The sequence below is a fragment of the Anarhichas minor genome, unplaced genomic scaffold, assembly GCF_050575085.1.
Source record: "Anarhichas minor isolate MPS153535 unplaced genomic scaffold, ASM5057508v1 ptg000027l, whole genome shotgun sequence".
Taxonomy (NCBI): domain Eukaryota; kingdom Metazoa; phylum Chordata; class Actinopteri; order Perciformes; family Anarhichadidae; genus Anarhichas; species Anarhichas minor.
Window position 1 is genome coordinate 20620707 of NW_027466473.1, and position 121896 is coordinate 20742602.

General features: G+C 41.6%; 1 protein-coding gene across 1 annotated transcript; it reads left to right on the forward strand.

The window, feature by feature from the left end:
* Positions 1-13365: 13365 nt before the first annotated feature.
* Positions 13366-121207, forward strand: sgcd (sarcoglycan, delta (dystrophin-associated glycoprotein)). Its single transcript, XM_076102427.1, has 8 exons — positions 13366-13848; positions 33566-33751; positions 64434-64535; positions 70234-70321; positions 71572-71691; positions 102911-102983; positions 115134-115257; positions 119895-121207. Exons 1-8 carry the CDS (start codon positions 13846-13848, stop codon positions 120078-120080), a joined length of 882 nt encoding a protein of 293 aa, XP_075958542.1. The 5' UTR covers positions 13366-13845; the 3' UTR covers positions 120081-121207.
* Positions 121208-121896: the final 689 nt, after the last annotated feature.

Here is a 121896-nt window from a genome sequence, read left to right on the forward strand (position 1 = left end):
ATTGTTGCAGCTCCAATGACATTTTAAATAGATAATTTGGGAAATAAAAAAATGGATTTATTATTTATCCTTTCTCTATTTTTAACTTGTTAGGTGGATGTAAACACTTTATAACTTTAGCTATATGCTTTCTCTTTCAATGTTTTTTTTATTTTGTTTCATCAGACTTTTGAGCAGAATTTCATGCTAAATAGGTTCGATATAAATTAGATTTTATTACCTGAAATAAATACATTCATGATAATTATTTATTTCTTTCTCATTCAAAGTCAATGCTATATATATTTTAGCAATTAACTTGCCAGCTCTTCTCCACCACCTGCAAGTGAACAGGTAAAGTGTTCACATCAGCAGCTTCATTGCTAATGAGACGCTTCTCTTACTGGCAGCTGTGCTGGAGGAGAGTGGAGTCTGGTTGTTGTCATAGTGTACATTTCTTAATTAGTGCAGATTTTTAACTGATGGTTCCAGGCACGGTTGCTAGGAGATTTGTGACACGACTCTCAAGCTTTTATTCACATGAAAGGAAGGCGTTTCTGTCCGTCATTAACACAACACACACAATCTCTCCTCTTCACTCTCTCTGACATGATGATAATAATAAATGGAGGAATAATCCAATTCAAGCTCGCACGCAAGTGCTAAATCACCACTATGTGGCCAAAAGTACATCGAGAACCCTGTTCGTGTACTTTTGTGTACATTTGGTTCCAGTAAAGAGAAATCTTAATGCTACAGCCCACAATATTTGTGATAATTGTGCCTTTACCTTTGTGGCCCAATCAAACATAACAATGCTCCCAGGCAAAAAAAACATTTCTTAACTGTTATAATGTGAGGATTTGCTGACTTCCTCGGTTTTAAAAACATATACTATGCCGTTTAATAACATTTACATTGCACATTGAGTATGAAAGCATTGTATTCTCACTCAGCACACGGATGCACAGAGCTACTAATTTCTCTATTTCTGTGTTAGATGCCCTCTCACATACAAATACAACTCACAGCTCAGCTGCTTGACTGCCAGCGCTGACACGTTGATCAGTCTGCATCTGCCAACGCTGCGTTGCATGGAAGTGTCTGACATCCAGTAGCAACAATCCCAACAACACTAATCAAACAGCAGATACAAGGCTCTCTCTCTCACACACACACACACACACACACACACACGCACACACACCACAGTGCTTTGCTTATCAGCAGCCGGCAGCACAGGTCTGTACTCTCTCCATGTTGAGTTCATTTCAATAGATGATAAATTCAGTGGCACTTCAGCTCACTCCAGTCCAAGTAAGTTCAGCTTGATTTCTTTTGACTTAGTTCACTCCAGCTCAATGCAATTTAACGCATTCAATGCAATTCTCAGCTTGTAAGTAATCAGTCGCGAAATGTCTTTGATAAAAGTAATCTGATCTCGGATCTCTTCTCAGAGACGAGGTGTTTAATCTACACTGTAGTACCTTTAATCAAATCTGGATATAGAGCTGATGTCAAGTGCATGTTGATAATGTGTAAAAGAGGTCTGACATGTAAAGGCGGTAATCCTCGAAGAAATGTTCTACATTTGCATATAAATTAATGTAATTTTGTTCCATCATACAGATAAAACGAAAAAGTGATTTGGCCAAACATCACTTAATAAGCAAATAATCTTGTTCATTGTGCATTTAGTCACTGGTGCTAGACAGAAGAGCCCGACATCAAATTACTACATCCACAACAACCCTTCTTCCAGCCCTGCATCCTTAGGAATTATGCCCTAATTGGATGATTCCGTGCCTCGCAATTTGCATCCAATGCAAGGAAAGTGGGCGTGTAGCACATCTGACTTTCATGCAGGAGACTGGACGTTGCATCACATCACAAACCTGCACTTAAAAATATTTTTTATTGATCCCATGCAGGGGAAACATGTCAACTGCCTATCCCTAATGATTGCCTCAACCACTCAGCTATCAAGATGCCCTTTGATATGGTCAAAATGTGTTAAAAGTAATCACATTGGACCAAACCTTGAACTGAGGTTTGTGTCACCAATAGTCTAGAGTAGGAGGGAGAGGACCCTCATATCTACTTTGTCTACATGGCAGATGAGATGAGGCGTCGCTTTAAACTCCTTCTCTTGATGATTCCTCTCAGTGCATCAGAATCACTTTCCTGTAAAAGTGAGAAATCTGAGCGTCGCAGGATCGTCTGGAGCTTCAGCAATACATTAACGTCTCGTTAAGCCTTCCTTCTGCAGGAAACCGATGACAAGCAACGGCCTCCTCAAAGCCGTTCAATAAGCCGTTTGTAGAACAAAGATAGCCATTTGCATTTGGAAGCAAAAAAAGACAAGATCCTGAGATTGTGGATTACCCCCCTGGCTTTGCTTTGGAAAGGAAGAATCAAGAGGAGAATCTTTGGGAGCTTTAAGGGGCAAATGGGTTTCAAAGTACTGTGCGTGTGTTTGTGTTGGAGCAGGCTTGTAGGCATTGTGTTTCTCCGTCTATTCATCCCAATCTCTGTGTTAAGTGTTGTGGTTGTGTGTGTGCACAGGTGAGAACTTTCTACAGTGCCTATAATTGAGTTTGGAACAGTCAACTGTCAAAGAAAAAACAAGTAAAAGTTTAGATGCTTTGATTTGTTGTTTATATTTTACCAATCTGCAGAGAAGCTGAATGTTAAGCTTGAGGGTTGGTTCATTTACCTTCTCTGACTCAGCCACCATTTGTGTCCTCCTTTCACATCCATTTCTTTCTGTATCGAAACACGTCCTTCATGTTTCTATACTTGAAGTAACAGTATTTGGGTGAACCTTTTATAAAGGGAAACTGCAGTAGGTAATTATTTGTGTGTGGGAAAAGGAAAACATGGATAATTCGGTCCTCATTTGAATTAAAAAGTTCAGCGAACACTGTGCAGTTTAGAATGTAATGAATATGGGATTTTAAAAGGAACTTATTTCCTGTAGAGCTGAGAGAAAATAATCATTTGGGGCGATGTGTTGACGCTTGCTTTCCTTGTCAACTGAGAGGGTTATGAATCATCAGTTGTCGATAGCCAATTATACATGATCCGTGTGGTCACACAGCCGGCTGGGACGGCACGGCGGTGCGCTGGTTAGCATTGTCGCCTCACAACTTCGGGGTTGGCAGTGCGCTGTATAGTGAGGACACAGCCCAGACTCATGCCATCTGTCTTTTGACTTCTGTTACTTGTATCACAGTAATATAATAAAATGGCTATTATGGCTTCATAATAGAGGAGACAAAATCCAAGGGTTAGAAAACAGCTGTTTGCCAGATCTGACTGCTTACCTTTTGTCAACCATTGGCCGCCTGATCTGCCCCGTAAACTTTTGTGTCTGTGAGTCTTGTTTCACTGAGTCTTTACACTCAGGAGTAAGGGTGGAAGTAGCATGTTCCGGAGTCACAAAACTTGTCTTGGGGAAAACATTGGTTTCTTTCAGCCATGACACCAGTCTTTCCCTAACTCTAACCAGTCGTTTAGTGTCAAAACCCCGAACCATGGTGGTGTCAGATCAGGATACGCCCCTTTGGAAATCAACTGAAATGTTATTTAGAAAATTCTAAATTGTACTTGTAATTGATGACATTTCTTCAAAATGAACAGGAATTTATGTTCAAATTCAAACTGTTTAAATGCAGTAACAAATTGGTCAAAATTAAAACCGGAATTCAAATTTGAGTTAAAAGTTGAATTGAATAGATCGGTCCCTTTGTCACCAATACCTGATCCAACTATTTGAGTGAGTATCGGCCCAATATCAGGTACATCTCTAGTCTGGTTTATATGTCAACATTTATGCATATAGCTGGTCTACTGCAGGTATCCACCATTTAACAACAGCTGATATTTAGAACAGTGAACACACTGGTATTTAAATTTGATCCAAAGATGTGTTTTTCTGTTGGGCTGTCATAGATACTCTTGAGTCTACAGAGTTATGTGCACCTGGCAGCAAAGATTTGCATTTCCATTAATTTCCATTTAAAACTACATCTTTGACCTTCTCTTTGCAGGATTGATAGACAACTTCCCAGCTCTGCTTTGAACACTCATTGTGTAACTGTAACACCTCGGGTCCGAGCCCAGGTTGTTAAACACATGTCAGTCCTCATTTCCCCGTGAACCTTCCCATCACCCCCCACCTGCACTGTGTGCTGTGGCATAGAATAAGTGTAGCTCGGAGAAATCGGAACAATAAATGTCCCCTGTGCTGTTTAACAAGCGTTTACTGCTGGCACTAGTCTGGCCCTGTGCGGCTGTGTTGTGGAACAGTGTGTTTTGTAATGAGGAAGGAGGTGGAAAATCTAGCTGAGGGCAAAATGCTCAGAAAGAGAGGCGACACATTCAAGGAAGCTAACGGCAGATTCATGCCACTGCTTGTATGTCCTTGTCCTTGTCCTCGAAGCATTCATGTCTAATTTAGTGTCTTGTTCCATTTGTGCCACAAAAACACTGAAATCTTACTTCCAATGCTTTTCTTCTGCTTCCTCTCAAAGCTTTTCTACTAATTCATTATTTGAGTGCGTCTAGACGCTACGACCAGTAGATGACTGTGACTGAGCCATGAATTGAAGGGAAAGTTCATAAGAAAAGACACAAGTTTTCTCTAATTTTGTGCTTTTTCCTCCCTCATCCCGTGTCCTTCCACCCCTTTCAATGACTTACACGAACCGTGGTGATCATCCGTCACTTTGCTTCATCTGAAGGTTCTTTGGAGTCACTGTAACATTCAAAGTGAGTCATATTGTGGTTGATGGAGAAGACTGTTGGTTTAGTCTTGACAGGAGCTTTTAGATTGAGAGGTTCCTCCATTCTCTCTCTAAGTGCTCTCATTGTTGGTTGCCCTTGGCAGAACGCACTTGATATGCGATGCGCTACAGATACATAAAAGCTACCTCTTCTGCTCCTAAGATACACTTTGCTAAAGGATTGCAACCCCTACCAAGACGAATATGAAAGGCATACACACATGCAGGTCTTACAGCTGCCAGAGCAAAAGTTCATATATATTTATACAGTGAGCATGCTAATGCTCTAATTTGCCTTATACATGACGTTGCCAAGAGTAGCCACAATCTCTAGATTTTGATCAAGTTATTTTAAGCAGCGATTGGCTTTTGAGCTGCTGGCAGTTTTCCTGTGATGCTAAAATGATCATGCAAGAGCTGGGAGTGAAATAACTGGAGGGAATATGTGATAGTGAGGAGATTAATCACTCCACTCGTCTCACTGCAGGGCAAACTCAACATGTTTTACTGTATAAATACATCCAGCGTTACTTCCTTTTCCTTTAGCCTGAATAAAGATTAAGAAAATTATTTTTGCTTTTTAAAACCCAATAATTGATATTTTTTTAATATTAACAATGGGTCAGACTACATGTAATATGAAAGTGGTTTCTCACAGTGACAACTAATTATCACTAACCCCACAGCGCTATCGAGCCTCTTCCAACTGGAGCTTTTGGTTGTATTATAATCACTCACTGTATGGCATTTATATAAGGAAATCAGTGCACAACTACTGCAGAACAGACTGAGGTAAATAGTTTGGCTCTTGTACAATAGCTGCCTCTCTGACTCACGAGATTCAATTGCGCTGATTTGAAAGGGAGGTTCGGCTCAACTGACAAATCCCCTCTGAGGACCAGACAATGAGATGAGGGAATTAACAGCAATCTCATAATGTCCCAATCTGAGGGAGTGAGCGCTGTTTGGCCCCTTGTGGAAACCAGTCTATTGACTTCTTAAGGCCAGGTTGTCAGCTTGTTCCCTGAAGTGACAAGCAGCGACGTTGCGTGCCAAAAATGCCATTTGCTTACAGATCAATACAGCTTTTCAAACACAATATGCTCAGTGATGTGAGATTTTTTTGCCAGCAGTTTTTGTTTTGCGGCTGAATATTTCACCTTAAACTGGCAGTCTATGTCGCCGTATTTCGTCTTTTTTCACAGTTTGGGAGACTTTTATTTCATAACTATTATCTCATCCTCATTCTCTCAGAGGATCCAGAATGCAATCTGTCATCCGGCAGTGACAGTCACACCCCACAAAGACGGCCTCTCCGTTTCTGACTCAATGAACCCACGGCAGCAGTGCCAAGCGACGCTAAACGCTGCACCATTTTTCATGCTTTTTCCCGTCCCATTCTCCTCCAGCGGAGTGTTCGCTCATCAGAGCAGGCCTGTCTGCCGCCTGCCAAAGCCATCATCTACATCACCGCGCTCCAATGGAAACACAATCACTGCTTTCTATGGAAAACCAAACGGCTGGGTATAATAGACGCAATATGTTTCTCTTCTGTCTCTGTTCAAACAATGTGGGTGGAATGGCCAGAGAAGGCTGGTGGGTGAGGGTGAGAAAGTTGGTGTATGAAACGGATCAAGATCGACTGATGGTGGAAACGGCATGGCTGAAACTCAGCAGCTGCTCCTTTTAGGAGTTTCAGACAATCAAGATTTTAAATTGATCAATTACAGGTATATGCCAGGAAATAAAAGAGTAGTAGTCATTCAAATAGAATGGGGAATAATGCGGATTATTCCCATTCAAATCAGTGTTGGAGAATGGTCAGCGCAGCGGCCATTTTAATGTCCCCTCTTGACTCCCTTGCCACCGTTTAACTTTCATTTAAACTAACCCCTCTTACTGCCAGTCGCGGACTCACTCGCGGTGAGGTTCTTCGGTAGAGACTAAAACGAGCAGTGGAGTAGTAACGTTACGAAGCATCGAGAGCCTGATTAAATGAGTAAAACCTGACACCTTTAACTTCATCCACACACTCTTGTCACAGTGTGAGAAACAAGTTTTATCATCTGTCTGTTCTTCATTGTGACAGAGGATGTAGGAGACAGGAGGAGGTGCATGTGCAGCATCACATAATGTCTGGATCCATGTACTTGGAGGTCACACATTTGCAGAAGTCATCTTCTTTTGTGACATCCTAAAAGGTGGACTTTGTGTCTCAGACTCCAATGGAGTCTTGGTGACCAAAAGGACACCCTGGACAAACCTGCTGTCTGTCATGCTGGCAGGCTCTGCTCACTAAAAGGCAAAGAGGTCACCGTCCTTGTTAACATCATTGTCACTTGTAGCTCGAATCTTAATTATCTGGAATCAAGCTCCGTACTGTACCGCACACCCACTCTCGCATTTAATCGGCATTCTCTACCAGATTCCTAACACCCAGGCACCAAATTACCTCCTACCTCCTCTGTAGCTTCATTTGTGTTGAGCAGGAACAGCTTCTATTACAAGCTGGCCAGATGGCTGGAGCCTGGCGGTGGCACAGTGATCATTAACCTGCTGGGCTTTGTCTCTATGTGCACCTCGTCTCTTTTAATTTGACTCTCCCCTCTTGACTCCCAATTGTCAAAACTTCCCCAGACTCTCAAACTTTGAGGCCTTGCAGAGCTGAGAGCTGTCTTCAAAGGTTAGTCAGGTCATGAGGCTTGTCTGTTCCAACTCCATTAGGTGAACTTGTATATGGACTGTCTGCGTTTTACCTTCACTATAGGTGACATACTGTATATTGGGGCTCAAATCTGACACCAGTAACCGAACCGATTCATAGGCTTCTTTCTCACCGACTATAGAGCTGAGAAAAAAGACAGTCTTACATATGTTCCAGACAATGAAGCCACACAGACTTACTCCTCTGTCCAAAGCATTCAACATGACCATGTGGACATTTTTATGTCTTTCTCTATCACAGACTTCAAATATATTATCTGTACAGCTCTGATTCTGCAGCAGGAAAATGTCTTGTGCTCATTGTAGCTTTGCCGCTAATCACAATTTAATGGGAAACAGTCCCATATTTAAGTTAAATGCACATTTGGTGCAGCTGAATGGAGCCCAAGCTCTGCTGTTAAAATTGGTCCCCATCTCACTGTATGTTTACAAATTCCCCAACTACACATAAGAAGACATAAGAATGTCTGTCGCATATTCTAATGATAGTGTTGACTTCATCCCAGTTTGACCCTTTAGACCTTGTTCACTTCTTAGTATGGGTTTGACTGCTCACTGGGACGTTCGAAGAATGGAAATTATTATGATTACTTACTGAGCATTTCTGCTTAAATTGCACATCCAGCAGAAAGGCAATTGTAACTTATTAAAAATGCATGTGTTGAAATTTTACGGATGCGATCCTGTAAAATGCAACACAGTGGGGCAGTTTGTTGCACACAGCAGCGTTTTGCGAGAATGGATAAGACTGGTTTCTGTCGAGCTGTGATACAGCAAAAATCCCCTCGAAGCCATATAAATGACTGCAACTGTAACTTGAATGGAAAAACATCAGAGCGTTGGAGAAAATTGAAGGCAAATCACAGGGTAGGAGTACAACTGGAGTATACGTGCTTTGCATCGGCTGGTGGTGACTGACGGTTTCATTGATTTTTAGTGATTTCAGATCGCTCTCGGTGATTTCAGTGAGTTCACTTCCTCTGATGGAAAAAGACGTGCCTCTGGGCAAAGAGGAAGGCAGGAAAGAAGAGGAAACGGAGAACAGAGCACACAGACATGAAAACGGATAAGGGAAATATATGTATTGTGTTAATAACACAGATGACAGATAACAAAGATGAATAGCTATTTAGAATATTAACTATTCAGTCAGACAATCCTGTTTCCCTTCCGTGTATCAATAGCCATACAAAGGGTTCAGTACCACTGTATTAAGAAAGCAAACTTCTTTGAGATGGCACTTTGAGAGAAAAAGAGAGAAGATATAATATATGATTAAAAGATAATACCGTCACCTTTTCTTCACTTTACACTGCCGTCCCCTCCATGTGAGCTGTGGCCAGTTGTGACATTTTGCCAATCAGGACTTTGTTTTCTGGTGAGGTGACTTTCAAAATGACCAATTAACAGGGAAATTAACTTGAGGCACTGAGAGGAAAATGAAATGGTTGCATTGACCGGCTCATTCAAGTGCTGACGTTTTAGAGCTGTGTCAGCAGTACTGAGGAAGTTTGGAATTGAAAGCAGTGTTCAGTGAAAGTTGCAATGATGGTGTATGATGAAACAAAAAAGGATTTAAAATAAAAACAAAAACAATAAATGGCAGCCTGGTGGATGGAACCTCATTAGGTTTTCAACTTTAATGATTAAGAGATTGGCTGTTTTGAAGTGAGGTTGTTTGAGGTACTTATCCATAGTCATACATTAGATGATTACCTATAGTAGGCTCTCTGTTTCTCCAAACTGGGGCAGTGCCAGCCAACTACTTTAGACTGACTACGGATAAGTACCTCATACAGACCCACTTCAAAACAGCCAAACTATCCCTTAATTAAAGGACAGAAGTTGAGGAAAATATCTAAAAGTTTAAGAAACTTAAGACATGGGGAGCAAAAACTAGGAATCATTGACTCTTGAGATAACTTTCTGGAGGTGACAAGGTTAAAGCCTGTAGACCAGATATCCGTCCTATACAACTATCCATTCACAAAATCATTACGCGAGTTGGCTCGCTGACATCCTTTTATGGTCATGCATGAGTATTTTATTGCAGGCCTTGTATCCTCCTTTATTTACAAAGAAAATAATGTGTTTAGAATCATGAAATATATGGAGCAAGGGATATGAGGTAATGATTTTTATCCCAAATGGAAATAATTTTGGAATGAACAACCTCTTTGGCATCGTGCTGAAATAAGACGGTAAAACTAAAGGCCCCACAAGAGACGTTCAGGATGTTCAATCAATTTCCACACAATGTTCGCATCGGATGATGATAATCACCTCTTCCTTGCTTGTTTTTGTTTTTTTGTTGCAATGCGGAGTTGAGGAGAAAATGAGGCCTTTTTGACAAACTTGAGTTTATGCTTTCAGCACAACAATGATAGATTTAAAGCAGAACGAGGAATCGGACTTCTACCCGGAGAAGAAGGACAGAAACAGTAAACAAGAGAGTGCCATTTGATTGGAATTGGAAACAAATAGCCATATTTATTCATGATGACATCTGTGACACAATCCATATTCAAGCACTGACGCAGGTCGTAAATGATCCAGTCCCTTGGGCTCAGAGAGGCAGGGTGGGGATTTTTCTGCCTTAGGTATGATTTAAACGAGAACACAATAAAAACAACAGCATTCATTATGTATCACTAAGGCAATGACATACACAGACCTGGAGGGACAGGCAGACGGATAGAAGACTTAAAGCTGACAGACAGACAGATGATGGGCAAACGAAATAGAGAGTTGTGAGTAATGTCTTCTGTGGGGTCTCTCATCCATACAGACGGACATTCATTTACACACAGAAAAACAAAATGCAAAAACATGATTAGTTTAATTGTATTCTCAGAGGCAGACATGAACTAATTGGATAAATAACATTTTTGAAAGGAAGCACTGGGGTTCCGGCATGAACTCAGATTGAACTACATTGAAAGGCGCAGGGCTTAGGGGGGGGGGGGGGGGGGGGACACTGTAGCATTCAATCTGACTTTGATGGATACAGGAAGAAAGCTGATAGAAAACCAAGAGAAACCTGTGTATAGATTTAGATTTTATGTGCTACTTTCTTGGCAAAGATACTTCAGTAAAAGTGAGTCTCAGAGAGGCACTTTTCTGGTTAATTAAGGAAGAGGCATTGTGTAATTGCACTGGAATTATTGAATTAATCAATAATGAATTTGTTATCTTTGACAACTTAAAGTGTAAATAAGACTGCTAGTGCGTTTACAGCCACACTAGCGGCTTGTAGAGTGTTTTGAGTATTGGACAAATAAAAAAATGGGGCCCTAAGAAAAAGTCAGGGGATCATAAAAGTTCTCAAATACCATGAATTTGTCCACCAAACTGCGTTGTAATCCACTCGAACTGTTGTCGAGACATTTCACTCTGAACCACGAATGTCAACCTGCTTGTTGCGTTAGAAGAACACTTCAGGGGCTCATCACGATCATTGCGATTCATCCTCTGGGTACCATGAAAGTTTGCATCACATTTAATGGTAGTGCAGTAGTCCAGTAGTTGTTGACATACATACATTGCAAAGCAGCCACGATGGAAAACAAGTGATTTAATCATTTACCATTGTTTTGACATGACCGTTCTCTTCAGGGTATAGCTTATAGTAGCAATACCCTGAAGCAGACTGTTAGTCAAGGCATTGGTCAATTATTAAATCTGTTTTTGCATCCTGCAACTCTTTTCAAATGATCAGCACATTTCCAACAAGTTTAACACTCCGCCCACTGACATTTAACTCAAACAGTGAGTCTTTTTAGAGAGTAGAGAAAGTTAGTCTTTTTTCCTCTGCATCCACAACAGCTCTCTCCTCCAACTCCATCTCCTTTCCTTTCTTCATCTTCTTTTAAGCTCCTGTTTAAAAATCTGCCTGTGCCTGTAGATCTTCTTCGGCGCCTCACCCCCCCTCACGTATTTGCGTACACTACATCTTCATTATGAGACTGAGCATCGCTGTGCTCCTCCTCTCTATACCAGAGGCCTATTAGGGATTTCCCCTTTTATTTATTGATTAATACATCATCAAGTGGAGCTCCAGCCACAGCCCGGGGAACAACGGAGAGTTTCCCCTGGTGTCTGCAGCCGTTGTGCCGGCTGCCCACTTAAGATTCAGGACTCGCCTCACTTGTTAGACAATGATTGCTATTATCCTTTTTTTTTGTTCTAGCCACTGCTGCTAGTGAGAGAGTGGCAGCAATCTCACCACGACTTGTGTGCGAGTTATATGGAAAAACAAAAGCTGAAATTACCAGGCTCCAAAAACGTCGGTGGATTTGGGGCGCGGACATATCTGCAGCTTAGCCTGTTTTATGGGCACATAAAGGGGTTTTTAACCTCTTTTGGTAATAAAGCACCTTGCTTTTTCTTATCAAAGGCGCAGCGCTGTGAAAACCGCTGGATGTAACATCAAAGCGTGAAGTATTCCCCTAACCTACAAAATCAGTCTCACTACAAACAAGCAGGCAGGGAGAATGGGATCAGTGTGGCTGTGTGAGAGATGGAGGGGAGGCAAGAGGGGAGGCAAGAGGGGAGAGAAAAGAAAGTGGAGCTTTGTAGGAGAAGCTTTGTGAGGCTTTTTTCCTCCCTCGATGTCAGGCCACAGAATGTTAAAGTGGAGGAGAGGAATTTGCATTCTCTAAATCGCTTCTTTCTCTCTCTCTTGAGCTCACATGCTGACGGTCATGCACGTGCACTCATGCACGTGCACTCACACATGCATGCTCTTACATAGTCCAGTTCACTTAAGCTTCACAAAACAGGTTGCTGAAGTATACAGACTGACAGCAACATGTGCATACAATAGTAGAGGTTCAACTAAATATTCGAACAGCAGCACAAACTTCAGCTCATAAAGTTGAAAGAAGATCTCTCTAAATCAGTTTCAATAAAAAACAAACGCTACAAAAACAATGAAAACGTGATTATATAATCCTGTGTGACATTAATTGTACCGAATAAACTCGCAACTGAGTCTATTTTGGAAGCATACTTACTTTCACCAGTATAACTCTCAGCCTTGTGGCCTTGAAGGTGCACAAGGCCTTAATGTCAAAAACCTGAAAGTGTTGAAAGTTCAACACGACATATTATAGAGGTTAGGGGGTATTGATTCAATTATTATATACACCTGCTTCTGAAACATTCTGAAAGATTGACCGTGAGAAATGTGGCACTTTGAAGTCAACAACAAGAGGTCTATTGTTATTCTTTTAATTACAATGAATGGATTGATTCTCATTTAAATCGAAGACATCCAGATTTGAGACTTGACTCACTTGAGACTTAAAGATTGGTCTTGACTTGTAACTTGAAACCAAGCAAGGGAGGGATGTACTGCTTACAGACTGCAGTGAGCCTGTGGAATTGTCGGGTACAAGGAGGAGTGTTCCTCTTTTAATTATCCAGAAGGTCCATGTGTTCTGCTGGAGTGGACAAGTCTGATTAGCTGAAAGCAGCTGAGACAACGCATTGTCATACCTAAGCAACAAAACACAGCAGCTTTTTAGAGAGTGCCTTTCTAAATGACTCATATATGACCAGGAATGACATATAAAAGCCTTTTCTGGTCTGCCACCTCCATTTATGTCACATGAACTTACTTGGCTTCTTTTAAGCATAATGGCTTAAGATAAATGGAAGTGTATTCATTAGCAGGAAGAGGCACACACACACATTGACGCACACGTCTGATACAAACCATGCTTTCAAAATGTCAAACTCACCAAGTTGTCCATATTTATAAATTAAACATTTATTAAAAACATGATCCTAAATAATGACAGAGGAGGGGCAGGGCTCAGACTGCTGGAAAAGGAGGGGTCGTCCTGACAACACAACACTCGCAGGCAAGTCCCGCCTCTTTAAACTTCAAACCAGAAGGCCACATGTCTCTCTGGTTCTAAATCTGGCAGGAAGGCAGGGCTGCAACTCAGAGAGACTGCGGGCTGGAGCAACAAGACTATTCACAGCAGAGCCTTAAAAAAAAAAAAGGAGGGAGACAGCCGGGGTCACAGGAGTCCACCACGCGTCCAGGAAACAGCTCACAGCTCAGGGATTTGGCCAAAAGAGGCGGGGAGCAGTTTGTTATTGGAAAAGCTGACAAGAGAGCAAGGCAGCGGGGAAGGGGAGGGGAAGAAAGACAGAGGTGGCTGCCTGACTTTGACTTTGGTCAGTGAAGGCCTCATGCAGCTTCTTAGCAGCAACTAAATCCAATTTCTATCTGCCTGACACACGCCTGACTGAGCAGAGTTTACCGGGAGGCCAGGACTGAGAGAAACAGAGGAAGTAAAGAGAGGAATAAAGAGGAAACGGGGAGGAAAAAAGAGAAAGAAACATGGTAAGTTTGGTCTCACTGCCTTGTTTGGAGCGCTCATTAAATGTGGCTGTGGTGGGCGGGGAAGGAGGTGGGCAGAGCTCTGAGTGCTGCAGAATGATTCCTTCAGAGAGTTGACCAAATTAAAGCTGCAACTCTTTATTTTTAGTTTGCAATTTGCTCGTTTCTCCAAGCATTTATTTTTTTCTCTCTTTCCCACTTTGTGTTCACCAGCCCGGGAAAAAAATAATATTATAACCACTTTACAAATCCAGAACCCCCGAGACTGAAGCAGTTAAATGAATGTATTTGTCGTGAAGCGAGAAGTTGGGAAGAAATGCAGCTCGGGAACTTTCTTTTCTTTTTTGTTCAGAAAATGAAATTGCAAGAAAAGTGATTTCCAACGCTGCTCGCACTAAATCCGCCCCCCTTTTCTACAATCGTTGTGTACAGAGAGAGAGAGGGAGGAGAGGGGCGGGTGTGCCGACCGCCCAACTTCCCCATATCAGTCCCGGCAACACATTTGGTTTCAATTACTTTGTTCCACTGGGGAACAAGCTGCTATAAATAAGTGTGGACAGACTGCAGCCTACTGTCAGGGTTCCACTGTAGAGGAGGAGGAGGCGCATGCCTCAACACTGACTCTGGGTCTGCTCTGGGAGGGAGGGGTGAGTAGCTGGCTCAGTTGGGGTGAAGGGGCGCGCGTGTCTTGGTGTTTTTAAAACCCAGTCTCTGTGTAGCTCACTAAGTACAATTATTTTTACATTGTGTCTCGACACAAGGAACCACACAAGAGAAACCATCTGATCAAAAAATAAGTCTACAACATTACAGATTATACCAGACGGTTGTTTTCGATTTCAGTCTATATCAAAAAATAAAGAAAGAAATGAGGTTTTCCCCCAGCTCGAGTCTCAAGTCCTTGAGTTCAAGTTGCAGTCTTTGCATGAAATCTGCAAGTCTTTAAGGTCTGACTAATGATGAAAGTAACTCTGCATTTTCTTTTCAAAGTTACTGATAGTGTTTGTAGTTTCTGTGTGCAGACGCCATATCATTCAACTCCAAGCCGACTTCTTGAGTGCAGAGTTTGGTGATTTATGTCAGAGTCAAATGTATACAGTAGCTCTGGATACATGTTTGATTTGAACCGTGGCTGCGGTCAGCTTGGATTCACAACAGACTCCTGCAGCTGAATCCACTGTTCATCCATTTGAGCAGTATGAACATTTCTGTCTTTGCCTGACTATAGCTACTGCTTCTGTCTGGTTCCACAATGCAAAACCTGCCGAGGTCAGCATCCTTTGGTTTGTGCACTTTCAAGCACCCGCCTTTGCTTTAATAGCTTAAACAAGTGTGATCTAGAGTTCAATTACTTTTTTTTTCATGATTGCACAAGTGAGAACTTGTTTATATCCAGACAGAAAGCCAATGAGTGGTGCCTTTTCCAGAAGACTTTTCAAACTCAAAATTGCTGCCTCAGCTTCTGCAAAGGTCTCATTATTTCAATTTTCTGCAGACCTCCGTGAGTGTGACGAGACAGAAGTTGCCCACGCTTGATAACACTTATTGACATGCAACAGACTTTTGCATCTCAAGCTCAGTAAACAGTCCTTCTCGCTGAAAGTTACAAATCAGAACTTCATGCTGTGTAAGCAGGGAGTTCCTGGTATCTTCTGGGTGAAGCACCGAACTCCCAACAAGCGGCGATCTTACACCCAGGAGAGCGCTGTTTATTCCTCATGTGAAACGAGAAGTCAACGTTGATTTATTTGTCACCTAACTTGCGTACTTCAGTAACGTCACTTCTGTAGTTATTTTAAAACAAACAATATGTTTCTTAAACCTGACCAAGTGGTTTCATCATACGAACTGTTGTGTGAGGATACGTTGCTTATTTCTACAGGAGTAATTGAAGTTTGATTTTTTTTTTTGTTTTTTTTACTGAGTGTTTCTATTTGGAGCTCACATAAAAGGCAAAGCTGTGTACTGTTCCATCACAACATCACCTTTCCCTGCCACATCAGTACTTGTAGTTGGTGTTTTCCCAGTTTTGTGGGAAATTGGTACGACCAGAAGCTTCTCTTCCACGAGAAACAAAGATTGGCAGGAAGTGATGAAGGAAATTAGCAGCAACCGCTGTGTCTTACCGACAGCCAGCAGCCGTTTTGGGTCTCTGCACTTGTTTTCTACATTGATTTCATTTGTCTGAAGAAGCCTCTCCACCAGCAAACTCCTGAGCCCATTCCCTCCCACTGTGACTCAGGCATGTAACAGCCCACCTGCTTCAGGACACACAGCAGCTGTCGCTCAACGCACAGTTATATCGGGAGCAGAGTCAGAGCTGCAAATATGCGCTGACCTCCCAGCCCCGGCTCTCTGTCTCTGTCTCTTCATGGGCTGTTAACTGTCTGTCTGCTGCTGCCTCTAACCAGAGTCAAGACGACACTCACTCGGATAGAATCAACATATATTTACAAGCAGCGCTGTTTTGCAGACAGTTGAAATACCCGCAGGAGTCCGACTTTAAACGTGTTTAAAGTGAATGTCATAGATTGTAGTCGAGGCTCATTATTCCAATTTTGACAAAAAATTGTATTTTCAGAGAAGCAGGCTGCGAAAAATATTTTCACTGTGATTTTATGTCGACCACAAATTCAAACCTTACAGTGAACAAGAATAAGTAAATGCTTTCATAAGTAGAATGCAAAGAGAACAATGTGAAGAAGCCTCAGATGAGTTGCTGATAGTAGTAAAAAAACAAAAACACAAAATAATTAAAGTGCTGTGCCTCCATTCCACAGATTGTGTTATTTTAAGATATTGGTTTTGCCTGGATGCTAGCACTTTTGGCATTTCCAACCTTCCGTTTTGCTTCCTACATATTGAAAAGCTTCTCCTTCAGTTCAGTAAATCCCTGGAGATCTGAAGTCTGCAGCCTGTAATTTGAGAAGTGCCAGTTGAGAATGACGTCAAGTGTCCTTGTTTAAATCAATGCAACAAGAATATCAACTGTACACTCATCAGACCAGTACGTTATAACTCAATATTCTGTTGTTCACGAGGGAGACAAAGGATAACCGGAGCTAATTGAAAGCATTTCTTTCCAATTTAACAAAAAATAATCATATCCTCAAGTGTACGTTATGCAAGCGCTGCCAATTAGCACGAGAAATACTGTTTAATTATGACTGAAGTAGCGTTGCTTTGATCGGCTTCACATCATTTTTTTATTAATTTATATCGACACTGTAAAATCAAAATGTGCTATTGCAACAGGGCGTTCTTTTTTAAAGTAAAAATGTTTTCACCCGAGAATAGGTCACATACAGCTGTCAGTAACCCATCATTTACTTTAATACTTGCGGTGAATGCACACGTTAATACATTCTTTGCGACATATTTGTTTTTTTGGAACAAGATCGATTTTTCTGAGCTTTGGCACCGCGAATAAGTGAGGAACCAATAAGATCAACCAATCAAGTTGTGCTGAAAGGGTTAAGTTAACTATATTCATCAAACAACAACGCAGAAGCTCCTGAGTCCGTACTGAGATTTAGTCATTTCAACCTCGAAAAAGGCAGCACACACTTTCTGCTCTTACCTTTCACAATAAAAGCTCTAGACCTACAGTTTAATATTTGCAGGCCAGTATTTAGCATTTTTGTGTGGTTTATTCATCATGCCCCCAATTAATAGAGGTATGTACTTATGACTCGGTATTGTTACTTTCATGGATGTAGGAACGCATGATGTAGTTGTTGTGTCGGGCCAAAAAGGCTCAAACAGCCATGAAAACTGGTGGTTTGTACAGTCTGACAGGTAGTAGAGTTAGTTTTGTATGTAATGTTTCTGTTTAATTATTTATACCCCAAATGCAGGCTGCGGCTTAAGAGTACTGCCTCCTTTTTTATTATCATATTTAATATGTATTACACTTGTAAGTAAGTGGTATTAAATGTAACACACATGAACTATTTGAATGTAGCTTGTTGTGGTGACTTCTGCCCGCTACATTAGCATTAGTATTAGTCAGTTTTTCAGTTGCTCAGACTTTGAGAATTGCAGGCACACGATGTTGGAGTGGAATATAAATGACAGACTTTGCAGTTTGTTTCTAGCCAAACCATACGATAGCTGTCTGCAGAGTTCGATACAGTACCTCTGGCTATGAAACAGACCCTCTGTGACTCTGATCAAAGACACCGTTCATCTTCAGAACATTGTTTTAGCAGTATGGCTGCCTATAGACAGCACTATATTTAACAGCTGGAAACTTGCCTTGAGGACTCATACTTGAGTTTTCTGCAAACATAAAACCACCCAAGTCTGGAAAATTGTGAAGAATGACTCATCAGACCTTTTCATTTCGGTGCTACTGGAAATTGACGGACATCTTTGCTTGTTGATAAGGGACAAACACAGTGTCTGAATGGCAGTGTTGCCACAGAGACCTGCCTTGTCAAACTGTGTCAAACTGTTGATCAACTTACTGATTGCCAGAAATTGGCAAGAAAAGAAACAGTTAATGCACCTTTTTTTTGTTGTTTTTTGTTCCGTGAGATGAGAAGAGTGATGCTACTCATGTCTATATGGTGAATATGAAGCTACCATGTGTATTGGACTATTTATTGTTCATACAGATACAAGGGTACATATCCTCATCTAACTCAAGAAAGAGCTTGTTGTTGCATTTTTACAAACAGTTTTTATCATGAACACTTTCACACAAACGTGAATATTATGAGGTGATGAAATGAGGTTAATTTGTTCGAGCTTTCGCGCCACGGATAAAGACATCAACCAATCATATTGTGTGAACCGGGTGTAGTTGTGCTTATGGTTATAAAACAACACCACAGAGGCTCTGTTGTTCGAACCAAGATGGAAACACTTTATTACTCCTTTCCGTCTTGACAAAGGCAGCTAAGACCAGATCCTGTTTCACAATTAAAGCCCTATTTGTTGTCTTCGTATTGTTTATTTGTTACACCCCCAGTGTGTAAAGGCCATCAAACACAAGATGAATGCATTTCTCACCTCATAGAACATTGGCAGAGCCTTTGTGTGTTAAAACATGAAATATTTACATCTGTGTGCTATCTTTTACCACATTAATCCGCATTACTGAAACGGAAATTGCGAGGCAGATGAGTGAGATGAGGAGGTGAAAAGAGGGGGGAAAGTGAGACAGGAGGGGAGCGAAGAGGGGGGGGGATTTGCTGAGTGAGTGATAATTTGAGGATTGGACTTTGAAGCTGGAATCGAGTTGCGCCCATCCAACCTCTTCCCACGTTCGCTTGGCGTGGCTGTCGAGTCATTTCCATGGAAATTATGACCCCCATCCCCGTTGTTCGTGGATTTTTCGCTGCAGGGTAAATAATGCCTAAACCCTCAAAAGCAGAGCAATTTGAAAAGAACAACAGGCGCAGAGATGCCACAATTACATCCGTGATATATTTGATTCCCTTTCTGTATTTTTACTCGCCGTTTAATGAGTGCCGTCTGTAAAACCCACTGGACACCTGGGGGTCCATCCATTACAGTCCTCTTAGCATTTCTTTTCTAGGTCAATTAAGAGGGAACGTTCTTACTGCGGCGGACTGGCAGAGCCTGCTGTCTTTTCAAATCATTACAGCCTCCTCAGACCTCGGCAAGACTGAGGGACAAATATAATTATATCCCGCTTGTCAATCAGTGTTTCATGGTTTCAAACATACAGCGAGGCCTCCAAAAATAAAATACAAAAGGGAGTAAATAGATGCTGAAAGTTGGAAATTTGTTTTTTTGGCACCTTTTCCTCATTTCTGTTTACAATATAACACAGTCATTCAGTGTGTTTCAAGGGGGCTTCATCTGCTTTCACAGTCCTCAGGGAACCGGAGGACCGCCAGTTTAAGTCCCCAGTTGCGCTGTGTGAATGCGTCACAATAAAAGTTGATTTCACATTTACATAAATACCTATTTTATTACCTTGCTGATTGTGCACAGTGTGAGTTCTGTGATTGGAACCACACATGTGAAACACTGAAATCATGTATTTAACAAAACAAAATCTCTCTAAAAGGCCCCCATCAGGCCCTCCCGTCCTCATTATTGAGGCGCTCCAATATGTTAAAACTTGAAAGTTTAATGTTTGCAAACAACTTCTCCTCTTCTTCTTTTTTATTTTTTTCACTCTCCCGACAAAAATTTTTGTTCATGAGACAAATAACAAGAACTGAAAAGGTCTGATTGGTTGCTGACACCCAGATGGATGTGTGTTTGATGGAAACGGGGCCTGTGCTGCCGGTTTCAATCTGCTAATGGGGATGCTCACAGTGCGAACATGAAGTCAGGGTTTGGGTCCACGTTTGAGCTGTAGAATTCAACATTTGAGAACTTTTGCTTTAAAAAATATTCACCGAAATATTGTGAGTGAAAGATTTACTATCAATGCATGAACATAAATGTTTCAATTAATTAGTATCATGTATTATTACTAATACACAGTAAGCACTGATTTGGTGATTTGGTGATTTGCAAGAACTGCCATCTGAAAGGTCCCACATTATAAATAATATTGTTTTCTTTCAGTTATTACAAAGCAGGTCTAAGTGCTGTATGAATACTGTGAAAGCATCGAAACGCTCAATCTATGGAGAAATACACACAGCCCATCATCAGAAAGTCTGCCCTCAAATGAGCCGTCAGTTTTTACGTATGATTGTGACGTCACAAATATAAGACGTAAACATTAAATGTGTCCCAGTTTGTTTCCGGTTGCAGTGTATGTGAGTCACATCAGTTGGCAGGAAGTAAACATGGCTAGCAACTAAGTTCCATTAAAATACCTACGGAGCGCTTCAGACAGAGGGCAAATACAGGTTTAGTCAGACAGACATTATGAGGAAAATCAAGCATGTAAACATGTTCTTGTTGAAACCTAAAATACAAGGTTGCTGCTCACTGTTTGCTAGAGTCAAACATTTCTGAGCCAGTTGGCTTCCACTTCCTCTGACGTCTCCTCTTCCAGTCTTACTTCCTGCTGACAAGAAAAACAGGGGCTCTAAAAGCTCAAACTCAACTTAAGTGGCTCATATTTCTGGGCTCATTTCGTCTGTTGGTGCACCTCTTTATTTCTGTAGATAAGTGGGCTGCTGCAGATAAAATTATCATGTTGAGGTCCAACATCCTGTACACTGACAACAATGTCTGATGACAGGGAACCTTTCTGAAAAGTAAACATTTCAGGCATTTTGACTTTAATGTGCTGTTTACATGACTTTGGGGCTGATCGCTGCAACAGTTTAGTTTAAAGAGGGTGTTCCAGTGTTGTGTTAATTGGCAAGGTGGTTGTCATGTTTTAGCACCAATTAGGAGCAAGCAACTGTTGTTTTGGGGGGGGGGGTAGTTTATCCTCTAAAACAGGTGATGTTTGTGATGATTTGTTCTGTGTGTTTCTGTCTTTTTTTTATGTTTTCAGTGCTCTTGAACCTCTGATCCATCCTGATAGCCGTGGCTGGAGGCATTATGTCTTTGGGTCGTCCGTCCGTCTGTCCCATTCTTGTGAACCGATTATCTCAGTGAAGCCTTGAGGGAATTTCTTCAAATTTCTTCAAAAAAAAGTTGAATCTCATCACAAGTCCCTGAAGTAGGGACCATCTGTCAGCATAACCCGGTCTCACTCTGAACTTGTCAAAAACTGCCACATCCATGTCTGCCCTTAGTCCCTTCTCTCAAGGAAGAACTACACCTCCTCGCCATCGATCGCCTCCATTTTTGGACTTTAAACATTCCTCTACTGTAATACCCATCACTTCAGGTACGCCAATGCTGGGATGTCACCACAAACACCAGACACCACAATGAGACATACAGAGAGTTTTCCCTGGCTTCAATAGGCTTAATCAGCATGATGTGAACTTGTTTGGCAAGGGCTTGAATGTAACAGACATTAATTTATATGTAAAAGCCCCGCACTCGAGCTTTAAGAAAGCTTCCTTGTGTTAAATGCCAGCCATACAAATGGTGTACAGTACACATGGGAGGATGAAACACCTTCCTTTCCTGTGTATGAGTTAACAAGATAGGAAGTATAACAGGTAACACATTTGGGTGTGGAGATTGACTAAATCCTCTCCCACTCAACTTTTTCAAAGCACATGCACTCCACAGCTTCAAAGTAAGCAGACAAATCCTCACACTACCAATCCCATGTCAGAATGTCATAGTCCTCAACCTGGTTTTAGCTAAGTGTTAAAACTAAACTGAAACTTCAAACGACGGTCACCCAGGGAGGTAAAATCTCCAGACAATCTCACCATCGTCTTAAGATATCCTGAGATCCCGATGGACCCTTTTCACGGCTCCGCTGCTTTTTTCAGGCCAACATAAAGCTTTGATATTTTTGATATATATTTTTTTTTTTTAGCTCAAACATTTTAAATACAGTGTTCACACTCACTTCTAAACATGAATTCTCATAACTTTAACTGTATTGCTTGCAGCAAGCTTACATGTTTGATTTTTTTCAAGGCTCTGTCAATAACGTCTCCAAATACAAGATTTTTCTTTGACGCTGTAAGACTAAATCGTCCGTGCTGGCATTGCACTGGCTTGCTGCTAACGTGCATAGCCCTTCCTACCCTGCCCCACCTTAGCAATCAGATTAGCAATCAGATCGCCTACTGACGATGTAAAGCAACCACGATTTGACCACGAATGCCCAACCCTGCTGCAAACTATCTTGGTACCTTCGTCATGTACTGAATTCCTCCTCCCCTGTTTCTGTGCAGCACTGCAGGGTCAGGGAGTTCTTTGTTTGTGCCCAAACCAAAGGACTCGTTTCACTCTGAGGCACTTTGGATAAAAGTGCTCTTCAAAAAGAGCACACTTGAAAAATAAGTAAATTGTGTTTTCATACAGCAGTCACAGGGAAAGTATCGACCAATCAATATTGGTCGATACTTTGAGACCGTCGCCTCAGACACTCTTCAGTTTGTGAATTGAGCGACCGCCTGTAATTTTACAAGTCTTACTTTGCTGCCACTGATAGCAGACAGTTGAAAACTAAACAGTTCAAATTGTATCGGTGTTGTGCAATGCTGCATAGTGCAACTGTGTCCTGTGGCTTTTCCTCTGTCTTCTCAGCTGGACATAAAGTTGTCCTGATTCTGAATTCATTGGATTACATATTTTGTTACTACTTAATTTAGAGAATATTCTATGTTGAGGGTTACTATAGTGTGTCTAACGGAAAGATCATAAAACAATTTCAGACACTTCTCAGGTCAGTTCTTTCATCGGAGAGTAAGCTCTCTTTTTCACATGATGTATGTTGATAGTCAGCTCTTAGTCAGAGACACTCAATTGGCCAAAGGGGAGCGCTTACCAAAGGCAGCAGAGGGCTATTTGCCGCCTCAGTTGACAATAGTTGGCTCTTCATCCGCAGTGAACATTCGTATCAATTTAAAAAACGATCTTGGAGAAACATCAGATTGTAAATTGAATCATCCAGTCCGGGCCAAGAATGTGCTTATGATCTTAGTTATCTAAACTTGCTATTTGATTGTGTCATATTGCAAACCCTTTCCTTTTTTGCAATGATATTAGAGCAGCTGCAGCAGCCTGCAGTGTCCGCTACAGGACTGGCGGGTAGACGCGTCTGCACAGTTGCACCCTGCTAGCACCAACCAATTCAAAAAGTAGAAATCCAGCATCCTTTGGCAGCAGATGCATTGGTAGCAGCCTGTTATCTGAAAGTTCCCTCAGGCTGGATTTATTGTTCTGCAAAGTTGCTGATTAGTTAATTAAACTTCTCTTTGGAAGGTGGGTCAGATAGGACAAAAAAAAAAAGCGTATGCACAACCTGGAGAAGCAAGCACTATGTCAAGCAAGATTATGACTAACCCTAACCAACCTACATAGCATCCAGAATGCTGGAATGAAATGACCTTGCCTTTGTTTTTTTCTGTGTCAATTAGCTTGTGATTGTTTTATAAAGCACAATTTTAATTAGAAGATGCAGTCATTTAATTTTTAGAGATTCAAATTGCCCAACAAAAGTAACTAAACCAACTGACAAACCGTGAACCTGGGACTTTTGCGCCCCAGGGGATCTGGACCTAGGGGCAGACAGCAGTTCAGTCATCACTGGACAGACAGTTGGAAGGAGAGTTGATTATTATGGGTGTAGCCTGAATGCTTATTTTATAATGATTACTGGAATTGGATGGACAAAATGCCTAAGAAAAAAAATATGATCTTTTAGCTTTTCTGTCTTAAAAAATGCATCAAACAATGATGATGATCGAATAGCCCCATTTGCAAATATGTTCTCCACTGAGGGATTATGGGTATACAGATATACTGATTTAAAGCCAGAGAGATTGTTTTTGCTTGGTCGACACCCCTGCTGAGCTCAAAAGAAAACAGACGTGCTTCCAAGGTTTTGTTTCCAGGAAGCTGCTTTTGGCTGTGAGATTAATATTTATTTACTGTGGTTTTGGAAAACGAAGTTGTGTGCCATCTGGTTGAGCTACAAGCTTCCTCTGAAAAATCCCCCACAGACTCGTCCAATAGGCAGAAGAGGGATCCCGCTAACGGAAAGGCATCTAAGCCAGTAGAAGTTGTCTGGATCACCATCAATCCCTGTGTAATACTAAGGGAACACTGAGAAAGGACTGCGGCCGAGGCACTAAACCAACTACTTCTCAACTGGAAATAATTGTTTGTGCCAACAGTACTTTAATCTAACAGCACAGAGCAGAACTGTCCCTCGTCCTGCAACTACATCCAAATGTAGTTTTAGTTGTGATACAGTGGCATCCTGGAGCTTTTACATGTCTGAACCACTTACATGATTGTTAAAAATAACTTTGAAACACTAGTTGACTTACTGGAGGGGTCTGGTCTTTACTCAACCAACAAATTTCAGCACAGGCCTTACATCAGGAAGGTAAAAAGAGCTTGTATATACAATGCAACGTGTATGAATCTATATCAAAGGTCTAAGTAGAATTAGACACAGATATAGCTTGATCTTATACATGAAAAAGCAGCTGAGCAAACTTTCATACCTCTCAGTAAGCCATTAGTTTCATTGTATTCCAGTAAGACATGGAAATAGCCTTCCTGCCGTCTAAAACTACGATACACTATGGAAACCAGAAAACAACTTATGCCTCTTTTTACTGTCAAATCAAACATTTTTGCACTTAAACTTATATTTATATGTACCTACTATAGTGTGCTGCAGGGATCACATATTTCATAGTTGGCATCACGCTGGTTCCCTCACCAAAAAGCCAATGGGATTGTTCAATTGGATTTTAGATTATTGCAGAAATGAAGGTATGTATTGTGTGTGTTTTCCTTATTTTGCTTTTTACTACGAAAGTCTAGCAACACGGGTCAAAATTCCACTCGTTACATGTATACAGTATTTTGAAAGGAAACTTCAGTCTTCACAGGAGACAACTTAGGTTTAGGCAACAAAACTACTTGGTTAGGTTTAGGAAAACAAAGTGCTTTGGGTTGAAACAACTTCAGAAGTGCTGTTACTCAGGACAGACCCCACGGGACAAATTGTTGACTTCTCGTTTCACACGGGTGACATGTCTTTATTTTTCTTTCTTTGAATCAGCGCTGTAAGGACAGAGGTTATCATTCTTTACAGATTGTGAAGCCATCTGAGACTTTAGTCAATTTTATTTATACAAACCAACATAAAATACAGACTTGACATTATCATTGCTCTGCAGGGGCAGCTGCTGCACAGCAACCTTTAAATGCAAGAACAACTTTATATTTTCCTCTTCACCATGTCCATAAATATAGATTTTTTTTGTGTTCTGAATTTTTTTTAGCAAGCTATTAGTTCTCAGATGTCAGTGTTCATCAGTTTAAAACCAAAAGTGGTGCAGCTGCATAATCAAATTTGGTTAACTAGGATTTAAGGGTAGACAGCGAAACATAAAAATTGTATAGAGTAACTCCTCTCTGTGTTGGTATAGCATTGTTGGGAAATAACAGACTATGACAGAAGAAGACATATTGTGCATTTGGTTGTAGGACTGTTGAATTCTTTATAATTCCACAGGCTGAACTGAATCAAACTACATCATGGCTTTCTTTTACTCAAGACTTTCTCATGGGGTTGGATTAGAAGTGCAGCATTAGTTCAGCAGGCACGTTTTGGACTTCATCTGTCTGTCCACTGTCTCACTCTGACTCACTCTCAATGAGCTACATCACCCTTTCTAGTTTTCTAGTCTCAAACAAGCAGAAAGTTCCTGACTGAATTATTTCTGGGTCTCAGTAACATCTAAGTACTCCGGTTGTCCCATTAAGAGCAGCACCCATGGATTTCTCTTACAATATTAAAGAGTCTCAGTGTGTGATGTTCTCTAAAGTGACATTTAAGACTGTGACAGTAAATCTAAAGCTAAAATAGTCCATGCTCGGGTATGGGTTTACTTGTGGTTCCAAGAAATTAGCAAAAACTGTTGAAAATGTTTCACAAAATTCTAAAATCTCTCTAAATGCTTTTTTAAAAATGGGATTGTTATTGTAGTTGAAGTGCTGCCTCATCCATCGTCATTGCATGTAAACACAAATAAGCTGTGAAAAGTTCTCGCAGAAGTGCTCTTCAAATAAAGTTATTGTTATTATTCAGCACCATTACTTCCCCCGAGGCTGCTTCCACAGCCAAGCGTATGAGTGTTTATGGTTCGTGACACAATTATGATTAAGATGTTAGCCTCTCACAGTGAGGGAGAGAGGGAGGGAGATAAAGAGAGAGAGAGATAAGTAAAAAGAAGAGGGAATGGTGTAGAGAGAGCAAGAGAGAGCAAGGAAAGGAGACGGGCAATTTAGCATCACTGTCTCTCTCCTGGGATAAAGGCGAGCCGCTCACCGCTGCCCTGTCACTGTGCTGGTCTTTACATCTCTTTCCCACACAAACCCAAACAATGTTTTGTTTTTTTTAGCCATTTTAAAGTCCCAATGCTCTTCTTACACGCTATATCTCCAATAATCTGTAAAGTAAACTCACTATTTAATATTTGTCAGTGTAATTGTGTCTTTCCTAAATTATTGAATCATAGCATTTTCTTGTGTAATTAAACAACACAAAGCAGCTGCTTGTAGCTGTGGCACAAACGTTATAGATTGATGGATAGATTGATGTGTGTCACGTGCTGCAAGCTTACAAAACACTGAGCAAGAACTAAATATCAGATGATGAGGTACAGTTTCACAAACTCAAAAAGGAAGATCTCCAACTTTTTTTAAAGAAAGAAATTCACTTAACAGAAATGGAAACATTGTTTTCTATCTGAGCCGTCATGTTTTTTTTCAACACAAGATGTGGTTCCTCTGTCCTCATCTACAGTTCAGTATCATATCTGACACATAGGGCCTACAAGCACAGGCTTTGCCAAATTATCCTAATCATGTGCTCAACATTGCCGTTGACAAGCATGCTAAAGCCACTAACGGAGAGGAGGAGAAAAAAAGCTTTTCTGTGTTCGTTTAAAAAGAAAACCAAATAGCCCAAAGTTACTCCGCTGTCTAAGTGTTCATTATGCCATCCAGTCAGGCTTGGCCCCGGGCCTGCATGGCCTCACGCCTGTACGGCAGAATTTACCAGTGAAATTGGATGTTTTCTTATTCTTTTGTCATTTTTTTTTTTGCTCTGAAAAAGGAGCTTTGTCAAATCTTGAACAGGTTGGAGCTCTCATTAAATTGTTTACTGTTATTCTCTGACCTTTTTCAGTATCTGAATGTATTAGCCACTCTTGTCTCATCTGTAATGGCCCAGTAAGCAGCTGCAGCACACAGCAATGAAGGGCTGTGCTGAGTATGTGGCCTCAGTGTTAATGAGGGGCAACAAAGTGGGACAAAAGGCAGAGGTGCTGGTGCACTCCGAATAAGGGTCAAAGAAGCCTTTATTTACTGAGTGCGATAAATTCACAAGCATTTATCTCGGTGACTCTGGTGCACAAACATTAAAGGACAAGTCTGGTTATTTCAGCGTCTTACTTTTGTAGTTTTGTCCATTGATCCTACTGGCAATTAATTGCTAAGATCTGGGAGCAAGACAACATTGCTATCAGTAGTAGTAGTAGCAGCAGCAGTACAATAGTAGTGTGGTGGCAATTTCCATTGAATAAAGTACGAAGTCAACTTTCATCCTTCTGTAAGTTTAATTCAAACGTCTGCAGCCGGACTCACAGCACAGTTATAAATAAATTACATACGCAAATGAGTAAAGGACAGAGGAGGAGGAGTGTTTTCAACACTGGATACTGTGGAGTACACATTATCTTGTTCTGGAACAAAACTGCATCTCACAGAACAATGTAGGCCATCTTTTCTTGTTCTGTTCTTGGTCATTGTGTAAGTTACTAAAACTTGCTGTTTGGAGAGACATAAAGTCTAAGAGAATGCATAAGATCCTGGAATTTCCATTACAGTAGCATAAAAACAGAATTTGAATGTTAAAATATGCATATTAAGTTAAAGAAATGTGTTCCGTTCTCCATCTACTGAAAGGGTTAACCTTAAGATAAACATGTAGTTGGTGGGGAGGCTGTTTTCACCACAGTTTCATCAGATTCCTTCTGCTCTTTGCCTCCACTGGCATGCACTGCTTCAGTGCTACCCTCTGTTGTTGTTGCTGAGCGATAATAAAAGGTTGAAAAAAAATACAATACAATAAAAACCAATTGCTCAAGGGGCTCTTCAGACGAGGAAACAAGACAGTTAATGGCAATGGAGGAGTGGTAGGGAGCAATTCAGGACAGTAACTACTGGATCTCTCCAGTCCTGGTTAATGGCTGAGGCGGGTGCACAATACAAGGAGAAAACCAACACGTCTAAAAACATCAAACAGAGAAAGATTCCAAAAAACACACTTGGTGAAAAGACGCAGAGACAGTCGTGTATAGAAACATACAGAAACATGCTTATTAGCGCAGTACAACCAAATAATCCCTAAAACCATTAAGAGAAGAGCTAATACTTGTTCTCTCCTCTTTAGCAGTGATATCTTTAGTAACTTTCCAGTCAGACGATCACATTTCTCCACTAGCCTGTTTGCCCACACATTGCAACGGCCATTAAACTGCCTCTGGCTGTCGGCCATTTTGTATCTTCATACATTTGGAGGCTTATGAGCCCAAGTAATGGCGTATCCATTGGCAGCAGCCGTTGGGTCCTGGTACTGATCCACATGTTGTCTATAAAGGTCCTAATGGGGAGCTGCCTGGCTATTTGGCTGCATAATTAACCAATAACATTTTGTAAAACCTAATTTCTCCCTCTAATTAGAGACAGACTTTGTTTTGGGACCATTGGGCTTCCTTCGGGCTTTCTGAATGAGTAGTTGGCTGAACAGGAGGCACCATTGGACAGCAGCAGTGGAGGGGAAAAGAGTCAAAAGACCAATGATTTGATTTGCCTCCAATTCCCCACTTATTTATTTCCTTCCTGGCTTTTCAACTCCGCTTTCTTAACACACACCTCCACACTTATGAGAGTGGCCATTACTTAGCTTGTAACCAAGCACCATTTTCTTTTCTTAGTAAGCCTGTAGCCTAAGAGCTTATTGCAAAGCTATCAGTACTCTTTGTGCATGGAGGGATTGTCTATAGAAAGGACATGAGAGGCGAGTCATATTTCATTATTGCAGTGCATTTATTTGATGTATGTATATGTTATGTGAGAGAAGTTAGATCCACAATGTAATACAGCAAATGTGTAGAAATAAGAAACATCATAAAAAGAATACATTTATACAACTTTGAAAAATATCATCGATTTGTTATTGTGTTATAAGTTCTACTTTTGTCTGTTTCCTACAGACGGTCAACATTGGTTTATTTTAACCAATCAGACCAGAACAGGTTCCTTCGGTAATAACAGATTTTAAAGGCACTAACAAATGCTGCCGTCCTGCCAATAACGACGTCAGAAAATGGTTGTTTAATATATTGGTGTGCAAGTATACCAGATATTTATATTTGTATGAAAAACATTGACCATCAGGACACCATGCATGTTCACCTCTGGGATAAAACATCCTTGGCCGAAGCCAGAATATCTTCCTAGAGACCTGATTTCACCAAAAGCAGACATAAAAGCCCCCATTTCTGTTAGTAATCATGATGCCATTTATGAGTAGGCGGAGCATAGGTAGGACGTTTAATTCCCCGAACCGCTAGTTAAGGATGCCCAGCAATGTCTGTTGGCTTTTTATTTCACAATGGCTGAAAAAAAACATTTGTTTCTCTCATTATGTATGGTCACTAACTCTCAGGGACTGAGTTACTTGAGAAAGTTGACATCAACCAAAGGGACCATCAAACTCACTCCTCGCAGTGAGTTTGATAGTAAATTTAATTTAAATGGCTTCGTGCTTCATCCACACACTTCCATCACAATGTAAGAACGAACATTGCTTCATTCACCAGACAAGTGACAACTTTGTTCAGATTATTTTCTGTTAACAGTGCTGCATGACAGCATGGCAGAGTTATAGCAAGCTAGCTAAGTAGCCAGCTGTCCACTAGTTGGCTTCCTAATTCCACTATGCTTTTATACTACACTGGTAACGGGGGATAAAAAGTCCAACATCCTATTGGCAACATATCTCTAATAATGTAGCCTGCTGTGGTGCAGCAGCCGTGACGGCTTAAGGTTAGCAGAAGGCTAAGCTGATCTATTAGCAACATTTTCTTTCCATTTCTGAAACCCTTTGCTGGTATTGTTGCTCGCTAGAGCCTTGAATCACAGTTTATCGTCACTTATGCATTCAAAATCGATTCTAACAGTCAAGAACACAGCGAGATGTAGTTTGGATGTGACTTTAGCCCGTTATTGTGAGGTAATTCTTGTTTGCCTCCAGTGTTTGCTTTGTTTTGCCTCCAGCTAACACTGTGACGTTATCATTGTGTTGGCTGTGAAAGGGTCTATCAACATGGCACCACCGCCAGTATAGTTTCTTTTTTTTAAACTATCCACCACTGTTGTTATTGTTGTTCAGTGTCTGCTGTTGACCTTTCTCCACTGCCTTCATCTCTCATGGATTTTACTGCATCTCGGTGATGTATGACATATTGAGGAAGAGCGCACAACCAACTCTCCAACAGGGTAGCTGCCATACGGCTCAAACCCCTGTACTCTGCTCACATAGGGATGTGTAGAAAAGTACAACTAAATTATTACTAAACTTTATGTGTGTGTGTGTGTGTGTGTGTGTGGATCGTATAAAGGCTTACCTGAGAAGTGACACATTTACACATGAATGCTTGAGCACACACACTTCTCCATCTGACTACTGAACAGGTGACACTTTTGTTGGTGTCACTGTGAGTCTTGCCTTCCTGCCAAGCTGCTGATGCTGTTTTCTCTACAACACCTGGAGATGTTTGGCAGCTTCTGCAGTATTCTGTTTTTTACCCTTTCCTTTCGTCAAGGACATTTATTAGTTTACTTTATTTTAAATTTCCTGAAACAGATTAGTTGAGGGTTTCACATACCACTATCGATTCCAATAAATGCCATTTTTAATCAAACATTAATCAATTTTTTAAATAAGAACTGTGTTACCATTTGCATTTCATTTGACTGGCTGACTGACTTCTGTCATCCAAAATGCTAGAATTGCTTTGATAAAATATGCAACAAGAGCTGTTGCAAATTTACAGTAATTAAGTTATTCTAGTAAACAGACAAGCAGATCTTGATTATTCAGCTGTCCTGTACCTTCCCAAGGCTGTGTCAAAAATACATATATTAGAATTACAAAATACTACCCAGTTGATGTTGCATATATATATCCTCTCTTTGCTTTTGAAATGTGGAGATTTATTCAATGCTGTTCTCCAAAACTCTGTTTCAAAATGAATCTCCTCGCTGCTATCTGCTTACCAAATTCCACTGACATGATCGTTTTTAAGTTTTAGTTTCAGGGTCAGTTATCTGAGCTTGTCACACCAAACATGAAAAACAAAAACAAAAAAACTCCTTGATGTAAACAAATGTCAGAGTAGCCCTGTCGGCTCAACTGGATCTTGTTCAAATGTGTGATTGGACAGGACAGCGGTTTGTTCCAGGGTGAACAGTGTGTCTGCCATGACTGGCAGCCATATTTGGAAGCTCTTTGCTGTGGCAGGTGCTTGAGGATGGAAAACAAAATCAAATGTGATGCAGGATCAGCTGCGTTATTAATCCCCACTCACAGGCTGCAGGTCTTTATGAGGATTTTGCCAAAGAGCTAATCAAATAGCCTTGGTTACTTTTGGCTTAAAGCAGACCCTAATGAGCTTCAATCCGTTGGTTGTACATACGTTCCATTTGTGTAAACACAATATCTCAGGAACGCCTTGGACCCAAGGATGAACTAACTCAAGAATGAATATGCTAATTATGATAATTTCACACAAATGTCTAATGCAATAAAATGATTAAGTGATGACATTTTGAACAGACATGGGTGTAAACTGCAACTTGACTGGCTGGCAAAGGCATATTACTATTAGTTTACTCTCACAGTACTGATTTCCCTATTTTCTGTCAGCCTAGACATCACAGAGATATGGTTCTTCATCTCTCTGCATCTCACGTCAAACAAAAATGAAAATCCGAGCGTACACAATGAGATTTCCCTGTTTTTTTTTGGTTTTTTTTACTGACTGATGCTTTGGATCCTCCTCTGTAGCTTTCAGCACTTTCTCAGCGGGCCCCTGTCTTGTGCCATTTGTTTCAGTTAGCGCATAATGTGTGCGGTTGTCAAAAACAATTGGCTTCGGTGGTCTGAGGCGTGCACTCCAAAGCACGGTGGACAGTAAATTGTATTTTTCCACAGAGTTATTAGGCCATTATTATGGAGCTTGAAGTGAACAATGCCTCCACGTCTTCACAGACAGACAATTAGAATCATCATTAATCGGCACTATCGGCACATCAATGGGGCAGAGAGGGTATATTGGAGTTATAGACCACTTATGGGGCAATCAATCAATGCGATGGCTAACTAAACTGTCTTTCATCGTGCCTGAACTGAGTGGCTGGTCAGTATTGGAGTGCAGTGTGTGAGAGGAATGTTTACGGCATGTTATTTGTACTGATGTTCAGATGTACCCCATCTCTTATCTTAAAGGTCGTTTTCTACACAGTCTCCACAGCCGCATCACAAATCTCCAATCAATCATGGGTAGCTTCACCATGGAGGCCAAATGGTTTCAATAATAGCTGAATACATTTAGAGCCAGACAAGAGAAAGTACTAGCTAACACAGTGGGACATTTAGCAGCTAAAGAGACATACATTTCTCTCAGGAGACCAAGGAGCTAAAGGAAGAAGGAATAGTGGACTTAAATTCACCAGAACTCTAAAATAATATTGTTGCTCCGTGTCTACTGGATGTTTAAACATGCAACTTTGCAGACTTGTTTGCTATAAGTTTTCTAAAATGGCATATGTCAATGTTGCATGCAAAACAAATAAATGAAAATAATGCAGCTTTAACTTTCTACAAATTCTCTCCAAGATCTCAAACCATACAATAATCTGTGTTGATTCCCTCACTGCCCAATAGCCCAAATGGAGCTGAATAATTGATTAACACAGTCAGTGCAAACCAGGATGCAAAATGTGAGAAAGTTAGAGACAAAGATACTGATGGAGTTTGACTGAGACTTCGTATAACCTCAGCCGTTAAAATGTCTTCCTTTTTTCTCTCTGTGTCTCCTCTCAGATGACCCAAGAACAGTGCACTCATAGGAACAATGTCCAGAGTTCAGAGAAACCACAAGTGTACAAAGTGGGAATATATGGCTGGAGGAAACGCTGCCTTTACTTCTTCGTCCTGCTGCTGATGATCCTGATCCTGATCAACTTGGCACTAACTATCTGGATCCTCAAAGTCATGAACTTCACCATAGTAAGTCACTCTTTTATATCTTTTTTTCCCCATTGAATCTTAACATCTGTGTGTGTGTGTCTGCGCTGATGTCTCTCTCTCTCTCTCTCTCTCTCTGCCAAGAGGATCATGAGATTGTGAGTGAGTGAGTGAGTCAATGTGCATCTATGTGTCTCTCCGCGGCTAATCTCGCATTCTGCTGCAGCAAACTGCATATTTTCGGTGGCCAGTTCTGACTGATTGCTCAAGGACCTCTCGTGGTTGCAGAGAATCACACTTTCTCAAAACACCGTTTTATTGCCTGTTTTATACTTCCATTGACTGCCTGCTGACTCCTTACTCACTATTTCTGGGCGGTAGTTGCTGCTAGTGACAACCCAGCTGAGTGTATCTCCAACCCCTCTACTGCTACTCTGCGACTTCAAGACGACCGCCTGCATACATCGCCGCTTATTTTTTGAGTTTGAATGAATTGTGCGTTTTACAACCCCTTACAGCCCATCTGTGTCTAGTTGGTAATGTGGTCAAGTGCTTGCAGGTTGGTTTCTGCAGTGCTCCAGTAGCTGATTGTAGATACACTACATGTGCCTGACTAAATGTGTAGGGCGTTTGAGTGATGATGCCCTCAGTGTGTCTTCAATGTGTCTGTCGTCGGTATGCAAATCAATAGGTAAAGAGTCATGTTAGTAGTTTTCTGTGGACTTTATGCAGCTATGATTGATCTTAAGTCTAAAATACCCTCCTCTGGACTATGAATGATGATATTCAAATTGTGATAATTCAAAAAGTCATCATGCTCAGTATATTTTTTAAGAAATGTAATTATGTCCGACAAGCATAACCCTTGAGGGAGATTATGTGTTTGGGCGTGTGTGTGTGTCAGCCTATTTGTCTGTCCACGGCTAATCTGGCATACTACTGGACCCATATTGTTTGTGCTCATTCATGAATGTATGCTTAAGGACCTCTCGTGGTTGTGGTGATTCACAGTTTCTGAAAAATATATATTTTATTGGCTGTTTATACCATCATTGACTGCTGACTCACTCCTCTTAACCAAATGGAAGGGGCCGCAAGTGATAAACAACTGCTTTAGTTTGGAGTCGTATTTGTATACCACATATCTTGACCACATACTTGAACTAAAACACTTCAGTTTGTGGTTACGCCAAACAGAAGAAGCAGATACAATCCTGATTCCTGAATCCTCATTCAGTCAAACATCAAAGCAGTGATCGTTGCAGACACATCTGGCGGAGATCTGCACTCTACTGAGTGCACTTTCCTAGTTGTAATCAATGCGTGAACTGTGAATTTGGGGGTTGGGTATCCACATGACGAATCATGTGTGACATGTGCCCATTGAGACAATACAGTACTGCCAAGTAAAGGACCTGGCTTTATACTCTGCATCACTTTATTGATCAAACTTAAACTCATTTACAATCTTCATTGTTTCCAGCTGCATTCTTTCTTTGCTTCTCGTTCACTGCTCATCTCTGTCTTGTGAAAAAAACAAAATCAAACACCTTTTGTTCTCCCCATCTGGGGTGCATTTAGTCTAAGTGAACCAGAACGGAGGGATACAGCCTCGACTCTGAAGCTGTCGCCCTGCTCCTCTCCGCTACACCATGCTACTGCCGCTGTACACCAAAACAAAACAGCTCACATATGAACCATTTTAACTCGGGACCACAGACTTGAATAGGTGTTTATATATTTTGTCTCCCTTATTGATTCATAGTTATCGTTGCAGAGTTGTATTGCCACAGCAGTTCCATTAACAGCGTCTTGTTCTTTTCTTTTCATGCTGATAACCTTTTAGTTGCTGGTTGTTGTTTTTTTGCACGACCAACTCTTCGTCAGATTGTTATCGCAACAAAATCGAATGTACAACAACTTAATTTCCTGTTTGACACTGAAGACATACTGACACCGGGGGCCAAACGCGTGAAACGTTGTGCTCAGTAGGTTCAAATCTCTGCAATCACAAAGAAAGAAATATGCATGTACACAATTGCCTTGTTATCAGCAAACATCAGGGACGTAATTCATAGCGTTAATATTAAAAATTAACTTTGCAAAGGAGATGAATAAAAACAACATGGACAGGGAAATAGAATGCTGCTTTCAATGTCAATAAAATAAGTTAAGCATTGTGCTTTTGATAGTCATATGTGCAAACTGCAAATAGTCATACCCAATGACTGTCACTCTCAGTTCTCTCTTTAAAACCATGTGTACACTGAGGTATGTGTTCCCACAACTTTTATTTTGGAAATATCACTTTCTGTGTTGGACATGGCCAATCATGTCTTTGTTTTTTGTTGTCTTGGTACATCTTTTATCCGTCAGGCCCCAGATGTTTGTGGTTTTATGAACTGGGGATACAGTCAGTTTAATCAGGTTAGGTATGTGAACAATAAAAAAGATGTTTGTGATGATCGAATTATGCCACTCCCCATCCACGTCTGCAGTACTACTGTCTTTCCAGAACCCTGTGAGATTATCTCTGTTTTACTGCCTCGTTTCAGATTTACTTTCTCTTACTGTCCCTATCTGTCTGCTCTGCGCTCTGTCTCTCTCTGTGCTAGTAATCCTCTGTGCCTGCGATGAGTCAGATACAGATGCTACAGAGTACGGCGCACACACACACACACACACACACATTTATAAAGCACATACAAACACACACATATGGCCGCTGCTGTGAATAATGCATGAGGTCTGCTGCACAGTGGGGCTTTAATATGAGATCTACATAAATCAGAGAGCAGTTTCTCCGATGATGAGCTGTATGTTGTGACAGAGCGCTGCACTCGGTTGTAATGTTTTTAATGCGTCTCCCTGCAGATTACGGAATAAGAAAAACATTTTGAAATGAGGTGGATAAGTTTGAAAAGGAAGCTTGTTGCACCATCCTCCCCCAGGTGACTGTCTTGCAGTGATTGGCAGGACACAGGTTCACCTTGTTTTTCTGTCCTCTCACATTGGTTTCCATTCAGTTTCAAATCAGATCACGGTTGCTGCTGTTCCTCAGGTTCTTAAATATTGGCCTATTTATTGTTGGACATTGAATGAAGACTGGCACATTTAAGAAGAGAAAAAATAACTGACTAAACTCAAGCTTGCAGATATCTTTTAGAGTTTTTTCGCGTCCATCACTCATCCGTGTCATAGAACAAATGCACTTCCACTTTTATCTGATGTAACAATCTGTATCAGCTCAGAGTGTCTTGGTTTGAGTGAGTTGGAGGAGGAGCGTTGGAGATGAGGGATGTTAGAGGTACAAGAGATTAAATATTTACTGTACACCAACTGCAATTACAGAGGCATGTGTGCACAATGAATATGGAAGTGGACATTAGGGAGAATGCAGTGTTGGTGTTTGTGGGACGATGCGAGTCTACATGCACAAACTGTACAATCTGTTTAAAAGTTTATGTGCCATAAAAAGTCATTGACCTCGAGCAAGTTTAACATGTGTTGTCAAATCTTACCACGGTCTCAGTACTGTATACATATGTGTGTACACAAATCTGCATGCGCTCAAATTTCAAGAGTTTTTAAAATATTGATGTAAATATGACAATGACACGCACACTGTTCATCCCAAGGATGAAGTTGTAGCAGCAGAAGGGATTCGTTTGCACGCGTGCAGGATTTCTTTGCAAAATAGTTTTTTTAGTGCGCTCACAAAGCACGCCATGCGGGGAGGTGTCTGTGTCTGCCAGCACCAAGGGCTCTGGAGGCCTAAGGACAGAGTTACAGCACATTTGTGTACAGTAACGAGCAGGGGAAATGTCTGTCTAGCTTCCATATGAGGTGTCTCAAGATTTAAGCTATACACTTTTATTGGACATAATAAATGAACTTGCATCACCACACTGGTGTATTGTCAAATAGTGTTATAGATACAATATGACATACTTTTATCTTTTTTTTTTTTTTCAAAGATGGCCACTTTGCCTTTTCTTCAGTCCTCTGCCAACAACTACATCTACACGGCTAAAAATACATGTATTAGGACAGGCAATTTAGCCCTTTCACCAAAACAACATGAATGTGTGTTCACTGGGTTCTGTCCTTTAGATGCACTGCTAGCTTCTTGTTGTCTTGTTTCCTCTGAGTTGGAGTTCAGACCTTACTTTTAGTTGGTCCATTCTATCCATAAATGGATTGTTGTCCCTCATAGAGAGACTGGCCTCTGCTCGTCTTGGGGATGCTTCTCCACCGTAAACTTGAGCAGCCGGTGGAGCCTCTAGTCGAGTAAAGGGAGCCCTAGTGGTTCGGGAATAAACATTGTTATCACAGTATTCCATGGTGGAGTAAAGTCTGTAAAACAAAATGCTGTTGCTCAAACCCATAGCAAAGCCTAAAACAAAACATCAAGTGTCCGATTCCCAAACCCACAATGCACCTGAAATTCTGCCTAAAAGTACATTTACCGTTTGGGTTTAGCTCTCGTGGTAGATCCTTCATAGTTTAAAACTGCAGTGTGTCCTTTTTCCACGAAAACAAATTCACTTATTTTGTATTTATCATTAATCTACTGTAGCAAATATGTAGCATACAGACTGCTACAGTGGCCAATAATAAACAAAAGTTGTATATAAATGTACTGTATATTAAATAGGGTTCCAACTTTTTTACTCCCTATACTACCACAAACACAATCCATTTTGCAGAAAGTGTGCACCAGTGTTTTAGATGTTCAGATCCTCTTAGATTAGACGTGTTCACACACATCACTTCATAGCGTTTTCTCCATGCGGGCAGTGCTCTCCACTCGTATTTTGAGCTATTACGAAAATGCGTGTCAAGTCCAACTTGAGAGCTCCCCGCTCTACAAATGTCTCTCTAGATAACCTGCATTAGCATGGGTCAACAGCTTATTAGTTGAGTGCTGTGCAGAACACACAGCAGGACACCAACAGACACTTCTACACAGATGCTGATATGTCGAGGCATGTGCGTATAAATGAAAAAAAGTGTCTGTGTTCCGATTCTGTAGGCATATACATATGTGCTCATACTGTTCATGCTTGGTGTGATATTGGTCCATACCAAACTATTTAATACTGTAAATCATACGTTACATTTTTGCCGTCGTAAAAATGTTATTTAACTACCTTTGAAGTTTTTAATCTTACATCAACTCCAGCTTATTGCAGACTGTGTACCAGATGGAGTGGAATGCGTAACATTGATATAGTAAATAAAGCTCCTAAGGCTGAAGCAGTAGCATTGAGATGGGGAGCCCACAGTTGGCCTTCATAGTCAGGGTCAGAAACTAAGAGAGCTCAGAGCAGAACAGTCATTAAAAGTTAATAGAATTCCCAAAAATTAGAAATGAAGGTTTGAAAAGCTCCCAATTGGTCTTAATTAGAAGCAGCCACGCTCATTTCACCCTCCAATATTTTTTATTAAGCTGTCAAACACAGCAGTGTCAATACAGCTGGTGTCCCCTGTCAATCAATCAATGCATCACCCATACAGATACAATGAATAGTATGATGATCTTCCAGCACTATCCTCTTGTTAATGATCCGCAGAAGATTTCCAGTAGTAGTGGAAGTAGTGAAGGGCCTGTGGGATATATTGATATGTTTGTCTGATATGAGATCTGCAGCTTCCTTCATAAAGTCGATCTTTGATCTGTGAGTTTGTGACTGTTATGTTGGCGTGTTGTTGCAGGTATGTCTGCGTGCACATACAGTAAATGTCTGCTGTTTGTCGTGCAGGTGTTTATGAGTGTTTTACTCCTCGCCTCTGTCTCCAGAGATCTACAGCTCACCCGGCTGCATTTGCAGCTTCCCATCATGTTTAATAGGCTCGTTGCAACAGCAGAGTCAGCTGGAGACTCTCAGATTGAGACAGATTGAAGTGGCTGCTCCTCAAGTACATAGCGGTCCGGACTCGGAGTCTGTGTGGTAATGAGTAAAAAGAGTATCGACTGCCCTCCCTTCTGGGTCCTTCCACTCCAGTGAACCAGGCCTTGTTCACCGGCCTGAAAGGTGGCCTGGAGAGGGCAGGGATTTGGCGTTACTGCCTTGTAATGCTAATATCAGCAGCACCTCTGTCAAATGACACTATAAGTAGACAAATTGAAGACATGTCGGATGACTTCAAACAACAGACCACAGCTCGTATTTATGCAAGTGGTCATTTTACATTACAAATGGACGAATCTACAGACATAACAAACAAAGCAGTTTTACTCGTTTACGTGAAACATGTGGGACGGGGACTGACGGGAACAATTTCTCTGCACAAGAGAGCTCCCTATACTACGACTGCAGAGGACATTTTCAGCTCAAGCTCAAACTGCACCATCTTTTCATCCACGATTTGGGTCGCAGCTTGTCATTAAGGGGTGATGGTGGGTCCCGCAGCCAGACCAGTTGAGAACCACTGTCCTAGAGGATCACAGGAAGCACATCATCGGATCTATAATCATCAAACGCTGCTGCTGAGACCACTGGAACTTTTTGCCTGAAGCAACGTCGTATTGAGTTGTTTTCTTACTGCAGCTGCTTTTCTTCTTGTGAAGCATTGTGGTGGTCTCTGGTGGAAGATAAAGAGGAAAAGGAGGACTTGGAAGATGGACTAGTCAGTCAAGGAAACAGGAACACAAATGGAAAAGCAAATATGGAAATGATTCCAGTCAGTAATTAACAAATCACAAATACTCAATTTGCCTACAAATGTTTCAGACAGAATTATATTATATATGAATGAATGAATGAATATGGCCGCCTCTCTGACCATCCTGATACATTGTCCTGCTCCTATTCTATTTATCTCTAAAGCCAGGGAATCCTACAATGGCCCTTTCAAATTAGAATTAAAAATATCACTCATTTCATCACAAAAAGGACAAACTAAGCAAATGCTGGCCTGTCAGAGGGAAGTTGTAGCAAAAGAACACACTAATATAGTTTAACTGTTTTAGAAACTTTTCCATTAGTTGCAGACATCCTGTACGCACGGTATGTATTCAAAGGTCTTTATTGCAGTTGGTTGACTTACAGGGTGCCATTATACTGGCAGATAGGAGTTAACTTTGTTACTGCAGAGCACTTTAACAGGACAAACAACCAGGGATGGTCTGCCTGGTCTCTGCTGCCAGGGAGAGATTAATGAAGGGGAGGGGGGGATAAAAAGCTCAAAACACTTTCATTTTCTGTGTCTGGTTCCCCACTGTAGCCTGTACTTAAAGTGGAGTGAGGTGAACTGTTGTGACTGCGTGATACGGCTCACTGCTCCTGGGAGACAGAGCTGAAGCCCGCAGTGGGCGGTTTGCAGCAGCTCCGCATTGGGCCATTGAACCAAGAGCCTCTGCCTCCCAAAGTCCCAGAAGAGGCCAAAGCGGGGCCCAGGCCAGTGCCAACAACTCTGACATCCGTGCCCAGCGGGTGAGCTTGACCTCCCCCCCCCCCCCCCCCCTTCATCCAAACCATCAGCACTCACAAAGTTCACTATCGGATGTTGTTTATTCATGTTTTTTGCTTTAGTGAATACAGATTTCAGCAGGAAATTTGGCAGGTGTCATAGTGATGTCTGGGAATTTGTAGTGGGAGCTTCTGTCTTTTTTTTTAATCTGGTCATTCTGCTTGGCAGTCAAGTGGTTTTAAACACTTGTACAACCCGTCCAATGTTCTCGTTTGGCTTTCTTTCTCAGACACTCTCTTTGTGTCTTTAAGCTCACCTTATACCTGTAAACCAGTTTTTGTACCAACTTTTGTTTTGTAGTTGTACTTTCAAACTGAATACGAATATTTTGTGTGGAAAAAGAAACATCAAGAATCAGAAAACCAATCAAAATCAGATAATTAAGAAACCCAGGTCTAAAGTCTAAGGGATTCCTCAATCAAAATAACTTTGAGGTTTCAATTCAAAATTAGATGTATTTTTTACGACTGCTGCCTTCTTCTTTTTCACAGCTAAAGTCATCCAAAGTCATTTTTTGGAGCTTAGATCATGTGTATTGTTTAGGTTTTGACTGAACCTTCAGGATGCTGCATTTCTTTCATAATTTAGGGCCTTGAGTTCTTTAGTAACCTTTTGACTCCACCCTTTTTTTTACGGAAACCTACGCAAGTATATCTATTTTTGTGTAGGTGGAGAAAAGGACGAGCTACAACATGAGACCATTCTCCCTTTGCAGATAGCAGTTCAGTCGTGATGCATTTGAAGACACTTAGGAGATAAACATCCCTGGTGCCGCTATGGATTGTTGGTGATGGTGACAGAAGAAAGAGCAGTAATTTTCCCTCTGATTGTAGCCTGCCATCCTCCGAGCAACATTGATAAGCTTTTTCACGGGTCTCACTCATGGAAAAAGAGGGCGGGTGAAGAGAAGTCAAACAAAGAGAAGATGAAGAAGGAGTAGGAGGAGGAGAGGCAGCTGATGATAACTGCTTTCGACTACATCTAAAAGAAAGAACCCCATTTTAGCGTTTCTTACTTGTTGCCAGACTATAATTTTACTCTGATCTTACTGACCTGAAATATTTATGATGCTACTGACTTAATTGGTTTTATTGGGCACCATTACCAGTGATGTCCTCGGGCATGCTTTCAGTATGGATGTTTTGCAATCCTTTGCCAACGTTTTTTATTCTGGATTTTTTTTTTTTGGCTATAAGAACTGGAGGTGCAATAAAACGTAACTTTTCATTAGCTTATGGTGTTATTTTATAAATTCTGACCTTCATTTCAGGACGCAAGTCTTCAGTCATCTTTTAAATGAAAATGTATGAAGTTATGTCTTTCCATTGCAAAAATGCTCTATGGATCATATTTGACTTTTGCAATTTTGCGCATGCATCTAGTTTTAATTTTAACTTTCATATTTATTGTTTTTTACAACTTTGAACTAAAAAAAAAACATCTGCAGCACTTTTTCCTCATCTACAGCATTAAAAAAAGTCAACTATTTAAAATGATATATACTGATATATGAAATCCAAAATGCAATTAAAATACCCTTTTTGCAATGATAGCCAAAACAACAACAATAAACATGCAGGTGGTTGGAAAGTGGAACTTTCTCTGTGAGAACAAATTTAAGGGAACCAGATAAAAAGTAAAGTAAAGATTACCAGCCAAGGTCAAGCCGCCAGCAGTTTTTCTCATTCAGGTCCAGACTCTTCCCCGAGTGAATTAGTCCAAAGCTGCATCCAAACAGCCCATTCTTGCCACTTGCACAGAATGCAGAATTGGCTGCTGGCGACATTAAATCGTATGCTGTTGATGAGATCGGAGTTACCGGCTCTCATCGGGGACAATTACACCTCAGTACCTCCAGCAGCCTTTACTGAAAGGTCAGCAGAGAGAGAGAGAGAGATGGAGGTAAGAGCCATGAGGGAGACGGAGAGAGAAAAGAAGTCGACCCAAGACTGTCGGCAGGCTGTTTTCACAGTTCACGTACAATTCATTTCAGAAAAATGAAAGGAATAATGAGAGCGGGACAATAGGCACGCAGCGCATTTCGGAAGTGTGAAATGGAGTTACAGGCGACGACACTAATTACATTTGAGGCAGAGTCTGTTAACTTCATGAATTCAGCGCTCAGGGGACAACTAATAATGCTCGACTTCAAGATTGTATAGTCCCTATTGGGGAAATAAGGCGGCCACGAAATGTATAATTACAAAACATGAAAAGATAAAAACATCGAAACATACGGAAGTGAAAAAGAATCTGGCAACTTGCTGGCTGAGAGATATTTGAATGAATATTGTTTGATGCCCTGGAATGAACAATCAAGGGAATTTGAAATCGAGTCAATGACGATTGCTACACTTCCTACTGCTGTGAATCATGGTAATTAAGCTAATTGGTGACTTTAATCTAATTGCCAACAAAACGTTTAGGAAAAGATTCTGCTGATGATTTTGTTGAAAGTTGGAGTTGCAGTAAGACCTGAGTTCTAAAATATAATCACAATAATTATATCATAAAACGGACTCCCTATGTTACACATACAATTTAAAAGGAACTAAGAAGCAATTTCATAGCAAGACATTAGAAGACAGTAGATACACACCTTTTAACTACTAGGCCTGTTTTTAGCCCCCTGCTCGGAAATTGCATACTCCTACTCCTTTGAGTACACTACCCAAACTACAAGGTCTATTTTAATAATTTTGATGCTAGAATACTGGTAACACTTGTGAGATGTGTTGATATACATTGACTGGTGTATATGTTACTGGTTAATATAGAAAAATAAGAGATTACACAGCTGAAATTGAAAACATTCAGCTCCGCCTGGAAAAAATGCACTTTCAGTGATAAAAGGTTATTGAAATAATGCAGTATGATCCCTAAAAACTTTCCCAAGTCATAGCATAACTGATCAGTAGTTATTACAAAATGGTTAGAGTGGAATAAAGTGAATAATAAGAGGTTTTTATTACAAAGGGGTCAGGCGAGGTCATCATTTTCGAACCAGCTGTTGCAGCTCTTACATTGTACTTTTATACACTATATAACTATATATTTCACTTTCTTTATCACTCATATGATTCAATACATCCAAATACAGATAATAGGAATCATATTCATATTCATAACATCATCAGAGCCAGTTTTGGCTGTCATCTGTAGGATTTTCTCATTGCATGGGTGTGTGTGTGGCTGGATCTCAGCCTATCCTCGGTCGATTTCCAAAAACAACCCCTCTTTAGACGCGTCATCGTCTTAGGAAGACTCATGCCAAATTTGGTGGCGATCGTCAAAAGATTTCGTACAATAAAGTTGCCAGAAGTGAGGCGTGTACCCCGGCGGAAATTTCCGGTCGCAGGCAGTCTGACCACTCGCCCAAGCCCCCTTGACCGCTCTTATTCTGGAAACAAGTCGGAAGTCAACAGTATGCAGTTGGCAGCAATGACTACAGCTTTGGAACGGAAATTCCGCGACGTTATTATCCATATTTTGAGAAAACTTGGGCGCATAACCACGATTTTTGTCGGCGAAGTTCAGCATGAAGGTACGTTTGATCATCCACAACGGTTTAGTGCTTCTACGGATCGTAAAACAGAAGTTAGTTACGTGTTCCGCCACGTGTGCTAATGCTAATAAATGCATTGTATGACTGGGTAGCTGTTAGCATGAGGGTACAAACATTGATTTACTGTACTCATAGCGCCGATTTCTGGCCCGGATTTGGTGCTTTTATGCCACGATATTGTTATACTTATATGAGTAGCCTATAGTTGTCTTTGGAGTTTATAATAAGTGACTTATATGATGTTGTTGTCCACACGTTGCTATTTCATCCAAAAAAAAAAGTGGCCGTGTCCACACTACTGGCTAATAATCATGCTATTTTCCGCATTTGATTTTGGGGTACCCTCAACACGAGCGCCCCCCAATTGGGGGGCGCTCGTAGCCAGAAGGTTAACAGTAAAATGAGCTCTAACAAGGCACCTAATCACTGGAGCGAACAGGGGATACCTTTCCCCAATATTTCAAGAATGGAAATAAATCTTTTTCAATCATCGTTATTGACCAGTCACCCCCTGTATTTGTGAAGCCAGCTCCAGATTGCACTGGATGAGTGTTTTTACCTGAAAAGTTACGTTTGTACCTGTCGAGGTAAAGTAGGACTACTAGTGCTGTATGTCATGAGAAATGATGTACTTCCCACAGTTTGAGTTCTTCAGTGCAGCTCATCAAGGTGTCTCATTAGGTGAAAAGAAAAAAAAAAGAGCAGGAAATCAATCTGGTCTTGTTCCTGATAAGACGACTTGTATGGACAATCGTGTCCTGTGCAGGACTGAGACTTTGCAGGGTTTCACTCCAACAAATGACTCCATCACTGATTAGCACACCTTCGAGCAGCCAAGTGGGACTCGTCAGTGAAATTACCTTTGGATGTGATTGGTCGGAGGGAAAGCCTGCAGACAGTAAGCCCTCTGGCACATGCTAACTCAAACCTGCCCAAAACAGAGAACATGAAAATTACAAACGACAGGGGAAGGAATCAAGCCTTCTGACACATAAATGTGAACTTTCTTGGAGGTATAATTACCTCGGCCACCATAAAAACCCTGCCCTGTCAGATAAGACCTTAACCATTGGGGAGAGGGTAAGGGAGGCTCAAACTGTCGTCTAGTCTGTCCAACAACAGAGTGTCATATAGAGTGCACAAAGATGAATTGAATTCAAGCTCTGGGTTGATTAAGTAATTAAGTATTGTGCTTGAATTATAATTAATTAAAAGCACATACAACAATATTGACCTGAGTGCAGACCTGCTTTAAAAGGGAGTTGAAATGGGTTCAAGACAAGTTTGTGATCTAAGAAGGCATGAAACTGTGTCGAGCATTTGAAACCTAGCTACAGTAATGATCCATCCATCACACTGTCTGCTGTGGTTGGAGCATTATCAAGTCTGATATTGACAGAGTTGTGATGAAAGAAACAAACTTGTATCATCACTGTGGTAAAAAAACAAAAGAAGTAAGGAGTAAGTTCTGTGTCACGTGAGTTCAAGTTAACAGGAAGATAAATACTGAGGTTATGTTGGTATTCACAAAACACAAAAAGAAGCAGAAAGGCTCTGCCAATGAGGCATCAGGTGGCTAATGTTCGAGATGAAATGATTGGGACCAGAAAGTCATCAAGCGTTAGACTGAAACACTAGCTCCCCCTTTCCATAATTGCTGCTGCTGACATACCCTAGAGCAAGGTCTTTCACACCCACACATGACATAATGATGTGTGACCAAATAACCGAGCAGATATGGAGTCACTTCCTGCACTCTCGGTCCACCCGTCTTCATCAGCCGTCCGCGATGTTTTACTTTTCTGAATCCGAAATCCTGTAATTGGACCGCTGATCTCTGGGGAGGAAGAGGCCAGAGCTGCTTTTGTGTCGACTGAAACTGGCATTGATCGATATGTCACTTCCTGCTGATCGGTTAAAGCGAAACGCTAACATGAACATTGTAGTGCTCACGGCGGAAAATGGATGTGAAAAGCAATACTAGGGTAGAAATATCCAAACACACAGGTACACCAAGCAGGAGAGCATTCTGAGATGCATCAAAGTCATCGACCCAAACTCTAGAGACGCGTCTCATCTCTTTGACTTTGTCTCCTCTCCGTTATTACTTCAAAAGGTATCTCGGTTCCACAGGGTTACACACTTCCTGTTTGGTGTTGTGCTTCCCCGGTAATGGTCGGAGTTGCATCAGCCTTCCTTTTTTGAAGGGTGTGTTTCAAGAAATAAGCTTAGCTCAGCACTTCTTTTTAGTTTGTTGATGAGATATGGCTCAATAGTGATACTCAGCAGCACTTTGGTCAAAGGTGACAAGTTCCTCGAGCCTTTTGATGTATGACAACCTCCTTCACTTCTTGCATCCTGACTGATGCTCTAATCAACACGTTGTCGCCCCTGAAGATGATGGAAGATTAAATTCAAAAGAAGATGAGGGAAAAAGGGACAAATTAGAGAGGGCCGAAAGACAGAGGGGAAAGAACAAAGAGCAAAGGGGAGAGATTTTAAAAAGTACAACACATTACATAAAGAAAGAGGAGAGGTAGTAGGTAACAAAAAGAGCAAGACATTAAACAAAAGGAGTCAGTAAGTGAGTCTAAAGAGACCTAAAGAGATAGAAAGAACAGTAGAAAAGGAGCAGAGGAGAGGAGAGGTCAGGGTTTTTCTTTGAAGTGGTGTTGGGCTCCCAGAGGACTACAAAGCTCTGCACTTCTGCTCTTCATGGGGGGATTGTTCCACTGCTGTGTTTCATTTAGGTTTGGTTTTTAGACCATTTTTAAAGCATCTGAAGAGTTTGCAAACAACTCAGAATTAACAAGGATCAAACAAAACAAAACTGTCCTCCATCCTTAAAGAAAATAGCCAGGGAAAACAGTTATTGACTAAATAACTAGTACAACAAAATTACAAAATTGCAATCCTGCTCGAGGTTGCTGAGGTGACGGTGCAGCTTTTGGGAACAAAGTCATCGCTTTTATTAGCACGTGCTGCCATGTTGATATTCTTCCTGGACTCTCTCGGACGCGCTAATTATGAACTACCCTCGAGAGCTCAGGGGAGAGGTGGCGCTTCTGTGCCGTAATTACCCAAGTTAAAGTGAAAATCTATTAAAATGTTTCCTCCTAAACCCTGATTTTGAATGAATTAATCAAATTGATTTATGGCACAGCTCTCGTGGTCGTAGAAGTAGAATAGTGTGGACATTGGATGAGTTGTTCAGGTGGCAGTGAGAGCTGTTGTCAGCAGATATTATCTCTGCCCCTTTGATGTGCTCCTGTCAGTGTGGTGATCTCTTGTGTCATGCAGATAAACACTGTCTGTCTTGTGTCCCGCTGTGGAGATCGATATCAGCATCGACTCATCCGGCTGCTATTATGTCCAGCCTAGCAGGGAGGGCAGCACGGTTTTTGTGCTTCACTTGTAGGTGGTCCTTCAGAAAGAACTCAAGTCTCTGAGTCAATGACAAAAATGCTCAGGTTGAGGCAGATATATATTTTAGATGAAATCAGTCCAATGTATTTGTGCCCCTGCAGAAAAAATAGAAGCCCACCATGCTGTGAAACTGTCTGAATCTCTTTCAGTCGCTTTCTTTACCGTGTTGCTTCGTCTTTACTGTCTCCTTTATTTAAAAAAAAAAGGTTATGAATGAGACCAAGTGTTTGAAGAATAGACGTGCAGCTGCTTTTGATGACTCCCTTGAATGGTACAAGCTCCCTCCAAGACGTTCTTATCGATCCCATCACAGAAACCGTACACACCAAAGCTTTGCCTTATCTCAGCTATAGCTGATCTTAAACTAAAAACAAGGCTGGTTTATTTGTTTTCATGTAAATCTGTGATTTACTTGGTCTAATAATAAGCATTTTCTGAGCTCCCAATCACAAGATGAACATACTATGAACTAAAATAAGTCTAAAGTAGTTGTTTTACAACCACGTTTGGTTACAAAAAAAATCAGTGGAACTGTTTTCATTGAACATAAAAAACTGTAAGCTTTACCATAACATAATCATTTCCAACTGCATACATGCATGTAATTGTCCCAAGGCTTACAACAAAATACAACCACTTTTATTTGTGTTGCAAAACCTAAAAATGTAATTACAAAAGGGAGGATTCAGTGCTGCCATTTCATACATCTTCAAGACGAACCTAGTATAGTGATTAAACTATCACAGATCATATATTTCACAGCAAGAGGTTCATATCTCATTTACAGACCTCGAGGATATCTTCTCAGAAAAAGGATTGATGGAGATGTGCATCTGTGAGGTTTGTGTGTGTGTGTGTGTGTTGCAGAGTATGTGTTTTGATCATTGAAAGAGAGAGAGAGTATCTCGCTGCGTCTGTTGTGCAGCGTTGTGTTTATGCATGACTTCCCTTTGTTCAGTAAAGTCCCATAAGGTAGAGATCAGAAGCCGGGGGGGGGGGGGGGTGGGGCAGATTAAGCTGACAACTTCCAGTCGTACTCGCCTGACTTTTTCCTGATGGGGGATTGGAGGGAGATAACATTGGGAGAGTGCACATACAATTCTCCACACAGCCCGGCGGACTAAGGCCATGTCCACACTACTCCGTTTTTACTCCGTATTTGCTACGTTTACACTGAGCAGCCACACTACGCCGGAGTTTTGGAGCACCCTAAACGGAGGAATCTGAAAACTCCGGCGAGGTTGGAGGTGTTTGAGAACTCCGGGGTTGCGTTTGCGTGTGGACGGTCGGATACGGATGTGCTTAGAAAAAATTACGCCCACACCCATGTTCGCTACTGGATTGGTTCTTGGCAACCATGACGTCTCCGTCCCCGATTCGTCACACTCACTATCACATGACCCGTACCCGGAAGAAAACAAACTGGGCTACCAGCGATTCATTTCAACATGGATAACTAATTGCAAGTGTTGCTGCTAGCACAACAGCTAGCAGCAGCTATGCAGTAAAAGCCTGCATTTCTGTGGAGGAAGCAGCTGTTATTGGAGTGATTAGCGAGCGGCGTGACCGGCATCAGCCCTATGGAGCAGCTAGTTGTTTTTAGATTCTAATGAGAAGACATGCTGCTCTAACGTTTTACTTCTTCCGTTTGGTAGCCTTGAGAGACCTTAGTCTGTAAGTATGTATTTATGGAGCATGAAAATATGTACGTAGATATATTCTATTCGCGTGTTTCGTATAACATTTGTGTTGTATTAAATGCTAATCGCGGTTAGCATTTCTCCATTGGCGGTAATGTTAAAATTAGCTTAGAAGCTAGCTAGGCGGACATGTTACATGCTGGCTATATCATGGATTGTTGTTTTGTATTCGTGTAATGTGTATAGGGACAGTTCGTAAAGCCATATTTCATATTGTGCTTCCACAGTTTTACAAATAAAGATTCACACTGAAGTCTTGAAACTCTTCTATGGATTCCATGGTCTTTATTTCACGGATCTACTGTTAGCAATCTGCTAAGCTTTCCTGCATGAAGGAAGAGCAGAATAGAGTGAGAGACGTGTGTTGACCACATGTATGGACCTATATTCTAGTAAACGTTTACGTGTAAGTGTTGATTTTAAAGTAAATTTGATGTGAGAGAGATAGACCCGCACCGCTGTAATGCTAATCGCGGTTAGCATTTCTCCATTGGCGGTAATGTTAAAATTAGCTTAGAAGCTAGCTAGGCGGACATGACGTTCAGAGCTACTAGTGAGAACAGACATCAACAACACGGAGGAAACGAGTGAGAGACCACATTGATGGACCCATAATCTAGTAAACGTTTATGTGTAAGTGTTGATGTTAAAGTAAATTTGGAGAGAGAGACAGAGCAAGTATTTTTTTTTTTTTTAACTAAGCAAGCAATTCACTTCCTGTTTACACCGTCACGCACATGCCCAGTGTAGTTAATGGTCACGTGCTGTCCGCCTTCGACGGCTGCCGTGTGGACGCAGATCAACTCGAGAATGATGCTGAAACTCCCGTGTGGACGGAGATCGTTTCTATTTGACAAATCTGCATCCAAGGAGAAACGGAGTAGTGTGGACAGGGCATAAAGTGAGGGGAAAGTAGCTGCCAAGAATATTTTTCATGCATAACCTACACATTTCAGACGAGAGGGAAAAAAAAGACCTATTATAGAAAACTCATGACGAAAGGTAAAAAAAAAAAAAAAAAGAGGAAAATGGACTTAAGTCTTGGCACTCCAAAAGCAGAATATGAGAAATATGGTCCATCTGTATATATTCCATTTAAAAAAATTTGTATTACTGCACTGCCACATGGCAATGCAATCCATAGGGATGCCAGATATAAATATATGAATACCTAAACAGGTGGACAGATTGGATATTTCTCCACCTTCATTTCTTTTGGCTCCCTCAGATGTGAATAATAGTTGAAGAAAATGGCCGTCTCTTTCTCCAATCCCCGCTGGAGGCTGAACAAACACGATGACCAATCTCACGTTGTCCTCGCCCAATGCCGATCTTGACGGAGATTTGGCAGAAATCAAGCAATGAAAAGTGCTCTTTGTTCTTTTAAATTCATACAAATGACACCTACTTATAACTCTTGCAGGCTGGGTCCATATACGTAGCTAGAGAGACTCATAGGAAATAATAAATCCATCGCTCTACCCAGTTTTTTAAAGGACAGACCTTGATGAGCAATTCATTCACATATTTCCGTTTTTGTCCCAAAAAAAAAAGACACTTGCTTAAAGTTTCGAAAACAAATTTATTTATTTTGAAGATCAGGATGTAACTTCACAAACCCATATTAGCTGAACTTTTATAGCTCGAAACTGCAGAGCCCAGTGTCAGGATGTATCATCCCTTTAGAGTTATCATAGTGTTGTCGTATGTATGGCATTTAAATATTGTGGAACTCATCAGTCTCCCCTGGAGGTTGTATATGCTGTATATGATTAAACATGGTGCTTGTAAAGTGCACAGATGAGTGAACCTAAAGATGCTGAATCCAAAATGTGTATGAAAAAATTTGTTTCATGAGATTGTGTGTGTCGGTTACACTTTTCCAATATCCATTATTAATGAATATTGAATGTATCGTTCATTAAACTTTTGTAAATAGTTATTTTATTATAAACAAACAATGAAATGATAATTATTAATTAATAATAGTGTGTGAATTAACTATAAAGTGTTAAGTAATAGTCAAATTGTACATATATTTGTCGAGAAAACTTTGGATTTCTCTTACTCTAAGCCTTTTAAATAACCAAAGGGACAGTGTGGAAGACTTTCTTCTGACCAGTGCAATTGAATTAGCGAGTGAAACAGTGTTTGCCCCCATAAAAAGTAATTATAGATGTGAAAACTCAAATGCCAGTTAGCTGGTCTAGTGTCTGTCTTTGTCCGTCTGTCCCCGTCCCATCTGCCTTCCAGCTGTCGGCGTCCCTTTGATGGCGCTCGTGCCTTGAAGACAAGGCCATTCAATCTGAGCAACCCTGAGAGTCAATGGAAGTCTGTGCGTCGTAAATTTCTACATGGTGCAGAGGAGGGCAGGGCTCTTATTGAAGACCTCTTCGATGGCGTCTGGAGCTTCGGGCTGAGCACAAAGACCTCATTTAAACTAAGTCTTCCAAAGGAAAAAAAAAAGGGAAAAGGAGTTGTTAGGAGATGTAGATCAAAGGGAGAACTGTGTCCGCTCTGTAGCAGCACTTTGTACTGGAGCTGAAGGGACTTCCAGGCAGATTAGATTGCGTGTTTCTATGATTTTGTTGACAAATTCATCATTCAAGTTAAACAGTTTCAGGTCACTACTTTGGATGATATTGAAATGATCCATGAGCTTGTTTTGCTGACGTTGGAACATGACCATCTCATGTAAGGAATGGGGGAAAACAGCGGAGATCTGTATGTTTATACAATATTTTAGGTTTTACATCTTATTCTGACGGTATTTCACTAGAAAAACGACAAAAAATGAAGAGCAAATACTTTTTGATACTACTACAATAAAAAAATAGTTTCATGCGGCATGACATTAACTATATTGGATTTTTCTTTAAAAATCAAGGTCCACTTACTTTCTTTGTGCAGCTTTCAACCACATCTCACGGTCTCCCTCAGTGATGGCCTTTGCTGGATGTAATCTGTTTGTTTTTTACATGAACTTCCCATCAAGCCTACATTTTCAGTTCAACCTTACAAGGTAACAAATTTAATTCATGCATACAGTTGTTGTAAAACCTCGCCACTACTGCACGCAAACGTTGAAAAAAAAGATTAAAGAAGTTCTAAATTGCTGTAAGTCAGCAATGGTTCAAGTCTGTCCAGTTGCTCAAAATTGCACTGTGCAGTACCGTATATGATTAATTCACTTCATGTTTAATTAAGAAAATGTTTACCTCAACATATTTATCTGACAGCTGGAGCTATATTTTTGTATTTTATCAGTAAAATATGGCACCGTGGTGTAGCTCAGTATAGCTCAAACAGTATGTGTCAGAGCGTGATTAGAAACATCTGAAATGGATCAGTCCTCACCATGAGAAGCTAATGATTTCTTTAAGTGCACTTTCGTGCTAATACGTATTTTAACTTGGCAAGTGCTGAGTGCAATTTCCAGTGCAGAACTTGAACATTCCATTAAGTATTTCTCCATTGTGGTTTTGCTTTTACTTGGCGCCCAGACACACTAAACCAACACCAAAGAACGAGCAGCGATGAGCACCCACTGTTGCCTGTTTCTTGGGCAAAAAGTTGCAGTTGAACACAAAGCAAAGAATACAGCCAACGGCCAAGTAGTACATGCGTTCTGTGCCTGCGAGTGAAAATAGCTCCCTATATCAGCATGTTGTGGTAGTCTACATGCATCAATGAATAGGAAACTGGAAGTACTATAGGGCTACGATATACAAGCCGTTGTTCTGATACATACATGAAACAAAGCACCACTCTTGCTCACCACTTCATTCCTGAGGGCAATGCTGTTTTGAAGATACTCGTTTATTGGAATGATCAGATGAGATGAAGATGAAAAATGACAAGAGCCTTCTTTACGTTGTTCGCTTGCTTTCCTCACTTCAGTTTCTTTTCTTGTGCACTGATTAAGTTTAAGCTGAACAGCCAATCAGAGGGGTTTCTCTCACAGACGGGCACCGCTGCCGATACACATTAAACTAAATGCCTTTGTGGACAGACGTGGCTGTGACAGTGACCGAACCTTGTTTCAATCTCTGATGAAGCTTCATCACAAAGCTGCTCCAAGAACCATAAAAACAATAACCGCTTCCAATTAGCCCACGGTAATTACTTAATAATCAGGAGATAATAGCACCACTTTGACTACTGTCACAATTTATTCGTGTGTGTGTGTGTGTGTGTGTGTGTGTGTGTGTGTGTGTGTGTGTGTGTGTGTGTGTGTGTGTGTGTGTGTGTGTGTGTGTGTGTGTGTGTGTGTGTGTGTGTGTGTGTGTACTAAATGTCCCCACAATGTTTGAAGGTGACTTGTGTCCTTTGTTGCTTACTTTTTGCTAAGCTAAGTTATGAAGCTTAAAAGACGCAAAGTGATTGTCAGAGTGAAAACCAAACATGCCTGATAACAACAGCAATGAATGAATAGTCCTTTCAGAAGATAGTCATTTCTGTAGTCATTAGAAAAAACACATTTTATTCTGTAAAATCTTGAAACACTGATTTGGTCCAAGTCTAACCATTACAGCATTATTTCACTAGGATGGCAGCCATTTTTAGACCACCAACATTGAAAACATGTAAAACTCAACCAATACTATGTGTCTCTGTGTGTTTGTGAATCCAGTGCCGCTCATGGCATATTGTGTACAATCCACAGTCCTCGCTGTGTTTCTTATCCAGCATGCTGAGCCTGCAGGCTTGTGCATTCACACGTCAATCACTGCCAGTGTGAAGACCTTGATGCCACGCTGCCGTCGGCCTCCGAAGGCCTCGCCGTCCGTCCCAGATGGAGATGAAGTTAATAGGAAATCTATCGGCCTTTGACACTGATATGTGGCAGCCGCAGGCACAGAGAGCAGAGATGGAGTCTCTGAAAAGACTCGCAACACTGCAACCTGGCTCCCGTTACTGTTCTTAATCATTTAGTTGGGACCAAATGAAACATTTTGAGCCTTCATTTGCTCTTTATCTGTTGGTATGCTTTTACATTATTTGCAAGGAGATGATTGTTTGCTGGCTAAAGTGTGTGGGGGGGGGGGAAAGGTGACTTTCACTAAATGCAGACAATGTCAAATCATGAGAATTAAGTTGCATCTTCTGCCAAGCAACGCCGGTGACCTTCAGACAGAGTCTCACGTCATCATGGAAGTTCACCTTGCAGCACTTACTGTGTGTGGTATCCGAGCACCGAGCAGATGTTTCATCTCCACATCTGTATGAAAATGTCATGTTTGAAAATTGAACGTGTGCTTTTTTGGAAGGAAGTAAAATGTCTAATTAACAAGGTTTAGAGTCTGCAGCCGTGCTATTGTTGGCATGCTAACATACTTACAATGGCAATGCTAACGTGGTGATGTTAATGTTTATCATGTACACCATCGTAGCTTAATGTGGTAGCATGCAAATATGTGTTAATAAAAGTAATATTATATTATATTATATTTAGAAAAAAGCTATCTTTTTGTAGAATTGCTGCTGAGCAAAAGTACTTTGTCTGCGTCTGAGAACATTTTATAGACGATCGCACCAAAGTGGGTTTTATGAAGCTCTGTTCTCTCCGTCCTCGCTGCAATGTGAGGCCAGTCTTTTCAAAATGATACCTTGGAGAGCTTTTTCGAACGGCTTAGGTTTGAAAAGCGGGGGCTTAAAGTGGATGTAATAACCAAACAGAGAGAAAAAGATGGCTTTTAAAATGCATCCACATTAGTGTGGACATGAAATCTCTTTCACCACTTGTCCCCTTTTTCTTTCTCGTCCTCTAATTCAGTCTCCCATACTTATTTTTCCTCCAGCCCTCTAATGTTTTCATCAGTCTACTTCCTCTCCTCCCCCTCCTCTGCCCCCCCCCCCTTCTCTTGACTCCACTTGCAGTCGCCTCATTTACACCCCAACACGTCGTCTGTGTCTCATTTTCTCTTTACCCTTATCTTGCTCTCTGTGTTTATCTATCTATTTTACCCAGACTTATCTCTCCCTGACTTTATCAATACCCCCTCCTGCTCTCCTTTCTTTCATCTTTCATTCTCGGGCTCTCCCCCCTTCTCCCCCATCTGCTTTCCCATCCCATTGATGGATGATGTGGTGCTGCGTCGAGGGCCTCAATCAGAGGAGCGGGGGTTTCACTGTGGAGAGCAATCTCAAAGCCAATTTCACTGATAGCCATCGCAGGGTGTTGCAACATGACGTTGCAGCTATCACCTGTTGAACTGGAGCGAGAGAGAGCTCAGACTGTAGGACAGAGGGGGAAACTTTTTTTCTCTTGTTATCAAGCGGATCAATTGAAAAATATATTAGTTTGGAGTTCGGCCATGTTGGCGCCTGCATAACACATAGGGCCAACGGAGGCTGATTGAAAGATGCACTCAGTGTTGCAGGACTGGAGAGGGAATGGATTGCAAGAGACGCATTGTTGACGCTCGATGGTGCTTCATTTTACTCTCGGAGTGCTTTTTTAGGCGGAGGGCTCGCAGGTGGCCGGAGAGCTCTTTCATGTATTAATTTGCATTTGAAACGCTAACGCATATTCTGCTGGAAAATGAGAGAATAAACAAGTGCACGGCTTCAGCCTCGGTCGTCGTATGTTTACCTGTGGCAAACACGCAGCTCGCTTCTACCTCTGAGCCCCTCGTCATTATTTGCCGGCATGTGCCGGAGGAGAAGCGTTTAAGCTGCCTGGAGGATAAGAGTTACACAGGCCGTGATTTAAGTCTGGTAATCTGCAATGCTACATTATTCACAATTCCTATTTCATCATCGTATTGTTGTGATTGTATCTGACTCCCTGCCATGGAAGTGCAAGTGTGAAACAAATTCATGAAAGCCTTTGTTTTGTCTCTTGCTGTGTGCCAGTTAAGTGGCCAGGTTCCATTGTAAAGGCTCCTTCATACGCAGCCAAGGAGCACAGCCTGAATTGCCCTGAATCTTTCCTGCCTTCATTGTCCCATTAACTGTTCTGTGTCAGTCAATTTGTTGAAGCCACCATGTGTAGGATTTGATGTGAATATAGCTTTGGTTTTGTTTGATTTTGTTTGTAGAATAAGGAGACAATCCTGGTAGAAAATTGGTGCAGTCTCAGCACGTTGATATTTGATGATTCTCTTTTTTTTTCACATGGCAATGATGGTATGGTTAAGGTTAAGGGGAAAGTGTAGTTGTGCCAAATAAGCTGTTTATAAGGTTCTGGTTAAGGGTGTGCAATTAATCAGTTTTCAATTTCAATTAAGATTTTGGCTTTCAACGATAATCGAAACAAGATAATCAACTTAAAACGATTATTCTGCCGCATTTTGTTTTGCAATGATACTTTGGATTCATCTTATGTTCTAAATGCTGGCACCCTCTTCCTTTACAGCGGTGCACTTTTACCACACCTGGCGGGTCAGGGACGGCCGCTCGGTGGCTGGCCCATGCTTGGGTTTTTTTTCTTCTGTGGTGGTGCACCTGGTGTAGGTCGGCTTGGAAAGACCCGGGGTGAGGGTGACGCTTTACCGCACCCCGGGCCCAGACCTCGCAGTTCCCTGGTGCGACTGTCCACCGGGGCAGATCGTCCTCACTGTGTGGTCCGCAGCAATATTTCTCAACAAAACATCTGGCGGGTCAGGTTAGGTACCTAAGGGAACCAAACATCTCCTTCTCACGGAAGGACTGGCTCCTTCACATCCAGCTCTGATTTGGGACATGGTGCCTGTGTCCCATCCCATATATCTATGAAAGTATGTGGTGTTTCCCAATGTTGTTAACTTGTGATTGCATGCAAGAGCCCTCCACAAGCTACAAGGGGGGGAAAGTATATCTAAATAGAATAACTTTTACTGTGTGGGAGTATCCAAATGTAGATCTTAACTTTAGCTAAGCGGTATTCAAAAAGTCTGACTCCTTGTGATATTTTCCCCCAAAGCCTCAATACGTCTGTATTTGCTTTAGCCTCGGGTGGTGGCTTGATGCATATCGATGCAGACGTTCAATAGTAGGCCGAGAGCTCTTCGTTATTGACAGCGGAGACTCCCAGCTCTCTGGAGACGTCGACTTCAGAAGAGGAGATGGAGGGAGACAACAGTCAGAGAGATGGTATAGATAAAGAAAAAGGGATGGGCACAGACAGAGGGCAGGTATGAGCAGAGTGATTCAAACATCCAATATTACATCAGACCTTATATTTGCGCTCCTCTCCCCCCCCCCCCCCCCTCCGCTGTAGCGCACACAGCCGAGCCAAATGGAGAATAACAGAGGGAGCTGAAGGCACAAATGTTATTTACAAGACAGACGTTTTCTCCTGTGCTCACACACCCACAAACAGCCAGGTAAACACAGCAGCTAGTCTCATGCACATATCAAACACAATCAGTCCAAGAAGCACGCGTTCAGAGAGAAGCCCAAGTACACACACAAACACAATACATTATCAATAACTATCAAGCTAAAAGAGTGGTGACAGTGGAGGCAATGTTGGGATGAGTGTAGATCAATTTGGTCCTTGTTAGAGAGAGAGAGAGAGAGAGAGAGAGAGAGAGAGAGAGAGAGAGAGAGAGAGAGAGAGAGAGAGAGAGAGAGAGAGAGAGAGAGAGAGAGAGAGAGAGAGAGAGAGAGAGAGAGAGAGAGAGAGAGAGAGAGAGAGAGAGAGAGAGAGAGAGAGAGAGAGAGAGAGAGAGAGAGAGAGTCTAGCTAACACCTCTAATAGGCTGAAGTGGTCATTGCACACGGCAATTCAAACAACACAAAGTGCTGCTGTTGAGATGTTACTCACGGGGTCATACTTTTAACATGGGAAGTTAAGCACACACACAATACACATGGCTAGTGGTTTAACACTAGTCAACTGACAACATTGTTTCAAGAATGTGCATAGACTGAGAGCGTTTCCTGCATGTCATTGTCATGAGAACAATAAACAAAGGGAGACAACACAATTGACTGATTTAAAAAAATTTTAAAAACGTCTATGATTTGTAACACTTTTTGTTTGTTTGACAACTTGTGAATTCTTAGCTTTCAGAAATGTTCCACTTTTTCCTGCTTAATTAAATTGCAAATGTTACATCGCCGGTCGTTCAAGTAAATTCTCCTCATGACTGCTGTGAACTTGACCCCATTTGAAAGCACGAACACTGATGAAAGGCAGGCTACAGTCTACCCTGCCTTATCTATTGTATGTATCCTGCCAGAATTTGTTAAGAGAATGGATTTTGAACAGAATATGCAGTGTGATAAATGGCTCATAAATCTACTGATTAGGCTGTGACATTCATTTAGTTGTCAGTTTTTTAGTTATAGATGTTGTCACACATCAGCTTTTGTGACTGAAGGACAAATATCCGTTGACCCTGCAGCTCGTCCGACACAATATGCATATTTTATTTGTTTATTTGTGACAAGTGAGAAGTATTATTCAAAGTTTTGTGACGGTGTGAGGCTGCCAGTTGAATCATGACATTATCTGTAACCTGCCATTATGCTCTGACAGCATGGTATTTTTTTAAATATTGAATAGAAACGCCTTCCAGCTGGGGTGGAAAGAGGGATGCAAGTGAAGAAAACAATTGAAAACGGGAGGCAGCAAAGCTAGAGAGAGAGAAGTTAGGGAGGATATTGAGGGAGGGGAAAAGTGAGAGAAGACAAACATGGAGATGGAACAAAAAGGTGACACAAGAGGAATGTAAAACTGACAAACAGGATCATCAGCAAGGGCAGCGAACAATAGAGTGGATTATGAGAAGATGAAAGGCAGCGGGCGAAGAAGAGGAAAGGAGGAGAGGCTGGAAGAGACGCAAGGAGGCACACCTGAGTGTTCAGAGGCCTCTGTCCTGTTAAGAGCGGACCTGAATTATTCATGGCTGCTCGCCACGCTGTGCTGGCGGCAGCGCACTGCTCACTGCAGAGAATAAAAAGAAAGGGTTCTGACTAGAAAAGAATCTGCCAACAGTGCAGCTGTGTTCAGTGCTTTGAGTCAAGTCTAATTGCAGTTCTTCACTGACATGGAGACCACGATTTGACTGACGGATGCAGCTGGAATGAGTTGAACACAATGAATATTATTACTATTATCTTACATTCTTAGACGAAATCTCCTGATGGCTTTTGCCGCAGGATTTCCATTCACCGGTCACTTCATTGAAAAGAATCCCCAATCACGAAGACACATAACATAAAAAACAATAAATGTTTTTTATCTCACTCTTCCTGTCACTACGGCATGTGGTGGCTGAAAGGCGACTGAGACAAACAACGTGCTTCGCTCTGCTCCGTCACTGGTGCTGATCCAAACCGAGATGTCGGACACTTGTGAATTACCATTTTGCATCAAAACTGTACACTAGTGTATTTATTTCATCATGGGAAATGTTTAGGTGGTGACAGTCTCTTCCCCCTTAGCATGTGTCCTCAGCGGCTAAACTCATGTGTTTCTGTGCTGCAGCCCAGAGAGAAAGCCTTGTTTTGAAAAGTCTCTCTGTGTTCAGCTCTCGGTACCTTTTCATAGCAGCAGATATGGACATATTATGCTCTATTCGGTTAGCAGATCAGTTTTAAATATTTCACGGAGGAATAGTGCAATGTATGCGTCTCTCTCCGTGGTGACAACATAGTCAAACCCAGTCTGTCCTTGTATCTCTCTCCATGGTGCTGAAAGCCGTCAAGTCTCTTGATGTGTCTCTCCATGGCCTTGAAACAGTCAAACCCAGGCTGTGTCCAGAATCACTCCTTTCCTCACAGATACCTCACTAGTCCTTTACACAACTCAGCAGTTTACTCTACAGTGGGCAGTAAATTGACATTAAGGCCACTTACAAATTATCTTAATTTAGCCAAACCGATATTAATAATATGGTAATATTATGGCTCAGTGTAACTTCGATATTACAAAAAGCATTGACGGTACTTGTCTGCATTAATGCCAGCTGTTGTAGTTACAAAACTAACCAAACTAATGGTTTGTAAAGCCATAGCAGTTTAACGCTAATGCTATTGATAGCCAATCCAAATATTATTTCAGCGAGGGATGAAACGAGCAAATTTCAATATTTTAATTCAGTTGGTAAAAATGTCCAGGGTAGCAGCAACAGGTATCCGGGATGTTTAAGTTACCAAGGCAGCGCACTGAGGTGATGTCTGCTTTGTTGACCTTCCAGGGTTTTCCAAATGAAGGAATGGAGGGAAGTACCCTTAACTGAGATTCCTTGAAAAGGGAGCAGGGTTTATGGACACAGCAATGGTTTCTGTCTCTGTGTCTCTCTCCGTGGTGCTGAAACAGCAAAAATCTGTTTATCTTTGCAGAGAAAGTTAAACGAGGTATCTCAATCATCTTTCTGTTTCTGTATGAATGTCAATTTACACACACACACACACACACACACAAAAATCAAATGGAATGTGATACATATTCTTGCATTTCACACACCTTACCCAAGTGCTCACTAATTTATTTTATAAGTACTATTACTGTACCAATACTATTGCTACTGCTTTTGAAATCAACACCTTGACGTGTCAACATTTATACAGTTACAGAATATGAGTACCGTATTTTCCGCACTATAAAGCGCACCGGATTATAAGGCGCACCTTCAATGAATGGCCTATTTTAGAACTGTTTTTATATATAGGGCGCACCGGATTATAAGGCGCATAGAATAGAATAGCGTCGTAAGCGTGTCTCTTGAAAGGTGCCATTTTGGGGTCTTTATACACACAAGTGGTGTTGGACTAGGAGTAAGCACAGTACCGGTGTTTACCGCGGTGCGGCTTTGTAGTTTACCAGTCGTACTGAAACATTTTGACAGAGCGCCGTGTACAACCAGTATGGATCAACCAATTAACCAATTGATCCATATATAAGGCGCTCCGGATTACAAGGCGCACTGTCGTTTTTTGAGAAAACTAAAGGCTTTTAAGTGCGCCTTATAGTGCGGAAAATACGGTATGTTTCAGTGATGACAGATTCCCAGAGCCTCCAATGCAGCTGAGGGGGGTTGAACTTTTATTCCACAGACATTCATTAAACGTTTTATGAGCATTTTTATCCTGAAACGCTATTCATTTCCCTTTCTCACATTCGTCATTATACTTTTCTTTGACAGCTGTCGTGCATTCACACTGATTTGCAGTTCTCCAATGGACAATGGCACCATTTGCAGCTGTTAGGAGATTGAGTTTACAAGTGAAAGAAACACCAGAACGTCTCCCTGTTAATACTATTGCAGTGATTTATTTATAAAATTTTTATTAACTTCGGGCTTTACTTGTGAATTCCTAAAATTCAGTTCTTTGTAAGTGTGTTTTAGGACTTATCTCCACAGAGAAAAGAGATGTGTGAAATGGAGAGGAAGAGGTACAGACTGAAGCAGAACATTATGTTTCAGCTATTATGCATCCTCAGCGATTATTCAGACTAAGATATGAACCACCCATTGGGAGGAATCACTTAGTGCAGGCTGTACATTTCAGTAAAGAGGGTCCACACGAATCTGTGTGTTTATCTCTAATAGACATATGCAGTATATGTCTGCGAGGACCTGTATTTATGAATATTCTGTTGAGAACCTCCAAGTAGGGGAAATATATGTCTCCTTTCTTACAGTTGATTTTCGTCATCAAAGTGTCTGGAAGTTGAGTTTAAATAGCGTCTGCCGGCCTCCTCTGACAGGCCTGCTGATTTCCACCTGGGGATAATTCAAAATCACAACACGTCCAGGACTCACCCCCCTGTTGCCACAACAGTGCCAGCATTTTAATATGTTCTACACAGTTGGGGGGGGGGGGGGGGATTACATGAAGGAGGTTTGAAAGCAGTCCTCAGTTACTTTGGGATTTCAAGGGGTCTTGATCTCCATTTGCTCATCAGAACCTGCGGGATCAAAAGACGGCAGGGAAACAAAAACAGAATTTTGCGGGAGAAGATCACATTGGCAGATAAACGTCTCTTTTCTCTCTCTTACTTACTCTTCTATCACACTCTTGTCTTTGAAACGATCCAGGGGTGATCTCATTTAATATATACAATGACTGGATGAAAAGTGAAGGGTCAGCCTTGCTAGTTGTATTTGAGTCAAAGCAGCCCCCGAACCAATCTCCTCTTATCATTGCTGGTTAATATCCTTCGGTCTGTTGCTGTTCTAGTATACAGACTCAGACAATGGAAGCATCTGTAACACTGCTGCAATACCTTTGGCTGACTGGCAAGCTCCTGCACTGCAATATAGCAGTGCAGGAGCTTGCCAGTCAGCAAGACGATGCCTTACTTGTATGTACTTTGACTGTATTTGGTGAGGTAAGGGGAAGCATGAGTGTTTTACTCTTTGCTGTTGATTGGACGATTTCATTCAGGGACCAGCTTTTCAAATGGGTTTTCCTTGCCTCTGGGTCTTGATTGCTCCTACGTTATTTTATTTATCCAGTTTCCTGAAACAATATGCCTGCTGCCACCTTAAGCTACTTGACTTTATTTACCAAATACAGTTTGCATAAACATGTGGTGTTTGGCTGTGTTTTAATGAGCTTGGCTTCCAGGGAGAGAAAACAAATGTGCCTTTTGGATGTTAATGTTTAAGTGAACTGTTCAATTTTGACAAAGTTTACCAAATTTACCAAGTAAATGAAGTTCTTTATAACTGAATGATATGAGGTTTTCCATATTGAATCATTATGTACACATCACATCCATGTAGATATCCTCAGTATCAACTCAGTAAAACTGTTTATCAATATTATTTGGTTTCAATTAACACAATTAAATGTTCAAAAAGACCAACTCATTCTCTTGTATTTGATATTGAAGTATAATGAGCCTGTGCACTGTTTATGTATGCACTGTGTACGCCACGTTTGCCAATGGATCAGTTTGTAAAGCTAATGCTGAAGTCAAGTATCAACCACTGACTCTGCACTGAAAAAGATTAAAGGAGATTAGGGCGGCTGATCAACTAGGGAGACAGTTTAATGAGTCTAATGCGGTCTGTGTACAGTGTTCAGAGTTTGTACCTGATAATCTGTGATTGTGTAGCACAATAACATCTTATCTCTAAACATCAGGTGTGTGTGATATTAACTACAATTTCCCCCCACACATCGATCTTGCCAAATAGAAGAATAACAGGTGTTTCTAATCAAAATGCAGGTGTCAGAAAAAAATAAAGTGGCAGGTGTTAGACCCAGCCAGCGATTCGTGTTCATGGCTGTGCACCATGTTGGCAGGAAATCCGTGGAGAGAAGAGTGTGAACAGTCTTGGCTTGCCCACAAGTGCTGCACTGACTCCTCTTTGATGTTGGTGGTAAAAATAGAACACAAATTGAGAAAAAATAATCAAAACTTCACATAACTTTCCATCTTTGTTACATCGTTGTCACGAAGACTGCTCATCCGATACCGTTCTGTGACTGCTTTGACTTCAGGAAACGCTGATGGTTGCATTGAGTGTGGTTGAACCGTAGATTAACAAAGTATGTTTGGAGATAGATGAGGGTATGTGTGGAATGCATGACCAGTTGATGTATGCTTGCTCTAAAAGCACAAGAAGACATAATGAACTAACTGTTACTGTGTCTTTGTTCCTCACAGGACGGCATGGGCAACCTGAGAATAACAGAGAAGGGTCTGAAACTGGAAGGGGCCTCTGAGTTCCTCCAACCCCTCTATGCCAAAGAAATCCACTCCAAACCAGTAAGTCACTCACAGAAAGACACACATGTATATTTATTTTAGACGGACACACATAAGAATTCAGATTTGTGTTTGGTGCCTGTGCAAAGGCTAAGCTAGCCATGCTAACGATGCTTAGCTCACACCTTTGGGAATAAACAGCATGTTTACATGTTCCTGTAAGGAAGAAAGACATGACGCTGTGCTCACAGTTTAAACTACATCAGTCAGTCCTGGAATCATTTAAGCAATCATTCCAGTAGTGGTATATTGGTGTCATTCCGCATATCCCAAATAAATGCAAAACTGCATTTATTACCTCAATGTAAGTAGTAATACTGGATGAATGACAACACAGAGTTTGAGGATAGAAGTTGCGAAGGTGTGAAGAAATGAGTGTCTAATGACTGTGAGTGTGACAGTGTGAATTTGAGCCTACATCAAACACAGTGGGAGGAAAAGTGTGTGAGACAATCCTGTTGGGACTGATACTGGAAGCATCAAACTACAAGTGGTCCCACACCGCCTGCATTTACAACTTGTATTGATTTCATTAAGTGTCTAAATGTTGCTCTAACAAAGCTTAAATTACGTTTGCAGAGGCTTTCAAAATCCCCTAACACGGAGACTGTGGAAGGACAGGTTCTACACTAGATGTTCTCCCAAAGGTAGCTGAAATTCATCGACCCGTTTTCTGCTACATATTGGAGTCAGGTTACGGTGTCAGCAAACTAAGCTGAGTAGCCCAAATGTACTCTATTCACTTCTAAAGGATCCTGAAACGCTCTTCGGTCAGATAGGATATGTAGTCTGTCTTGTGTGCTGTTGGTCTGCCACATAGACTGTAAATAAGAAGAGAATGTAGTCGCAGTGACATCACCCATCGGTTTGTGGACTGTGTTTTTAAAGTCTGAAATTCAACATTTTGGCCGTCGCCATCTTTTTTTTTGGAACCAAAAGTGACACGAGCAGGTGGAACTAATTGCAGTGAGCAACCTTTGCAACCTCACTGTTAAGACAGTGAGGTTCAGTGGCAGTAAATCAGGAGCAAAGGCATGGTCTTTGTATGGCTTCATGTATGGTAGCTGAAGATGGTTTCAAAAGCAGTTTGTTGCAGAGATCTTAGCACGGAATTATTCTGGTATCAATTATGGTTTTGTGAAGGAGAGGACTTGAGCCATCCAGTCGCATTTTCAAGACAAAACATGTCACGCCATGTCACGTCACGTCAGGTCAAGAAATGTTCTTATAAGACAAGACATGGTGTGCCACATCCATAGCAAGACCTGCCATTTAAAGTCAGGCCACCCCATGCCAATAAATGTCATATCATAGTAAAATCCAAACCTTTTGTGTCATGTCACCTCTGGACGAATCAAGAAAGACACGGCAAGATGTGACCTGCCGTGGTTCGGCGGGGTGTGGCGTTAAGCTGTCTCGTAAAAAGAGGCGACAGGACGAGGTGATTCAAGACATGATGCCGACTTAACTAGACCATTGATATGGTAACTCCATGCATAACTAGATATTTTGAGTCAGTTCACGCCATAATAAGAGAAGACGAGCCATTCCGTGTCATAACAAGACTTGTCATGTCATGTAATCTCATGTCATAAGACAATAAGCTAAGACACGACATCATGACAAGCACCATATGGCTCCATGAGTGCACCTGTTTCAGACCAGGTGGTCTTTGTGGGGAAAGAAGCGCATGCAACAACTATGCCTCCAGTGTGCAGCACAGAGCCACAACTTCAGCAGCCGTTTTCTTGCAGGAAATCTTTAGCGTTTAGCGATCCAAATGCAAAGTCTGTCTGCGGTCCCCCTGGTATGTTCTGTTTACAAAATTAGCATTCTGATGTGCTTCCTGCTGTCCTCATTGCAACTACAAGAGGAGTATCTGGGCCTAGAGATGTCAGAGAAATGGAGAGATGGGCCCGATAAAGTGATATGCACTCTCTCCCTGTGTCTCTTATATTCTGGCAGTAATAACAGCCGTGTGCAGGTAGTGGACGGATGTCTTGATAATGCAAGAGAGCAGCAGGCTTTATCTCCGCTGTCTTGGACCTTACGCAAGCTGAGAGGGAGGTTGAGCGATGGAGCACAATGCAGCGAGGTAGGAAAAGAGAGCCAAGTAAAGATGGAGATGATGAAGATGGGGAATGAGAGGGAAGGAGAAGAGGTAGTAATGGAGACATAAACAGGGTGACAGATGGACGAGGACTGAATTAGAACGAGAGATATGGGAAGCCAGCGAGCATATTTTGACAGGCAGCAACGTGCAGGAAGCGGCCAAGTTCAACACTAACTCAAACAAGCACAACATGCTCGCAGTGTGATATCGTGGCTGGGTAAAATATTAATATTGAAATTAAGTCCTGACTTCACCAAACAGTACAAGAAGCAGCTATGAATGACTGCAGATTTCTAGTGCAGTCATTTCACGCTTTGCTCTTCTTTTCTCAATGAGGATGTACTCTCCAGTTCTGATGTAACTGATGCTCATACAGCAACGGTAACCTGCACACAGGTGTTGTAAATTAGCGTTTTGCTACAAACACTAAATGACCATACCATAAGTAGAGATGAGAGAGAAGTTAACAGGGAGAGGACAGATAAAGGGATGGAGGGATGGTACTGTAGCTTAAGCAGAGGAAGTGAGAGGAATAGTAATGCCAAGGAGGAGGTGATGGCAAAAAGCAATTGGTGACTGCAGGAGAGGATAGGAAGAGAGATTTAAAAAAAATGAAACCCAGGAAGACCCCTGCTGTGCATTGCAGTTAATATGATTGCAGTCTTTTCTCACTCACTGTCTCTTTTCTATTGAGTCCTTTCTCCATGTCTCTTGTCGTTTAGCCCTCTATCTTCCTCTTGTTCAGTTCAGAATTTGGACATTGTTACCTGAATGTGATAGAAAACCTTTTACTTACACGATTCAGAAAGTGACCAAACTAGTATCATAGATTAGTTAATGTAGCATATAATGATACGGATCAAACCCTTAAGTTGCTCTGATTTCTATATTAACAAAACTAGATGGTGAACATTGTGAAAAAGAGGCATTTATTAGACAGATAATTTCACTTTAGTTTGTGTTAGTTGAGTTAGTTGAGATCAAAACAGAGCTCAAATGGGAATAAATACTGGATTTATGAATTGACAGAAACATGAATCTAAGTGCTTATGTTGCAGTATACCTGCTGTATGTGTAATTCCTAAAAAACATATTGTTTCCCATACTCTCATATGGGAATTCAATTTAAAGGAGACCAAGCTGAAATAAGCAAGATATCGAGCAACTTTGCAAGTATTGTGTCTGAGCTGAGGAGAATACATGAAAAGATTGACTGATTTAGATCCAAGTCAAACTGCCCATTTCTGCTGCCTGAACGCCGCACTGTTGATCGATTAGACATGTTGTTCACGTTCTCCATCTTTTGTCTTGTATTGATGTCAGCACAGCTGCAGGTAATGAGAGCTAATGAGTGAGCGGTGACTCCTCAGCACACTGGGGCACCGCTTTAAACCAAACACTGTACAATCGTACGGCCGCTGCAGTCAAAAGCTGGCAATGTGGGGAGCTCTTTCTTTGTGAATCCAAAAAGATGGTTCTAGTCCATAGGCCAAAGTATTCAAAAAATGAGCACATAGGGGCGTATAAATCTATTCTGAGCACAACCCTTTGGCCAAAGCTTGTCATTATTTATTTCTCTATTCCCATTTTAGTGCAGCAATATAAACATTGTACCGTTCGCCAGGCATTTATCTCATAATCTGCCATGCCTCGAAATAGATATCATGCAGTCTGTCACAGATTGCAGACCAAGATTTCATTAGACCCATCTCATACAGTGAGACATGCAATGAACCTGTAAGACCGCTGTTATTACAAAGTCTATTGAGACACAAGTCCTGGTTTGTTTTTTTTCAAACATTTTTGCAGTGATGTTTAAGTAATAAGTAAAAACAGTTTGTTTCTCCAAAAGTGTACTGAGGAATCACTGTTCACTTGTTTGCACTGACTTTTTACAGAGCTTCAGTTTGTCTGAGCACATGGTCAGTTCTTGTGTGTTTTGGCAACGCTTTAGTCCCTGTACAGTCGCATTCCTTTTTTTTTTATTTCTGGCCCTAAAGTACAGTTTGTCAGTAAACTGCCTCACTGTAGTTTTAGGAAGTTTTAGTTGGATGCCATTCAGGAGGCTTTTAGCAAAAGCACTTACACAGTCTGGGCCATGTGTGTTCCTGCGTTGGTGTGAGACAAAGTGTTTTTGAAATAAATGTAGGAAGAACCAAAGAGCTTGTCTGACAGCAACATTTAACCACCATTAGATTAGAGATGGGGATTTGTCTGCAATTTGGAATATTTAGGAACAGTGATTGAGAGTAACCTTAACTTTTCAGAAAACATTGTACTTTTGAAAGCCGTACAGGGATTGTTTCCTCTTAACTATATGATTTTGACAAGCGTACTTGGGTCATGGTAGTACGTTTTTTTTGTTATGATGTTAAGAATAACCGTGCTGCAGCATCATCTTGAAAGGCAAAGTATTTTTAGTCACACACAGCCCTGCCTTAGAATACGAGTGGACTATGCTCTATTTTTCAAACTGGTTAGTTTTACATTCAGGTCACAACACATTGTTATTGTCATAATTCCTCGCTTGCCTACCATACATTTGGTGTATTTACTGTGAGAACTTCAATAACTTTGGCGAGAGCCATAATGTTATCAGTATTATACACACAAGACATATCCCCTGCTCGGCTGCGAGCGCAGCACAATGGTCAGGCCGTTATCTCTAATTAAGAAGTTGACTGAGGCATGAAGATTAGTCGGGCACAGAAAGAGCAAAGTGTCCGACGTGATCGGCATTACAGATTGGTGCTGGGCACTCTGGGAAATGGAAGTTATCAAACTGAGCAGGAGGCTGGAGTCTCTGCCAACGGACAGTTATGGTGTGTGCGTGTTTGAGTGTGAAGTTGTACATTTATATGCGTGTGTATGTGCTCTTGTACTTTTTTAGTACTACAGCTAGCTCAGCTTGTACACCCAATCCCCACATGTGATCCGCCTGAAGCTGTTGACAGGAGACACAAGATGAAACAATTGGAATACAACCATAAAAGACAACCAAGGCTAAAAGTCTACGCAGCTAAATGCTAACGTCTGCATGGTCGACATGATCACACATTTGGATGCTCTTTTTTAAGTATCGCATTAAAAAAGCTAAAGGGAAACGACAAAATTCGATAATACTTCCTCAATTACGAAGAAAAGTTAAAAACGCTCGCTTGAGGTGGTTTCCTTCTTTGTTGAAAAAGAGTCGACGTGTCAAATTGGATCTAGAAACACCTTTGCCCAATAAAGTCTGGTTGCAAATGTTTATCCCACATATTTCTGCAGTCGCAAATAAGGAAGTATTATTGAATTTCGCCGTTTCTATAAAGCTTTTCTAATGCTCAAAATGCGTATCAAAATATGTGAATGAAAACGGGGCTGAGGGTCTTCAGCAGTACCCTCTTGCACAAACAAAAGTATGAACCCATTTAGTTAGTTGTGTCCCATTAAAAAAGAAAAAAGTCTGTATCTGGTCTTTTGTCTTCAACAGGTGATGTTTCTTTTTTTTTCTTATACTTTTCCCTAAAAATAAACATGAATCAATAAATAACCATTGCACCACAAACTAAATCGATAAACTTCTCCATCTTCTTTTCACAGGGCCGCCCACTGTTCCTGCAGTCGTCCAGAAACATATCGGTCAATATCGTCAACAGCAACAACCAGCTGCTCACACAACTTGTAACAGGTAAGACGCAGCAAGCTTTCATGTAGTTTATTCATGTTTTCTTTCTGATGTAAAACATGTTTTCATCTTTCAAAAACCTGACAACAGTGACGACATCAGCTGCAACAGATGCACGAGTCCAGACTCTCAGGTCCGGAGCCACGGCTCTGTCAGGAGTGGCTGGATAGAGATTTAGATGAATAGTTCCTCTGATCCACTTAACTGTGCCAGCAGAGGCCTCAGTCGCACCACCATAACTCTGTGATTCTTCTTTACATCCCCCCCATTCTTCGCCTGTCACTCTCTAATAGAGTTGGCAGTCTTCTGTGAATGGAAATCACTTTGTGTAAACATGCACAGGAAGTGTCTCTCACATTTTAAAAAAAAAGTGTGCTGAAATTTCCCTCTCTGGGGTCTGAAGAGGAGGACGACGAAGCCTGCTCGGATGTTTCTCTTGTATGAATAAGCGGTCTTCGTGAATGCGGAGGAACTTCTATTCCCAGATGGAGAGTGACAGAATCAATTGCACGCGTGTCAATCAGTCACCCTCCCCGCCCCCCCCCCCCCCCCCCCAGCGCCGAGTGTTGTCTGCCGCCGCATGAGACAAAGCAATTTGAGTTGGAGGGAGTTGTCTGCATTTCTTGTTTGTCGTGACACCAGTTACAGTTTTGGCAGCTCGGAACTAAAACGAGCTTGGAGTAAGTTTCCTGCAGACCTTTTAGTGAAATGTCGTGGTGGAAATCTCTTTCCCCAGCAGGTCACATCGGGATGAAGTAGTTTCTAAACATTTACTCACAAACCGTTTCAAATTGTTTGCTTCTTCATTCTATACATCTCAATGTTTTTGTTACATAATGCTTTTCTGGATTAAGAAGTGTTGACCTTTTTATATGTCATCATACTTTAATTATTGAAGTCTAAAGTTAAAGCAGGTATGCAAACATCCACTGACCTCACAAGACATGTTCTTGGCCATAACCCAGTGATTGCTGTGCCAATTAAGACAATTTCACACAAATGTCTGATAGGATACAATGAATTTGTTTGAAAATGTTTAATATTCAGCAGTCTCATGAAAGACACCAAAATTCATAAACAGTGTGATGGGGGTTGGTAGTGTTTTGCTTAAGTCAGCAAGTCCTGCAGGACACCTTAAATGTCTTCCACCTGGGTCGATTTTAAATGTACGAATACTTAATTCAGTAAGAAATCAGCTCCGGCTCCAGTCGCTCCTCTTTGATGTCTCCTCTCTTTCTGTCTGTTCGGTTCAGGATCCAGTGGATTTAAAGCACGAGGCAAGATGTTTGAAGTCAAATCCACCTCCGGGAAGCTCCTCTTCTCCGCCGACGAGCAGGAGGTAGTGGTGGGCGCCGAGAGGCTCCGGGTGATGGGTGAGTGGCCGGCTGACGTGTACGGAAACTGACCGTTGGTCATGATCCAAAGTGTGGATTTAAAGCGAGTACTGACGTTATGTTTTTATTGAATTTGTATTACCGACCATATTTGTTTGTCCGAAGGTATTTGTTGCTGCGACTTTGGTTCTTGTTCGGTTGTGGTTGGGTTGATATTGACTTCAAGAGGTTTAATCTGCTGCTGAAAAGTGTGAAAAGCTTTCAAGGATATGAAAGGTGCATTTTCTTGACTCATGGAAGTGTAATTTAAGCATGACTCGTATTGAAACTTAACACTTAACCTACTCAAACTGCCAACGTAGCCTACATACTACACACACACACACACACACACACACTTCTTTAGCTGAGCTGATGCGCAGTGTCAAATTGACCGACAATAAAGGCAAAGTAGAATATATATACATTAGCACCATAAGCAGTCAGTAGTAGTGAGGAGAGCAGGGTTCCGATCTGTGCAGCCAGTACTTGTGTATGAGCAACCCGTTCTCACATGCATGTAACCAGCGTGTATAGACACGCCGGCCCTCACACGTTTAAAACTGACAGCAGAGGGTTACGTAGAGCGTCATAGCTTGAAGCTTAGAGGCACTGACCAAGCTGCGATATTTGACGCGTTGGGGTGCGAGTGTGTTGGTGTGAGAGGAACAAGATGACAACTAGCACGAGAGGATGACTTATTTTTTTTATTTTTTTTGAGATATAAAATTAAAGCTCGGTGAAAAGAATGATGGTGGAAAGCTCATATTTCCATAACGCCTCAGGAAGGAGAAGCTGACATGTAGCCATTAGACAAATTAGCTCATATTTGCCAACCGGAAGGTGGCATGTAGTCCCTTAGACAGGAGGTAAGTGACACGGAGCTGCGACACTTGATTTCCTGTGAGAGAGGCTTAATATTGAAGGCAAAATTTGTTCACTGTGAAAACATGAAGACAAGCAAAGCATCCGCATACGATGAAAGCCGCAACAGAGAAGATCATCCTATAGATGAGAAATGAAGTCTGATGCCAATATGTATGCTGTGTATTTGTAATGTAACAGCTGCACATCCTACGGCCTCTGAACCACGTATCTCGCTTCGTGGTTCACCCATAATGAATGTCAAGTGAGGTTAACACTATGCTTTGGAAATGTTTTAAACTTACATCAGAATATTATGGAGTCATGATTACAGAATGTTTTAGGTAGCAGCAATCAATGAAAGGATGTTGTCGTTGCTCAAATTCATTTTGATGGGACATGGAAGACACGAGAGGAAACGCAGGGAAACTCGAGGGACATTTATAGTAGCTAAATTCATTTACCGTGGGAATATTTGCTGGAATCCGGCCAGTCGAACGAGTGTAAATAAATGTGTTTGCAGGAAGCAATCCCAGAAAGCTACACTGAAAATATGAACCTGACATATATTTCTATATTTCTCCACTTAATGCAGACAGATGGGTTTCCAAACATACCACTTACCAATAAAGACTGTTTTTCCAGATTTAAAACTCTCTGTATTAATTAGGTTTAAAGAAAGCAGCTGACCGTGCTGCGCAAGGACAGATTGAATCACCGCTTATTTCCTATATTCTGTACACTCACTGATACAGTGGGATAATTAGGAGATAACTTAAATAACTTACTGTAAATAACGCAGTGAGTATAATTAAGATATAAAAATTAGGGAGCCTGCTGGGTGTCGAGCCCCAGCCAATGACACACACATATATTTAGTTGTGATGTCTTTGATTCATCATCTTTTCAGTTTTTTACATCCTTTCCCTTCATCCCCGCTCTTGATTTCTTTAATTTCTTCCTTTCCTCCCTCCAACTTAAAAAAGCTCTTTCCTCTTTCCCGTTTCCTCTCGAACATCATTCACCATTATGCTTCCATCTGCCATCATTCACCGTCACTCATCCATCCGCCCACTCGTTCATCATTCCATCCATTCAATCTCATTAATAGATCAACAGATATTTGAAGTGTCTCCCTCTTGACTGGGCTGCACATTTCCACTTAAGAGCTCCCATGGGTGCACTATCTCTCTCTCCCGCTGACTTTCTCTCTCTCTCCCCCCCCCCCTCTCTCTCTCTCTCTCACACACACACACACCTCTGAGAGCCCTCTTTGTGAGCAATTACTCTTCATCCTCATCTACATTCATTTACATCCTTTCTAGCCTCACTGAGTCAGAGTTCATTACCGTCACCCACCTCAGCAAAGTGCTCCTCTTAACAGAGGGAGACACAGATGGCGGAGATGGAGGCCGGGTAGGGACGAGTAAGGACAGGTAGTGTTGTGTTGTATTTTGGGGGGGTTTTAACAGAAGGGAGTTGTTTTTGACGCAGTATTTATTTCAAAGTCAAATCTATTGGACTATTCACCCGTCGCTGTCTTTTTAAGTATCAAACTTGAACATCCACGGCATCCTGACATCAATAAACACAAAAAGCTTATGTTTACCAAACCCACTGCTGTGATCGCTGTTGTGTGATGATCACGCAGGCGCCTCTTTGATTGCCAACTTGAAACTGGAAGAGCACGACAAAAGTGTTTTTAGAAGATTTCTTGGGCTTCAGTAAGGTTGAGCACACAAAAAGAAGCAGAAGAGAACTTTAAAGACTTGCATGTTGTTGTTTTTCCTATCTCACTTCCTTATCATAACTAACTATTCTTCGACCTTGCCACAAAAAACTCAGTTTTTTTTAATGGAAATAATTAAAGTGCCCTCTCACCAACATGCCAAGTTACCTCTTTCACAGCCATTTTTAAGGTAGTTGGAATCCGCAGCCATTAGTGCCCTGCTCTACCTCTGATTGGCTTGTACTCGTTCAATAACTTCTCAGTCCCAACTTGGTCAGCGGCCCGAAGCTTCAAACTGTTACAATCTAGGTTTCCCTCTAGCGCCAGTTTTGGACATGGCAGGGACGGCGAGTCGGTTTCCATTCGTTACATGCAGAGTGTCTTTGCAAAATAAACTTCCGTCCTAACAGGAACTTAGGTTTAGGCATCAAAACCACTGAGTTAGGTTTTGGAAAAGAGCGTGTTTGACAGTAACATGGCCTCAGCCGCTGCTACGCTGGCTGTCAGTTTGGTGAGTTTGATGTTATTTTTGGCAACATTGTATGACATGTCTGAAAAGACGACTTCCTACTTGCATACATCGGCGCTTGTTTTTGAGTTTGAACGCAACGCCCTACAGGCCATTCGTGCCTAGATGAGGCGTTAGCCAATTAAAGGCTGTTACATCACAAAATATAGCAGTTGTTGTTACAGTTTCCCTTTACCTACATCTTTTCTTCTTTTCTCTTTTTAGCCTGTGGACTCCACTGAATTTTAAACTGGCTGCAGATTTGGCTTTCTTCTTTTAATTAATACAATCCAAGAACCAACCGTACAAATCGGGCAGGGACAGAACGAGAAGAACAAGGGATAAACCAAAGCATCACTGTTGAATTCGGTCCTTCACAGCACTTCAGTCAGTTGCTGTAACGGTAAAAAGCCATTGAGAACAGGTGTAGGGAGAGAGTCGGAGCAGAAACACAGAGGGGGGGCAGAGTATGCCAATGATTTGCCAATTACTCCATTTATCTCCACAGCCGTTTGATGAGGCCGCTCAAGGCTGTGCGGCTAATCAAACACATTGGCAACCGCTGCCTCAGCAGAAAGAGACGTCCCTTTGAGTTCCCAACAGGTTACTCATGTGACGCATACATGTCTCTGATTATTGCATTATAATGCGTCTTTGTGTCTGAACTTGATGAGAATTGTCTCATGTCTAAATGACTGCTGCAGGTCTTCATTTGAAGATTTTTTATATAGCTGCTGGTAAGATACCGGAGTCTCAGTGCCGCTTCCAAAACAATACTTTTTTTTCTTTTTTTAACATTAAACTTCTCAAATTTGGCGAATAATTGAAGAATCCTACCAAGCATTTAGTGTCAGATGTAAATTCGACACGTTTCAATGTTCGATTCTACAGACATTAGATCTCAAAATGATTGTGTTTTGTTGCATCGGTACATGGACATGGCACATTGCTTTTACAGTCACACAAGATATGTTGTAAACATTTGATTAAGATGCATGTTTAAATGCATGCTACGTGTATACATCTGCAGTAGGCATTTATCTGTGCATGTGATCCTGTCTGTCTCTCACACATGAGTGAACTAGCAGCTGTAAGTGGGCAGATAAGACCTAGGGACGAGCTGCTAGCTGTTCTCTCGTCCCTTTGATGTATGAAGGGACTATCGAGGCTTATAAAGCTGCCACGTGTCATTACCAAGTTCGTCCTTCCACAGCAATAAAATCCATAATTATAACCCTGCATATAACTTTAACTGGCCCGACTGAGGTCATTGGAATTCCATGATACTGCTATCATTGGCTTCATTATGGCTTCTTCGGCTATTTACAGTCCAGTCAGACACGCTGACGGGCTCCCAGCAGACAGACAGTAAATGAGAACACAAACGGGGGGATTCATATGATTGGCTGGGTCAAATCATAGTTAAAGTACTGTTTTTATGGTTTGTTTTATCCCCACTTTGGCAGCAGATCAGTCTGTTACATGGGAGCATGTAACACAGATAATTACACAATCGTCAGATTGAGTTAAGTGTCTTTTTTCTTAAATAACATTGCTCATAGGTGCGGTATTCGCTAAAAAACTCTGATTCTTAAAGGCCGGAAAGCAACAACTCGTTTCCAAAAATGGTTCCATGAGTTGATCTTTCAATAACGTCAAATGTTAGTCATGAGATAACAGCGCCATGGCAGACCTTCAGACATGCTGAGGTCATAAGTCCAATTTGTATCCCAAGTTTGTGACTAGCCACCGGCCATACAACGCATTGTTTTCTCTCGAAAATAATAGAAAGATGTTGTAGTTCAGTTACAAATGTAATCGTTTAATCATATTTTTTGTAAATTGTAACTCCTTAAATCATGTTGTCATCAGTGTTTAAAGCCTTCTCTATATTGCAAAGCATGTAATTCTGATGGACAATACTATACCACATCTCTTTTAATGTAATGTTTAATGTATGTATTCAAAAGGTCAACATGATAGGTGAATGTAGACTGCAGTAAATCTTACAAGTAATTACTTTTTGAACCTATTTCTCTTGAACCAGCAATTAAAAAATATATAAAATAAATAAGTTCAATAAAAACCTGAAGGGCAGCAGCTGGTAGAGTAGCAGATGTTTGTAAGTCACTGGGTCAGCTGATATTTCCTGTTAGCTGCACCAGCTCAGACCAGCCTCGAATCAAACTCCAGTTCCAAAAATAAGCACTGCTCACCCATGCGATGCGTTCATGCTGTTTTCCCCTCAGAGCTCAGGGGGAAACTGCAGAGCAGCCGACTGGACGGATAAATACAGAATACAGCTTATAGCGGAGACTGGACAAGGCCAGAGGTGTTTAAATGTTCACAGGCGGAGAGCCCAGAGGTAGGAATACAGGAGTCACCTTGGTGCTCAGGATCAGAGTCATGTTAACACCCGTGCTTTGGAGAGAACCAGCGGGAGGAAGGACTAATGCGGTTGCTTACTGGTCTGCGTGGGATCCAGGGTTATTCAAAAACTCAAACTAAAATAAAATGAATTTGAAAAGTCAAAACTAAAACTAAAATCCAACACATTCTCACACCGATGCGTCAAACACCACAGCTTGGTTGTAGTCCTAAGCTTTAAACGATGATGCTCTACATCGCACACTAGCCTCGGTTTTGAACGTGTCAGTGATGCCGTTTCAATACACGCTGGTTACATGCAGAGTGTCTTTTCTCAATAGACTTTTGTCTTCACTGCAAGTTTATGTTGAGACAACAAAACCACTTAGTTAGGTTTGGGAAAGGAGCATTAACTTGACTGACTAACGACTCACGGGACTAGCGAGTGACAAACGAGTCGCACGACTAATGACACTAGTGACGTGAGAAGATATCAACGCCTCCCCGGAGGAGGCCTGGGTGGTTCGTCGGGTGCTCTAAACTCATTCAATTCTATTTTCTCATGACTCGTACACTTTAGACCAGAGCTTGTCTGTGCTTCAGAGCAGCATTAATGTTTTCATAACCCATGAAAACAATATTTCCTACTCAAGGGCTTCGAGTTGCCCAAACATAATTCTATAGTTCTATAGACGTGCGTATGCAAATGGCGCAGAAACGTTCAATATGACCTTAATGTTTCCTCTAAAACATATTAGCCAGAGTAAATGACTTGTATATGAATGTAATTCGAAGACACGGTTGACTCACCCCGACAGGGATTTTTCCAGCCGTCTGACAAGCTGAAGCATCGAGTGTAATTACAAACCTTTAGGTGAGAAACTAATTGGCCTGAGTTTGGAATTAATCCGGGGTTGTCAAAGTTGAAGGTAAATGTGGTCGCGAATCAAAAGCATACACTGGCATGCTTTTGTGCGTGTAAAAAGCTCATGTAAATGTCAAATGTAAAATGTGTATTAGGAATGTTTTCACACTCGCATTTCAGTTTTTCTTTCTTTCGTTCCCACATGCAAGAGCAAAACACACAACACCCTGCATTGCCTTTATCACAATGAAGACTTATAAGAGATATAAGAGCCCCACAACATAATGACATTACCTACTGATGGTTGTTTTTGTGTTCCTCCGTACGAGACGTCTTATCAGCAGCCGCTCTGCTTTGATGCACTCACTGAGTAATTACCACTCCACATTATGATCCTCGGCCTCTTTCATGTTCTTTGCCGGCAAATCAAGGGATGGCTGGATGATTGTAGAAAAGCTTTGTGAAAGAAAGAAAACAAATACGTAGCGTTGTGCTGCAGTGACTTCATCTTGTCTGGTAGCCTAAGATGAGAGTCAAACAGCTCTTTGCTGAAAATCATGATCAATGATGAATTCATGTTCAGATTTGGCCACGATTACAACCCCAAAACATATTTAGCTTCTTGATGTTACACATCAGGGGATCAAAATCATTCTATAAAACTACCATGAGAGGAAGAACATCAAAGCTTCATGCTTTTAACTCATCAACGATGTTTCAAATGTTTTGTGAAGTTAACAGGCTTTATTTCTAAAGCTTTCTTAGTTCGAGGAATGCACAATGAGCAAGACAGCTAGACATGTAACCCCCCCCCCCCCCCCCCCCCCCCAGAGGCAGCCAAAACACACAATCCACTACAATTCTTCACTAAGCAGCTGATGGAGGTGTAGTGGAAGGGAAAATATATTAAGTTGAAGATGGATTACATTAATAGAAAATACATTTACTTCCTTTTTATTTCTCATCTACTTGAAATTAACTTATAGATCTCTAGTTTAAAAGGTACACCCACGCTAAACCACGTCATGAGTCAAATAAACAGTATTATATATAAGACAGTATTCTACTACTGTGGCATGTTATTACACCTGTATCAATAAACCGCATATACAGTATACACCTATGGACCCATTTGCTTTGGAATATTCCTGACTGAATGAAATGACCTGAAAGTCTTACGTGGCAGCCGTGATAAGGTCGAATTCTCTAAATGCTAAGGACAATGGACCATCCTTTACAAAAGTAAAGGAGATAGTGCCGTCCCACAATTCCTTGCAGCAGCAACATTTTAAGCTATGCACCACGGCTACGCTAAGCTACGTCGATGTTTAATTCTACACTATATATAAATTGAAAACATCCTTCTTCAGAACGGAATCTTTACTCCGATTGTACAACATCGAGTTTGTCACTGTACTCATTTTTTATGTTTTCAATAAAGTTGCTAGAAAAAAATGAATTTCTTCGCGCTGTAGTTGTCTTCTCCTAATTGTATTTGTGATGTTTCCCATAAAGGTCAGAAATAGTGGTTAGGAAAAGATGCATGGTGTAATTTTCTAGGTGTTTATCAGGCAGGGAGCGTCTAATTGTCAACTTGCATTGTGGGAGATGTAGGACCCAGTGGTTTTGGAGTTCAACATGCTTTTTACTTTGAGTAGTGGCTCAACCAAATAAATATCGTACGAACGAAAACCTTTAATATTTCAACTTGTATCCCACACACACACACCCCACCCCTCCAAAGTCCAGGACATCCTTGAGAAAATCACATCAGCAGTTCAGCTAACATGCCGTGACATGTGGGACTGAGGCAAAATCTGCATCTCCCACTCTGGTCCTCCAGAGACCGTGCTGAGGATGATCTGCTGAAAGCAGGATCAGAGTTTCAGATGGCAGATGGACGAGACGATGCCAAACTCCTAACTCTTTAACAGCCTCTTTGTATAACGCAACACGCCAAACTGGAAAAGAGAGTACACACATTGAATGTTAAACTCAGAAAGAGAGAGGGTAATAATGCGTGTTACAGTTGAGGCAAATAATAAATGTTTAAGTGGGATGATTTTATCAACGACGTCCAAAGTGCAGAGAACCCCTTGTTGAACTCTGCTGGATTCATCTGATTGCAAAGCCTCCTTTTTAATATTTTTGGCTGAACTTTGACCGCCATGCAAAATCAGCTGTCTTTGTTTCTATTTAAAACCAGCTGCAGAAGACATGAGCCTGCAGAGGATGTTTTATAGATCACTTTGTTAATGCTACAGAACATATGAATTGTTTATTTCATCAAAGGTTACAAACTCAAAGTGTGTGTTTAACATGGGACGACAGGGACAGATAAACGTCATCATCAGTACCGTGGCGGTGTGGCAGCAAAAGGGAAAACACTGACGGCAAGTTCACCATCATAGCCAAAGGGTGCGTTTGATATATGTTGAAACCCCACAGGCGAAAAACATTTTTTTTAAAGCACTCAATTTTGAGAATTTTGTCTGTTTTGCTTCTGAACCATGTCTCCTTTCAGACTGGCGGAAAGAAAACATCCAGAATACACATTTAGGTGCGTCTATAGATTCTTCCTAAATTCATCAAAAGTTAGTGTTCGATAATGATTGTCTCAATGTACTTGTACCTCATGTTATCTTGCAAAATATGTACTTGTAGTTTTATATAGCTGACATTTTATTCATTAAAACAATGGCTGTTGATGGCTGACTTTTGGAGTGATAAAAAGACATATCCAAAATTCCCTCTGTAAAAACCTTTGACTTTTAACAAACTGAAACAAGAAATTTGAACGTGGCTTCATCCAGTATTCAGATCTCTTTCCTGGAAAGGTATGCACATATTATTGATTGGTTTCACAGTGATTTGACTTTTGACCTGACCTGATATTCTCTGGAGAGCAAGTAATTATGAGAATTCAGTATTTTCAGTTTTGGACAAAAGATGCTCTGAGACAATCTTCCCCGCAGCAAAAGCAACAGCTGAAATCAGTAAGTTCTGCTAGAGAAGTTGAAGCTAATGTGCCGAGTCTGGTCAACCTTTTAATATGGTGTTTCACAGTTTGTTGGCAATTTATTTGTCATACACCCAGCAACCTTTTCACTGTACTTTCTCACAATGAAAAGGAAATTCCAGATTTGAGCCACCTTGTTCATTCTGTACTTCACTTCCTCCTCGTTACCTGGTAAGAAAACCTGAGGCCAAATTAATAAGCTCTGGGGTCAAATGTGTGAACTGTGAGGTGAAAATAACTTTTTAGCTCACCTCATTAAATTTGTAAGATTCACTGTATCTGTACATCCATGATGGAGCCCAGAGCCTGAATTGGTGCAATCATTGTGGTCATGACCTGCAAAACCTCCATCTAAGAAGAAAACAAAATCCATTCTTGGGATACAGGCAGGAAAACGTCAGGAAATTAATTGGAAAGTTTAAAAAAGCATCACCTGACAAACAAAGCTCTCTCTTGCTCGGTTCCTCTACAGTTGAGTTCCGGGGTTGTTTTAACAGCAACTTTGACCTCAGCTTTCTTTCCTTCAGGCTCAGATTTATTCTCTGTCATTACTGAAACAGCTCTGACCTTCAACCGGTGTGAGTAAAACTCTCACACAGCTTGTACCAGACTCTTATAGACGGGGCCACGGCTGAAAAGGGCTCGTGGATCAGCCGCCCTCTGCATTCTCGCTCCGGGAGGTCTGAGAGGTCTTATTTCTCGTAATAAGGGGGTCTCTGCTTATGTTTTTTGATGTTTTCCTCTGAGCTGCTCAGAAGGAGCTGGTGTTATTCCGTTCCTGCCTTGGCCCTGTGGACCCTCAGTAGCCTGAAGCTAACCTTGCATCAGCCTTTTGCCGCCAGGGTTGCCTCAGATGTTATGAGGCCTCCGTTGAAATAGTTGCCCTTGGGAGAGTGCCTTTTCTCAGAGTTGACTGTGTGGACTTTTATTGCTTTTTTTATGTGCTGGACTATTTTTCAGTGAAGACAGACAGGGAAGATGGGACAAAACCAGAGGGTGATAACATGCTACAAAGATCGCAGAACAATTTTCAAACCCAGGAAGTTAAATCGAGTCCCCTGAGATAAGTGCTATTTTCGCTCTGCATTGAGCGTCCCAGGAGCAATCCCTCCTCGCTGCTGCCATCTAGTAATATGAGCCACCACATGGTTTGTTACACAAGATCGTCTGAGGACACGTTTTTGGAAACACTCAAACACTTTATAAAAAAAAAACTGTTGCAATGGCACAAGATCACGCGAGAATCCCGGGATCACATACCACGCAAAAATCCATCTTGACAGGCTTCAAGTACTGCGTTTGTGTCCAGTAGGCCAAATCAAGGACCAATGAGTGTTCTGTGAGGAGCTACTTACTTGAAATGTTAGGTTTGTGTGTGTGCGAGATGACACAGAGAGGCGACTGTTCATTTTTAAACAGCAATGGCGGATCCTATGAGGTTAGCGTAGATGCTGCAATAGCATCAATTGTATTTAGAAATGGAGGGTATTTCTTCATTGGAAGAAGTTCAAAGAACAATACTGAAGACTTTTGCTCTTCTCCCGACTAGCTTCGGCTCGAGTTAATTGACAGATGGTTCATCCAATCACCTGCCAAGTATTTCTTTCCGAAACAGTTTCCAATGAAGGCTTCTTAGATGGTTCTGTGTTACAAACCATCAGGCGGGTCAGGTTGTGAAAATGACGGCCTGGTTCTCGACCTCTGAGTCGCTGCCCACTTCTCTGATTTGACCAGTGATTCACATTATCTTGTGTTCTCACTGACGGCTGCCTCCGAACACGATGTCAGAATGAAGTGAAACTAAATCTCATTTCAGTCTGATTATCAGGTTGTATCAATGTTGTGTCTTTGATTTCTCCGCTCATAGACACAATGCTACCGAATCAGCTAATGCTCGTATGTCAAACTCTTTGTCGATGATGAAATAATATATTCAAAAACAGGAAGACCTGACATCAATAAGCAGAAACGGAATGCTATGAAAGGTTTCTTGTGACTGATGAAGTTTCAAACTTCAGGGGCATATTTTTAGAACTTTTGCAATAAAATCCTTTCTTGTGTCAAGGCTGATCTAAGTGACAGCATTATCTATCCATCTATATATATATATATATATATATATATATATATATATATATATATATATATATACAGTATATATATATACAGTATATATAATTTAAGGTTCATATTACAGAAAGACTGAGCAGTGACTGAGAACAAGGTGTCTTAACTATTTGGAGGCCTGTTTGAGTTTTAGCACAACACAAAATGAAACATATTGGTCTGTGGTAAACCTCAACTAACAATTCTGCACTTGAGAAAAATAGCTACCCTCACATGGAAGTACCTGGGTGATCTTCATCTTTATGTTCCATCAACACCTCTCCCAGGCTCAGCCATATATCCACCCTGAAGGCTTCAGTCTCAGACTTTTATTTCCAGCCCTCCTTGCCTCAGAGTGGACACCGTTAAGCCGTAATAAGACCATAAAAGACACCTCAGAGTTACTGCGTAGGGGGACGTCGCGGCGGAGGATTTATTCTAGGCGAGACAGAGGCAGCCTACATTTCATGGTTTTATCTGGTGTGAATGGGAAATGTGCTTGTGTGCGTGCGCCCATTGGATTCCTGTGTGTGTGTGTGTGTGTGTGTGTGTGTGTGTGTGTGTGTGTGTGTGTGTGTGTGTGTGTGTGTGTGTGTGTGTGTGTGTGTGTGTGTGTGTGTGTGTGTGTGTGTGTGTGTGTGTGTGTGTGTGTGTGTGTGTGTGTTACAACTGTTCATCTCTACTGCATTGGCTTTCAAGCAGACCATTAAAATGAGTGGCGAACTGAGGAGACACTTGTAAAATCCATGTGAGTTTTGGAGATGTATGTTTGCGCGCTGAAAGCACATCCCTTGATTACCGTAGATTTGCTACGACTGCATCCTTGCTGGAGCATGGCAGCTTAACCGGGAGGGCGCGCACTTGACTTTAGAAACCTTCAAGGAAAAAGCGCTCCTCCATGTAGGTTCAGTCGCAGGTTCTGTACGTGTGTGTTTGTGTCCCTCACACCTGGCTGGCTTCAGGGTTCGAGGACATCTCCCGCAGCCTTGTTTCATGGCCGACATTAATCCAGGCGCCAGCGGTCATGAAGCCAGATTAGATTGTAAGTGTGACGGGAGGGAAGACACTCTCTCCTCCCCTCTGCTCCGGGCAGCTGGCACCGACTCTAACAAACGAAGCGCGTTCCAGAGCCCTGGCGAAGTTGTTTGCTGAGATCCCGGCTGGCATTGTTTGTTTTCCAAAAGCACTTATATGTCAGTGACAGGCAGTCGGCGTCCTATAGCTGTTGAGGAGTGTAATGTCCTCTCTGTCTTCATACCCCCTCCCAACACGTAATAGGCCATCTGTGTGTGAGACAAAGAGAGTGCAGTTAGTGCTAATGCAGTCATAACATCTAGCATGGAAGCATAACCGACAGCCATGATGCCATTCTTTCAACACTGATGGCTGAGTTTATTTTAAGGTGACTTTCACTATCATCTATGGCCTGTCCATATGCTAAAGAGGAAGAAAGGGGGAGGTGGGAAAATAACAGGTACACTATGATGTGTGTCGTCTTGAGTCGCCTGTATTGTACATGCGTAAGACTCTAGTTTTATGATGTTGTTGAATGGCATAGTATTGTTGAATGGTCAATATGACCTCAAAAAACATGTTTTTGGTTTTAACTCTGAATTGATGTGCTAATTATGACAATTTTACACAAATGTCTAGTAAATGTCTGGATATGAACTCTAACTTCACTGGTTTACGGAGGCCTATAACCACGAGTCGATGATTCCAGTTTTTACGTGAAACAGATGGTTGCAAATGGTTGGAAGATCAAATCATATCAAGTGACTACAAATTGTTTCCCGACCCCGAGGTTGAGAAGCTCTGAATGAGGCCCTCGCATTCCCTTCCTTCACCTCCGCTTGTCTCTCTTTGACTTGAACAGCTGCGGAGATGCTGATTAATGCGCACACAGGAACGCAAACACGAACAAGACAAACACGAGTCGTCCCACCTACACATCGTGTTCTAATTGTCAGGATGGATCATTTTTTTTTGTTGTTGTGTAACTACTGCTTGTCATTTGCCCGAGCGCTGCCCTCATTTGTGTCTGCCATATGGCTCTCCCATTATCATTTCAACAGGCACTGATTGAATTGGAGGAATACACAGTGAGGATTTAACAATAAGCAAATGATGGCAAATTCAGCCTGGACACAGGGCAAGTGCTCAAAAACGTGTGTGGTTTTGTTGTGTCCATTTGTGTAGTTTTTATTTTCACAGCGTTCAATAAGCAGGATCAAGATACACTATACTGTTCTTTATTCATTGATGAATGAATGTATTCATTAATTAGCAATAAAAATGAAAATAAAAACCTGACAGACAAAAATAGAAGCATGACTTTAACATCGGAAAATTAAGAATTTCGTGGAGGAGTTGAGCATTGGAGTCCAATCGAGTCCTGGATTCGTCCTTTACACTAGATGCAGAGATTCAAGGGTGAAACCAAACTCCAGTACAACACAATCATTACAAAAGCAACAGCTTTTAAACAGAAACACCTCAAAATGACTTTTACAAAAGGCCATATCATAAAGAAATAGTTAATAAAAAGGCAGCACTTCTTGGATCTGTCAGGGCTGTGAGACAAAACCGGCAAAAGCAATCATTAGGCAACAATAAAGGGTAATTAATTTCCTGAAAAGTCAAGGCACAGGGCTTCATTAATGTGCAATGCTAAAAAGCCTTATTATCATGGCTAGATGATTTCAAACGAGACCAGGGTCAAAGAATTGCACTGATTACCCTGATGAAGGCCACAAGCCTAATGTGTTGGTCTTACAATAAGGTCGTGCAATACAGTATGTGAGTTGCTGGAGTTACGGCCTCTTCTAAGTGAATATACCAGTTCAAATCACACACATACTCAATAATCAAACTACATGACCCCCAACGAAAGAATAAGACGTTTTTAAAAGGTCGTCAGAATCGGCCTCAAAACAGTCGGTCAATATATTGCATGTCACATTTTTAAAAACACACTCTCCTCATTTAGAACGACGCCACATTTGACTGAAGTTGAGTTCTTGACATTTGACAAAGGAGGATTTTAATCGTCTGTTAGGGCTGCAGGCTCCTCGTCCCCCCCTACTTGTTAAATGTGTCCGTTGGCTCGCTTTGCTCTGTTCTGCCCAGATCCTCCTCCAGCTCTCTTTGACCTGCCGTAATGAGATGGAGGAGAGCGAAATATATCTCATGATTAATTTGCAATCTCACTGTCCTGTTGTGAGAATAAAGCCTGTGGCCCCGTTCAGGCCCTGACCCTCATCAGCTCCAAGTCCAACACGCACCTTCATCCTCCTCCTCTTTCTCGTCCTCCCTGGCTTTAATCACCAGAGTTATTAAGAAGAAATAACTACGAAGACAGACAGAAAGGAAAGTAAAGGAGGGATCCCAGTGAGGTAGAAACAAATGGAGAGAGAGGGGGGGGAGACAGATGGAAAATTAGACATTCAGGAGAGCTTTTTGAGAAGGTGGAAGGTAGGAGATAGGGAAAGAGATGAGGAAAGGAAAGGAAAATTAAGGATCGGGGAGGTCTAAGGAGAGAGGGTTGCGTATAGTGTACAGATTATAAAGCACCATGGGTAAAATTAGCTGTCTGTGATATTGGGCTATATATATACACAAACTAAAATGAACAAGTATGCAGAGACTTAAGTGAGGGAACTGCTGTATGAGCAACATGACCTGAAGCTGCATACTTTCAGTGGCTCTTGTGTCTTCCTTCGGTTACAGATTTATGTCATTTTGTTGGTAAATGAGTGGAGATGCACCACAGCCAGACGGATGGCACCAATTTCCCAGCATCGGGACTTGCAGGAGGTTCTTTAATACAGAGGATGAGGTGACATGTTACTCTCTTATCTGGCTGGCAGCTAATAGCAGTCATGGAATTAAATGAAGGGCTGCAAACAGCGGGGGGGGGGAATGTTTTACGTACATAAATTGCTGAAATTGCTCTTATTCTCCCGCTGTTCCACAAAATGTCTGATGAAAAAAGAAAGATAGCATTAATGGAATGAAAATAAGTATCTGAGTATAATGGGAATAAGTAACTCACTGAAGCTAAAAGTTGCTTGACTTTTTGTACATTGTTAATGCTTGTTAGTTTCTCGTTGGTTGTAACGTTACAGGTTAGGTTTCTCGACCAAATGCATGTACTGTATATATCTGGCTGCTGAACATTGGGCCACTTGCTGACGTATTCTATACACTCACTAAGAGCACGTTGGTCTGCAAAGTCAATCTTTGGTGGTTAATGCACTTGCATAGATTGAAAAGCCATTGCACTCAGCTGTACATCCATCGGCAGTCTGCGTGTGCACGCGTGCGTACGTACGTCATCATTTTATACAAACTGCAGGTGAGAGTCTATACTATGCTTTTTTTGGCAGTTATATAAAAACGGAGAAAAGCCACACATGTTCATATTTAAAAAGCTGGAACTAAAGAATTGTTTGAAATGTATGCTTGCAACATTTAAGGTTGAAAACATACTGAAAGACCGACAAATAATTCCAGTAGAAGTTGCTTTAAAAATATAACAAAAAAGCACATGTTTGTGTAATTAGTGACAAAACAAAGCGAGATCAGGATGGCTTCACGCTGTGATGTGATGCTGTTCTCTGTTGCAGCCCCAGTGTGTGGTGTTGAACATACTTATTATTACAGCTCAATATAATTCACCATTTCACTGAAATTCCCGTTAATTATAGCGTAGCATGCAGCCTGACATTGGCAGTTTTCTTGCGGTCTTTCATCTTGTTCGACAATTAACTTTGGATGGTGTTTGAATTGCTCTGACACATTGTAAATACGCACACACAATCTTAACTTAAATCAGTGTGTTTTGTTCCTGCGTGTGTGTGTGTGTGTGTGTGTGCATGTGTGTGTGTGTGTGTTTGGAGGTAGGGATGACAGCTCTGGTGAAGAGCCGTTTAAGGTAGGTGGTAGTTGTGGTCTTAATGGTCCAGTGTGGTCTCCCAGGGGAACGTTTTTGGAACAGATGGTTGGTTGGGTTATAGACCTAATAGAAATATACATCAGTGCTTCCACAGCGGTTCAAACTGCTGCCGTCATCTCCTCAGCAGCTCGGCAGTTACATCACCTGACCGACTTGTAAGTTGTAATTAAATTTGTTTTCAACAATGTTTTTTTGTTTTACTTGTGTAAATACTTATGTCTTATGTGATCATAGGAATGCAGTTAATCTTTGCTGAATTAACTGCGGTATTGCACATGTTGATGATGATTATAATGAAGAAAATCCAGACCTGTTAAGTCACAGGTCACATTTTGTGAGAAAAACACTTCACATTTCGGCTTTGTCAAGTTCCAACATCACAATTTAAACCATGATTTGATAGTTAATACAAGGACTTACATTAGTTCTTATATTTGCTGATACAGCGTGCATAGTTCTTCTTCTATACTATGCTATATGGTGTTGTGCCAAGGTTTTCTTCTGCTTCGGGCTGCTTTTGTTTTCCGATCAAATGGGATCTCACTTTTCACTCTCACTTGTGGCAGACACCAATGAATTCACTACGGTGTCTTTCGGGGAACAGTAGCTACATAAATCAATGAAGAATCCAAACGTGGTGATGTGATCATCAGCAGCCTGCCCTTCCCTCGTTTTTAATTTTAAAGGCTTTTTATGAACTCCCACATCAATTTATGCTCCGTGACCTTGTGAGCAATGAATTACTTGATCTAACAGTCTAATCTGTGCAGTAGTAGTACACTGCAGTATTTCACTCTCTGTATCCGTGCACCTCTTGGGTTTTTCACATTGGCAGTAGCTCCCTCTACATATATGCTCCTACGCAACACGTTCTCACAACCAACTTGTCAAACTTGTCAGTGACTAACGACTCAGAGACGCACGTGACTAAGGATACAGAAGGTCACACACTAACAACGGTTTCACAGTGGACAGGAACAGTGGTCTCCTATGTGGAAGTCCTGTGGTTGTCTGACCCATCCACCCTAAGTCTACCGTCTCGCACTACGTACTGCGACAGTTGCTCTGAGCGTCTAATAATGACACGGATGGGTTTACAATGGCGTTAGTTGAGAGCCTGGTGCGTCCGCGTGTCGGTCATCAGATGCAGAGGGGGGCTGACCAAGCTGTGGTATTTGACAAGATAGGAGTGAGAACGGGTTGGGGTACAAATACCACTGCAAAAAACGCACAGCACTAGTTCCCCCCTGGCTGCAATTCTTCATAATACCCTATTTTCTCCATAATACCCATAGTTTACCCGCCACCAATGGCTCTGGTCTGGGTAAACAAAATAATTTCTCAGTATAGCAGATGGCCTGAAATTCCAGTGTGAATGCTGTCTTATTGGGTTTATAAAGACTGTTAATCTTTCTTCTCCAATTTTACTTTATTTTATTTACTCTCCTCACCCGGGGCGTTTTTCTTTATCCAACACATTTCTCTCTCTGCCCCTGTTTCCTCTCCTCCTCCTCCTCCTCCTCCTCCCAGTTTTCTCTCTTTTCTCACCCTCGCTCTCCGATGCTGCTGTTCCTTATCAGTAATACTGGCTCGCCTACATGAAATACCATTAAGTGAATCTTCACGAGGCCTCCAAACACAACTCATTTATCCTGCTGCATGCTTCATAAGTTTCTGATTGATCTCAGCCACGGACGACAAAAACACTGAGGGAGGGACAAGAGAGAACGCAGAGAGAGGGAAGGAATCTGAAAGGGGAAAAATTGAGGCAGAGGAAAGGAACAGAGAAACGAGGACAGGAGGGGAGGTGAGGGAGGAAAGGAGGACCAAAGGAAAAGAAAGGGAACATGGAGGGCAGAGAGAGAGAGATGCAGAAGCAAGAACTAGAGTAAAGGAACGAGGCATTAAAAATAATGGAGGGAGGCAGGGAATGACGGAAGAAAAGCTGAGTGAGAGGCAAGGAATGAAATGTCTCTTTGGGGGGGAGGGGGATAAAGGAAAGAGTGGAAGGAAATAAGGTTAGGTTATAAATATAAGGTCGGAGAAAAGCAAGGAAATTGGGAAGGAAACAAAAAGGGAAAGACAATAGAAAGAAGAAATGGAGAAGAAGAAAGTAAGATTACCACCGAGGTCAAATTTTTGAAACGTACTGATGAAATCATTTGAAAGGAGGAGGCGTACTATTTTGGAGGAGGTCGAAATAAAAACCTCCAGGATGGGTTTTATCGATCCCTCAAGCAGTCTGTTTGTGCATGTTTACGAGGCAAATAGAGAGCGAGGAAGGATGGAGGAACAGAGTGGTGAAGAGCCAGCGTGTGAATGCAGGTGGGCCGTATCGATCCGAGTCTGCCGGCTCCTCATCGCCTGAGCAGCAGATGAGGACCGATTACACCGCAGTTAAGAGGCAAATGAAAGGAAATGCTAGTAATGGTCCGACAGGTTCCCCCCACCCCCTCTGTAACCATTAACGGCTTTGAGAATATTGACACGAATAAAGTAGTCTGTACCATGCATGACCTGCGAGGGGTGGAAAGTCGCACATAAAAAAAGATCATAATGTCAGTCATAGTTTTATGTTTCTTATGTCTTGATGAAAACCAGAATCAATTTGATACACTAACATTTACATTTAACCACATATCTTCATTGTGCCAGATAAGAAATCCATCTGGGATTTTTTTCCCCTGTGAAGAACCCTATGGGCCTTAGTATATGAAGGTCTTGTTGGCTCTAACAGCGTCTTAAACCCCCTTTCAGTTGCTCGAACTGGGGCACCCGTTGTTGAGAGACTGGGTCTCTCTGTTTGTGCTCCGACGCACCCTTTAGCAACTGTATGAGACGCAGCAGGCTTCCAACTGAGTCCAATGTAAACCCATCCACATTAGTGTTGGACAGTCAAAGCAACTGTCATAGTATAAAGAGCGAAAAAAGTCAGTGTAGGAGGTGTACGTGGATGTTGGGTTAAACCCAGACGTTCACCCAGGAAACTTAGTTTAACGATCTTTTCCGTTGCCTAAACCTAACCAAGTAAACCTAAAATGAGTAAACCTACGTTGAAAGTTTATTTTAGGAAGGCGCTGTATGCATGTAACGAGTGAAAAACGCTGCGAGATGTGAATGTAGGCAGGATTTGAAAAATAATGGTGTCTGAGGTGTCACTTTGGATGGATTAAGTATTAAAATCTCTGTGAGTTGATTTTAATACTGTAGCTAAATGAATGGAAGGTATAGGATATCAATCATAAACTTAGTTTGCTTTGGAAAATGCTTAGCAGTGATGTGAAGTATATACCAGTCATAGTTAATGAGCCATAACATTAAACTGTAATACTTAAATTAAAATATGAGGTGAAAAATGACACCCCTAAGACCTGCAAACACCTTTCATCGCACTATTTCAATGTCAAACTACTGCCTCTCTTCCTCTTGTGTGCATGGAGCACAGGTTCGCTACAATAGTTTTATGCAGTTTGATGAAATCTTTGGTGAATAAACATAGATTCTAAATAATTTTTTTCATTTATCAGTCCCTGATTACATGGTGTTCCTGCTTGGGTTTATTTTTGAAGTCTAAGTAATTATGAAATTGTTTACTCAGGCACGAGCCTGGCTTCCACATGCAGCCTTCAATAGATGTCGACGCATGCTGCTGCTAAACTTGGTTTAGACATCACTGCCAGAATATTTAACAGAAACAAATAAGATACTATTCCCACATTACTGTATGACGTGTGATATGACTGATTGACTGCTTGTCAACCTATTTAGCCCCTCGAGAATGAAAAAAACACGTTATAGATGAGTGAATATCAGATATTTATTCCAATAATAACAAACAGACATATTCCAACTTTTTTGCTCATTACACCATATGGTCCAAAGTATAATGGACAAAGCCTGTTGAAACCCAAACATGACAACAATATGTGATAGTTGAACATGTAATTCCAAAACCAAGGACATTGATCTGTAGCTATAACAGCCGCCACTTTTTCTGGTTACAGTTGTTCTGCCACATTTTGAACCTGGCTGCAGGGAGTTGCTCCCATACAGCCAAAAGAGCATGAGTGAGGTCCAACACTGATCCCAAAGGTGTTGGATGGTGTTGAGGTCAGTGTTCTTTTCAGGCTAGTCAAGTTCTGGCTTTGTGCACACAACATTCTCTTGTCTTTTGTCTAAACTATCCTTGTACGCTGCTGCATTAAGATTCTCCTTCTTAAGGGGGCCCTGACCATTAGGGGTGTGAGAAAATATTAGTATCGCAGTATTATGTTTTGTGATACTGTATCGATTCTCAAAAACACTGTATGGATTTTATTAATAGTTTAGGTGGAAGGATTAACTAAGATATGCACCTTCTCAGCGTTGACGTTGGATGTTACAGGGACTGTGATCAGTGCCAATGCAGATCACTCTGTTCTGATCTGAAAAAAGCATTATTTAGATTGTATGCATAGGGTGGTATGTTTTTTATATACTATTGACAGTTTTCCTAAATTAGATCTGAAAGCTCTAAATAAATCGGCTTGCTTACAGTATCACAATACATCGTAATATATTGAATTGTAACCCCTGTATCATGATACGTATCGTATATCCGTCATTGCTAATACACAGCCCTGTAAACCACGAGAGGCAGCTTCAGAAATACAATGACAGTGACACCCACATACGTTTGGCCATATTGTGTGCGCTGTTTAAAAAAAGCTTGTGGAGAGTCTACTTTTTATTCTTTTCATTTAATATGTTACAACACATCTTCATTCTACTCCTGTAAAGTGTCTTTTGTAGTCAAGCAAGACGGATGAAAATGGACATTTATATCGGCTACAGCCGCGTTGAAACAGACTCATCAGACTTATCAAATTTGTTTGCTGCGAGCGTTCAGAAACTACTTCATGCATATGTTATTTTCAAGATGCACAATGTGCAAAGAAATGACCTGAAATGAGCTTAAAATACACACACACACACACACACACACACACACACACACACACACACAAACCCGTTGCCTCGCTAATCAGCTTGGCCCGACACTCTTAAAGTCGACGTCCCCGGCAGGCCTATTTGCAGAGGAATATCAAGCGTCCTGCTCACCATCATTCTTTCCCCATTAGAGGCTCAGGACTTCATTACTGCTGCCCCGCCGGCTGCAGGCTTCAAACACACAGAGACAGACAGGCAGGCGGACATCAAGGTTCAGGCTCTTAACTTATCTTTTACAATCTTTGTTGAAAATTGAAGCGCGTTACCCACCGTGTGCTCAGTAACGTCCATCTGCGTCTCTGCCTGTCTCACTTTAGCTTTGTCTGTCAGCACTGCTGTGACTGCATCCGCATGCCGTCATGCCACTATCACGCATGCCGTCATGCCACTTTCTAGATGGCTGCACATCGGTTTGTCTTTATGTTTGTTTGTCCTGTGAGGGGATGAGATGATGCCCCTTTGTGCAATAGAATTGACTTTGCTGCCACTTACACCTGAGAGTAATGTGACACATGACCTCACTTCTGTTTTTACACTGCAGTGTGATGTCATGTGACTTTAGTAGGATTATATTGTGAGGTTTGTTATTTTAATTTTTTCCGATTTTTGTAAAAATAAAACTTAAATTAAATGTGGAATTTTCAAGATGCGCAAAGCAGTTATACAGAGTTTTTTTTTTTTCATCAAAATCCTGCATCCAAAAGTGTTCTTTGGTGCTCCAAGAAGACAACGATGTCCTTTTGTAGCTCAGGAGACTTTTTCTTGTGATAGAAAGTGAAGAGAAAATGCTGAGTAAACACAAATGAGCTGCTTATATTGCACCACAGTTTGTCATAGTAAGTCAAACATAACTATATTATTTGAAGGAAACAAGCTAAATGCTAAAATCAGCAGGCTAACTTGCTTACAGGAGCAATGTTAAAGCCCTGATCATTCACAGGTATAACGTTTATTATGTCCGCCGTCTTCGTTTAGCGCGTTAGCATGCTGACATCAAATAGTACTAAATACAAATTACAGCTGAGGACAATGAGAAGGTCATTCGTTTTTCCAGGTATCGGACAAATTGAAATTTCTATTTCCTATGATGCTTCTAAATCACAAGTCAGGATTACCAAAGTTACCTCAATGTCCCCTGTGGGCACCATGAATGTCCGTACAAAATTAAATTAGAATCCATCCACCAGGTAATTAGATTTTTCAGTATGGACCAAAGTGGTGAACCGACTGACATTGCCATTTCAGGAATCACTAGTGCATTCATATAAATGGCATTGACCTATCATGGATTTGTACTGGGGTGTACAATGCAAATTGGCTGCGTGTTTTTCTCAGTATCTGACATTCTTAGCATGGGAAAAAAGAAAAAAAGCAACCTCAGGGAACTTTTTGATTTGAAGCTGATTTGAAGTGTTGGCTCTGTGACACGTGTGGGCGAAAAATCTAAATCTGGACACATTTCTCTGCTGAGTAAAAGAACATTGTTTGATTGAGCTTGTACACCTTTTCTCTTTCTTGTGTTCATGACGATGGGGGGGTGACCGAGTGGAGGTTTGGAGGTGGCAGTCAATTGAATCACCTTTGTCCCTGAATGATTACCACTGCCCCGGCGTGACGTGCGTGCGTATGTGTGTGTGCGTAGAGAGAGAGAGAGAGATGCAGAATAGAAATAATGAAAACTTTTGTCATAGTTCTACCTCCTAAGAACACATTTTAGCAGTAAAGAGAAATCATTAACATCCGTATTGATTTCATACATTAGACATTACCATATTCATTGTCAGTGTTACTTTGTGTCAAGAATCAATTCTATGGGAAACATTCAATAGAGGCAAGCATGCTTGATCAGAAATTTATTTAAAAAGTAAAAATTACAAAATCAAACTGAGCTATAAACTATGGCTGTAAAACCAACAAAATAACTCTGGAGCAAGACTTATTTGTGTGTTGTCACTTATTGTTTTGCAGACACTTGTCAGTGAGCGAGATTAAAAACCGTTGAGCCAATTTGCTGTTCGCAAGACGGAATAAATATTAAGTGGCAGACTGAGCACTAGGTGAGGAGAATCCTGCACAGATCTGGGGTCAGGCTTATGACCCGGAGTCGAGTAATTTGGCCTTTTTAGCACAGCGTCCCCGGCTAATGATGACCAGACGAGACCCGCACCCCACTGCACGCTGCGTGCTATCAAAAAAAAAAAAAAACTCTCTTACATTTATGCTCGTATTTCAACCTCTCATCTCCAACAAGTCTGTGATTTGAACTGTTAATCCGAATCGAGAACTGCTCTGTGATCCAAACCCACTGGCACACTGTTGTATTGTTGTATTGGATGACAGCTCGTCACTCGGTGCAGGCTGGGATGGATGTTGCAGCTGACACTGTGGACGGCTGCTATGTATCCTCCATCGCCGATGCCACACCGGCATTGTTAGTGTCTCTCACTGTATCACCGATCACTGTCGGGCTCGCCTCTCACTCCGCGCTCTGTCAGCATATTTAGGCATGAGAAAAAAGAGAAAAGGCAGAAGTTGGGGAGTGATGTGACCCAGGGTAAATGATTGATATTCACCTAAAGTGTGGGGGAACTTGTCGGTGGCTTGTCACGTCTTTCCTTTAGCGGGCTGTACTCGGCCTGCTGCATACTGTATGTGACGAGTCGTACTCGAGTTGAGAAAGAGAGATCCATTAGTCACCATGGCTCATGCCATAGTTGGCTTCTCTCTCTCCTCCTTTTTTTCTGGCCTGCTCTCTCATATGTTCTTTCTGCTATTTTCCCTCAGTTTCTCCATCTCCCCTTTCTCGGTTTTGCTCCCCTTTCCTTCTAAATTCAGTACTGACTTTGATCTCTCTTACTTCGCTCTCTTTACTTTCTCTAATCCGCCGGCTGTATATTCTATTTGACAGCCTAAACTTACTGTTGAGGTGAGAATTGCCCCCCTTAATGAAAGCGGCTGATTTGCTTCTACAATTCAAAGGCGAAAGGGCAAAGCATCGCAGCAGGGGTTGCTGGCTATTTATTAGAAAGAGCTGCTGGCTACACCTCCAGTCTGACTGCAACTCCAAAAGGGAAGATTATTATATACTCTGCAGCAGAGAAAATGAGAGCAGGCAAATGATGGAATGAGAAAGAGAGATAATATGGGGCAAAGAGAGGGAAATATTAAATGGATAAATATTAAACGGTAGGTCTTCAGGATGATTCACGTCCAGGAGTTTGTTCTGATGACTGTTACACCAAGAGCACCAGTTTTCAAACCAAAACGTAGTTCCATAGGCGCGCTAGTGTGGGATAGTGATGTCAGTTTTCTGGTCCATCAGTCTATCCAACACTTCTGTCTAGACTGAAATATCTGGATAACTATTAGATAGATTACCATTCACGGTCCCCAGAGGATGAATTCTAATGACTTTTATACTCCCCTGATATTTTCTCTATTGCAGCCAACAGGTTAAAACTTGTACAGAAGAATCGCTGACGACCCTATTTTTGTGTCCACGATTACAGACGACCACCTTGTTCTCTCAGATTTCTAAGTCAATCTTGGAAATGTAGGCAATTATCAGTTACAGTAGAGGTGGGTGTGGCAGAGGGGACAGTGGGTACACCATGATAGTACATTACAACACGTATCACAAAATCACTACAGAACATCACAAATCGGCTTTATCCAACAGCTTGAGGGATTTTCTCAGACAGGATGAGAGCGCCTTCCAGGCTGTCGGACGTCCAGTCAGACCAGAATTTCCAGGAAAGACAACCAATCAGCATCACAGAGTCATTGAGCTTCCGCCTGCGGAATTTCTACCCAGCTGTCGACTTTGACTAAAATGCTTCAGGTCCCGTGTGACTGTGATCATGCCGAACAGTCATTATTTACATCTGTGAATTAAATATGATCAAGCAGGATTTTTTGCCATTAGTGCTTCCTGTTTTTTAACGTGTCCGTGCATTCATGAAATATACATATACAGTAGGTGCCTTACGAAGAGCTGTGTGACTGCGCATGCTAATCCAGCTCATGTGTGTCAGGGACTAATGTGACAATATTTGATATGTAAGATCTACCTAAGTCTGTTTCTGTGTGCCTGCGGCATGCATTAAATGCAGTAGGCATTGTCTGCTGATACCATAATGTTAAGCCAAACTGTGCTTACAGATTTCATTTTATCATCAGCAGCTTTTATATTTTCACTACAGCAGGAGATGAATCTAATGTCTGTCATTTGAGAGGGATCTAGGACGGCTTTGCAGAGACTTCTTTGAGCTTCTTTTCAGTTGACGGTTACCGTGTTTAAGCTGATGTAATAGTCTAACTAGAAACCAGGCCACGCAGGCCTACTCCACTGATAAACAAAACGTTGTGCTCCAATTATAGCGTGTAACTTTGAAACGACAGCTCATTTACAGCAAAAGGACGTAAAGTTCGATTTACCAGAAAAGGCTCTGCTTTTTGAGGGAGCGCTTAAAAGATCTAAATCCTAATCAACAATACAAATGCTTCGGTCACATGAAGAGGGTTGTAATAGTGCGACGTGTCGGGTTCTAATGACAGGTACAGTTTACAAAGGCAAAACAGCTGAGTAATGAGCAGGCGATACTAAACATGAACGAAGCAGCTGATGGCTATCAGCAGATGCAAATGTGACGTCAGTGCTCTGCCTGAACTATGCTACTATTGTTGTAGGCAGAGAAGATGTGAGCAAAGCAGTGCAGCATCACGCACCGAAATGCATCGAGATAAATGCAGGATTTCGGTTTTTGGTTATTGTTGCTCGTACATGGTCCAGGACCACCACCACCAATCATTGAAATTATTCCTGGAGGAAGTTTCCTCTGTGCCTTGTGTATCTCAGTATTTCATCACCTCTGAGATACTTCAGGCCACAACAGATGATATCCACCCCTGGTCTGACTACTGCCTCATAAACGCACACACACACACACACACACACACATACATTCACATACACACAGATGCACATGGACACACAGCTGCTCACATAGACACATTCATCTTTTATGGCATCATTTATTTTCTCACCCGAACCCCCACCGGTCCATGAACATGTCAGCGCTGTGACGTATTGCTGCTGTCTGCTCAGTATTCATGTGGAGGCTGTGATCAGAAAATCAGATAGATCAAGTTTTATTCACAGAGGTGGAGTCGTCAGACGCTGCTGAAAACAAATAGAGACAGCAGGGCAAAATATAAACATCTGCAGCAGTGCCACAATATCAATAATCTGTGAAGGCTTGTCTTCAAACTCTTCATTAATGTTTATCACACAACTGACCAATACTGATTTTGCTTTTTGAGAATTTAAAAAATTCAGGTCAATTCAGTAACATGGTGCTAGTTATTTTTATTTTTTTTCTCTGATTGCATCACAGAGCATTTTTAATGTGCAGCTCTGTGTGGTATAATCTCTACAGAAATAGTTGCTGAGTTTCATGGGTATTATTATTGCGTACCAAACTACAGATGAAAACTGATTCGAAAAAAATCATTTGTCACTGAATAACTAAAATAGCCCTTTATAACTCCAAATGATCCTGGAGATTCTGCATAGAGGAAAATTAAAGCTATCATGAAAAAAAATACTGAAAGAATGTCTGCTGACTACATCGCTGTGTGAGAACTTCCTATATGGGCGATAAAAAGGGTGGTATGAATAAAATGACATTGGTTTTATCTTTTAAACTTGCGATTTAAGGCAGAGTGACAGCCAGACGCAAAGTAAAGAGCTTTTTGTTCTTCTTACTCCGACCGAGAGCTGAGATTTCTAATGTGAGGCTTCTGTTTTATCTTCACTCACTTTACTGCAGGAAAGAGGCAGTGACACGCACCGAGGCTTCCACTTCACTTTACATCCTCCTCTTTGTACTCTGGCTCTAACTGACTGAACAGGTATTTAAATGTCACCAGAGCTTTCATAAGCTACTAGGAATAAAGCTTTTTTATTTATTTATTTTGTAAGCCCTCAGTTTTGTTTCGCTTCTAAAAAAGAAAACAGAGAAATGAATCGGTACAGCACTTATTTGCTAACGGCAAAAATAGGATACAAAATATTCAACGCCATAGCATGTATGTTGTGTCTGTTCACAGGATCACTGTACTTAATAATAGTAACTAATAATACTAATAACTAATAAAGACGTGACTGAATGAAATGATGATAAATGATGTAAAAAGTGTTTAGTCTCTCCAGCTCTCTCTGACTTTAATTGTTTCCATAATAAAAGTTATTGAGGGAAATGTCAGATCATGAAAACACAAATCTTTCTAATAAATGTAGAAAGTTGTTTGAGGTCCTTTTGTTGTTCAGTTTACAATGAACATTTATTTAAACCAGACTGTGAATCAGAAACCTAATCAAATATAAAGCTTGAGTTCAATCTGTGATCCGTCTTCACTGTTTACATGTTGAAAAAAACTATATCAGTCCGATCAGCTGCAGCGTCCAATCACATAACAGATGAACAATGAGGGGGCGTGTCGACCGTTAAAAGATGTCCTGGAAGGCTGTTCTCGTGGGTCCTCGCTCATGGCTCCTCAGAGATCCCTCCTCTCTCCTCGCTCCACCGAGCTAAATAAGAGCTTTGGGACGGCCGTCAATATGGCGGCGCAGAACAACTTCCGGTTCAAGCGAGGATCGAGGAAATGACAATTAAGAGACTTGGGATGTACCCAGAATAAGCTCCAGGATTCCCTTTTATCATAGTTTTGGCCTGATGAAGGATCTTTAAAAGCACTTGTTCACTTTACCATTGTGTCGGAAATGCTTTCAAAATAAAATAAAAGACAAATACTGTAGTGTGTTCAGTTTAGATTTTAACCAGCTGAGAAAAGCATGTTGTTTCTACTCTCACATACATGGGAATTGGAAAGACAATATAACAAGTGGAAATCGCAAACAGAGTAGATGTTCTGGTGCATTTTAACTGGTGCTTACTTTATCTGACTATAATACTATGAGGAAAATGTGGGGTGTATATTTATTTAATTTCATACATCTCCACTCATTATTTATTGTAAAAGGCATCAGTACAACAGCTTTCATAGAAAACAATAGTCTTGAATTCATAGGTTTGAAAAGTGTGAAAGCAAAAGAGAGGGAAGAGAAGGTGTGGAGGGTGGACTATTGCACGCAATGTTATTGATAACCTACTTGGAGCGCTGCTTTGTCGCTTTGTGATCCGCCCGCCTGAACCCTGAGATATTTTCTTATAGACTAAGCTTTGATCCACGCATCAGCGACGTGTGTGTGTGTGTGTGTGTGTGTGTGTGTGTGTGTGTGTGTGTGTGTGTGTGTGTGTGTGTGTGTGTGTGTGTGTGTGTGTGTGTGTGTGTGTGTGTGTGTGTGTGTGTGTGTGGAATGGAGGGGGGTCTAAACTAATGTTTTAAAAAAAGTTATAATAATTTTGACACCCATTCTCATGTCCCAACTAAAAAGCAGCATGTTATTCTGAGGGTGGCAGGCAATTTGAACTCAATGGACACATTTACAAGCTGGAGCCTGTTAAATGTAGAGCTATTAATGCTGACTGTCCATAAAACTCTCTAGTTCTGTACTATTCAATCATCAAATATGGATTTTTTTGGTTCTTTGACAACATGGAAGGCTCAACAATTAAACTCCACTGTCACTGGAAAATCATTTTGTTCCCCTGTTGAACACAGGGTGGTCTGACGGTTACGTGATGTCAAAGGTGTGTCGTGTTGAGTGAGGCAGTGGGTCATCACTTGTACACACACACACACACACACACTTTATCACTCAGGATCGGGGCTATATATCAACAAATATTGCAACTTTTCCTCCTCCATTTATCTTCGATGTGTGTCGCAGAGGGAGAAATGTGCGGCTTCCCTGCAGTGCCTCGAACGGTTTTCAAACACATTTAGTCATGGCCATTGATCTGCACATGATGCTTTGTTGATTTGATGTACCTGACTGCTCCAGGTTACTCAAGCCGAGCTGCGGTATTTGCACTACAGACGGCGTGAGCCTCGGGCTGAGGGCCAGCCGAGTATTTGTCCTTTTTAATGCTGTTAGCTTGTACTTCATCACAAACAAGCGACGGAATGTAAGCCGTACTTCAGGTGAAGTAAGTCAGAACATTTCTCTGTACTTTTATTCTAACTTGTGTTTGGAAGTTAATGTATTTCTAACAAGACTAAATGTCTGTGGTCACACTGATGACGATGCGGTGCTTTTTACACAGCATGAAATAAAGTCATTTGGAGGCCTTCAGTATTTATACTTCACATCTTTGGTCTTCACTTCTATAATTTGCTGAAACTCAATGCAAATGTGTTTACGTTTCAAAGTGCAGCACGCATCAGCTGCGCAATGACGCAGCACGTCACAGTGCGCCGTTTCATTTGACTCGTGTCACTCACCGAGCTGTGCAGACAGAAGAAAGTAGTCAGGGCACAGAAGCAGAGATCAGAGAAGCAATTGTGGTAAAAAGAAGAAAAAAAAAAGTCTGCTGCTTTTCGGCAGCACAGCACAGACAGAACACTGGCATATCTCGTTGCATCAATATGCATGGATATGCTGCCAGTGCTATTGTCGTTCTGCTGATAGCTTTGTAGTTCTTTATTGCATGCTGCCGTTCTGTAATCTCATGGCTGCTTTGTAGTTCTTGGTTTCTGTTTCTATATTATAATTCTACTACTGCTGCGTCTTAGCGTATTATAAACAGAAATACTATTCAATACACACCTGGAATATCAAACTTTCTAAACTACACATACTGCGTGCTATCACAGAACATTGTCCTGTTTCCGCTTATTGTGAACCCTTATCGAGATTCACCTCACTGCCCACAGGAGGTCATGAATAAGAGATTGAAATCCAGTCTTCTGAACAGCAGAAAGACTGGCCTGTCAAGGGAGCATATTTCTGAGATCATGTTGTTCTGAACTGCCAGTGTCAGTGGCCTAAAGTAGTGGCAGCAGGCCCCAGTGCACTCTTTTATGACGGGCCCTGCACGCTAGTTACTAAGATATGATGCATACACACACACACACACACACACACACATACATACACACACACACACACACACATATCGTCCCGTCACACGATCACCTAGAAACTTAACAATTGACAACATTAACATAAAATGTAACCAGCAATTATCATTGCATATCTGTACATGACAAAAATACCTAAGAAAAAAAGAAATTACTCATTTAATTGAATCATTTTTTATAGTCAATTCATAGTTTTAATCGTTTATGTAGAATAAGCAGCATATGATTTTGTTAAAGATTGCTACTGACTATTTTACCCCAAAAAATGAAAATGATGAAGTGGATGGGTTTGCCTTTTCGAGGGAATATATAGCAAATGGCAAAAGCGAGTTCTGTGAGTTATTCTGTGAACACAGGCCATATTTCTGAGGAAGCAAACAGAAGTACTTACAAGTGTCCGATTACTGCCCAACATGTTGTTAGAGGACCCGCTCTCTATGCCCCCCCCCCCCCCCCCCCCCACCCTAAGGGTCCTAGTGCAGCCGCATTGCCTGCACTATATATTCATGCCCCTGGTTAGTGAAGCTCTGAGCAGCTTTAAGTCTATTACTGCTTTTTCCCTCATGATGAAATAAGGTTTTTAGTTTAAAAGTACATAAAAAGTGTTATCAGTGGGGCGAGGCGAGGTGGGGGCCGCTGTGCGCGCTGACTGGAGAGCCGTATGGATCGGCGGAGTCTCAGAGATTATGTCCATTGATCAGACAGGAGGGGTTTGTGGTTTCTATCGACGGCGGCCTCCTGTCTGACGTTGTGTTCTGTGATTACAGGGGCCGAAGGAGCCGTGTTCAGCAAGTCAGTGGAGACGCCACACGTCAGGGCCGAGCCGTTCAAAGAGCTGAGGTGAGTCAGTCTGTTTTTTATCATAGCGCACAGCATGTGCAATAATTAATTACATAATGGGCAAACTTGTACGTCAACTGAGGCAGAGAAACAGACATGAGTACAAATAATGTATAAACAGTTCATAAACAAGTAACGTTATCCTGCATCTACACTGCGTAAAAACTGCAGCATTCACACAAAAACACAAACGTACCTCCACAGAAGGTAATCACTCGCTGAAGCAAAACTTTGTTTCCTACAATCTGATTTGCCATTGCTGACTGACCGTTACAGCAGAGGAAATTAAATGCAAAATCTATTTTCTGTGAAAAAGAGGTGTGGAATCTGCTGATTTAGATTAGTCCTCAGTAATAGTTCAAACAATGAAAAGACTACAAGCCTATTTTTGAATCTGTTTACATCCATACTCTATTAAAAGTATTCACACACACTTACCAAACGGTATTCATTAACAGTGCAGACTAATATTCCAGTACTAATCACAGAAAGGCAATACTTACATTTTTCTGTATTTGAATTCATGATGTATGGATACTTGATGAATCATCAATGCTCTACGAATGGCTTTAAGATCCAGTTTGATTCTTCAAATGCGTATATTAGCAATTTTTGCCCAAGAAAAGTCTATAATGTGTCAAAAAATGTAGCATTAAAGGATTTCGAATCTATGAGCTCATTTCGACATTTATGCATTTTATGAGGTCACAATACTTCCGCAACTTACTCAAGTGTATAAAAATCTTGCCACCTTTCTATTGACTTGGGGGGGGGGACACGCAGTAAAGAGGCAGGATTTACATGTAGAAATCTATAAAGAGGTGGAAAGAGCACTTTTCCATGGGCAATTAGCTAATGTCTGTCTGTAGGAGCCAGAATCACTGCTGTCTTACATGCAAGCTATCTTTAGATCAATGGGTCCATCTTTGGCAACAGATGCATCACCCCTCCCCCCGTCCCTTCCATTTTTTTTATCAGTCCCTCTTCACTTCCAAATCAACATCAAATGTTCATTGACATCAACAAAAATCAGAGCAATATATCCTGTATCAAAGGGAAATGGACCAAATATGTTTAAGGTGAGAGAGAAGAGTAAATAGAAGCTGAGAGGAACTGGAGGCCATCTTGAAATGGGATTACGGCAGCCGTGGGCCCTCAGATCAACACTGTTTGTTTGCCGTTGTTTGCACAGTAAGCTATGGGCCGCCAGCTCGCCGTCGACATGTTGAGAGCCGTTTAGAGGCAATTGAAATGTTCCCGATCCTGAATATAGAGCCTTTAAAGTTGCGGAGTTATAGTTTTTATGGTGAAAACAAAGCAAAGTTGACATTCATCAGAGCCATTTGGAGCTGGGCAGGTAGTGGACAGTCGGTTTATCTGAGTTGTTTGGACTAGAAATGGATTACTGCTTTGGCTGGAAATCACAATAATGAGAGCAGTACAGTAAAACCAAAGACTCTAAGAGAGAAAGGAGCTGAAACAAACTGCTGATTCACATATTCAGGCAGCAGAGGGAGGAGGAATCAAATGCAGTTCAATGATTAATTGACCAGGTGAAGATATCGAAGCTTACTGAAAGTCCAAACAGAAGTGATTGAGAATCCACCGGTAATAACCAGAATGGGGCCGGAAAAAGGTGTAGAGAGGCAGGTACAGATACAGGCTTCAGGAAACAGGTTGCAGGGCTCAGATTAAGAGCACAAAGAGCAGGGAAACAAAAGCATGAACCAACGTTGACAATCTGGCAGGGAATGAGTGGAAATGAGCCGATGATGTTTGAAGAAAGCACTTCAATGCAATGACAGAGATCAATGCAATAGAGTTTAATCTTCAAGCAAAGAATTCAACCCGAGTTCACTCTCCGGAGAGCCACTGATCTATTCCATTCTTTACATCGTCTTATATCGGTGCGAGGACAGGGTTTTCTGGGAAAGCTTTACAAAATCTGAACGTGACATCATCTGTCATGCTCTACAATTGAAAGACCACGCTCTTGAATAAAGATAGGAAAAGAGCCCCATAATTGTCCACTTCTGCCCTTAAGTGGACTAAAAAAGCCATCCTGACCACAGATTTGTCATGAGGGACCAAGTTACAGCCACCTTTCAAGCCTGAGAGTTTGGGTGGACCCTGTCTTTAAGGCAGACAGGTGTCACAGCTTTTCTGCTCCAACAGTCAAATTTAACTCTGACAGAGAGAGTGTGTGTGTGTGTGTGTGTGTGTGTGTGTGTGTGTGTGTGTGTGTGTGTGTGTGTGTGTGTGTGTGTGTGTGTGTGTGTGTGTGTGTGTGTGTGTGTGTGTGTGTGTGTGTGTGTGTGTGTGTGTGTGTGTGTGTGTGTGGGCTGCATCCTCCCTCGCTCTCCTCCGTCGTGTTAGTACCCTGTCCGTGTGTGTGTTGTTCCGTGTGGACAGCCAAGGATGTCTCCTTGATGTAAACGTCTTGTTTATCGTCTTTCTCCTGGCTGTGCTGTCAGATGTGATGACAGTCAATCAGAGCAGAGAGAGAGAGACATCGTGACGGTGGCGAGAGAGAGAGAGAGAGAGAGACATTGTGACGGTGGCGAGAGAGAGAGAGAGAAAGAGACATTGTGACGGTGGCGAGAGAGAGAGAGAGAAAGAGAGACATTGTGACGGTGGCGAGAGAGAGAGAGAGACATTGTGACGGTGGCGAGAGAGAGAGAGAGAGATTGTGACGGTGGCGAGAGAGAGAGAAAGAGAGACATTGTGACGGTGGCGAGAGAGAGAGAGACATTGTGACGGTGGCGAGAGAGAGAGAGAGAGAGAGACATTGTGACGGTGGCGAGAGAGAGAGAGACATTGTGACGGTGGCGAGAGAGAGAGAGAGAGAGAGACATTGTGACGGTGGCGAGAGAGAGAGAGAGAGAAAGAGAGACATTGTGACGGTGGCGAGAGAGAGAGAGAGACATTGTGACGGTGGCGAGAGAGAGAGAGAGAGATTGTGACGGTGGCGAGAGAGAGAGAGAGACATTGTGATGGTGGCGAGAGAGAGAGAGAGAGATTGTGACGGTGGCAAGAGAGAGAGAGAGACATTGTGACGGTGGCGAGAGAGAGAGAGAGAGATTGTGACGGTGGCGAGAGAGAGAGAGAGACATTGTGACGGTGGCGAGAGAGAGAGATTTACAACAGGACAGAAAATGAGAGAAAGAAGAAGAACAAAGCCACAGTGCTGTGTGACAGTAAAGAGGAAAGAAGAAGAAAAAAAGGTTAAGAAAAGACAACTGTGAAACAGAAAAATGCAACCCATACTTGTCAGAATACTTATTATGATATAAATGTTGAACCCCTATGGCTTTTTATTGATTCAAATACATATTTACCTTGCACACTTGTGTTTTCACATACTTTATGTTCTCAGGTTTGATTGGGCGTGTACAGTCTGTGCTTGATTGAAATCTCCCTCACACCCCTGTCACACCTTTTGGGTTTGGTAACCTCATGTAATTCCCAGCACACCACCTTCAACCTTTAATTTACCAGAATAACAGGAAACACCTGTGAAGCACCATTAAATGCCTGAAAAAACACAGCTGGCAACAATTCCTGGCCTTTTTTTTTTGTTGCAAATGTTGGTATCAACAGGTGATAACAAAAGTGAAGTGCATGTAAGTTGCCATCACAGTGCCATATCCAGAACCAGACAATTGAAAAAATATGTGCGTTTAAGCGCTGTTTAATCTCTTTGAACAAAACAACATGGAAAAAACTTTGTGTCACAAGGAGAGGTTCAGTATGTGTGTCTGTGTCAAAATTGCCTATTGCTCAATGTTTAGTAGTTTCAGTCAGTAGAATTACAAATGTACTCAAGTTAGAGTAAAAATGTATTTGAACAAATACTCTTTGAAGTACAATTTATTTTAAACGCATTACTACCAACGACAACGACCAAAACACCTATTGGCCATTCTTGTGCCTAAAAGATTTGGTTTATTTAGGTGAAGCCCTGACCTTTGACCCACAGCCATCACTGAGCCAAATGTCCAACGTCTAACCAAGACTTTGGTCCATGACAATGTAGCTCTTAATCCAGGAGCTGGATGTTTTTGTTTTTCACTGGATGACTTGATGACATTTTGACTTCTTTCAACCAGTGAGTTTTAGCTGCGTGTGTGGCAGCGCTTAAAGTAGCCGGTCGTTCTTACACTGGAGTAAAGGTTGTGAGGAAGAGGTTGTTCTCAGACCAAGACCTGGTCTTCACGCACCATAGGTTTCCTTTATGAATGTATCCTCAAAAAACATTTGCGATGAACATTTTGCACTTCCGTTCAACAATAATGTTCTTCTTAATTCACCGATTTTTTTTTAAGGAATCTTTGCATTATATTTCCCTCAAAGCATATTCATATACAAAGCTAAATAATGTTGATTTGGTGCCCCAACAGATGCACTACAGCAGTCATATAGAGCTTCGTCCTCAAAACCAGCAACACCCTGCTAATACCTACTCCATTCAAATTTCAAGCAGACACCAGACCTAACTCTTCTTTGCAAAATTGTAACATTATTTTGATCTGAAGTAAAAGAGAGGCGGAGATGGAAAGTGTCTGTGAGGTGAAAATAAGAAATTCTAGAAAGAGAGAAAAGAAGAGATGACTAAAGTACAAAGTGTGAAGATTAAAGAATGAGAGGAAGTGAGGGGGGATAAAAAGGACGTGAGCAAGAATGAAAGAGCTTGAAAGGACAAAGTATAGGAGACGGGCAAAACAGGAGAGAGCGAAAATAGAATAGAGGACTCATTTTTGTCAGATACAGACCTAGATAGATGAGGAGTACGGGACAAAAAGAAGAAAGATGAGGAATGGAGGCATAATGCAAAGAAAAAAAATGGAGCTTTATTTGACAGAGAAGAAATGCTGCAGAGACGCGCGTGACGAGAATTAGGGTTTGGACAGAGAAGGACTTTGATGACAAATATCTAATAACAGTATTTCAGTGGCGTGTGCGGCGAGATGAACTGTGATTCATCAATCACTGCTGCTTTCCTTTCAAAATCATCATTTTGAATAATAAGACAGTGAAAAAAGTCCCGGCAGTGTTCCGCAGATCATTTCTGAGCGCCGCTCCAAAGCCCCTCATCGTGTGATTGTCCGTATCATTTGTCAGTCAGAGTCTCGGGCAATGTGGGTTTTTTTTTTTTCCCCTTTTCCTCCTCCCCAGTGTTTATGCATCTTTGGTGACAAGCAGTCAATTGAGAATGAAATATGGCACAAACTATCCAATTATATCAGAAAAGTGGAGCGAGCTCGTCGGTGCATGGCTAAAATCCAATCTTACTCTAATCTCTCCCAACCCTTTGGCAGGTAGTAATCGAGGATTCAAACCCCATTTCGGGATATCGCGTTAACCCCCAACACACACTCACAAACACACACATTGACAGTAACCGTCATATCCATCTGGGAGGTAATGCCTTGTCAACAGGATGTGTCCTTGCGTCTGACAAACACCTTTGTGAAAGTGAAATGGCAACATCGGGGAATTTGATAGTTCACCTTGATTTATGTCCTGGCCAATTCCGAGCACAGATAAAAAGAATAAAAAAATGAAGCAATAAGGAGGACAGTGAATGTGGGACTGTGAGAGAACGAAATGGAAGCGATGGAAACAGCTGCGAGAAGAATTGTGGGGGGGGGGGGGGGTTTCTTCAGGTGAAATGAGATGTGGCTCACTTCCAGCAGGAAGCTGAGAAACTAAAAGTTTTCACATCATGAAAACTTTGATCGACTCATCTAAAGTCAATCTGGTGATGTTTGTCCCATGGCTCTTCCTGTATGGGCAGTTTTTAGTGCCCTGCAATCTTCACTCTGCAATATTATTGTGCTGAGATTGAAACTGAGCTGACATATGGAAACGCACAGCAGGAGGCTGAATTCAATATCATACGGTATGATCACAGCATGTTTATAGAGTGCAGCAAACATAATATAGACAGTTCAGCTATACTGTAGCTATATGACTAAGTAAGAATTCAAGTATTAAATCCATTATAAAGAACATTTGACAGTCGCGTCTGAAAAGCTGTGACCGCATCAGCAGGGCACAGCAAGTTACAAAAATTCAGAGGTCTACAACCAAGCGCCACGACCACTTGTGGAGCCTTCGCACGCGATTTGCAAGACGCGATTGCATCATTTTCTGGCGCTCACACCTCTCGCCGGCTTCATTGCGGCTTTCGATCCAGCTTTTATCATGGCTGCCAGTTATGCTGCCACTTATGATGGCTGCCACTTAAGATGCTTCTGGGTCAGGAGACTTCCTAAGCAGAAAAGACTATTCGACTGCAGCCTTGACCTTGTCCTAATACCACCTCAAGTCTATCAAGGAACATGCTTGACCTTAAAAAAAACTTTAAAAAAAATCAAATCTTCTTTTTTTGTATTTCACAACAGTCTCCTACGTTTACTGTCCTTAGCAGCAACACCTGTTTCTATAGCACCCCAACAGCACAGGACAGTGTAATCATGAGAGAGGAAGCCATCGCACCTGCGAACCAACCAGTGGTCTGCGTCGAGATCAGAGACTCAGTGAACGTTGCCTTAAGCTCTTTCTCCTCGGTATCTTTTCCTCTTCCTCTCCTTGTCTTCCTCGCCTCTCCATCTCAGCTCTTGTTTCAACTCTTGCCGTCTCCAATCTCCCCTGCTCTCTCCATATAAATGCCTACTCTATCTCGCGGTCCCTCCTCATCCTCACCCTGCCCTCACTTACCCTCCACCCTCCTCTTCTTCTTGCCTCAATTACCTTGATCCACCGTCTTTCCTCTTTCTTCTCCTCTCATCCCTCTGCCCTTCATCTTCTCTCATTCTTCTTTCATTCTCCTCACGTGCTCACGTCCTTTTTTGTTTTATTGTGCTCACTTTGCTTCTCCCATATTAATCTCTGATCCTAAACTTCTCTCATAGTCTCTCTGTTTGACCTTGTTGTTTGATTTATCATAGCATTAAACTGCACAGCGCCGTTATAAGCAGTTAACCAAAAAAGGAATACTGCGACACCAAAGAGTAGGAATTGGGGCCAAAAAACACATATTCCCATTAGAAATAATGGGCAGCATATTACATTACTGCAAAAGAGAGCACGTCTGCTGCTAGCTTTCACCATTATCACCTTAGCACATTAGCATTAGAATAGGTAGTAAACTAAGGTCCCATATCCATGACACTTCTCTTCCTCTCCCTATTTTCTCCTTCCCTTTCTGTCCTGACTAATGTCACAGTCGCACCTTTCTTTTTCCCTCCCCTCTCCCATCGTCATCCTCCACACCTTCAGCTTGCACTGATCTCAGTAATTCAGCGGATGGTGTGTTCCCCAGCAGAGTGTCCGGCTGTTGGCGAAGCAATCAGCTGCACTCGCATCGGCCCGAGATTGCCATTTAACCTATGATTTGCTGCGTGGCACGACGGCAGCCGATTTCAGCTCACCGTTGCTTATATATTTATAACGCCAAACCGTTCTGACCGCTGTGCTCACACCGCACAAGAAACAGTTACGGAAATTTTGGAGAAGATGTCGGTGCCAAGGACAAAGAAGTTACGTGTAGAGGAGACGGAGAGTGCGAAAGCTGCCCGCAGGTTTCAGACTGTGCAAGTTTATATTTTCTGTTCGTCAAAAGCCTCCAATAAGTTCTGTTGTTATATGAAGGCGGTCGATATGATATTAACCTTTGATCCCAGTTGCAGATATGAAATGCTGCCAGGAAAATACAGCGAAAGGGTAAGAGGAGGATGTACAAAAGTGAAACAGAAAACAAGAGGGAGAACAAGGTGGAGCTTTATCGATCGCTGTGGGGAAATTAGTTTGTGTCATCCATAAAAGTAAAATGTGACATAAGATTAAAAACCAGAAAACATAGACAAATGTAAGCAGCACAATAAGCAGGAGACAGAAACTGGAAAAGAGCAAATATCTTGACATCGGCTTGTTAATAATGCATGGCATTCTTGAAGTTGGTTTGTACGCATATAGCTTCCAGTTTTCATAGTTAAATCTAGATTTTTATTATGAAATATGAAAAACTGTTTATATTAAAACGAGACAGAAAAAAAGTGAAGGAAATGGTGAAATTATTCACGGGGACTGTGTAGAGGAAATGAAAAGTCATATAACCGTGGGACAGACATATTCCGTGGCCTGAACCCCCGCAGAGCAACCTGGGAGAAAGAGGGAGGATGAGAGAGGAGGGAGGCCTTCACATCCACAAACACTGAATACCTCTTTTCAATTTGGTAGAAACTTACAGTATTTCTTTGTAGGGGTGAAGATCCAGGTACCTCAACCTAGAGCCACAGAAGTTTTTTATATTATGGATAACTCCTTCTCAAGTATATCCAAAAATGACCTGTGAGGCTTTCATGGCCTCAGACTGCCACCAAGCTTGATGAGGATGTACAGGGGGTAAAGGCAGTGTCCTAAAAACGGCTTGTCGGATGTTTGAAGACGCCCACCACCAAACTCCATTTTTCCACTCGAAGCCAGAACCCCAGAGCTCTACATCCCTGAGCTTTTCTGAAACCTTTTATCATTCTCGCCGCGACCTCCGTGGGACAAATTTTTGCTCTGTTGTCTTGCAAAAGCGTAGGATTAAAGTCTCAACCATGTTCACTTAATGTCCAGACGCAACGGGTTTAAATTGCGCTGGCTCTAATTTGTTTTTATTCGCCCTCCGGTGGCATCGGTTAGCATGAATACTAATGGTTTGTGTCAGCACTGTTGACGGAGGCACAGACAGAGAAACTAAAATAAAACAAGCTGGCCGAGTGAGTGATTGGCCCGATGCGTTTGGAGGAGAGAAGACAGAAAACTGCTAATTTATCCAATTTAATCGAGCGCTCGTTTTGAATTCAGTCTTTCAACTGAACAACGATGATGAGGCGTTAGATGATGTGCGTTTGATTAATCACCATGTTTCACACACTGTAATTAATCTGTGTTCAGGCTTAACCCTCTGTGGTGCAGAGAGCAAAGGGTAATGCAAAGGAGATTCAAGTTTTCATTTGGAAACTTGCTCACCCTCCTAATCAGTGGAGGTTTTGTCACGTATGTCAGCTTTTGGTCGCCATTTCTTCCCTTCGGTATACTGTAACTCAGGCCGTGCAGCCGTGTGAAAATGGATGCACCTGAATATTGTTCCTGAAATACCTCAATAAACTGAGCCTTTGGAAGGAAATATTTGGAGAGGCACCACAGATCAGCCAATAGTTAATAACTACTGTAATGATTTGTGTTACTTAAGCACATTGTACGTTGCAGTATACCTTTATATTGGTATTTGCGATCTAAAACTCAAATTCCCAGTAGTGGGCAGGTTGTTTTCTCAGGCTTCAGGTGGACACCCCATCAAACAGCTGTTGGTCACAGCTAAAGTGTTTATGTTGACAAGTTGTACGGTTAGGCGCTGCTGGTCTTATGGTGAAGAAATAAACAGACAATTTTCATGCTACAATTTCGCAGCCTTTTTTACAAATATACTTTTGGATAAAATACTGGGGAAAAATATAAAAGGGAAAAGGAAAGTAGAGTCAATGTTTAAAAATGTAAAGTAGGCTACGCACCCTCTGGATAATATAACCAACATGTGCAAGGAATCGCAGAGTTTACATTTTTGTAAATGCAAAAGTACTCTTGACGAGTTAGTTTTCTCGATAGGTAATGCTGTAACCTAACGAGTTACTTTTAACAGTAACAATGCCCAACACTAAGAGCCAATAAGCCAACAAGACGATACAGATTTTGACTTGATAATTATGATGAAATCTCCTCTCTTTTCCTCTCTTTTATCTCTCCTGTCTAATACCACACCATGCAGTGGCATGCACAAGTTGGTGCCCATCCGAAGTGCGTCATACTACTTTTGGGGTGAAAAATGTTCATCCTCCACCCTGACATTTTTCCTGCCGGATAACCGGAGTTTGAACTCAAACAGAGGTTCTTGACATGTTGTGTTATTTTACTTTGCTGAAAGTTTGCTGCTGCCCTGTTTCAACATTTACTATTGTAACAGTGCAACCAGCCACTTTACAGCAGCTCTTCTCTCCATCCTCTGGGGAATTCAGGTCACTGCTTAGGTGACTTTGTTCACCTGCCAGGAGCATATTCAGAGAATGACACCAGCCGACTACAGGGGATTACATTAGAAATAAGATAGTTCTGTTCTTCCTCTTGCTCTTGTGTTTTTGTTTCTGACTCTGTTACTTTCGCTGATGCAACTTGTTATACTAAGTCTGTTTCTATTTTTACATTTTAAGCATTCAAGAGACCTGTTATTGTTGCCATGTGCAAGTTGAGAGATTAGTATTGTAAAACAAAATTGTTGTTCATATTTTTGCATTAATCATCTTGTGTAATACAAGTGCTGTTTTATAGCACAACACAAAGTAAAGTACTAGAATAAAGATTTATTCTTGGATATTTGTGAATAAATGTTTACAGTCTGAGGTCGTGGGCACAGACATGTAAAAAGTCCCATTCAAATGTAGCAGCAGTCCTGTGTTTTCTGTCTTTTTCAGCAACATTTTACAGGACTGCAGCAACCATTGTGCGGTTTCTGTTTCTTATTAGCAACAACATAGTACTTTGAGATTTGCTATACCAGTCACACCTGACTGGGGAGAGATTACCAATGCCTACCCAGTTTCCCTTGCGGGAAGACCTACTCTGCCTCTAATTAGCTATACCCTTCCAGTCGTTCCAGGCATTTGCTAAATGCTAGCCTTAGCCTATCTATGATGCTAACTGGCACTACGTCATTTCACCATCATTTCACCACAATTTTATGCATTATTAAATTATGCAGTTGAATTCTATCCTCAAAAAATCTCTGAAGGGAATTTAATGATGAAATAGCGTATCAAATGTTTAAAAGCTTACCGTTGTTAGTCTGTTTCTCCGCTGCTTAATCTACCTTTAATCTACATTTGTAAAAGATTGGACAGAATGTAATTAACATTCATGATATTGATAAAACTTCATTTTACCAAACTTTGGTTAGGTTAGCACAACAACATGTTTGAATTTTGCTTTGGCGTTGCACATGAACTTATTCCCAGTAGCTGCAACATTAAATACGTGAGCCGTCTTGGCTGAGTCACTTTCCTCCCGGGCCCAGTGAGTTTTGATAGTCCCTCCCCTCTGACTGGATTCTTCTCCAAAGCTTTGGTAGATGAGGCTCGTGGGTGTCGTAGTATTTCAGCCATCCACCATGCCAAAATCACAGAAATACACATCATTTCTCAAGAACAAAGCTGAAAAAGGAATGACTCTTATGATATTGTTACATAGGAAGCTCTTGTGTCTTCATGTTGACAACCAATCAACAGAATACTCCAAATGAACACATGACACATATACATCTAAATTCTTACTTAGACCCAGAACACTGGCGAAGATAATTGACTCATATACTGTATAATGTGCATATAAACCGAACCTTTAAAAGCAGCTCCTCACTCAGAACTAAAGCTCACAATCCCCCAGCTGAATAATACAGTGTGTGTGTGATATCAATGAAAACCTTCCCTGTGGAGAAAACATCACGTATTTTTACCACAACTGCCGTGGTGACAGGAAGACAGGAAGTCTACAGAGACCTCCTCTGCAGGTCTGAATCTACTGGAGCGTTTTGACACCTTTGCTGCTTCCCGTAAAGATCGGCTCTGAGTGGTTTTGTCAAGATATGAAGAGGAGTGGGCTGGTTTTTAATCCTCGTAGAGAAATGTCTAAGCCGGCACAGCATGCAGGTGGGCCATAGAGTCAGATCCACTCAATTTCTACTCCATTCATGGTGGTGGTCCTTGAAGGGTATTCTTGCATGTGTATCTTTGTGAGGACGAATTTAAGTTTCAAACGTTGAGACTGGGGCCATTTTTGTTTCCCTCCATGATCCCCAAAGTGTTGTTTTGTTGTTGGTGAAGGTGATAAAAAAAAATGAGGCTGTTTGACACAAATCATATGTAACAAAATGGAACAATTCCAATTTTCTACTGACGATCATAACAAAGAAAAGTAATTGTGGGTTCATTTATGGCGTAATCGTCTGTGTTGTCTTACTTTCTATCATTTGTTTTTAAGAATTAGCTGTCCTACGTTTGGAGGAAACATTATCGGTAACAGCGCTGTTCTTCCTCTGACTCTTCCCAGACTCGAGTCTCCCACTCGCTCCCTAGTGATGGAGGCTCCTAAAGGCATCCAGATCCTGGCTGAGGCAGGAGACATCCAGGCTATCTGCAGGAACGAGCTGCGACTGGAGTCCAAAGACGGAGAGGTGAGTCAATCAGTAGCGCAAATGAACTATTCATAACCCTTATAACCTTTCATTGAGTTGTTTGTTTGATGACTGTGAAGCTGTGAAGGTAAAACACCTAGATTTGTCCGGGAAATATGCTCAATGCAGTCCCCTTACTTCGAACGTGCTTTCGGCACAACGACCAAACCTTCCACTCTGTGTACTGACAAGTTGAGAAATCAATTTCTTAACTTGTCTTGTCCTCCGGCCATACTGGCTGATGGGGCTGTGTCTCAATTCAATATTTCTGCTGTCCAAACTTATTTTTAGCAAACAGCGATCCAAACAATAGTTAGCTCCCTCAGCCAAAATGGACCAGCATTTAGTTTATTGGCTGGTGGCAGCTTCCCACATACTGGCCGTCCACCAGAATCTGAAAGAGCCTCGCAGAAAAGCAGGAAAATAGAGAACGGAAGTTGATTGTTTTTCTCATTCTTTTCGCTGCCCATCCTCCTTTCAATCACCAATTCTTTGGGTCTTTCACATGCTTACTTTCTCTTTTCCATCAATCTTTTACTCTTTTCCAGCCTCCTGACATGTCTTGTCCCCTTCTTACTTCCTTTGTCCTATTTTCTGTCTTCAACTTTGCCTATTTACCATCATTTTTTCCCCTTTTAGCTAATGCACTTCTCATCCTCATGCTGCTTCTTTCATCCTTTTCTCCCTGCTCCTAAATTCCTCCAACCATCCCCTGATTCGTTACACACATCAGTCCTCACATTCATCACAGCCGGCTGTGCTGATAAAAGGATTTCCCCACCTTAGGTTGCACCAGTCATGTCATGTCAGATCTGTTCAAATCAGCGAAGGAGGATTAGGGAGAAGAAAGTGTTTCAAAGTTTCCCACAAAAACATTTCCATACATTGAGACAAGCTCTGACATGAGATGGACGAGGAGAGAGAGACTGTTTCTGCAAGGTGCCCTTGGATTAAAAGTAACCAAAGTAGCCACGCCCACAACTCATCTCCCTGCAGTTTTCACGGGTGTGTGGTCGAAAGTGAGGCTGTTGAACTTATGATGGTCAATTCATATAATTAGAATCACGTTCTCACACTCCATTAGTTTTGCAAATGTCCATTGGTCAAACCTCTGTCACACACATACACACACACACAGCCTTTCTCTCTCTCTCTCTCTCCTCAGGACCCCAACGGCACTGCCACGGCTATTGCCAAGGCTTTGGTCATTAGACACCGACAAACCACACAAGCAGATACAGAAATAGACACGCACACACCTGAAGCCACTCAGAGTCACATAACGATTACACATGCGTCTTCTCTAAAAGGGTAACTTCACCCAGTCTAACCAGAGGTGACAACGTGTTTTTCCCACACCATGCACAGCAGTGATGTACTGTGGCACACCTAAAAACACCCAGCTGTGATGCAAGGTAATTGTTTTCCTCCCTCCAAAATGTCGTGTGGACTCTGTAAGGCACTGGAGGCATTTCAGCCAGGGAGGCAACCTCTGGTCTGGGATTGTTTGTTTTGTCCTTGAACTTTAAACATTTTACAGTGTGTTTATATTTCATGAAAGTTGATTGTAGCATTTTGGATTCTAAAAAGATAGCGTCCGGTTGTGCATAGCGTCTGACGGAACACGTACTTTTCTATTTCCATCAATACAGCTCTCAACAGGCTGCATAAGGACTTCAATACACAATCACAAAGTAAGATCACACAGTGTGTGATTGTGTGTTGGACTCTGGGCACTGCAAGAATGTGGGTGACCAACACTCAGCGCTGTGACTGAACACATTCTGTGTAGACAATGATGGAGGACTGCAGCTGCTGCTCTGCTAACGTTCTACTTTTGCAACACAGACATTGTGTAGACATCGAGATCGCTTCATTGATTCTGTTTCCCCGAGGTTGTGTGCAGAGTACAATGCAGAGGCAAAGCGCATCATCAACGTGCGCAAAGTAGGAGAGTCCTGGGAAATTAGAAAAATAAAACGAAGAGAGAAAATCTGTAAAAAACCTTTACTTGCCTCATCCATATGTACTTTTGTCCTTCACTAAAAACAAGCATGCTCTCAGCTTCACACATACATGAAATCATCTAGTCACACACAGTTACACCCAGTGGCTCACACTGTCTGCCCCTCGTGGTGAAAGATTTGTTCAACAGCAGCTGTCTGAGGTAGTCAGCTGAGACTCTGCTTTAAAAGTGTTCCAGGTCATTTGATGGCGATGCCTCCCAGAGGTGCCTGGTAATGGCTCCTTTACCTTTTTTCATGGTTGGAGAGCTCCTCCTCTCCTCGGCCAGTGAGATACCAGTTCTGTACGAGCCCCAGGAGGCCGGGAGGAGAGGGCAGATAGATGGGATTCATGCAGCAGTGGTTCGCGTCTGTGCAGTGGGAGAAAGGCAGTTTGTTCCAATCAATGCGGGGTTGAAGGGAATGAAATGAGTGGATGAGTAGCTGTGTTTGTTGCGGTGTTGCAGAATGAATATTTCCGGTATTTTGCTCTCTTTTTATTCCTCGGGAGACAAGAGGAATGACCCGGGAGTCAGCAGACAGTTATGTTATGCTCAGTTTTTAGCAGGACATGGTTTTCAGGTGTACCCTTGTCTTTGTCAACAAAATATTTCAACAAGTTATGTGTAATTTGCTCAGGACATAGCTGACAATGCACAGCTGATTTCTAGTGTTTGAGTTTCCTTCCATGAAACTACTTTTACCCTTTACCCACATCTTGTCTCCTGCTTCAGGGATTTAAACTGATGATTTTTATTGGTGACAATCCCGCTTCCCTGTCCTGTAGGCTACCGTTGCCTCAATCCATGAGATATTTGTCCATCGAGATGATGCCAAGCAGATGCATTCTGGGTGACTTTTCTCACGGATACTACTCTGCCACTTGAGAGTTCACACTGTGTACTTCAAATTCAACACACAGCCGCCGTCATTCACTGCACTCACACAGCTATTCTGTCACTGTGCAATTAATGTGTTAAAGAGTTGCAATTACGCTGTAAGTATGGATTCATACATCTCTAATACATCAAATCTGATGTCACAGAAAATGGATATATTCTGCTATTGAGTTCAATATCAAGACCACTTAACATTCTATGCAAACAAAAATATTGAGATGTTAAGAGCCACAGACACGATTTGTGCAATCCTGTGAGATAGAAGATGACATGAAAAACAAAGCTTATAAGCTATGGAGAGCGGGTGAAGAGATTTGCTTCACATGACACATGATTCAGCGGAGGTGAGCCGGGGTAAAGATGAATGGGAAAAAGACGAGTTTTTAGCTTATAAAGAAAGCAAATGATTGACCTAGTCTGAATGAATCCTGACTGTAAGGAGGTCAAACATACTGTACATTATGTGGGGTTGTGATCTGAACAGGTAGAGGCAGGATATGCAGATGCAGATGTTTATTGAGGTGAGGTGATTTTAGGGAGATTAAAGATGTGTTGAGATGTAGCTGGTTTTCTGCCAGAAGTTACACATCGTGGCCATCGACAGAACAGTCCTGTCTGGCTGGCCTCAGTCCAAACACCTTAATTCACCATCAGCCAACAAGAAACTACTTAACTTAGACGTGTCTTTTAAACAGCAAGTGGGTAACATGTCCAAAGTCACAATAATTCAACTTAGAAGTCCAAACTTTAACCTTTCAGACTTTCTGAATCCGTTATAACTCTACTTAAAGATGTGTTACTGGAGAAACGATTTTAAAGTTGATGAATCTTGGTTGCTACAAGGTGACTTGAGGAAGAGCTAAGTATGTTTCACTGCAGAACTGGGTCCATACGGAGCTCTTGGAGGTATTGACTCTCATCCCAACTGCTTCTCACTCATAGTGCTTGCTGAAGGTCATGGTCTAATGGAGCCAACAGAACCACATCATCTGCAAAGAGCAGAGATGCAATTCTGAGGTCCTCTAACCGGACACTCTCCTCCCCCCAGCTGCACCTTGAGATCCTTGTCCATGAAAATCAAAAACAGAATGTTTCTGGAGACCCCTCTTTAGCTTGACGGCCTCCTTGCCACCATGACAGGCTGCAGCAACCTTCTGACCACACTCCTAGCAGCCGCTATCACAATGAAGGTTTTGAACGTAGCTGCACTCGGATTCCATGTCCCAACCCTCCCCACGGTTACATGAAAAATTCTAGAGGTGGTAGTTGAAAACCTCGAAGACAGGGGCCTCAGTCAGACATTCCCAGTTCATCCTCCCTACACTTTTTGGTTTACCAGTTCTGTCCGGCAGTTCCCCCGCCATTTAATCCAACTAACCAACAGTTGTTTATCCAAGACATACAGACAAAGATCTGATAGGGTGTTGACAAAACACCCAGGACTGAAATCTTAATGACTGCAACTTAGACAAGATGAGAAAGAAACGTATAAGATATTTTCAATTCTCAGGACCTTTAGACAATTTGCTTTTGTTTCTCATTGACTTTGAATGCCATTTAATACCACTAAAATCTGCTTCGTGTTCACCTAGCAAGCATGCATGTCCCCCAAAAATTTCAGAGAATCTCTTAAACAACCTCGAACTGCCTATTTCCTATTTGTCCCACAGGACATCTGCTTATTGTGTTTCCCCCCTGTTTCCAATTTCACCAGTCTTCTCTCCCTCTACACCAGATCTCTCTGGATGCTCGGAGGATTCGCCTGATGCGGCTGCCTGAGGGGAAAGCCTCCACCAGCTCCTCGTCCTCTGGGAACAGGCAGACTGTCTACGAGGTTTGCGTTTGTCCCAACGGGAGGCTTTTCCTGTCCCAGGCCGGCATTGGATCCACCTGCCAGATCAGCAACAATGTCTGCCTTTAGGACTGATACATACAAATATAAATAAATACACAGATATCCTGAAAGAAAAACGGGCAAAAACAGACTGAAGTACACATATTGCCTGCCTCCAGGATCAATAAACAGCAAACACTAGATACAAAGACTGCCTGATCTGTACCTATACAGACACACTAATGTATACACATTACAATTACACCCTCAGACTGATGTTTAGGCTAAACCGATATGTTTTAACAGGCCAGTACCGAAAATTTTGGATTCAAGCTGCTGACAGCTGGTCTTTTGTGCCAATATTTCAATGCTAAAAGATATTTTCTCCCTTAATTTTCTACGTTTCAGAGTGGAAAACCTTTAAAAACAGTATTTAGAGCATCATGGGACACTAAAACTCTCCACTGTGTCGTACACATCTCTCTAAGCTCTTTATACACACAGCACTGCAGGAGTTATTAGGCTTTTAAACTGAATTACATGAATAAAAAAAATAAAAAAAATCTTTGCAACTTTTTTATACAACTGAGGTCATATTTGGAATATACATAGGACACTGACTGGCTGTTTGATAAAAGGACATTAATGGAAATATATCGGTCTGACCCTAACAGTCATACATGACACCGCTATTTATTAATAGCGTACACACATACGGCAGATGCACACACTAGCTTACAGACATGCATTCACACAGTATACATGTAGTACACACACACACACACACACACTGACACTCTTTGCTCGTAGGAGCCTCCTGGTAGAACCTGAGAAGAAAATCTCCAGAGATTTACGAGAAGAGACACCGATCTGTTCCCTTTCTCCCTCAAGCGCATATCAGTATGAGAATCACTAGGGTGATCACCCATTGCAACAGGCCCCGCCCACTCCCCCTCCCCATTTTCCTCGTCTTCTCTTTTTTTTGTTCTTCTCTGATGGTCACCCCAGCTGAGATAACTGAAGGGTTTATACTTTTCCTGTTGTTCATTAGGCATTTTAAAGCCCCATAATGTTGGCTATAAGCACTTAATCACAACTATTCAGAATATAAGATGGTGTAATGAACATGAAGACGTGTCATGGATGTATTATATGAACTAGATACCAAAATGCCACCCATTCATTTGCTCGGCCGGCACTCGAGCTAAAAAAAGGTTTCCAGTTCACCGGCTCACTCAGCCTTTAGACTTTACTTTGGGATTGTGTCACTTGTGTTAAAATCACTATTCTAGGCTCTGTGAAAGTTTTACCAATATAACACCTTGATGGACTGTACAGTGGCCTCTGGGGTGACACCGTTTCCAGCTCTCTTAATACATCCACTGGACGTTTTTGAAGGTAGACCTCTTGTGAACTGCCCTTTCAGTCTGAACACATACCAAATCCAGACGTGTATGTGCTGTATATGTGTATTAGCATTAAGTTATGTGAGTGTGACAATACATAAACCCCCTTTGGATTTTGTGGGAAAAAAGGAAAAAAATGATGCTTAAACGTAGAGCAGTGGGGAATTTCCAATTGAACTTTTAAACAATTGGGTCAAAGTTGATTCCAGTTCAGAAGGCAGACAGGAAGTCTTTCTTTGTTGAGGTCTAAATCATTACAAAACATTACAGTGAAGTTGTTTATCAGTAAATTAGCCCACAGAATATTCAGCCCATTTGGTCTTTGTTACAATCTGTTTAAAGTGTATTGTGATAAACTATGACTGTTCACATCATATCACACTCACCCAACTGGGACAAGCCCCTCTAAGCGTTCCAGTGCTATCAGCAGTTCTTCATTGGGAATTATTAGTGTAGTCAGTGTTAACAACTATTTTGCTAACTTGGATTCTGACATT

What these genes read in the sequence shown, in the direction of transcription:
- sgcd (XM_076102427.1), top strand. An exon ending in GCTCACACAACTTGTAACAG is followed by an intron (nt 70,322 to 71,571) that starts GTAAGACGCAGC and finishes TGTTCGGTTCAG; the next exon opens with GATCCAGTGGATTTAAAGCA. An exon ending in GAGCCGTTCAAAGAGCTGAG is followed by an intron (nt 102,984 to 115,133) that starts GTGAGTCAGTCT and finishes GACTCTTCCCAG; the next exon opens with ACTCGAGTCTCCCACTCGCT.